The sequence below is a fragment of the Perognathus longimembris genome, chromosome 11 (assembly GCF_023159225.1).
Source record: "Perognathus longimembris pacificus isolate PPM17 chromosome 11, ASM2315922v1, whole genome shotgun sequence".
NCBI lineage: Eukaryota > Metazoa > Chordata > Mammalia > Rodentia > Heteromyidae > Perognathus > Perognathus longimembris.
In genome coordinates, this window is record NC_063171.1 from 68,210,974 (window position 1) to 68,321,892 (window position 110,919).

The 110,919-nt window shown below is 51.7% G+C and overlaps 3 protein-coding genes across 10 annotated transcripts; 2 read left to right on the plus strand and 1 right to left on the minus strand.

Moving 5' to 3' along the window:
• Positions 1–9,726: 9,726 nt before the first annotated feature.
• Positions 9,727–34,075, plus strand: Parp1 (poly(ADP-ribose) polymerase 1). Its single transcript, XM_048357524.1, has 23 exons — positions 9,727–9,935; positions 13,395–13,560; positions 15,777–15,892; positions 18,381–18,595; positions 19,476–19,575; positions 21,251–21,367; positions 21,758–21,934; positions 22,856–23,000; positions 24,354–24,494; positions 25,025–25,264; positions 25,376–25,444; positions 25,544–25,676; positions 26,427–26,622; positions 27,704–27,832; positions 28,502–28,585; positions 29,389–29,511; positions 29,830–29,958; positions 31,329–31,427; positions 31,773–31,925; positions 32,547–32,674; positions 33,045–33,106; positions 33,417–33,531; positions 33,683–34,075. Exons 1-23 carry the CDS (start codon positions 9,816–9,818, stop codon positions 33,762–33,764), a joined length of 3,039 nt encoding a protein of 1,012 aa, XP_048213481.1. The 5' UTR covers positions 9,727–9,815; the 3' UTR covers positions 33,765–34,075.
• Positions 34,076–46,033: 11,958 nt separating this feature from the next.
• On the plus strand, positions 46,034–103,194 carry Lin9 (lin-9 DREAM MuvB core complex component). Of its 8 annotated transcripts, none has more exons than XM_048357526.1 (15): positions 46,034–46,165; positions 51,724–51,756; positions 54,838–54,932; positions 58,356–58,460; positions 67,995–68,128; positions 70,442–70,567; positions 73,910–74,067; positions 81,834–81,967; positions 83,928–84,047; positions 84,669–84,770; positions 87,820–87,900; positions 96,030–96,155; positions 97,851–98,030; positions 101,407–101,504; positions 101,857–103,194. In XM_048357526.1, the coding sequence occupies exons 1-15, from the start codon at positions 46,087–46,089 to the stop codon at positions 101,960–101,962; spliced, it is 1,677 nt and encodes a 558-aa protein (XP_048213483.1). In that variant the 5' UTR covers positions 46,034–46,086; the 3' UTR covers positions 101,963–103,194. The 8 variants fall into 8 exon arrangements, with proteins under 8 accessions (XP_048213483.1, XP_048213484.1, XP_048213485.1 ...); XM_048357529.1 differs by lacking the exon at positions 46,034–46,165 and adding an exon at positions 47,186–47,204; XM_048357527.1 differs by lacking the exon at positions 58,356–58,460 and having other exon boundaries at positions 46,058–46,165.
• Positions 103,195–106,479: 3,285 nt separating this feature from the next.
• Positions 106,480–108,977, minus strand: Mixl1 (Mix paired-like homeobox). Its single transcript, XM_048358264.1, has 3 exons — positions 108,969–108,977; positions 108,665–108,854; positions 106,480–106,763 (listed from the first exon to the last, which is right to left on the minus strand). The coding sequence occupies exons 1-3, from the start codon at positions 108,975–108,977 to the stop codon at positions 106,480–106,482; spliced, it is 483 nt and encodes a 160-aa protein (XP_048214221.1).
• Between the last annotated feature and the right edge of the window lie 1,942 nt (positions 108,978–110,919).

The window sequence follows — 110,919 nt, forward strand, 5'->3', positions numbered from 1 at the left end:
GCTGGGCTGTAGCTGGTCTGGTCTGGGCTGGGCTGGGCTATGTTGGGCTGGGCTGGGCTGTAGCTGGGCTGGGCTGGGCTATGCTGGGCTGTAGCTGGGCTGGGCTGGGCTATGCTGGGCTGTGCTATGCTGGGCTGGGCTGGGCTGGGCTGTAGCTGGGCTGGGCTGTAGCTGGTCTGGTCTGGTCTGGGCTGGGCTGGGCTGTAGCTGGGCTATGCTGGGCTGTGCTATGCTGGGCTGGGCTGTAGCTGGGCTGGGCTGGCTGGGCTGGGCTGGGCTGGGCTGTAGCTGGGCTATGCTGGGCTGTGCTATGCTGGGCTGGTCTGGGCTGGGCTGTAGCTGGGCTGGGCTGTAGCTGGGCTGGGCTGGGCTATGCTATGCTGGGCTGGTCTGGGCTGGGCTGTAGCTGGTCTGGTCTGGGCTGGGCTGGGCTGGGCTGGGCTATGCTGGGCTGGGCTGGTCTGGGCTGGGCTGGGCTGGGCTGGGCTGTAGCTGGTCTGGGCTGTAGCTGGTCTGGTCTGGTCTGGTCTGGTCTGGGCTGGTCTGGGCTGGGCTGGGCTGGGCTGGGCTGTAGCTGGTCTGGTCTGGGCTGTGCTATGCTGGTCTGGTCTGGTCTGGGCTGGGCTGGGCTGGGCTGGGCTGGGCTGTAGCTGGTCTGGGCTGTAGTTGGGCTCTTCACGGGTGCAGGGTCTGCCTGAGCGGAGCGGTGTTCCGGGAGGAGGTGGCTTTTGAGCTGAGTTCTAAGGGGCTCTGGGCTCTCGAAGCCCCAGGAGCCTCTGGCCACAGGCTGCGCGCCGTCTCCTGTCAGGACTCGGCAGCCGGGTGTGTGTGGCCGGCTGTGCGGTCGGCCGTGAGTGGAGGCAGCGCCTGTGCCTCGCACACCTCGCGGAAGCCCCGCGCCTGGCGCGCTGCCTGGCGCCCTCGGGGGAGGCGCGGCTCCGGTCGGGCGGCGCCGTCGGGGGAGGCGTGGCGCTGGGCTCCGGTCGGGCGGCGCCGTCGGGGGAGGCGTGGCGCTGGGCTCCGGTCGGGCGGCGCCGTCGGGGGAGGCGTGGCACTGGGCTCCGGTCGGGCGGCGCCGTCGGGGGAGGCGTGGCACTGGGCTCCGGTCGGGCGGCGCCCTCGGGGGAGGCCCGGCTCCGGTCGGGCGGCGGCTCGGCAGCGAGCCCTCGGCTCGGGAGGCGGCGTGGCGCGCTTGGGGCGAAGCGGCGGCGGCCGCGGGACCCGCCAGCCCCGCAGGAGGAGGTCGCGCCGGCCGCCCTGGCGCTGGCGGAGGCACCGGTGCCCGGCGGGCGGGCGAGGAACACACGGGACTTGGCGTGGAAGGAGTCCCGCGTCCACACCAGCCTTGCGAGGGGGGCCGGGGGGTTCGGGGGGGCCGGGGGGGGCCGGGGGGGCCGGGGGGGCCGGGGGGGCCGGGGGTTCGGGGGCTCCTCGTGAACAGAACTCCTGTGCGTGCGACCAGGGCCAGATCCACGCTGTGCGGGATTTCCAGGCGGGTGAGGAGCGGGCGAGGGGCGGGCGGGCTCTGTAAGGAGGGCGCCACGGAGAGGGGCAGCCGCGCCTCGCCAGAGGGGGGGTCCTCACCAGAGGGGGGGGCCTCACCAGAGGGAGGGGGCCTCGCCAGAGGGAGGGGGCCTCGCCAGAGGGAGGGGGCCTCGCCAGAGGGAGGGGGCCTCGCCAGAGGGAGGGGGCCTCGCCAGAGGGAGGGGGCCTCGCCAGAGGGAGGGGGCCTCGCCAGAGGGGGGGGCCTCGCCAGAGGGGGGGGCCTCGCCAGAGGGGGGGCCTCGCCGGTGGGGGGGCCTCGCCGGTGGGGGGGCCTCACCGGAGGGGGGGCCTCACCGGAGGGGGGGGCCTCGCCGGAGGGGGGGCCTCGCCGGTGGGGGGTCCTCGCCAGAGGGGGGGGGCCTCGCCAGAGGGGGGGGCCTCGCCAGAGGGAGGGGGCCTCGCCAGAGGGAGGGGGCCTCGCCAGAGGGGGGGGGCCTCGCCAGAGGGGGGGGGGCCTCGCCAGAGGGGGGGGGCCTCGCCAGAGGGGGGGGCCTCGCCAGAGGGGGGGGCCTCGCCAGAGGGGGGGCCTCGCCAGAGGGGGGGGCCTCGCCAGAGGGGGGGCCTCGCCAGAGGGAGGGGGCCTCACCAGAGGGGGGGCCTCGCCGGTGGGGGGGGCCTCACCAGAGGGGGCCTGCCTGGCTACCGCCGAGGGCCTGGGGACTTAGCCCTAGGCGGAGGCACCGAGCCGGCAGTGGGGAGGTGAGGCGTCCACACTCGCAGGGCTCAGAAGGGCTCACTGTGCCCCGGCTTCCCGGGCCTCCCCGGAGCCTGCCACTGTGGCTAAGCGACATGGCCGCTTCCTGGGGCTGCCCCTAGGGAGGGAGGGAGGCCAGGGGAGGGGGCAGAGCACGGACTGGGCTGAAACTGAAACATGCCAAGGCCTAGGCCCAGTGTCTCGCTCGGGGCCGCCCCTCCTCCCCTCACCCACCTCCTGAACGCCTCCCGGCCCGTCCCATCCAGGATGGGCCGCTGTTCTCGGGGTCCCCGGAGCTGAGCCGCGGAGTCTCCCCATCTCCTGGGACAACACCGCCAGAGGACGCCTGGCAGCCCGCCGCCCCTCCCCCAAGCGTCCAGCTCTCGGCTGGACGTTTCTGCCCGCACTCGGAACCCCAGCCCGGCCGGGGGCCCGGCTCTGTGGGGCCCTTGGCAGCCGCTCGCCCCAGGGCGGGCGGGGCTTCTGTGTGCGGATCTGGAGGCTGGGCGCCCCCGGGGCTGTGGTGTGCGCTGACCGCCACCTAATGGACAGAAGCGGATTCGTCTCCCTGCTGGGGAATGGACTCTGCGCCCCGATTTTCCTCCTCTCGAAGATTTACTAAAAACCCAGATTCACCAACGTGTTAACTCTGGACCCCATGGCTAGACCCCTGCACCAGCAGCGCCCCGTGGCTGCTTCAGGGCCCCACCAGGCCCGTAGGCAGGGGAAGGGGAAGGGAGAGGCCCCCACTCTCCGTAGTCTTTGTCTCCGCTCACATTCCGTTTTCTGGTATTACGACAAACACCACAATCAGCTTGTCAAGAAAAGGTTTCTTCAGCTCCGCGCCTCAGTGCGCCACTGGCTGGCCACCACCGTTGGTGGGAGCACGCGGTGGCACAGAACCCTGTGTGTCCAGGAGGCGGGAGAGGCGGGAGAGGCGGGAGAGGCGGGGCCGCGCTGCCCGGCACCTCTCAAGTCACCTAGGACCGCCACGAGGGCCCCCATCCTGCAGGTTCCAAGACCCCGCAGCCGCTCCTAGCGGAGGGCTCCCTCCGCCTGTGACGCATGCGCTGGGGGGACACCCCAGAGCCGAACGACGGCACCTGCCGTCTGTCCCTCAGGTTCCCGGCCAGCAACCACCTCCTCGCCTACAGATTCACATTCTGGTCCATGGAGCATTGCTAGTTCCCGGGGTAAATCAGTAAACGGTACGTCTTAGCTGTTCCTTCAGTTTCCAACGGGTACCCAACTGACGGCACTGGGCTGTATGGACAAAACTGAATGACGACTAAGAACGCTGAAGGCCAGAACCTAGAGGCTGGGGAGCTGCTCAAGGTGAGGCCCCCGGCACCAGTCAGCTAGCCTCTCTTCCCAGGCTTGGAAGTCCAGTACGAAGCCCACCCTCGCAGAGGCTGAGCATGCCTTCTTCCCGTGGCTTCACATCGATCTCACGATCCACAGGCACCCACTGCCATCGCTCGCACGAGAACAGATTAACCTAGAGGGGTTAAGGACCTCAGCCACTGACGGAGTTAGCCAGAGGCAGGGAGATTTCCCACCCAGGTCTTCTGGGCCTTCACACCTGGCGATTAAAGAGCCATGACTTGTAGGAGTCTGGGAAGAGAATGCTGACCACCCACAAAGGGGTTCTGCCTCCCGCTAAAGGGCCAGCCTGGTGGTCCATCAAGGTTCAAGGACTCAAGGGGAGGGACCCCAAAGAGCCCGTCTACTGTTGGACGCTTGCCTACTGGGTGAGTCCTCCAATGAGCCATCATTCAGGGACGGGAGGACTGCTAACCTATGCCTTCAAGAAGCGAGGAAGGAAGCGACGGTACAGGGAGCCCCCCAGTTCCTCCTAGTCCTCCCTCGGTGGCCCTCATTTCCTGGCCAGGGACCCCTGCCCTCCGTGGCCCTCATTTTCTGCCAGTCAAACTATCACCACGGACCCTCCTATGGGAGGGATCCTCTGACCACTGCTCAACCCCAATCCGCAGTGAATTGCTTGGCCTTGGGGCTGTCTTGTTGCCACCTGCTCCGAGGGTGCGGCGCACTCCTCGTGTGTTTTGCCCGATGTTTGGTTCCAGATGCCAAGACCCTGATAACATCTAACGGCCACAACTGCCCCATAGCACTAGTGAATCTGTATCCTCTGTGGGTATTTGTGCTGTTACAACAAGTCTTCTATAAACATCTATGCAATTTTCCTGTCTTTCTGGCCTGGAAGTATACACAGATCAAGGGGAGTGATCAAACTGCAATCGCTAGGGCAACCGCTGGCTCTAATTCTATGCTCCCAGGGCTGGCTCTCTAGATCACGTGCCAGTGTTCCAGTAGTTCTCAAACATGTATTGAGCTTGCCAAGTTCAGTGCTAGACTCAAAGATGGCAGGACATTTACACTCAGGAGTTCACAAGTCAGAGGGCAAAATAGAGTGACAAAGGTCATGCGTTGAATCCCGAGCCCTGAAGGTGACGATATTAGAAGGGGAGGGGCTTTGCAAGGTGATCAGGCATGAAGATGGACGAGTGCTCTTCCTCCTCCTTTCTTTGGTTGTTGGTTTCGCCAGTCCTGGGGCTTGAACTCATCATCTGGGTGCTACCCCTGAGCCTCTTTTTGCTTAAAGCTAGCGCTCTGCCTCTTGAGCCACAGTGCTACTTCTGGCTTTTTCTGAGTGTTTCATGGGACATAAGAGTCTCACAGACTCTTTTTCTGACTGACTTTGAACAAGATCCTCAGATTTCAGCCTCCTAAGTAGCTAGGACTACAGGTGTGAGCCATCGTGTGGGGGAGGGGGTGTGCGTGCGTGCATGTGTGCGCGCGTCAGTCAGTCCTGGGCCTTGGACTCCAGGCCTGAGCACTGTCCCTGGCTTCTCTTTGCTCAAGGCTAGCACTCTGCCACTTGAGCCACTTCCGGTCTTTTCTGGTTATGTGGTGCTGAGGAATCGAGCCCAGGGCTTCATGCATGCCAGGCGAGCACGACCACCCAGCCACATTCCCAACCCCATGAGCCACCTTCTTGAGCAGTTCTGAGGACCGAGCTCAGGGCCTGGAGCTTGCAGGGCAGGCGCTTTAGCACTTGGACCACGCCGCCAGGCCTTTTGCCGTGGTTGTTGTTGAAGTAGGGCCCCGTTTTGTGCTGGGCTGTGACCCTCCTGCTTGTGCCTCCCTCATCACTGGGAAGGGCAGGTGTGCACCACTGTGCCCAGCCACTGGCTGAGATTAAGAGCCTCAACCCCGTAGGCCTGGGCTGGCCTGGCACCAGCACTCCCTGATTTCCTCCTCCAAGCAGCTAGAATTGTCGGCATGGCTACTGCACCTGGCTAGCGTCCTTATTTATAACAGACCCAGAGGCTCGTCTCTCCCACCATGGGAAGCTTGTCGTGGGAGGACCGTCCACCCACACTGGGGCATGTGACACTGGACTGTGATGACTCCCGCTAAAGGCCCCATTGGGCGGGGGGGAAATTCCCTCAGAAGGCGCAAAAACCTGGAATGTGGTTTGGTCTTAGACAGAAGAGCCTGGAATGCGTTTGGTCAATCTTACCTTATTGGAACTGCAGTCACCTGCAGGCTTTGCCTAACGGACTACAGCACCGGTGGGTGTTTTTTCACCCTTAAAGACCCAGGCCTCGGGCTGGGGATGTGGCCTAGCGGTAGAGCGCTCGCCTAGCATGCATAAAGCCCTGGGTTCCATTCCTCAACACCATGTAAGCAGAAAAAGCTAGAAATGGTGCTGTCTCAAGGGGTAGAGCACTAGCCTTGAGCACAGAGAGGTTCAGGGACAGTGCCCAGGTCCCGAGTTCAAGACCCAGGATCAGCAAAAAAGAAAAGAAAAGAAAAAAGGCCTATTGAAGCTCAGGGCTGCATTTCATTCCCCAAATGGTGAAGCACAGACACAACACGGTGTGGGTAATAAAATCCAAGCCCGATTATTAACTGTCTTGGAGTCTCCTTTGAATTCAGGATAAAACACCACGGGGCTGGCCGTGGGGTAGAGTCCCACCTTGGTGAGCGGACACAATAAGGCACACTGGCCAGACACCAAATCTGTGGCCACTTGAAGCTGAACTTCCCAGCCTCCAGACGCTAGGAACAGGTGGCTGCCGCCGCCAGCGGTTCCTCCTGGGGTATTTGATTATGGCAGTCCCAACAGGCTGAGGCAGATGGAAAGCCACATGTGTGAGAAGCCTATTATAAAGCGGGATGTAGAAAAGGAAGGAGGAAAATCCATGAGCTGGAGACAAGGCGGTAGGCAAGCGTCAGTCTTGGGCTCCTAAGGGTCAGCCTCGCGGGTGGCGTTCCCAGGACTCGAGAGAGGGGCTGGCCGCTGGCCCCCCTCCCTGTGGTGTAATCTAGGTAGGCAAGTCTGTTTTGTGCTGCCACGGCAAGCGGGGTGCGATTTCTCCCTGTCACGCTCACTACTGCCGCCTGGCCTCCCTCACACAGTGACCACACGCCTCCTTCCACACCACCACCCCCCACTCACGCCTCAGCTCTCCCTGGTCTGCCTTCATGTGACCTTTGGCACACCAGTGAGCTCTGGTCTCCGCTGCAGACTGAGGAGACCCCGCTCCTTGTTCTGAGAGCCTGGGACTTGCTGATGGCTCACTCTCCAAGGGAAACAAGTTATTTCTCAGTTACACCAATCATGTGCCAATAAAGTTCTTTTGTAATTAAAAAGAATCGAATCTTAGGCTGGGAACGTGGCTTAGCGGTAGGGCGCTGGCCTAGCATGCATGAACACCTGGGTTTGACTCCTCAGTACCACTTAAACAGAAAAAGCCAGAAGTGGCGCTGTGCCTCTCAAGTGGCAGAGTGCTAGCCCTGAGCAAAAACAGGAAGCCAGGGACAGTACCCAGGCCCTGAGTTCAAGCCCCAGGACTGGCCAAAACATAGTCTTCAAATTTGAAATTACTTGTGTTTACTTCTGCCCTCTGAAATTACAGAGAAATGACAATCAAGCCAGGTGCTGATGGCTCACACCTGTAATCCTAGCTACTCAGGAGGCTAAGATCTGAGGATTGCAATTCTAAGTCAGCCCAGCCAGGAAAGTCCATGAAACTCTTAACTCCAATTAACCACCAGAAAAGAAGTAGAACTGTGGCTCAAGTCGTGTGTGTGTGTGTGTGACATGACACAACACCTTAGGGACAGGGACAGGGACAGCATCCAGGCCTTGAGTTCAAGCCCCAGAAAAGAAAGAAAAGTGAAAGCAGAATCACAGAATTTTGCTGCATTTTTGTTGTTTTTTTAACTGTATTTCTTTTTGTCTTTTCTTTTTTCTTTTTCTTTTTTTTTTTGCCAGTCCTGGGCCTTGAACTCAGGGCCTGAGCACCGTCCCTGGCTTCTTTTTGCTCAAGGCTAGCACTCTGCCACTTGAGCCACAGCGCCACCTCTGGCCATTTTCTGTATATGTGGTGCTGCGGAATTGAACCCAGGGCCTCATGTATATGAGGCAAGCACTCTTGCCACTAGGCCATATTCCCAGGCCCTTGTCTTTTCTTTTTTGGTACTGGGGATTGAACTCAGGACTGGGGATTGAACTCAGGACACTGCATTTGCTAGGCAAGTGCTTTGCCACTGAGATACATCCCAGCCCTTGATATATATGATATATACATGATATACATGATATATATATTTAATATATAAAAATATTTTTTAAGGACAAAGTTACTGGAAAATAAACCATGACAACTGAAAAGCAACCCCTGTGAGAGCACATCTGGGAACCTGTGCCCTGCTCACAGACCCAGGGCACAGCTGGGACCCCCTGCCCTGCTCACAGACCCAGGGCACAGCTGGGAACAGAGCACAGCTGGGACCCCCTGCCCTGCTCACAGACCCAGGGCACAGCTGGGAACCCTACACGATGATCATAGTCATGGAATGATTTCCAAAGGCCTCCCAGCCATGGTTGAACTTTGCTTTGGTAAAACTGTTTCCCTCTGGCTGGGTGAGCTATTTGCACTTTTCTTTCCTTTCTTCCTTTATGTGTTTTAAAAGAACAAAGGAGTAAAAGAAGATCTGCCACTAAGTAAATACAGGCTTTCAAACTATAATGGAAGGAGTGGGCTCCCCCGAGAAGGGGTCCTTGCTATGACCACCTAGGCCCCGCATCAGCCTTGCTCTAGGACAAGCTGGGATCTCAGGGTGGCCTGTGCCAGCTCAACGACAGCGACACTGTGGTCAGGATGCCAGACAGTTGTGTGAATCTGGAAAGGACTCTAGTTCTCCGAGGCCCCCCCCACGCGTGGCTTGCTCGTTCTGTGTGAAGATGTGCTCGGTAGACGCGGGTCCACTAGGGCAGACGGGGCCGGGGCCGCTGAGGGCACCGGGAGGGGACCCGCCGGCGCTGGGTGAGTGGAATTAATTCGGTGCCTGTTGGGCTTGTCCCCGCTTTCCTAGGGAAACAGAAATACTGTCTCTATATTTATATGCATAAATCATTCAATCCACGTTTACTCAGCCCCTACCACGTGCGGGAATTGGGGCTGTTACGGATGCAAAGGAATTTGCGTGTTAAAACTCGACCATCCGCCCGTCACCGCAGCGCTGGGGGCTGAGCAGGATTGCAGTTCCGTCAGCCCAGGACCGACAGGGAGAGCGCGGCAGCTCAACCTCGGCGCGCGGCCGGCTTCCGGCTGCGCGGACCGGGGGGCCGGAGAACGGAGGCCCGGGTCAGCCGGGCCTCCCGGGCGCGGCCTCCTCCGCCGAGGCTCCCCCCCCCCCCCGGGCTGAGGAACCTGCCCTCGGAAACCTCGAACCCAAACGCCCTCGGGGGGGGGGGTGGCGCGGGAAACGCCGCCACAGGCCGCGCGGGCACCGGGCTCAGCCAGCAAACTTGCCTGCGCTCTTCTCGTGACCGGGAGAGGGCGAGGCTGGGAGAGGGCGAGGCTGGGAGAGGGCGAGGCTGGGAGAGGGCGGTGTCTGTTCTGCTGTGGGTCCGGGGGCGTGAACTCTGGGCTGGGGGTGGGGGGGGGCGTGGGGGGCTCCCCCGCGGGAGGGAGACGAGAGCTCGGCCGCCGCCGCCCCCCAGCCCTCCCGAACCTTCCGTCGCGAGCCCCCGGAGGGAAGACGCCCTAGGGCGGAGGGGGCGGGGCGGAGCTTCCCGGGGCCCCGGACGTGGCGCCGGGTCGGCCTCGGCCTGCACTGCGCTCCGGCGCGCAGGGCGCAGAGGCCCGCCCGCCGCCCCCGGCGGGAGCTGCGCGCGCCGCGTGCGGGCCCCGCCCCGCCGCCCCTAGGCCCCGCCCCGCCGCCCCTAGGCCCCGCCCCGCCGCCCCTAGGCCCCGCCCCGCCGCCCCTAGGCCCCGCCCCGCGAGCCCAGGGCCGGCTCCCCCGAGCCCCCGGCCCCGCCTTCGTCACCGCAGGCCACGCCCCTCGAGCCTAGCGTGGGGGGGCGTGGCCGCCGCCAGGCATCACCAATCTACCGCGAGCGGCGGCGGCTGGGCGCGCCTGGCGCGGGCGGGGGGCGCACGCGCACGAGGAGCGGCGCGGCGCGGCGCGGCGAGGCAGCGGCTGCGTGCGTCCAGGTCGCGGCGTTGGCTGCCGGAGCCCTAGCGGCACGAGCGGAAGGATGGCCGAGGCCTCGGACAAGCTCTACCGAGTCGAGTACGCCAAGAGCGGGCGCGCCTCTTGCAAGAAATGCAGCGAGAGCATCCCCAAGGACTCGCTCCGCATGGCCATCATGGTGCAGGTGCGGCCGGGGTCGGGGGTTGGGGGCCGGAGCTGGGGGCCGGGGGTCGGGGGCCGAGGGTCGGGGGCCGGGGGTCGGGGGCCGAGGGTCGGGGGCCGGGGGTCGGGGGCCGGGGGTCGGGGGCCGAGGGTCGGGGGCCGGGGGTCGGGGGCCGAGGGTCGGGGGCCAAGGCTGGGGGCCGAGGGTCGGGGGCCAAGGCTGGGGGCCGAGGGTCGGGGGGCCAAGGCTGGGGCCAGGGATCGGGGCCGGGGGCCCAGGGCGAGCCGGGGGTCGGGGTCCGGGGATCGAGGCCGGGGCCCGGGGCCCGGGGCGGGCCGGGATCGGGACACAGGGCTGGCGGCACCCGCCCCTTTCCCCAAGTCCGGGAGCCAAGCCGGGGCCCAGGCAGCCGCCCGGTCCTCGCCCCGTCCGGTCGACTCTTAATGGAGATTCCGCTGGTCCCGCCGGAAAAGCCCGGGAGCCGGAGCCCGCCGGCGGCCGTGCCTCTGCCTTTGTGGAGACCCGGAGCCGACGCGCCGTTCCCGGGCGGGGAGTTCCGGTTGCCTCCGGGCCGGCGCGCGGGGCGGGGCGGGAGCTGGTGCCGGGAGCGGTGGGGGCGGGGGGAGACTTTTGTCCTACGGGGATGGGGACGGGGGCGACTAGCGAGCAAAGGTTTTCTTTTTCCCTTCAAGCCTAAATTTGGCTTTTCAACGTGGCTCACACTTCCTTTTGCCTAATTATGCAAAGTTGTGTGAAGCAGCCCGTGTCTGGACCACGGTGCAGCCCTGGTTAGCCGTGGTTGGGAATAACGTTTCCCCAAACTTGCCAGGTTCATAGTCACTGCTTTTGCAGCTGTCTGATTTGGGTAACGGGTGCTGGGGGGGGGGGCTTTAGGATGGATAGGTCGGGGATCCCCTCAGGCTCCCGGAGGCTTGGAGGCCCGGCAGGCATGGGGGTGCGCCGGGAGGTGGTGGGCCGGAAGGGGTTCCTGCCTTCCAGGCTTCTGTTGGCCTCTGTCTGCCTCGTCTGTTCCATCCCACACCTCTGCAGCCCCTCTTACCCATGCTCAGGGATAAGGGCCAAGGTCATTGATTTCTGTCTCTGCTGCTTGGCTGGAAAGCGTTTCAGGAGTGACCTGGTGGCTCTTAATGGATTTGCAGTACTTGTGGAGAGGAGGACTTGGGGCCAGTTGCCCTTCTGTTCTCTCACGGAGCAGCAAGGCCAGGAGGACCGGCTGTCTTTTTTGTGTCCTCAGGGTTGGCCCAGCTCAACACCAAGCACACAGGGTTTATTCATCCTGTACACATCCATTAAGCCACAGTGAGATAATGTTTGGAAATTCCCGTGGGTGGCAGAAGATGTTGCTACCATGCCTTTGCTTTGCTACTTAAATCTGTGGTTGGAGGACATAATGAATTGAACCTGGAGTTTAGTGGGAACACAGAGATTGTTCCCATGCACTGGAAGCATCCATCCTGGTTAAATGGAAGGAGAGTGGTAAGCCCCTGGAATGTAGTTCTGGAGGTGAAGGCTAGGCATTATGCCCTTGAGAGGAGCACCAAGTGTTCCGGCTGTGTGTGGGCTTGGTCAACGGTTACCACTTAAGTGGGGCGGGAATGTGAAAGAGGTAGACTGGGCAGACAAACAGCTGAACCTCTCTTTGGGGCATGGCTTTCAATGGCTGTATCCAAGTAAGGTCTGTCAATCCCAGAAGCTGTTGAAGAGGGGAGCCCAGGGAATGACCTGGATTGGTGGACAGTTTGTGTCGCCTTTGTCTGGGACCTCTTTGTTGGGGATTTACCTGGTAGCAAAACTTGGTGATTCAAAGGGTGTATTTTCTGTGATGGATTGGGAGTTTTAGTTGCGGTGCTGGGGTGGGTGGGCCCTGGAGGAGGAAACTTTTCTTACAGGCCTGTAAAATTAAATCCTTCCTTTAAATTTGTATGGAAGGACCTTTCTGCTTTGAGAACACCAATGGCTTTAGTGGGGCCCTTAGGGCAGTGCTGGGGGGAGGAACTGGGACCTGGGGCCTTTGGGCTGGGGCTGGTGCCGGAGGTCCTCTGGTCTATCTGTGATTGGCTGACTGCTGGGTTGTGGCCTGGGGTAGGTGCTCAGTGTGTGGGTCCCCGATCTATGCACCCCCACTCCCTGCAGATGGGATACGTCTGTGACCTGGGTCTGGTTCTCTCCCGTCGGAGCTCCAGGGTCCTCTCCGAAGCTTTGTGTGCGTGTGCCTTTCGGCGGCGCCCCAGCCCAGCTACCACAGCGTTAGGTGAGGGTGCTGCTGGTGTGGCCCTGGCAGCCAGCTCCACAGCGAGGTGTTCTCAGGAGAGGGTAGTAACCTGAGCTTCGGGGAGGCGGGCAAAGGCAGAGCCGTGCCTTCCCATGACCCGGGGCAGGAGAGCTGGAACAATCCACGCAGAAATGTCACTTGCTGTGTAGTTGTGGGACACCTCTGCAGAGCCCCTCTTCCCTCCTCTGCAGTGGGCATTCAGTAGACCTTTTTTTTTTTTTTTTTTTTGCCTGGGGCAAGTCCTGGGGCTTGAACTCGGGGCCTGGGCACGTCTGTGAGCTTTTTTGTTCAAGGCCGGTGCTCTGCCACTTTGAGCCACAGCTCTACTTTCTGTTTTCTAGTGGTTAATTGGAGATTAAAGAGTCTTAGTGTTTCTGCCCAGGCTGGCTTCCAACAGCCATCCTCAGATCTCGGCCTTCTGAGTAGCTAGGGTGACAGGCTTGAGCCACCAGGGCCTGGCTGGTGTTTTTCACGCTGCTCTAACGTTGTGCCACACGGCTGTGACCTTTTCTCTTCCTGTCCTCTAGAAGCGCACTGGGGCGGTACGTGCTTGTGCTTTGGTTGGCGTACCCGTGAGATGGGGGTGCTGGTTGCGGAATGCCTCCGTGGCTTGTCAGGCCCCCCGTCAGCGCCCGCACCCTCTCCTCTCCCGGTCACCGTCACCTGCCCGGGCCCCGCACAGACTCGGCTCCGTCACGGGAAAGGCTGGCTGCGGCCTCAGTGTGCAGTGCCTGCGGGATGCGAAGGGCCGGCGTGGACGCCGCCTTGCCCACGCTGGAGGCCGTGGCCTGCGCGCAGACGAGCCCTCACTGCCTCTCGTCAGCGTTATTGGGAATCGGTGCTTTCTCCTGGCCCGTTTTTGCTGCCTTGCTTTAGTATCTGGGTCTTGGGTTCTCGAGGCTCCACCGCAGAGGCGCTTGGGGCCTTTGTGGGGTCACACGGGCCTCTGGCGTGGGCCCGGGGCCCAGGCTGCTGAGCTGTGTCTGTTCATCTCGCTGTGGTGGAGCGCTGCCCACGGGCGGGGCCGTGCTGGGTGCCACCGGGGTGTTGGTGCCCTGATACAGTGAGCTTGGTGCTGTTGATCTTGGAGTGGCGGGTGGAGGGCGTGGGCTGTGCTGGCTGCCAGGGCTGGGGGGCCGAGGGGAGGGCAGCCCGGCCCGGGTGACGGCCTCTCTGGTCTCTTCCAGTCACCCATGTTTGACGGGAAGGTCCCGCGCTGGCACCACTTCTCCTGCTTCTGGAAGCTGGGCCACTGCATCCGGCAGCCCGACGTGGAGGTGGACGGCTTCTCTGATCTGCGGTGGGATGACCAGCAGAAGGTGAAGAAGACGGCCGAGGCCGGGGGCGTGCTCGGTGCGTACGGCCGGCCCCGCCTGCCCTCTGCCCCCCACCAGTGCGTTTGTTAGGAACATGACACCTACTGCCTGGTGATTACCATTTGATTTCCCTCGGTGCTTGAAATAGTCTACATTTGTGTAGTTCTGTTTGCAGAGCAGTTTTGGTTCGCAGCAGAATGGAGCAGCGTGCCCCTTGTGTCCTGATGGCGCCTTCCGGGTGGGGTGGGCTTGGACGGGTGTGTGGTGGCCCCCCCCCCCCCCCCCGCTGGAGCCCGTGCTGAGGGTGGCTCCTGCTCAGCTCTAGGCTGCATCCGCCCCCCCCAGGAGCTCTGGGAGCGACCGTGTCCTTGTGCCATCGGTCCAGTGTTTCCTTTGTGATCTGGCCGTCCTCGTGCCAGGTGTGTAGGGAGCGGCGCGGGGCAGAGCTGTCAGGTGCCATCTTAGTACACTTGACTCTAGGGCAGTGACGGGCCGTTCCGTTTGCAGTGCTGAGGATCGTAGGGCTTACGCCTGATCCTACACAGGCACTACCGCCAAGCTGCGTCTCCTGCCCTTTTAGATGCCCTCGGAGATGGGTCTCCCTGAGTTGCTGCCCCGGGTAGCCCGAGAACGATCCTCTGCCTCAAGCTTAAGTTACTGCTGATAGCTAATACAAGGTGACTTGGTACAAGGCAAATACACTCTGTTGTACAGGGAGTAACGGCCAGGAAAAAGTCTGTGTGTTCTATAGAGACAGTCTCCACCAAAACTGAAATTTGTTTGGCTGGTTGTGGGTTTGAACTCAGGGCCTGGGCACTGTCCCCTGAGCTTTTTTGTACCACTTTGACCCACAGATCCACTTCCCATTTTTAGGTGGAAATAAGAATCTTGTACTTTCCTGCCCAGCTGGCTTTGAACTGCCATCCTTAGGTTTCAGCGTCCTGAATAGCTAGAATTACAGGTGTGAGTCACTAGTGCCCAACTTCCAAAAGTATTTTTGACAACACATCAAAAAAATAATACAGGGGCTGGGAATGTGGCCTAGTGGTAGAGTGCTTGCCCTGTATACATGAAACATGAAGCCCTGGGTTCCATTCCTCAGCACCACGTATATAGAAAAAGCCGGAAATGGCTCTGTGGCTCAAGTGGCAGAGTGCTAGCCTTGAGCAAAAAAGCCAGGGACAGTGCTCAGGCCCTGAGTCCAAGGCCCAGGACTGGCAAGTAAAAGAAAAAGAAAATAATAATCCATTGATGCGAACTCCACAGCCGCCGTCAGAAACCTAGAAGAAGAAGGGGAAGGGAGGCTGCCCCTTGTCTGTCTTGTCTGGCTCGGCCCTGGCCCCCAGCGCTGGCGTGACTCTGCCCTCGGGTGTGGGTTCAGGGCCTCCCTGGCTGAGGTGGGGCCCTTCCCTGAGCCGGGTGGGAAGGGAGAACAAGGCTGTGGCCTCAGGCCATCGATCCCTACAGAGTTATGTAAAGATTGACTTTGCCTAGAGTTGATGCTACAGCTTGATTTTCCCAGCACCATTTATTGGCTTAGCTCATCTTCTCCAGAATCTCAGCACTTCAGGTCCTTTTTGCAATTTCTGCTGCAGTGGTCTCTTTTCTTAAAGACAGGCTTTGTTTTCACAGCCTGTGTAAGCCTCTCCCTTTCTTTGTTAGTGCCCTTGCTCCCTCTGCAGAGGTGGGCTGTGCTTGGGTGGTCTCCCGCTGTTCTGCTTGCCTGTCCTCCTGGCCGTCTTCCCCGCCCTGGTTGCTGGGGCTCACGAGGAGTCTTCCCCTTGGCCCTGCCTGCGCTCTCCATCTTCCCTTCTCTGACGTCTGCTTTTCTGTCTCTTGTTTGTCATGTCCACGAACTAGCGGAATGCCTTAGAATTTCTCAGCAGCTTGTGAAGGAAGTGGTGAGGGACAGTCCTTGTTTCCCCGCCCCGCTCACTGACCTGGTGGCCCGGTTGTGGTGCCGCTTGTGGGTTGGGGGCCCTGGGCTGCGCGTCTCTGATCAGTACTTCTCGTTGAGAGGGGCTCCCGAAGAGCACCTGGTGGAGTCGGGCCACTCACCGGGCCGCAGACGCTCGCCCGAGGCCCCGCTGCCCTGCTGAGCAGCCAGTTGTCAGCGGTGGATGAGGTGGATGAGTTGTGGTTGCCGGAGTGCGGGTCTTCGCGGAGGGGTCCTGGTAAACGGCGAGGGAGCCGGGCGTTGGAGCCGCTCGTGAGGCTGCTGGCGTGAACACGGCCGTGTGTTTGGCTCCGCAGGCAAAGGCGCGGATGGAACTGGCAGCAAGGCAGAAAAGACGCTGGGCGACTTTGCAGCAGAGTACGCCAAGTCCAACAGAAGCACGTGCAAGGGGTGTATGGAGAAGATTGAGAAGGTGAGCGGCGGGGTGAGCGGCGGGGTGCCGGAGCTTGCTGGCCCGCTGGCCTTGGCCACACCAGCTGTCTGTAGGAGTGATAAACGCGGACTCGTGGTGCTCGACTCTGGTGAAAGACACAGAGAAAGGCCAGGAGCCAGTGTCTCACACGTGTAACCCTAACTGCTCAGGAGGCTGTGATCCGGAATATCAAGTTTGAAGTCAGCCTGCACAGAAAAGTCCATGAGACTCCATCTCCAGAATAACCATCAAAAGAAACTGGGCTGGAAGCATAGCTCAGAGGGTAGAGCACCATCCCTGAGACCCTGAGTTCAGACCTTGGTACCAACAAAAAGTAAAAAAGTGGCCTGGGAACGTGGCTTAGTGGTGGAGTGCTTGCCTAACATGCATGAAACCCTGGGTTCGATTCCTCAGTGCCACATAAACGAACTGGCGCTGTGGCTCAAGTGGCAGAGTGCTAGCCTTGAGCAAAAGAAGCTCAGGGACAGTGCTCAGGCCCTGAGTCCAAGGCCCGGGATTTGGCCCACCCCCAACACCCCAAAAAATTAAAAAATAAGTGCTCCTGGAAAGTGGAGCTGGAAAATGACTTTTTCCACAGGATTGTCCCCGTGGGCACGGTCCTCTGTGTGTGGTCGCCTCTGAGGAAGAGGACCCTCTGAGAAGGTAGCCCAGTAGGTTGGCTGGGCTGGAGGGCTGGCCGCACACGTTTCCCACCGAGGAGTATGTTCCCTGGTAGGAGCCTCTGCCATCTCCTGTCTGATCCCAGTGCCTCCCCTGCCCATTCTGTCCCTGAAGACTGATTGTCAGTCCAATGAAATGGACGGCTGCCCTGGAAGCCAGGGTAGAAGGTAGGCCTGTGCCTACCAGCACTTGCTCATTGGCTCAGTTAAGGACTTGCTGAGAATTTCTGCCTCCCTAGGTATTGTACAGTGTGTTACTCAGCTTTTGTCACTGTGACAAAACACCTAAGATTGTTTTCTTAAAAGGGGTAAATGGGGGGCTGGGGATGTGGCCTAGTGGCAAGAGTGCTTGCCTCATATACATGAGGCCCTGGGTTCAATTCCCCAGCACCACATATACGGAAAACGGCCAGAAGTGGTGCTGTGGCTCAAGTGGCAGAGTGCTAGCCTTGAGCAAAAAGAAGCCAGGGACAGTGCTCAGGCCCTGAGTTCAAGGCCCAGGACGGGCACAAAAAAAAAGAGTAAAGGGCTGTCTTAGCTCAAAATTTCAGAGATTTTTATTTATTTATTCATTCATTCATTCATTTTGCCTGTCCTGGGGCTTGAACTCTGGGCCTGGGCACTGTCCCTGAGCGGCTTTTGTTCAAGGCTCGTGCTCTACCACTTGAGCCACAGCGCCACTTCCAGCTTTCTCTGAGTAGTTTGTTGGAGATAAGGGTCTCATGAACTTTCCTTCCCCGGGCTGGCTTCAAACCGTGGTCCTCAGCTCTCAGCCTCCTGAGGAGCTAGGATGACAGGCTGAGCCACCAGCGCCCAGCAAGAGATTTCAAAGGCTGCTTGGCCCTGTTGGTTCGAGCACGTGGAGGCTCGGAGCCTGGAAGGGGTGGCAATGGCTTGTTCGCCACCTAGCAGCTTTCTCCTGCCCGATGCCACCGGCGACCCAACTCTCTGCCAGTGGGCCCCCTCCGAGGCCTGCCTCTAGTTACCCACTCTCCCGTGAGGCTCCGCCTCTGAAACGTTCCACTGCCTCCCAGGAGCAGGTCTTCTCTCCACCCTTTTCAGCCACCAGAACTGAGAACAAGGTCTCCCCTGGTGCCGGTGGCTCACGCCTGTAACTAGCTACTCAGGAAGTCGAGATCAATTTGAAGGCAGCCCGGGCAAGAAAGTTCTTCAGGCTCTCATCTCCAACCAACCACCAAAAACGCTGGAAGTCCAGCTGTCGCTCCGGTGGTAGAATGTAAGCCTTGAGAGGAAAGGCCGCGGAACAGCGCCCAAGCACTAAGTTCAAGCCCCAGAACTGGCACCCGAAAACCTAAGGTCCCCTTGGTACAGGGGACGCCAGATGCTGCGGGCTGCTGACTGGCCTGAGTCCACCTGGTGCTGAGCGCGGGGCTGGCGAGGCTTCGCCGTGTCCCCGAGCGGGCTCACAGAGCTGGGCTTCACTGTCGTGTGTGGCCGGAGAGCTCGTTTCCCAAGTGCGGAGAGCAAAGTCTGTGTGGAGGTGCGGAGGGGCCCCCCAGGAGCCCCTGTGGAGCAGGTGTGCACGCTGCAGCCTGCTCTCCCTCCACGGCAGGTGTTCTTGTGTCTGCCCAGGGTAGATCCCACTCAGCCTCCTGAGTGGTTTAGATTGCAGACGTGAACCACTGGCCCCCCAGCTTACCCCTATTTTAAGTGGGGTTGCAAATAGCTGAGGGTTACCCACCATCCTGAGAGCCCGAACCTCCCCGTAATACTCACGCTGCCCCTAGTTGGGGCCCCGCCGGCCCCTCCTGCTCGTTTCATAGCACCTCGTGCGGTTTCTCCTGCAGGGCCAGATGCGCCTGTCCAAGAAGATGTTGGACCCAGAGAAGCCCCAGCTGGGCATGATCGACCGGTGGTACCACCCGAGCTGCTTCGTCAAGCACAGGGAGGAGCTGGGCTTCTGGCCCGAGTACAGTGCCAGCCAGCTGAAAGGCTTCAGCCTCCTCACTGCGGAGGACAAGGAAGCCCTGAAGAAGCAGCTGCCGGGAGTCAAGAGTGAAGGGTGGGTGGGGCGCGCGTGGCGTAGGACTTGGGGGTACTGTTTCCCCCCGCCGGCTGCCACGAGCCAGGGAGAAGGCAGAGCAGGCTCGCTCCCGGAGCCAGGCTTGTGTGCCCTTGCCCAGGTCAGCGGCCATGCCGGAACGCGTCCCCGTCCTCTAGGGGGTGTGCTGATGGACGCGCCGCGGGGCTGGGCCTCGGGCTGCCGGGTGCCGCGCCCTCGGGTCGCCGGGGGGTCGCCAGGCAACCACCGGGCGTGGCTTCAGCTCGTGGCCCGGGCTTGCGGAGAGGAAAACAAAACCAGGCCTCGGGGTACAGCGGGGGTCACGGGCGGAAGAGCCCACCAGTGGCCCCGAGGCCCCGCGGGTTTGTGACCCTCACCTGGCGTGCCGGGTCTCGGCCAGGACTGTGTCTAGCCTCTTGCCTGTGGCTGTCCGCACTGCTGTGGGGTGTATGCAAGGAAACGCTGCAAGGGCTGCGGTGTGCACACCAGGGCTGCGGCTGCGATGTGCACACCAGGGCCGCGGCTGCGGTGTGCACACCAGGGCTGCGCGCGGCGCCCCGGCTTCCGCTGTGGTTGGACTCTACATGGCAGCTGACTGTGTCCATAGCACAGGCTCTGTTCTGCTGCTGCTCATGTCGTGTCCGTCTGCAATCCCTGTCTGTCTTGGTTACGGGCTTGCAGCATCAGGTGGCGCCGAAGCCCCTAGATCTTGTCCTGGGTTGTGCTGGGCACTGGCAGGGCCCGTGGCCGGCAGCGGGGGTTCTGGCGTGGGTGGCACCGGAGCGGGAGTGGGGCGGGGCCGGTGCCCGTCCTGCTTCGTGGAGCGGAATGGCCGTGGGATGTGTCACCCGGTGTCCCGTGTCTGTGTCTCGTGTCTCAGAAAGAGGAAAGGTGACCAGGTGGATGGCACGGACGACGTGGTCAAGAAGAAGTCTAAGAAAGAAAAAGATAAAGACAGCAAGCTGGAAAAGGCCCTCAAGGTGGGTTCCGGAGGGAGCTCTCCGTCGTGGGGAGGGAAGCCATGCCGGTGACTGCTTCCCGGGACTCCCTGAGAGCCGGTGCAGTGGCGTGCTCTCCTCCACCATGCCCGCCTCCCCCCCCCCCCCCACGACCCGCCCTAGGCCACAGGTAGCCGCGCTCTGGGGGGCTCTGAAGCCCATCGCGGCTCCCTCACGCATCGCTGTGTCCTGCGCCCAAACTGAATCTTCCCTTCAGCGGTGCCCGACACTCTTCCTCAATAGACGGGTGATTTGAAGACGTTTTTCTTATTTTAGAATGGTCTTCTTTTTCTTTTTTTTTTTTTCCCAGTCCTGGGGCTTGAACTCAGGGCCTGAGCACTGTCCCTGGCTTCCTTTTGCTCAAGGCTAGCACTCTGCCACTTGAGCCACAGCGCCACTTCTGGCCTTTTCTGCATATGTGGTGCTGGGGAATTGAACCCAGGGCTTCATGTGTACGAGGCAAGCACTCTACCACTAGGCCACCTTCCCAGCCCTAGAATGGTGTTAAAGAGATAGAAGGGGCTGGGGATATAGCCTAGTGGCAAGAGTGCCTGCCTCGGATACACGAGGCCCTAGGTTCGATTCCCCAGCACCACATATACAGAAAATGGCCAGAAGTGGCGCTGTGGCTCAAGTGGCAGAGTGCTAGCCTTGAGCGGGAAGAAGCCAGGGACAGTGCTCAGGCCCTGAGTCCAAGGCCCAGGACTGGCCAAAAAAAAAAAAAGAGATGGAAGGAGTGTAGTGGGAGGGAAGAGAATGCCCATTAACCAGAGGCTCGCCGCTGTGTTGGAAAAGCCTGTTGACACAAAATAAAAACCCGGCGGAAAGGCTGGATGTGGAGAAGGCGGGAGAGAACGGTAGTCTTCAGGAACGTGGTCTCCAGGCGCCCTCTGCTGGGGCTCCTGTGTGAATATTTAGATTCTCCTTTAGATAAGAAATGAGAGGTCAGGGCTGAGAAGGTGGCCTAGTGGTAGAGTGCTTGCCTAGCGTGCTTGAAGCCCTGGGTTCGATTCCTCAGCCCCACATACACAGAAAAGGCCAGAAGGGGCGCTGTGGCCCAAGTGGCAGAGTGCTAGCCTTGAGCAAAAAGAAGCCAGGGACAGTGCTCAGGCCTTGAGTTCAAGCCCCAGGATACCCCCCTGCCCCCTCCCCCCACTAAAAGAAAAGGCCTGACTTGGTGTTATTAGTTCCTGAGAGCCACATACGCTGTGTTTCCAGAGCCTGGAGCCGTGCTGCATCAGCCATGGGTGGGCTGGCGGCATTCCCTTCCTGTCCCCTGGATGGCGGGGGGGGGGTGCAGAGCTTCCACCTGCACTAGCTTCCCAGGGCTCCTTGCGTGCATGGCTGGTGCTCAGCGTGCGGCCTGGGGAGCAGCGAGGAGGGGGTGGCACTAGGAATGGGCAAAGGCGGCTGTGGAGACAGCTCCTGCCCCGCCGTCTCCGGTGTGGGCGCAGCCAGCTTTAATGGGATACCCGCAGGGGCATTCTTCGTGGCGGGATCCTGGCAGAGGTCTTAGACCCGCTCTGGAGGGTCAGCCTCGTTCACGGTGTGGAATGGAGGCTGCGTTCAGCCGGGCGTGGTGGCACGTTCTTGTCATCCCGGCCCGTTGGGGTCTGAGGCCGGAGAGCTGTGCGCTCAGCTGCAGATCTCTCTCCAGGCCCAGAACGAGCTGATCTGGAACCTCAAGGATGAGCTGAAGAAGGCGTGTTCCACCGGCGACCTGAAGGAGCTGCTCATCTTCAACAAGCAGCAGGTGCCATCCGGAGAGTCCGCGGTACGCTGCCTCGAAGCTGAGAAGACTGCCACCCCCCCACCCCCCACCCCCGCACTGTGCGGTCCCCTCCCGGTGTGGGGCAGTCTTCACCCTCCAGGGGGAGGGGCATCTCTGCGCCGCACCACTGTTGCCGGGTGCTGTCTTAGTAGAGCAGCGTGAGGTCTGCGGTAAAGCCCGTGTTTGCTAGAACATTCGTGCCAGGTGCTTTAGCCTGAGCACCACCCTACTTTGCTGCTTCTGCCCTAAGGAAGGCTGTCCCGCCGGGAGGTCCCTGGGGGCTCCGGGCCCTTGCTCTCCAGGCAGGGGCCGACCCGCGTGGGCGTCTCGGGAGAGCAGCGGCCGGCCTCTGTCCCCAGGGCTCTGCTCTGACGTGTTCTTTGTGGGCCTCAGATCTTGGACCGAGTGGCAGACGGCATGGCGTTTGGGGCCCTCCTTCCCTGTGTGGAGTGCGCAGGCCAGCTGGTCTTCAGGAGCGACGCCTACTACTGCACAGGCGATGTCACTGCCTGGACCAAGTGCATGGTCAGGACACAGACGCCCCGCCGGAAGGAGTGGGTGACCCCGAAGGTGAGGGTGTCTGGTAGGACACAGATTACCCTCCCCTGGCCCTTGCTGCAGCGTGGCCCTGCTGGCTCTGGTCACACACTGTCAGTCTTCTGCACTTTGACCTGAGGGACTGCTATAAAACAAACGGCCCTGACACCCCCCCCCCCCCACCTCTTGAAGCTCTAAGTCGTAGCAGCCCTTGTCGAGTGTGTGCCTCTCGCTGTCTGCTGGGCACTGTAAGGTTCTTCAGAAAGGAAACACAACACATGGATCAGGAAGAAAGAAGTTTACTGGGGCAAAAGCAAACTGCCAGCCCACACAAGATGGAGGCATGGGGAGACAGAGGGGAAGGAAGAAGGGAAGGAGAGAAAAGGAACCAGGGTGGGGAACTCGTGGTGAGCCAGATTATGTAGGGAAGGCAGGAGGCGTGGCCAGGTGGATTGGATGTGACCTCAGAGAAGGGGGAGGTGGCTGCCTCCCAGTGTGCCAGTACACCGAGGTAAAGCAGGTAGACTTAAACAGGTGGGGGGCATCCGCGTGGAGCCCTCCCGGGTGGACCTTACAGGAACAGTGACAGGATGGGAATAAGGAAGATGCGTGGTTTGTGTCGTGCGTGCCCAGGGTGGCGGGTCTGTCTGTCGCAAGGGGCTCGTGTCTATGCTTGCCGTCCACCCTGTGGTTTAAGTCCCACACGCGGTGCTCGGTCCAGGCTGTCAACTGAGGGTTGGCTTTGCTTTTCTCTCATAAGTAGCCAGTGTGGCACCTGCCATAGATGTAGAAGTGTTGGACATAGGTGCTATAGCTGGACTTACTCTTTCTTTACGTTGTTCCCTTGCTGATGTTCATTTACATGATTGAATTTGCACAGGCTCAATCCTGGTCTATCAGGTGGTTGTTTACGGGGGAAATGTTTTCTCAAAACCTAAGGTTCTTATTCTTTAGGAATTCCGAGAAATCTCTTACCTCAAGAAACTAAAGATCAAAAAGCAGGACCGGCTGTTTCCCCCCGAGACAAGTACCCCCGCGCCGGTGGCACCCCCGCCCCCCACAGCCTCCACCCCCACTGCTGTGGACTCCACCCCGCCAGGTATGGCTCGGGCACCCCTGCCTTGCCCCGAGCGCTGGGGTCTCTGCCCTGCCTGCTACAGCCCCTCCTCGCCCTCGGTTCCCAGGCCACTAGCTGGGGAATGAGCGGGCAGCCTTCTCCGGTCGCCTGAGGCCTTGCCTGCTCTCCCTCCATGACAGTGAAGAGGGGGTGCTCTTGTGGAAGAAGACACAGCCTGAGTTGATGGACGGGAAATGGAGTAGGGCCTGGTGGCTTTCCCCCTGCGGGACTGGGGGCCCGTGCTCTGTGCACAGGCTCCCCGCATAGGCCTGGCACTGACGCCGCCCGCAGTCCTGCCTGCAGCGGAGGTGCCTGGCCTGGCTGAGCAGCCCGGCATTGCCGCGTGCTTGCCGCCCCTCCCGGTGCTCCGAGCCTGGCCTGGCCGAGCAGCCCGGCATTGCCGCGTGCTTGCCGCCCCTCCCGGTGCTCCGGCTGAGCGGCCCCGGCATTGCCGCGTGCTTGCCGCCCCTCCGTTGCTCCGAGCCTGGCCTGGCCGAGCAGCCCCGGCATTGCCGCGTGCTTGCCGCCCCTCCGGTGCTCCGTGCCTGGCCGAGCAGCCCCGGCATTGCCGCGTGCTGGCCGCCCCTCCGGTGCTCTGGCCGAGCAGCCCCGGCATTGCCGCGTGCTTGCCGCCCCTCCGGTGCTCCGAGCCTGGCCTGGCTGAGCAGCCCCGGCATTGCCGCGTGCTTGCCGCCCCTCCGGTGCTCCGTGCCTGGCCGAGCAGCCCCGGCATTGCCGCGTGCTGGCCGCCCCTCCGGTGCTCCGTGCCTGGCCGAGCAGCCCGGCATTGCCGCGTGCTTGCCGCCCCTCCGGTGCTCCGAGCCTGGCCTGGCTGACAGCCCGGCATTGCCGCGTGCTTGCCGCCCCCCGGTGCTCCGTGCCTGGCCTGGCTCGGCTCGCTCAGCCAGCATGCTGGCCAAGCTCTGAAGAACTGTCACACTTGTGTCTTAATTTAGAAATGAGAATTTCGCAGTTCTGAGGAGGTGGGAGGAGCAGAAGGAGAGAAATGGGGGCCTGCCCTCTTCCCGCCCTCTTCCCGCCCACTTCCCGCCCTCTTCCCGCCCTCTTCCTCTTGTGGCCACCCGCGTCCCACCTCCTCAGGCCGGGCCCGCCTCCGGCCTGGTCTGTGTGTCGAGGGACTTGCGAGGGTTCTCGCCACTTGCTGACCTTCCCTCCGCTTCTGCCAGCCACTTGTGTCCTCGTGCCTTTCCCCGGGAGGAGGGTGGGGGGTGAGGGCACAACGCCGGCCGGCCCAAGCCTTGGCGCGGGCTCACTGCTCGCTCTTCCTGCCCTTCCTGGGCAGCGTCCACTCGACGGCGCTCTCCTCCCTCCCAGATAAGCCTCTGTGCAACATGAAGGTCCTGACGCTCGGGAAGCTGTCGCGGAACAAGGACGAGGTGAAAGCCGAGGTTGAGAAGCTGGGGGGCAAGATGACGGGGACCGCCAGCAAGGCCTCCTTGTGCATCAGCTCGAAGAGTGAGTGCTGCGGCCATGGGGTGGGGGGGGCAGCGCCGGCATGGGCCACGGCTTCTGGGCCAGGCAGAGGGGGGCAGCCGGGGCGCGGGGAGTGTCCTGCTCGGGTGTTGCGGGCCCCGCATGCAGGGGGCTGGCGCCCACCGCGAGCCGCGCTCAGCCTGCTCCTTGGCTCCCGAGACCGGGAAGCTCGTCTCCCCCCGCCCTTGCCTGCGGGCTCTGTTTCTTGGTGCCCCGCAGGAAGCTCGTCTCCCCCCGCCCTTGCCTGCGGGCTCTGTTTCTTGGTGCCCCGCAGGAAGCTCGTCTCCCCCCGCCCTTGCCTGCGGGCTCTGTTTCTTGGTGCCCCGCAGGAAGCTCGTCTCCCCCCGCCCTTGCTTGCGGGCTCTGTTTCTTGGTGCCCCGCAGCTTGGCCTGCCGCACCGGGACGAAGCCGGGAGAGGCGCGGTGGCCGAGGGCAATGCTGCGGTAAAGGCTGGAGCTCAGGCGCCAGCCTCAACTTCCCCGTCAGCCTTTTCCCTTCCGGATTTGAACAGAGGAGGTGGAAAAGATGAGCAAGAAGATGGAGGAAGTCAAAGAAGCCAACGTCCGCGTTGTGTCGGAGGACTTCCTGCAGGACGTCTCCGCCTCCACCAAGCCCCTCCAGGAGCTGCTGTCGGCGCACAGCTTGTCCGCGTGGGGGGCGGAGGTGAAGAGCGAGCCCGTGGAGGAAGCCCCGCAGGGCAAGTCCGCGGCCGCGCTCTCCAAGAAGAGCAAGGGCCCCGCCAAGGAGGAAGGTGAGCCCCGGTGCAGCCGCGCTCGCCTCTGGAGACGCTGCCCCCAGGGTCCGGGTGGGCACCGCGCCCTCCGCCCGGTGGGTTGAACCGCAGGGTCTGTCCCCTCCCCAGGTCCCAACAAGGCTGAGAAGAGGATGAAGCTAACCCTCAAGGGAGGGGCGGCCGTCGACCCAGACTCAGGTGAGGAGACAGAAGCGCGTGGTAGTGCCCGAGCCGGCCGCAGGGACCCCGGCCCCCGACTTGGAGGAGGGAACTGTACGAGCTTTGCCTCCATGACAGGGCTGGAACACTCGGCACACGTCCTGGAGAAGGGCGGGAAGGTCTTCAGTGCCACGCTGGGCCTGGTGGACATCGTGAAAGGGACCAACTCCTACTACAAGCTGCAGCTGCTGGAGGGCGACAAGGAGAACAGGTGGCTGGGCCCGCGGTCACCTGGGTGGGGTCTGTCCTTTGCTGCCAAGGTCACCTGGGTGGGGGCCTGTCCTTGCTGCCGCGGTCACCTGGGTGGGGTCTGTCCTTTGCTGCCACGGTCACCTGGGTGGGGGCCTGTCCTTGCTGCCCCGGTCACCTGGGTGGGGTCTGTCCTTTGCTGCCAAGGTCACCTGGGTGGGGGCCTGTCCTTGCTGCTGGTTCACCTGGGTGGGGGCCTGTCCTTGCTGCTGGTTCACCTGGGTGGGGGCCTGTCCTTGCTGCCGCGGTCACCTGGGTGGGGTCTGTCCTTTGCTGCCAAGGTCACCTGGGTGGGGGCCTGTCCTTGCTGCTGGTTCACCTGGGTGGGGGTCTGTCCTTTGCTGCCGCGGTCACCTGGGTGGGGGTCTGTCCTTGCTGCTGCGGTCACCTGGGTGGGGTCTGTCCTTCGCTGCCGCGGTCACCTGGGTGGGGGCCTGTCCTTGGCTGCTTGCTGCCAGCCTCGCGTGGAGGCTGCTGGGCCCCGCGAGAAGCTGATGCAGCCGCCACAGGCTTCCCCGCCGGCCGTGAGGGGCAGGAGCTCCTCGCTGTGGGTTACGAGCTGCCATTTGCAATTCTGCTTCAGAGTCCTTAGTCATAAAATGATGTGTGGGTCTTTATATCGCGCTTGCTGAGCATGCCCCGGGCCCTGCGCTCTGCCCCAGCCCAGGAAGCTCATCCTTCTCTGGACTGGGCTTCCCTCCCCCACCCCCAGGTACTGGATCTTCCGATCCTGGGGCCGCGTGGGCACCGTGATTGGCAGTAACAAGCTGGAGCAGATGCCGTCGAAGGAGGATGCTGTCGAGCACTTCATGAAGTTATATGAGGAGAAGACGGGGAATGCCTGGCACTCCAAAAACTTCACCAAGTACCCCAAGAAGTTCTACCCTCTGGAGATTGACTACGGCCAGGTAGAGTGATGTTAGCTGTCTACTCCAGTAAAGGAAGGACAGCCCCTATCAAGTCACCCCGTGGGTGTCAGCTGTCAGTACCAGGCCACAAAGATCGCTCCCCAAACAGAGGAAAACACTTCCCACCTTGGAGTGTGAGGCCAGGCTCAGACACAGGCATTCGAGCACCTCCGAGGCCCCTGCCCCAAGCCCTGGTGCCCCGCTGTGTCACGAGGGCAAGCCACGGGGTGAGAAGCATGGCTCTCAGCTGCAGTGCTGGCGACTTGCGAGGCTGAGATCTGAGGAGCACAGTTAAAAGCTGGCCTTGGAAGGAAGTCTGAGACCTAGCTCCTGGTAACCACCAAAAAGCTAGCAACGGAGCTGAAGCTCCAGGAGTGTCAACCTTGAGCGAAAGAAGCTTAAGGGGCCACAGGCCCTGAGTTCAAGCCCCAGTACTGGCACAGTACAAAATGATGATGATAAGCACATTTTGCTTTTAGACATCATCTAGCCCAGGCTAGCCTCAAATTGGTGATTCTCTCGTCTCAGCCTTCTAAGTGCCAGGGTTACAGGTATGAACAGTACACCCGGCTAGTCAGAGACGAAAGGAAGAATAAGCTTTGAAGTTGCTCCCAGAACACATGTGGAGTAGGACTGCAGAAGTGACTGGGACAGATTAGGGTAGAGTCAATGATAACAGTGTGTCTCGCTCTGTGTCTGGAGTTGGAGACTCCTTGCCCATGTTGCTGTATCTTCAGTTACCTCTGGTTGATATCTTTATGAGAAAATAGTTGCTTTTTGAGACAAGGTCTCACTGTGTCCCTTGTCTCTGCCTCCCAGATGCTAGGATTAGAGCCAAGCCCTCGTGGAAGAATTCCAAAGTCAGGGTGGGCCAGATATCCTAGTTGGTTACGACCCCAGCCCACCTCATCCGGCACGTAGATGGCATGTGGGCGGCGTGCAGGCCGTGCTCTTGGGGAGCCTCTGTGGAGGACTGGGTCACGGGCAGTACTGACATCGCGCGTTCTCGCCCGTGGATGCTGACCTCAGCTGACCCCCCAGCAGCAAGTTGGTGACCCAAAGTCTGGTTTTCTTGCTGAAGGACGAAGAGGCAGTGAAAAAGCTGGCCGTGAGCCCCGGCACCAAGTCCAAGCTCCCGAAGGCGGTCCAGGAGCTGGTCGGGATGATCTTCGACGTGGAGAGCATGAAGAAAGCCATGGTGGAATACGAGGTAGGCGCCCGGCCGGCTGGGGGCCTGGGCCTGTGGCCCGCGCGCACGCGGCCCGCGGAGCCGGCTTCCTGCCGGGCGTCACTGGGGTGGCTGTGGCCCGGCGCTGTCGGGAGCGGCTCCCTGCCCTTGCCCCTGCGTTGGCGTGGCCGGCACTGTGCTGGGTACCCAGCGCGGGGGCCCAAAGCCCACGCAGTGGAGGGGGCCACGGTGACGGCGCGGCCCGGGCGTCCTCACCTCTCCCCTTGCTCTGAGCCTCCACCTCCCTGGCCTCGGGCCCGAGGTTCTCAGCAGCTGGGGGGTCTGCCCCCGTGCGTCTGCCTGCGCGTGCTCGCTCGCCCTCTGGAAAGACCGCGGGCCCCGGCCCCTTCCCTCCCCGCTCGCCCTCCGTCAGGACTCAAGGCAGCCCCTCTGTGGCGTGGCGTTTCAGACAGTGCGCAGTGGCTGTTCCCGGGAGACAGGGACGGCCGAGGTCCCCGTGGCGAGACCCCATCAGCTCTCACAGATGGGGGCATGGCAGCGGGGATGGGGAGCCCTGGGGCCAGGCCCTCATTGGCCAGGAGCGTTTGTGGGAACGGGAGGCCTGAGAGGCCTGGAGGGGCGGGGTAGGTCCGGCTCTCCGGTCACCACGCTGCAGAACGCCCAGCTTTAAGAGGAACCCCCGCCTCCTAGATCGACCTTCAGAAGATGCCCTTGGGCAAGCTGAGCAAGAGGCAGATCCAGGCGGCGTACTCCATCCTCAGCGAGGTGCAGCAGGTGAGCCGAGGCGCGGGCTCCCCGGCCTTCCGCCAGGGACGGCAGCGACGCTGCTCTGGTGACGGCAGCTCGTGAGGACTGGCCATGATGGGTACCTCCTACGTGACAGGTGCCTGGCCAGGGAGTGCCGTTTCTCCAGTTAACACCCGTCACGAGCTCTGTGTAAATCGTTTCTTCTCTTTAAAATGTGGCTTCTCTGGGCGCAGTGGGCTCACACCTGTCATCCTAGCTAGTTCAAAGCCAGCCTGGGCAGGAAAATCTATGAGACTTAGCTCCAATTAACCACCAGAATACCAAAAGTAGCACTGTGGTTCAAAGTGAGAGTGCTAGCCTTGAGCAACAAAGCTCAAGGACAATACCTAGGCCCCACGTTCAAGGTCCAGGATCCAAAGAAAATCCCCAGCCAGGCACCAGTGGGTCACCCCTTTAAACAGCCTAGCTACTGGGGTTGAAATCTGAGGACCGCAGCCCAAAGCCGGCCCAGGGAGGAAAGTTTGAAACGCATCTCACAATTAAGCACCCAAAAATGGTGGAAGCAGAGCTGTGAACACAGAAGCTCAGGGACAGCGCCCTATCCCTGTGATCAGATCCCAGTGCCCCCTCAAGGGTGGGTCTGAATTGTACAGCAGCAGGCAGAGGCCACATGCCCGCCCCTCGGGACTTGCAGTCAGGGAGGGGGGGGTCTGTGTGAGCGAGCCGTCCTGAGAGGCCCCGTGGGTCTGAGACCTCGGTGGTGGGGGCTGGTTCCCGTGTGTCCTGACGCCTGCCACAGGCTGTCCTGTGCCCCTCTGCCCTTCCCCCAGGCGGTGTCCCAGGGCAGCAACAGCTCCCAGATCCTGGACCTCTCAAACCGCTTCTACACCCTGATCCCTCATGACTTCGGGATGAAGAAGCCCCCGCTCCTGAACAACACAGACAGCGTGCAGGTAGCTCGGGGCCTGCGGTGGCACTCCCGCGCGGCGGCCCCCGCGGGCGGGGTCACGTCCGTACCACACTGGTAGCAGCCGTGGGGCAGACAAGGTCTGCCTGGCTCCAGCCTGAGGGAGGAGGGGCTCTGGGGTGTCCCTAGTGTCTGCCCAGGCCAGCGGCTGTGCCCGTGCTTGCACACTGGCGGTTCTGTCTGTCCTCGCCTCTGCGGTCTGCGGGGTCTGAGGGTCCCCTGCGCTGACTGCAGGCAGATCGAGGGTCCAGGGCTGGTTTCCTTCACCTCGATGCTTCCTCCAGGTCTTCATTCTGCCTCCTAGGCCAAAGTGGAGATGCTGGACAACCTCCTGGACATTGAGGTGGCCTACAGCCTGCTGAGGGGCGGGTCTGACGACGGCAGCAAGGACCCCATAGACGTCAACTACGAGAAGCTCAAGACTGACATCCAGGTCAGCAGCCGCGCGGAGCTTGCCTCTCGCACAGTTGGCAGGCGCGCAGAGCTTCTCCGAGACCCTGTGCTCTGGAGTGGAACTGCTTGGCTTCTGTAATGAAAACAGTGTTTCATTACAGTGGGGTTGGTGTTGTCTAGAGCACAGGCTGCCCCTTGTGGGCATTTCCTTCATGTGTGGACTCTGGGCAGCCAGCTCAGGCGCCTGGGCCTCGACTCCGGGCCGGGCTTGGAGCCTGGTTGGGCCCTTCGCACCCCACCTTCTGTGCACCTGCTTCCTTTGTGGGGCTCCCTGCTTGGGACACACCCCCTCAGGCTTTGGTACGCTGGCACTGTGCTAATGGTAAAGCTAGGGGTTCTCAGCAGACACTGCAGTTTGAAAGTTGTTTTTTTTTTTAAAGAAGTTGGTTTAATTGAGAGGCCGTGAAAAGGAACAGAATTCCTAAGCTTCTCAGACTCTGTATATCAAAATGAAAGCATGATGGGCTGGGAACGTGGCCTAGTGGCAAGAGCGCTCGCCTCGTATACATGAAGCCCTGGGTTCGATTCCCCAGCACCACAGATATAGAAAATGGCCAGAAGCGGCGCTGTGGCTCAGGTGGCAGAGTGCTAGCCTTGAACAAAAAGAAGCCAGGGACAGTGCTCAGGCCCTGAGTCCAAGCCCCAGGACTGGCAAAAAAACAAAAACCAAACTGAAAGCCTAAGAGAGCATGCGTGTCCTCCGTGGTGCGCAGGTTTCTCTAGAGGGCAGACCCAGCTGCAGAAAGCATGGCCCCGTGAGGGCCGCTCGGCCGTGGGCTGTGTGCCCCGAGCCCTGCGTCCGTTCCAGCCCCACAAGAACGCAAGCGAGCGCCTGAGCACCCCGTCCTGCCTGGGGTGGGGGCACGTCCTGTTTTGATCCTGGAGCCTGCCCGTTCTAGAGTCCTGGTCCACTGATATTTTGACATCCCAGGCCACAGGAGTTTGTTTTTTTGTCTGTTGTGGGGCTTGAACTCAAGGCCTGAGTGTTGTCCCTGGGCTCTTGCTTGAAGGCTAGTGCTCTACCATTTCTGGTTTTCTGGTAGTTAATTGGAGATGAGAGTCTCACCAACTTTGGTGCCAGGACTGCCTTCAAACCGCAGTCCTCCAGTCTCAGCCTCCTGAGTAGCTAGGATTCCGGTGTGACCAGCACCCGGGCAGCCCACGGGATTTTCAGACAGAAGGGTTCCCCGAGGTACTCTGGCAACCCACTTGGACGATGGGGCAGAAGCCAGGGAGATGGAAGCATGGGCCAGGCCTGCTGCTAGGTGGAGGGTCCTGAGTGCCGAGCCGCATTGCTCCTGTCCTCCCTGCTCTGTGTGGCACTCCCTGATCCGCAGGCCTGTTCTCTAGGTGGTGGACAAGGATTCGGAAGAAGCTGAGATCATCAGAAAGTACGTGAAGAACACGCACGCGACCACTCACAACGCCTACGACCTGGAAGTGGTGGACGTAAGACTCCTCCCGCCCCGCGCCTGGGCCTCTTTAGAGGGCGGGCTCATTGGTCAGCGGGACGTGAGTCTCACCCGGACGTAATTGTTTACTTGGTTTTAAGGATATTTACTATCCACCGGAGTAGGAGTGGCAGGAATTTTACCATGCTTAAATTAGCCAGGCATGATCAAAGCACGCCTAGGAGTTGCGCCCCCGCTGGGGAGCACCGCTCCTCGGGAGCCCGGGCTGACTCCCACGTTGCCCGGGCCGCAGGCTCCTGGCCGGAGTGCCCGCCGCACCGCAGGGGTCCAATCTACGGCTCCTGCGCCCGCCTGAGTGACGGGGCTCCCGCCCTCCCCGCAGATCTTCAGGATCGAGCGCGAAGGGGAGAGCCAGCGCTACAAGCCCTTCCGGCAGCTCCACAACCGCAGGCTGCTGTGGCACGGGTCCCGCACCACCAACTTTGCCGGCATCCTGTCGCAGGGGCTGCGGATAGCCCCGCCCGAGGCGCCCGTGGTAGGTGCCGGCCGCGCGGTGCGGGAGGGAGGGAGGGAGGGAAGGAGGGAGGGCCGGCCGCGCGGTGCGGGAGGGAGGGAGGGAGGGCCGCGCTGCGCCCTGGCCGTAGACCAGAGTGCTGGTCGCGGTGGCTGCCCACGGCATCCTGCCGGTCCTCCCGTGCCGGCCTCGTCTCGGGAACCGCGTCCCGGAGGTGTGGCTCCAATGGCACGGCACCAGGCGAGAGCCAGAGCGCCTGAGTTAGGAAGAGTGAGGGAAGTCCCGGCCGCCGGGCGCTGGTGGTGGCCGTAGTAGGCAGAGTAGACCTGCTTCAGTAGCAGAGACAGCACTAGGCAAGTCCTGCAGACGCTGTCAGCGGCCAGATCCTAGAAGGGGCGGGCCAGGCGAGACCTCACAGGTGGCGCCCTGTCCTGTGGGAGGGGCACCGGCCAGGCCCTCAGGGCCTCATCGGTCCACAGGCAATAGAGGACGCGCGTGGTCTCGCGTGGGGGTGAGCCTCGGGCAGAGCCCTCCCCCCGGCCCCGTGTATCCGTAGAAGGGGGCGATGTGCGCCGCGCTTCGTGGGTGAGAGCCCCTCGGGCGGCGTCGGCGCCGAGTGCCCCGCTCCTCTCGTCTCTCCAGACAGGTTACATGTTCGGGAAAGGCATCTACTTTGCTGACATGGTCTCCAAGAGTGCCAACTACTGCCACACGTCTCAGGGGGACCCGATCGGCCTGATCCTGCTGGGAGAGGTCGCCCTGGGAAACATGTGAGTCCCCCGGCCCCGGGCGGAGGAGAGGCCCGCGGTCACAGACCCCGCGTTAACCGCGGGATCCAGAGAGACGCAGACCCCCTAGAGCAGATGGGTAGAACGGCACAAAGGGCGGCCGCCACAGTGTCCCCATCTCCACGCTGGCTGGACTCCATAGAAACCCAGAGAGGCCAGGCCACGGGCTGGGCTGGGCCTGGGGATCTGGTGGACAGGCTGCAGCTCTGAGAGGCCTTGAGGCCGAGTCCCTGGGCCCACGCCTGCTGGGCCTGCTGGGCCTGGTGGTGGGGGGGGGGGCGGGGGACACACAAGGCCTGAAGGTGTCAAGTTCACCCCTTCCCGCTGCGTGACCGGTGGCTTTCCTGACTAGGTACGAGCTGAAGCATGCTTCACATATCAGCAAACTGCCGAAGGGCAAGCACAGTGTCAAAGGTACTGGCGGGCTGGGGCCCTGGGAGGGCGGCAGGGTCCTCCCCAGGCTCGGTGGGGCATTTGGTGCCTTTAGGGGTCTTGACACTGCTGGGCTGCAGGAGACAGGGAGGGGCCTCTGGTGACACTGGGGATCGCTGGAGCTGGTGCACGGGACAGCGGGGCGGGCTAGCCTGGGGGCCTGGCAGCCCTGCCCGACAACCCTCCCGCTTGCCGCGGGCCTGAAGGGATGGAGCCCGAGTCTGCTCGCCCAGCGGCCCGCCGTGTCCACACCCTTCCTCACGGCTCCTAACTCCTGGCTTCTGCCTCACAGGTTTGGGCAAAACCACTCCTGACCCCTCGGCCAGCGTAACCCTGGACGGGGTGGAGGTCCCGCTGGGGCCCGGGGTCTCCTCGGGCGTCAGTGACACCTGCCTGCTGTACAATGAGTATCCTTTGCTCCCGCGCCGGGCTGAGCCGCTGGGGCGTCGGGGAGGGAAGCCGGGGCTCTGTCTTCGGGGCCGTGGTGGCGGCTGCCACGGGCTGGGGGGAGGGGGGCCGCACTGCCGCCCCGCTGGCTCCTTGACTCAGCCCCTCCAGGTACATCGTCTATGACATCGCTCAGGTGAACCTGAAGTACCTGCTGAAACTCAAGTTCAATTTCAAGACTTCCCTGTGGTGAGGGGGGAGGCGGCCGCCCTACAAGGGTCAGGATGGACGGGTTCAGAGCGTTCTCCACTGGTCAAGTCCTCTTTGTGTTGCGTTGGGGCTGGGGGTGATCTAGGGCTGTGTCCTGCCGGGCTCCGCCCCATGGGCAATGCTGACAGCAAGACCGCCGGGGCGAGGTGGAAAGCCCCACGGGGCCCAGCGCCCGCCCTGCTGGCTCCCCGCGGGGGAACTGTGCCCCCCCTTTTCCTACACGGTAGTCTTTAGTTTGGTTTTAGCAAAACGTTAAGCATTTATTTTGAGCTAGAAATAAAATCTAATTTGGTACTATGTACTTCCCTTTCTTCCTGTTGGACTTGTTGCCCTCTCCAGGTAGGGGCTTTGTGTCCTTTGCTTTGGGGAAGGACATGGGAAGACCAGGGAGGAGCGCGGGTCTTCTTCCCTCCGGTACTTGAACCCGGAAGCCCTTAGTCCATGGTGGGTGGAGGAGCACTTGCCCTGGAATTCCCCACCTGCCTAGGAGCAGTTTTGTCTTCCAAATTAAGACCATGCTGCTGGAGCTACCCCAGGGCTAATAGTCCTCATTAAAGCACGGGTGGCTTCTGGGTGGCTTCTGTGTCGTCGGGTCTCGTCTGACTGGGCACAGTCCTTCCCAGAGCTGCAGCCCCACAGTGCCCCGCGAAGTGGCAGAAGCCAGACGCCACGCGTGGGAAGCCTCTCGTTCCTCCGTCGTTTTGCCAGGTGCACTGTGGTGGTGGGAGCGCCCCACCCTCGGGGTGTGGGGGGGGGTCTTCTCTGAAAGCCAAGCTCTCGCTTCAACCTGTCACGGAGGGACGTGGGACGCTCAGGGCGGAAGATGGGGTCACAGGTCAGAGGGCGGGCCAGCAGCGGGTGCAGCCCCGGCTCCTGTCAGAAGCTGCACTGGCATTTCTTTGGTGGGGGAAACACGCAGGCCCACGGTCTGCGTTGCAAGTTCTGGTGAGCCCAGCCAGAGGCTGGCGTGAGGGGGAGTGGCGCCGGTGATGCTTGCCCATAGCAGATTCTGCCAGTGAAGTGCCTCAACTGTCTCTAGCTGACACTTGGGCCCTCAGAGTCCTACTTAGCTCAGTGGATTCTCAGCTCCCAGAGAAAGCGGGGGTCAGGCTGTTCACAGGATCGAGCCCTTGCATTCCTCATCATCTGAGGATTGGTCCCTGCCTGTCTGGCACTTTCTCACAACTACATGAGATGGATCACTTCTAAATCTCCCAAATCTGGCACCCAGCAGCACTATGGAGAAGGTTCCGGCGTGGTTCCTGACTTGTGGTAAGTGCTCTGTGGCTATTGCTGTTGCTAAGACCCCAGATAATGGTTCTGCTGGTGAGGGGAGAGGAGGGTAGGACATGGGGCTGTGCCTTTCCCGTCCAGTGGTTCCAGCCACCCTCCGTATGGCTTCCAGTCCTACCTGCCATCCCCCTTGGCAACGTGGCCAGTACTGACCCTGGCGCACCTCATCCCTAGGCAGGCTGTGAGGCTCAGAATAGCCCAGTTCTGTCTCGGCAGGTGGCCAAGCTAATTTTAACCATCTGGTGCTCACCCAGAAGGCAGGCTGGGCGTTCTACGTGAGCCAGTGTGCAACTGGTGCACCGCCAGCCACAGCCTCGTGTTGTGGTCTCTGTGCCGAGCACTGTCGGGTTTCCAGATTCTCTGAACCAGCAGCAAGGGCCCAGCAGCAGCGGGCGTCGTGAGCGGCTGGGGTGCAGACCGCACACCCGTGCTGCCTCTGCTTCCTGGCGCCAGGGGCAGCGGCTGCTCACGGCCCTCCTGGTCGGTGGAAGGCACAGCCGCCCTGGCTCCCACCTCACCCACTGGGCCACGTCTGGGGGATGGTCAGCCTCTGAGGCTCCCTCGACGACAGCGCCAAAGCCGGGGGTCCTCACTCAGCGACACCCCTCAGCCGAGCTCCTCGGCTCCCTCCACGACACCCCACAGCCGAGATCCCCAACTCCTCAACGACACCCCTCAGCCGACATCAGCTCCCTCAACGACACCCCTCAGCCGAGATCCTCACTCAACTCCCCCAATGACACCCCACAGCCGAGATCCTCACTCAGCTCCCTCAACGACACCCCTCAGCCGACATCAGCTCCCTCAACGACACCCCTCAGCCGAGATCCTCACTCAGCTCCCTCAATGACACCCCACAGCCGAGATCCTCACTCAGCTCCCTCAACGACACCCCACAGCCGACATCAGCTCCCTCAACGACACCCCACAGCCGAGATCCGCACTCAGCTCCCTCAATGACACCCCACAGCCGAGATCCGCACTCAGCTCCCTCAACGACACCCCACAGCCGAGATCCGCACTCAGCTCCCTCAACGACACCCCACAGCCGAGATCCGCACTCAGCTCCCCACATTTCCTGACTGTGGAGTTGCAAAGAGGCACAGAAATAGAAGCAAATGCCCAGAATAGTTTCAATGGAAGCATTTAGCGCGAACCTTACCGCACTGCAAGGTCACGCACCCCCAAGAATCAAGCTCTCCGCTGTCTTGTGCTGTGAATTCCAGCAACTTCCCAGGAGGGTATTCCTGCCTGGCTTGTCAAGTCAGAATCATTTGCCTCAGTGGTCCCCGGGTACCTCTAGTGTTGGGGAGAATTCCTCTGTAGCCACTGCAAGGCCCAGGACCAGGGGCCGGGCCGGGCCAGCCATGACGGCCGTACAGAGCTGCCCTGGGCAGGCACAGTCGCCGCTGAGCACATCTCTGAGTCCCAGTGTTGAGCTGCAGACCGGTCTCCCAGGAGTCTCCGGTTATCACCCCCATGTAGACAATCCCCTGGCCAGCCCTGGGTTATCACAACGCAGGACAACACAGGAAGGATACGCGACCCCCTGGCCAGAGCGACGAACATGTGGCAGAGTCATCTCATCTACATGATGTCGAACAAGTGCATTTTAGGGTCAAAGCTAAAATGTTCTCTTCCCTGGCCCTCTAGAATTGCTGAGAAATGAACTCTTTTCCTGCCACCAGAAGGATTCTGCAAGCCTTGTAATCGGACCAAGATAATCTCTGATTTTGTGCTAAGCAGGCACTCTGCCACTTGAGCCTTGTCCCTAGCCTAAACCTCTGCTCTTGATCCAGCACTGATAATCCGCTGGGCTGGAAGATGACAGGAAAGGGAATTACTGTCTTCTCCATTTCTCAGCTTTTCCTTCTCTCTGCATTAGCCAGCTTTCCATCACTAAAACAAATACCCAAGACACTTCACCTGTCATGCGAAAAAGGGTTGTTTGGCCTCATGGTTCTGTACGTTCCAGCTCAAGATCAAGTGCACATTTGCTTTGACACTTCTGGTGAGGGCCGTCATGCAGGAGTGTGTGCCAAGCAACTCCCCACCCCATGGACTAGAAAGCCAGAAAGGCAGCAGGAAGCCAGGCACGGGCGGCTCACGCCTGGAATCCTAGCTACCCAGAAGGCTGAGATCTGAGGATCGCAGCTCAAAGCCAGCTCTGGCAGGGAAAAGCTCAGGGACAGTGTCCAGGCCCTGAGTTCAAGCCCTAGGACGGACAAAAAGATGACAGGAAGAGACCAGGCCCCACAGTCCGTTTGGAATGCACCCCCCCAGTGACCGAAGGGCCTTCCACCAGGTCCCACTTTTTTTTGTTTGTCTTTTGTGGATCTTGGACCTGGGCCTTGTCTCACAGAACTTTTTACACAAGGCTAGCACTACCACTTTTTGCCATAGCCCTGCTTTGGGGTAGTTAACTGAAGATACAGAGTCTCATGGGGCTGGAAACGTGGGTTAGTGGTAGAGCCCTTGCCTAGCATGCATGAAGCCCAGGGGTGAGGTCTTTGGGCAGCTCCCAGATGCTGGGGTTGACAAGGCCTGGGAAGGAAGACCTCACAACCCTTCGGCCTGTACTGCCAGGTAAACATGGGCCTTCTCTCAGTCCTGCAGCTCCCAAGGTCATCAGAAGGCCACAGGAAGTAGATGGGCAGCATTCCTAGGACAGGAAGAACAACTAGAGGTCTTTGCCCCCAGAGCTCAGTTGAGCCTCAGGGCATTGCAGAGTCAGGTGACCGAACTCATTTTCTTCTGTGGTCGTGAAGCACTGGACTGAGAAAGCCAGCTGCATCCAGACATGCCGACAGTAACATGTCCACAGTGCCTACTCACTCCCTGACTTTCAAAACGGCATCCCCTCTGTACAACACCTTAATAATAATAGAACTGTATTTTTTAAATTATCCCAAAATCTATAGAAAATGTAAAACCAGCCGAATACCAGAGGCTCACGCCTGAAATCCTACTCAGGAAGCTGAGATCTGAGAGTTGTTCAAAGCCAGCCCGGGCAAGTAATTCTGAGACTCTCCAAATAACTACCAAAAAGCCACACATGGAACTATGGTTCAAGTGGTAGAGTGCCATCCTTGAGTGAAAATTTTTTATTTTTTTGCCAGTCCTGGGGGCCGGACCCAGGGCCTGAGCACTGTTCCTGGCTTCTTTTAGTCCAAGGCTAACACTACCACTTGATCCACAGCGCCACTTCTAGCCTTTTCTGTTTTACGTGCTACTAAGGAATCGAACCCTGGGCTTCATGCATGCTAGGCAAGTACCACTAGGCTACATTCCCAGCCCAGGGACAAACTTTTCAATTAAGAGAAGATACTAAGTAACAGAAATTAAAAAGGCTGATGAGTGGAAATACAGTCCCTTGCGCCACACAGAGGCCTACAGGAAGGATCTGAATTAGATATGTGATGTGAACACCTACAATCACAGCTGCCATGCAGGGAGGGGCAGGAGGATTACAATGTAAAGCTAGCTCAGGCAAAAGTGAGACAATAGCTGAGAAACCAAACTAAAGGCAAAAGGACTGGTATGACTCAAGTGGCAGGCCACTTGCAGCATGAAATCCCAGTAATGCCAAGAAAAAAAAAAATCTAGAACAACTCCAGGCCTGGGATTGGGTGGGAGTCCATAAATGTACAAGTAGTTATTAAAGACCTGTTGTTTCCACTCATGCAGGTGACACAATACATCCCAGAACACTAGCAACTGCAGCTAAAGATTTGCTTTATATTAAGAAACTGGGCTGGGAAAATGGCCTAGTGGCAGAGTGCTGGCCTCTTATACACAAAACCCTAGATTCGATTCCTCAGCACCACATATACAGAAAAAGCCAGAAGTGGCGCTGTGGCTCAAGAGGTAGAGTGCTAGCCTTGAGCAAAAAAGAAGCCCGGGACAGTGCTCAGGCCCTGAGTCCCATGCCCCAGGACTGGCAAAAGAGACAAAAAACAACAGGGGGCTGGGTATCAGTGACTCACACCCGTAATCCTAGCTATTCAGAAGGCTAAGATCTGAGGAAGGATCCTCATTTAAAGCCAGCCCAGGCAGGGAAGTCCATACAACTCTTATCTCCAAAAGCCAGAAGTGGAGCTGTGGCTCAGAGTGATAGAGTACTAGCCTTGAGTACAAAAGCTGAGGAACAGCATCTAGGCCCTGAGTTCAAGCCCCTGAACCAGCACACATGCACGCCTGCGCGCACACATGAAAGAAAGCAGGGCTGGGAATATGGCCTAGTGGCAAGAGTGCGTGCCTCATATACATGAAGCCCAGGGTTCGATTCCCCAGCACTACATATATAGAAAATGGCCAGAGTGCTAGCCTTGAGCAAAAAGAAGCCAGGGACAGTGCTCAGGCCCTGAGTCCAAGGCCCAGGACTGGCAAAAAAAGAAGAAAAGAAAGCAAGCCTGAGTCGTATTTTATGCTACACAGACAAGCATACAATAAACTTTCGCTGAATCAACTAGGGACAGAGGATTTATTTGGGCACAGGTGTTGTGAGTCTTGTCAACATCATGGTGGTGAATTCCCAAGCGTATTCTAGCAGTCACAACAGGCCAGGCAGGTCTTATGATTATGTGCAAAGGACACTGTTATCATTGAAGTGGAGCTGGATGTGCATAATTGCATATACATATATATATATATCATAAAGGTGCTGTGCAGAGGGGTTACAGTTACGTAGGTCAGGTAATGAGGATGTTTCTTGTTGAGCAGTGTCACCCCTTACCTAATTGATTTTAACGTAAAAGAATGCAAAGAGCTTTCAAACAGAAAGGTGTAATCAACAAGCTTATCACTCCCATGTTACTTTTTTTTTTTTGCCAGTCCTGGGCCTTGAACTCAGGGCCTGAGCACTGTCCCTGGCTTCTTTTTCCTCAAGGCTAGCACTCTGCCACTTGAGCCACAGCGATACTTCTGGCTTTTTCTACATATGTGGTGCTGGGGGATCGAACCCAGGGCTTCATGTATGTTAGGCAAGCACTCTTGCCACGAGGCCACATTCCCGGCCACCATGTTACATTTTTAATTACTAAATGGGCATCGCCTAGAAGCTTAGCTGAGGGAGAGGCTGTGAGGCCTGGCACCCAGGCTATGGAGACGGGCCAGCATGGCTATCCGCACCCCCAGGTTTCTGAACTCATGGCGCAGCAGTGAAATGCGGTCATTACAGAGCCTGGGGCCTAGGAGTTACGTGCTAACGAATGGCCGGGTCACAGCGCCCGCAGATGCTGCGTATACAGAGAAGCTTCTTTCTCGCGCACCGTCGCGAGGCTTCCTGGGGCATTTTTATCAAGGCACCCACTGCCCTCTTGAAGGCTCCATTAAGTCCATTCATACTGCTGTGTAGTGCGGCACCTATCATCTGACGGCGTCTGTGACCCTGACAACTCCAGGCATGTCATCCACGTGGAACCATACAGGAGCTGTCCTTTTGTGACTCTTAGATTGCTCAGCATGTCCTGGAGGTTTGCCCATGTCATAGAGCGTGTCCTCATTTTCTTCCTTTGTTTACATGTGTTACATGTTCTCTCCCCATTCGTCCCGTAGTGGACACCTGGATTGCAATCATGCCTTCAGTTCTTCGGAGGTGTATTCCAAAAACAGAGCTGCTGGATCAGATGGTGGCTCAGTGTTTCAGGCTTCCATTTCAGGAGCAACTGTACTGGTTTCCATAGCAGCACACCATTCACAATTCCAGGAAGCAGTGCATAAAGGTTGCAGTTTTCCACACCCATGCGGACCTTTTGTATTCTAGCTATCCTAGAGGGTGTGAATGGTTATTTCGTGGTGGTTTGCATTTGCATCTCCAGAATGACAATGATTTTGAGCATCCTCTCAGAAGCTTATTGACTCTTAAACTTCCTTTGGGAAACTGTCTGTTCAAATATTTTTGCACGCTCTTTCTCTGCTGGTTCCAGGATTTGAACTCAAGGTCTCATGCTCTAGTTTGGTTTTCTTGCCCATGTCATTGCTCTATCACCTCACCTCCAGTCTGGCAGTTTGCTAGTTATTCTGGAGATGAAGTCTTGCAGACTTTTCTGCCTGGGCTGGCTTCAAATTGTAATCTTCCATGTCCCAGCCTCGTAGTAGCTAGGATTACAGGCATAAGCATCTAATATCTGCGTCTTTGTGCTCATTTTTAATTGGATTGTGTGCCTTTTTATTATCATTATGAGACATATATGCCTTATCAGAGATATGTGTGACTTGTAAGTACTTCCTCCTATTCTGAGAATCATATTTTCTGTTTCCCCATCCTGTGGTACTGGGGTTTGAATTCCTTTCACTATCTAGATAGTGTTTTAGCTTTTTTTTTTTTTTTTTTGTCAGTTGTTGGGGCTTGAACTCTAGGCCTGGTCTCTATCCTTGAGCTCTTTGGCTCAAGCTAGTGCTCTACCACTTTGAGCCACAATGCCACTTCTGGCTTTCTGCTTTGGGCAAGACAGCAACTTGGTGAAGTAAAATCTCACCTCAGGGTTGGGAAGCAAAAAGGAGTAAGAAAAGGACCAGGGTCCCCTCATTCCCTTCGTGGCACGCCCCAGGACCCAGAGGCTTCCATCTGGGCCCTGCTTCCACAGGAAGTGGGCCCCCGTCCCTTCCCTTAGGAAGCCTTTAACACAAGGTTTTTCCGAAGATACTTCAGACTCACACTGAACTGGGTGCTACTGGCTCACACCTGTAATCCTACTCAGGAAGTTGATCTGAGAATTGCGGTTTAAAGCCAGTCCAGACAGAAAAGTCTGTGGGACGCTTATCTCCAATGGAATACTAAAAAGTCAGAAGTGGCACTGTGGTGGACTGGGAATATGGCCTAGTGTTCAAGTGCTCATCTCATATACATGAAGCCCTGGGTTCGATTCCTCAGCACCACATACATGGAAATAGCCAGAAGTGGCACTGTGGCTCAGGTGGCAGAGTGCTAGCCTTGAGCAAAAAGAAGCCAAGGACAGTGCTGAGGCCCTGAGTTCAAGCCCCAGGACTGGCAACAAAAAAGCTCAGGGACAGTGCCCAAGCCCTTAGTTCAAGCCCCAGGACTGGTAGCAAAGGAGGGGGGGAGGGGAGAGAGCCAAGGGAAAAGATTCACACTGTAGCAGACTGAGGCAGAGAAGTTCAAGGCTTGCCCAAGATCTAACACTTGCTTACAAATGGGCAAGGTTTACAACTCACATTTTCTCTCAGTCCAGGAATCTCTTTTCCCCTCCTCAGAATATGTCCAAGGAGAAAATTTTCAAAGGCACTTGAGCCCATTTTCATGAATATTGTACAGCAAAAAAGGAGGAGACCCTGACAGGCACTTAGTTGACATTGTACCAGAGTCCTAGAAGCAAGACTTCTGGGAAGGGAGGAGTCACTTGTGTAAGGCCAAAGAGGAAGTAGGGACGGAATGGGATTCTGACCGAAAGGATGCTGGGATCGGATGAGCTGAACCTGGGTTCCTGCTAGCACAACTTAGGGTCCTCAGATCTGAGCCTCCTGAGTAGCCATTATCACAAATGTGAGTCCCTGGCACCAGGCTTCTATTTTGACCTAGTGCTTTTTCTTGTTTCTCAATCCTGAGGATTGAACCCAGGGTGTTCTATGTACTAGGTGGATGTGGTAAGCTGTACACCCCAGACATAATAAGTTTTTGTGGTTTGGGAGTTTGTTTTTGCTTGAACTCAGTGTCTCATTCTCTAGATGGGCTTTCTTGCTCATGGCTGGTGACCAACTACTTAAGGTACACTTCTAGGTCAGTTTTTTTGTTTGTTGGTTTTTTTTTTGTTTTTTTTTTTTGCCAGTCCTGGGGCTTGAACTCAGGGCCTGAGCACTGTCCCTAGCTTCTTTTTTGCTCAAGGCTAGCACTCTGCCACTTGATCCACAGCGCCACCTCTGGCTTTTTCTATAGATGTGGTGCTGGAGAATCGAACCCTGGGCTTCATATATATGAGGCAGGCACTTTACCACTAGGCCATATTCCCAGCCCCTCTTATAGACTTTTTGAACCACTCTCCTCCAGGTCTCAACCTCCTGAGTAGCTAGGATTACTGACACCTGGCTATTAATTGTGTCTTGGGTTTTTTTTTTTTTTTTTGAGCAACTAAGAACACTTAGCTAGTTATGTCATTTTAAATTGGAATGTTGTTTCATATTGCTATTCCTCCAGCAGTACTAAGAGGTGAGTCCTCTGCCCTTGTAAAGGGGATGACACGCTTAGAGTCAAAAGTTGAAGGGAGCACCGCTGTGCCTTCTGTCCTTAGAGGACATTTCATCCACTTGGCAGCAGACACAGAACTCCACTGTTAGAAGACAAGAGAAGCAACAGCCACTAATGTTGCTGCGTGGACCTTAACTTCCCACTCTCTGGAACCATCAGAAATGGATTCTTGTGGTTGATAAATTCCCCAGTCACGCCAGGCGCCAGTGGCTCATGCCAGTAATCCTAGCTCCTCAGGAGGCTGAGATCTCAGGTTTGCTGTTGGAAGCCGGCCGGCCCTGGCAGAAAAGTCCATATAAGACTCTTGTCTTCAATTAACCACTCAAAAGTTGGAAGTGAAGTTGTGGCTCAAAGTGGTAGGGCACTAGCCTTGAGCAAAGGAGCACAGGAACAGTGCCCAGGTCACAAGTTCAAGCCCCACAACCAACAACAAAATCGTAGTCAAAAGGCTAGATTCTAGCACAAATGGCCTCCCATCACAGAAGGAGAAACTGGGGTGGTAAGAATGGGCCAGATTCCCAAGTACCCCATGTGGCTAGTGCTCCTTGGACAAGTTATGAGGCTGTTAGGGGAAACGGACTAAACTAATGATGTGACCTTAAATGTCTTCCTCACAAAGTAAATGGCAGGTCTGGAGCTGGTCCATGGCTTCAGGCTTCCAAAAGATTCATCTGGGACTTTTTAAATATAGATTGTTGAGTGGATACGTTTTATGTACTTTTCTACTGTTTTGAAGATGATTTTATACTTCTTCCATTGTTATCTGAGCTTTGTTAATGCTTTAGGATTTTCTCCAAAAAAAAAGTCGGTTGTTGATTTACACAGCAGCTTGTATGAAAGCTCCTCAACATAAAGCCTGATCTGCCTTGGTCTTAATGCCCTGGCCACCGTGACATTCATAAAATTTCTGTATTTTTTTTTTTGTCTTTTCTTTTTTGGTACTGGGGATCAAACCCAGGACGTTGCACTTGCCGGGCAAGCGCTTTGCCACTGAGCTACATCCCAGCCTGACATTCATAAAATTTCATCCTCAGACCCTCTCTTGACCTCATCCCCAAACTGAGGAAGCTGCTGGGCTTGGAGCTGCACCTCTAAGGAGCAGGCCATTCAAAATAAGGAATCATGTTGGAATGGACTCACTTCCCTAGCTGTGCCTAACAGCACAGCAGCAGCAGAGGCACAGAGCCCGCAGGCCTGGAGGGTTCTTTCCCCTCCCACCACATGGCTCAGGCCAGTGTTCCGAACCTCCCTGGGGGTACAGTTCTGCTTCCAACCATGCCATCGCGGCAGCACGGGGACACTGCTGGGTGGGTGCTAGGAGCGCAGACTATGAAGGCCAGTTGCTGTTCAAAGCCAGCCTAGGGGCTGGGGATATGGCCTACTAGCAAGAGTGCTCGCCTTGTGTATATGAAGCCCTAGGTTCGATTCCTCAGCACCACTTATACAGAAAATGGCCAGAAGTGGCGCTTGTGGCTCAAGGGGTAGAGTGCTAGCCTTGAGCAAAGAGAAGCCAGGGACAGTGCTCAGGTCCTGAGTCCAAGGCCCAGGACTGGCAAAAAAAAAAAGCCAGCCCAGGCAGGAAAGTATGTGAGGATCTAGTTTCCGATTAACCACCAAAAAGCTAGAAATGCAGCTGTGGCTCAAGTGGCGGAGCGCCGCCAGCCTTGAGTGGAAAGGCCAAGGGGCAGCCCAGCCATCTCCGCTGCCCTGGGCCCGGCTGGTCCTCAAGCTCGCCCCCCCCCCCTCCGCTGCCCTGCGCCTGGCTGGTCCTCAAGCTCGCCCCCCCCCCCCGCGCCCTGCCGCCTCTTTCAAGCTCGCTCCCCCCCCCTTGCCCTCGCCTGTCTTTGTCCCAAACACAAACACAAACACTTGCCACCCGATTAAAAATGCGACCCTTCCTGCCCTGGGCAAGCTCACCTTCTCTGCCCGGGGTGTCCCGGGGTGTCCGGGGCCTCCTCCCCGACTCCGGAGGGAGGGCCGGGGCCCAGCAGCTCAGCCTGCAGTCCCGGCCGAGGGGGGCGACGCCGAGGGGGGGGGGGCGGCCTGAGCCGGCAGGAAGGGAAGCGGGAAGGAAGGCAGGCCCGAGCCAGGTGGCCCCGGGGGCGCCTCCCGGGACCCCGGAGGCCCCGTCGCGGGGCAGCCCCGGCGGGAGAGTGGTCGGTTCCGTCCGCAGACGGGCGGCAGAGCGGGGGCAGCGCGGAGGCGGAGGCGGAGGCGCGGGCGAGCCGAGGCCCGGGGCCGGGGCCGGGGCCGGCCGGGGACAGCCGCCGAGGGCCGGCCGCCTCGCCCGGGCCCGTCCCGCGCGGGGGACTCGCCGGGGCTGCGGCTCCCCGCGTCCCGCGACCGCGGCCGCCGCGCACCCCGGGATGGAGGCGCCGAGCGCGGGGCCCGAGGGCCGACTCGCCGACCTCTCCAGGTCCCGTGCGCCGCGCGGCCCGGGCCGCCAAGTTCCAGGGCCGCGGCGTCCCGACCCGAGACCCGAACGCGCGGCGAGGCCGCCGGGAACCGCGGCTGGCAGACCCAGCGCGGCGCCGCGGTGAGCACTCGGGGCCCGCGGGCGCCGTTCCCGCGCCCGCCCGCCCGCCAGCGCCGCCGGCCCCCCGCGGAAGCCGCGCCGCTCGCGACCCCGGGCCGGCCGACGAGCCCCGCCGGCCGGCCCGGGCGCTCCGCGGGGGGGCGGGGCCTGCGGGGGGCGGGGGCGGGGCGCGCGGGGGGCGGGGGCTGCGAGGGGGCGGGGCGGGGCCGCCGGCGGCGGCGCGGGCCGCCGCTCCGCATTCGAACCTCCCTCGCAGGCGGCCTCCGCCCCACAATGCACCGCGGCGGGCAGCCTTTGAAAAAGCGGCGCGGCTCGTTCAAGATGGCGGAGCTCGACCAGTTGCCTGACGAGAGTGAGTAGCGCCCGGGCGCCCCGGTCCCCGCCCGCCGCCCGCCGGGCCCGCGCCCGCCCCGGCCCGCACGCGCGGCCGCGTCCCTCTCCCGGCAGGCGGGCCGACCCCCGGCCACCCTCCCCCCCCCCCCCGCAGGCCGGGTCCTCCCGCGCCGGGGCCGTCGCCGCGTCGCCGCCTTTGTTATGGTGTCCGCGTCCGTTTCTGGGGCTGTGCGGGCGCCGGGGCCGGAAGCCGAGAGCCCGGGGTGCCGCCCGTCCCGGCGGAGCGGCGGCCGCGGCCTCGGCGCCGGGGGGCGAGCGCGGCCCGCCGCCGTTCCCGCGCCGGGTTACGTAACCCGCCGGCCGGGGGCTCGGCGCGGCGCCGGCGGCCGCGGCCCCCCGGGGCGCCGGCCTCCGTGCCGTCCGGTCCCGGGACAGCCCCGCCGCGGGCGCCGCGACCCCCGGCGCGCCCCGCGGCCACCCGGCCGGGCCCCAGCCCCCCACCACAGGTGGCCGCCGCGGCGACCCGGCCGGGATGCGGCGCCCGGGTCGCCCCACCCCGCGCACCGCCGGGCTCGCGCGCGGGCGTGGCGGGCGCGGCCCCGGCCCCGGCCCCGGCCCCCGCGCCCTCACCTGCCGGCCACCGCTCACCTGAGCCCGAGCCGGGCGGCCGGCACCTCCCCGCGCGGGACGGGGGGACCCGGGCTCCCGGTGGTGAGTACTGCGCAAATCCTGCACAAAGGCGGCAGATCGTCCCCGCGAATGACAAAATGGTCCCGAGCCCCCACGCGCCATTTGTATTCGCCCCACTTGGCCAGAGTTACGGAATGAACCGCACGACGTGGGGCTGCCCGCCAGGCAGACGGACTTCGGAAGCGGGAGCTCCTGGTCCTGCCCGTGGGGTTTCTCTGCGAGGTCGCGTGTTCTTGGTATTATTGTAAAGCCAGCAGTCCGGGTGGCCCAACTGGTGAAAGTTGTATTCGAAATGTGTTCGCTAGGTCACCAAAGAACTTGCTTGGTGAAGTGATGGAGCCGCCTTGCCTTCGGTGGTGTTTCTCACGGTACGAAGAGCCATCTGGGGTGGTGGGACACTTCAGTTAGGGCTTGGGCTGTCGTTTACCTTGTATGTAGTCTGAACCTAAATAACTGGTGCTCACTGGATTGGACGGGGCGCGACTACAGCCCATCCACGGGTTTTATTGCTTTTGTTTGGAGAATGTAGTTGACTCGATTTAGGGTATTTGAAAATAAAGGGGGGGGGGCCTAATCACAATATGCTTGTTTTCTGAAAAAGAAGAGCCTTGGGGTTTATGCTGGAGTTCAAGTTCCAGCTATGGTCTCAAACAGTGTAACCTAGTCCATTTCTATTCCTGTGTAGCCTCTGGGACATGGGTGCATGCCTTTGTGTTTGTGGAGTTTGTCTCACTAGCTAGACATCTGCTCTGTTAAAAAAAAGCTAGTTTGTTATAGTGCCACAGGTCAAATAGACATATAAACCGGACTTACATGAGGTTTGATATAGAGTAGTATAGGTAGTTTCTTTTTTCTTTTTGAGGAACATTTGAAAGGAAAAGGGATTTTAATTAGATACCAGAACTAACAAGTATTTTACTAAGTTTAGTCAAGAGTACTAGCTAGTATATTAGCAAATAACAATAGTAACGTCATCAGTATATCAAACTAACTTATTGAGTACTTAATATGAACCAGATTTGATACAAAGCATATTATATATATTTTTGCACTTAATCTTCCTTTCAGTTCATGTAAGTACTCAATTTTATACAAGAGGGTACTGTGTTTAGGTCAGTCCTGGGCCATGAACTCAAGGCCTGAGCATTATCCCCAAGCTTCTTTTTGCTCAAGGCTAGTACTCTACCTCTTGAGTCACAGCGCCACTTCTAGCTTTTTCTGTTTATGTGGTACTGAGGAAATGAATCCAGGGCTTCTTGCATGCTAGGCAAGCACTCTACCACTAAGCCACATCCCAAACCCCTAAATCCCTGTTCTTAAAGTGTCTATTATTTCACATCTCCTCTTTGAGGCTCCAGGGCCACCTCAGATTTCTCAGGGTCAAAATCCTCTCCGTATTTCCACCATCCTCTACCCCTTCCTCCGGCTCAATGTATCTTCCAGTGACTCCTGTCTCTAAGGATAGTTCTACTGTGCACTCAGCTGGCAGAGCAGAAGCCCAGTGGTTATTTCTAGCATGTCCTTTTTACTGTCTTTTTTTTTTTTTTTTTGCCAGTCCTGGGCCTTGGACTCAGGGCCTGAGCACTGTCCCTGGCTTCTTTTTGCTCAAGGCTACCACTCTGCCATTTGAGCCACAGTGCCACTTCTGGCCGTTTTCTGTATATGTGGTGCTGGGGAATTGAACCCAGGGCTTCATGTATATGAGGCAAGCACTCTACCACTAGGCCATATCCCCAGCCCTTTACTGTCTGTGTTTAAGCCTTTACCAATTCTGGGAGCATTTACTTTCTTTTATATTCCAGCACTTTAGGTTCCCATTAACCCACTCTCTCCCCACACAGAATACTCCTTTCAAAGTGTGTACTGGTCATCTCCTTCCCTTCCTCCCTCTTTCTTCCTTTCTTTCCTTCTTTTTTTTTTTTCTTTCTTTTTGGTAGGTCATGGAGTTTGAACTTGGAGCCTGGGCACTGTCCCTGACCTCTTTTATTCAAGGCTGGCACTCTGTCACTTGAGCCACAGTGGTTTTCTGGTGGTGAATTGGAGATAAGAATCGCACAGACTTTTCCTGCCATGACTGGCTTTGAACTGTGAGCCTCAGATCTCAGCCTACTGAGTAGCTAGGATTACAGGCATAAGCCACTAGTGCCTGCCTTCTGCTTGTTTGTGAGAGCACTAGAGTTTGAAAGCTTGCTAGATAGGCCTCTGCAACCAAAATCAGGTCCTTAGCCCTTTATCTTCCTGTTTAAGATCGTTTCATAGCTGTAAGACCCTTTTTGATCTGTCCACTCCCCTCCTCTCCAGCTTCCTTCATTTTGTACCTCTTCTCTTGTTCTGTTCTTTTGAGCTAAACTGGATCCTTTGCATTCCCTGTATTCACTGGGCTTTCTCAGTCCTCTGGGGCCTTTACATGTTGGACGCTGACTAGGTTGCTCATCCTGTACTCACTTCAGGTTAACTTCTACCTATCTTTTCTTTTTCTTTTCTTTTTTTTTTTTTGCCAGTGCTGGGGCTTGAACTCAGGGCTGAGCACTGTCCCTGGCTTCATTTTGCTCAAGGCAGAAAGGCTAGCACTCTACCACTTGAGCTTCAGTGCCACTTCCAGCTTTTTCTGTGTATGTGGTGCTAAGGAATTGATCCTAGGTCTTGGTGCATGCTGGGCAAGCACTCTACCACTAAGCCACTAAGCCACACATATCTACTGTTGTAGCCCTACCTATGTTTTTTTCCCTGACGGTACTGAGACTTGATCTCAGAGCCCTGCACTCCGGCTGGTGCTCTGCCACTTGAGCCACACTTCCACTTTGGCTTTTTGCTGGTTAATTAGTAGTAGGAGTCTCATGATCTTTTCTGCCCTGGCTGGCTTTGATCTTCAGATCATAGCTCTTTTTTTTGGGGGGGGGGGGGGGCAGTCCTGTGCTTGGACTCAGGGCCTGAGCACCTTCTCTGGCTTCTTTTTGCTCAAGGCTAGCACTCTGCCACATGAGCCACAACGCCACTTCTGGCCATTTTCTATATATGTGGTGCTGGGGAATCGAACCCAGGGCTTCATGTATATGAGGCAAGCACTCTTGCCACTAGGCCATATTCCCAGCCTCAGATCATAGCTCTTTGAGTAGCTAAAGTTATAGATGTGAACCACCAGCTTAACAGGTTTTTGATTGGTTAATACAATATTAACAGTGGGCACTGTATGAAAATTAGCCATGTATAATGTACACATTGTAAGCTCTTGTCTATATGTTAACTCATTTACTCCCCACTTCACAAACAAAGAAACAAAAGCAAAGAGAGAGTAAGTACTTCAGAAGGTAAAACAAGGAGGTGGCAGAGCCAAGATTAAAACATAGGTAGTGTAGCCTCTATTTAGAATCCTTAACTATAACTGCCTCTCGAAAAAGGAAAGATAGGTTGTAGGTAGTCTAGTTAAGGTCACACTCCCCAAATTGCAGTTCATGGAGTGTGAAGCAAGAATGGCTGTTCTGTGACTGACACTTCTTCCTTCAGATCCCTGCTCAAATACCACCTTTGCAGAGACATTAATCATGGGCCCCTTATATAAACAGCCCTCTCCCTGCTCCCACACTTCTGTCTCTAAGGCTTTACTTTTTACATCGTGCTTATCATGACCTGTCTCCCTTCTTACCTTCTACTAGAAGATAAGCTCCAGGAGCGTAGGGACTTGGCTGTTTTGCCTGCTGCAGTGTCCCCATTGCTCTGAGCTGGGGCGGGCATGTAGTCAGCATCCTGTACATGCTCACTGAATGAGTGAATGTGTTTTCCTCAGATGAACTGCATTTCTCTTGGTTGCTGTGTGGATGTGCAGCCTATCTTTCTGCTTTCTAGTTGTGCTGTGTTGTCCGAGCTTTCTAAATCAAGACCTTAGGCTTTTTTTTTTGGGGGGGGGGGGGAGAGGCAGCAACAGGGCCAAGGCTTGAACTCAGGGCTTGCGAGCTTTCTTGGAGATAAGAGTCTCATAGATTTTTTTTCTCCCAAGTTGGCTTTGAACTGTGATCCTCAGAGCTCAACCTCCTGAGTAGCTATGATTACAGGCGTGAGCCACTGGCACCCATCTCCCTTAGAACACTCTTATGTTGTCCTCACCCAGGATTTTCAGGCTTTTATTATCTTTGATCATGGAACTACAAAAGCCTTCTTTTCCTGTTAATTCTCCCACTTGCTTTGCTTACAGATCCTGTCCTTTTTTTCGCTACAGAACCATTCCCGCTCAAGTCTAGCACTCTGCCACCTGAGCCACAGCGCCCCTTCTGGCCGTTTTCCATATATGTGGTGCTGGGGAATCGAACCCAGAGCTTCATGTGTAGGAGGCAAGCGCGCTCTTGCCACTAGGCCATATTCCCAGCCCCGAGAACTTTCTAATTCTAATGCAACTAAAGTTTGCTTTATCTAGGGAATTCCTCCACATTTATTATACTAGCCCCTGTATGTTGCATATGTCTACATTTGAGGTCTTCAAAGGACTTCAGACTTGCTATGGTAGATCTAAGATTGTTTCCGCATTCTGTTTTCTCTGCTTAATTACCTCTTCAGATCTTGGCCTCAGTAAATGTTAGTACTTTTTCTCCCTATTTTTTCCTTCACCAGAGCACTTTAGAATGAGGATCCAAGAATTATTTCTGTTCTTACCTCCTTTTCCTGTCTTAGAATGGTTTCCAACTCTCTACCAAATGTTTTTGTCCAGTTCCTCCTTATCCTACCTTGATTTCCAAGTCTAAAGCTTAAATTGTCTACTAGTTATTTCAAATTTTATATTCATTTGTCATTTCAAACTCACCATTATACAAACTAAATGAATTACTTTTACCCCAGAAATCAAGTTCTTTTTCTCTTATTTTCTGAAATAATTATTGATTCTTTTTTCCATTGCAGGCTCTTCAGCAAAAGCCCTTGTCAGTTTAAAAGGTAAGGATTATACTCAGTTTAGGTATATTTATATGTTAGAAATTTAATTCATAAAAAGTAATTTTGGTGGGCTGGGGATATGGCCTAATGGCTAATGGCAAGAGTGCTTGCCTCATATACATGAAGCCCTGGGTTCAATTCCCTAGCACCACGTATACAGAAAGTGGCCAGAAGTGGCGCTGTGGCTCAAGTGGCAGAGTGCTAGCCTTGAGCAAAAAGAAGCCAGGGACAGTGCTCAGGCCCTGAGTCCAAGGCCCAGGACTGTCAAAAAAATAAATTAATAAAATAATAATAATAATAATTTTGGTATCTTATTTAAACTTTTCCTCCTAAGTACTGATTTTCCCAGAGAACTGTAAATTCCTGTGCTTTTTGAGAAGTTGTTACAAATTAAGGAAAACTTTGTTTTTAGGGGCCTGAGCACCGTCCCTGGCTTCTTCTTGCTCAAGGCTAGCACTCTGCCACTTGAGCCACAGCGCCACTTCTGGCCATTTTCTGTATATGTGGTGCTGGGGAATTGAACCCAGGCCCTCATGTATACGAGGCAAGCACTCTTGCCACTAGGCCATATCCCCAGCCCCACTTCTGCCTTTTTCTGAGTAGTTTATTGGACTTTCTTGCCCAGGCTGGATTTAGACCACGATTCTCAGATCTCAACTTCCTGAGTCAGATTACATACATGAGCCAGCAGCACCTGGCAAGATTCTTTTTTTTTTTTTTTTTAATGCCATTTTTTTTTTGTTTTTTTTTGGTGTCAGTCCTGAGATTTGAATTCAGGGCTTGGGCACTGTCCCTGAGCTGCTTTTGCTCAAGGCTAGCACTCAACCACTTGCCATAGCGCCACTTCTGGCTTTTTCTGTGGTCCTGAGGAATAGAACCCCAGGTTTGATGCGTGGTAGGCAGGCACTCTACCACTGAGCCTCCTTTCTAGCCCTTGCTTTATTTTTAATTGGTTATTATGTTGATGTTTAGTTTGAGCCGGACTGTGATCCTCCTGTTGATGCTTCCTGCATAGCTCTGATGGCAGATGCTTACAACCATGCCCTCCTTTTTTTTTCTCCTCGATAATGTATTTGTTTTTTATTTTTTAACAAAAAAGTTGTTCAAAAATTATTTGATGTGCCAATTACATATAGTCAAATTTGATTGTTTAAGAAGGAAAATCATTCAGCAATCAAATCAGAATGCCATGCTTTTTATTGGTTGAGATGGTGGTCTCAAATAGGTCTGGTCTCCAAGTACAGTTATATTAATCTCAGCCTCCTGAGATTGAGGGTTATAGGTATGACCCACTGTGCATGGATTTTTTTTTTTTTTAACTTGTCCTGGGGCTTAAACTCAGGACCTGGGTGCTGTCCCTGAGCTCTTTTGCTCAAGGCTAGCACTCTGTCACTTGAGCCACAGAGCTACTTCTGGCTTTTTCTATATATGTGGTGCTGAGGAATCGAACCCAGTGCTTCATGTATTCAAGGCAAGCACTCTACCACTAGGCCATATTCCTAGCCCAAGAAAATTATGTAACTAATAAGCTTTTCTTATGGAAAAAAATCAGAATGCTGATAAGCAATTTGAATAAAACAAATAGCCATCATATATATGGAGAGAGAGAGAGAGAGAGTTGTATATCTTTCTCTGTATTTCAGTATATCTTTGTACAAAAATTAAACCCTTCTTTCTTTTCTTTTTCTTTTTTGTTTTTGGCAGTCCTGCAGCTTGAACTCAGCCAGGCACTGTCTCTGAGCTTTGTTTGCTCAAAGGTAGCACTCTACCACAATGCCACTTCCAGCTTTTTCTGTTTATGTGGTCCTGAAGAATCAAACCTAGGGCTTCATGCATGCTAGGCAAGCGCTCTACCACTAAGCCACATTCCCAGCCTTCCCTATTATTTTCATAACTCAATCAATTACTTGATTGGATTTTTCCTATATGTATAGCACAATTCCTTGAATTATTTGAAATACTATACTAACTCCATTTTTATATGTGAAAAGTTTCACATATTGAAGCAATAAAACATTTGAGAGATGTACTACAAATTAAAACTTAGAAGGGGGCTGGGGATGTGGCCTAGTGGCAAGAGTGCTTGCCTCGTATACATGAGGCCCTGGGTTCGATTCCCCAGCACCACATAGGCAGAAAATGGCCAGAAGTGGCGCTGTGGCTCAAGTGGCAGAGTGCTAGCCTTAAGCAAGAAGAAGCCAGGGACAGTGCTCAGGCCCTGAGTCCAAGCCCCAGGACTGGCCAAAAAAAACCCAAAAAACAAAAGTTAGAAGGAAGGGACCCTTTCTTTTGTTCTTTCTTTTCTTTTCTTTCTTTCTTTCTTCCAGTTCTGGGCCTTGGACTCAGGGCCTGAGCACTATCCCTGGCTTCTTTTTGCTCAAGGCTAGCACTCTGCCACTTGAGCCACAGCACCCACTTCTGGCTTTTTCTGTGTATGTGGGACTGAGGAATCGAACCTAGGGCTTCATGTATACAAGGCAAGCACTCTTGCCACTAGGCCATATTCCCATCCCTTTTTTGTGTTCTGTTTTCTTACTTTAGTCAGAATTGTACAGAGAATTATGGGATCTCGGAGATTGGGGAACAAAAATTACTAAATGTCAAAAGAAAGGAACAGCCAGGCATTCAGGCCTATAATCCTAGCTGTTCAGGAGGTTGACATCTGAGGGTCACTGTTCAAGTCCAGCCCTGAGCAGCCAAGTCTGAGAGACTCTTATCTCCAGTTACCACTAGAAAACCAGAAGTGATACTGTGGCCTAAAGTGGTAGAGTGCTAGCCTTGAGCAAAAGAGCTCTGGGATAGCTCTGAGACTCTGAGTTCAAGTCCAATGACAACAACAAAAAAAAAAATGAGTACGCTATATATTTTAATATAGAAGTTTACTTTAAGTTGCATTGCTTTATTATTAAGAGAACGATCAGAAAAATACAGACTTTTTTTGCAATGACCTGCAATCATGATCAGTGTATTTTTCTTCATTGGTATTGTACTTCAAATACATTGCTGTTACTTAAAAGATTATATTTATGATATGAAATCCTTTGAACTAAACTTAAAATTTATTAGTATTATTTGTTACAGAGGGAAGCTTATCTAACACATGGAATGAAAAGTACAGTTCTTTACAGAAAACTCCTGTTTGGAAAGGCAGGAATACAGGCTCTGCTGTAGAAATGGTAAGGAATAAGTTATAAGTTTTTCAAATAATAACTAATTAGTATTATTATTGTATGTAAGTTGTTAGCACAATAAGTTTTCCAGACTTTTTTCCCCAACTACAAGCTTTTTCATCTTTGTCATTAAGTAAATTTGAACTTAGATAAATTATCTACAGTGATAATCTTGTCACTAGCAATCATGTGATAATTGTAGTTTCTTTTTCTTTTTTTTTTGGGCCAGTCCTGGGGCTTGAACTCAGGGCCTGAGCACTGGCCCTGGCTTCTTTTTGCTCAAGGCTAGCACTCTACCACTTGAGCCACAGTGCCACTTCTGGCCATTTTCTATAGATGTGGTGCTAGGGAATCGAACCCAGGGCTTCATGTATACGAGGCGAGCGCTCTACCACTAGGCCATATTCCCAGCCCTAATTGTAGTTTCTTTAAATACAAAAAGATGCAGACAACCTAAAGTCATAGTTTTATATTATTAGAAAAAGTTACATGTGGCTCTGGTGACTACATAGAGATCCATAATTAAGTGATAAGATGTTAAATCTTGTGTAGATTGGGCTGAGAATATGGCCTAGTGGCAAGAGTGCTTGCCTCGTAAATCTTGTGTAGATCAAGGATAGTACATTTAGGGATAGGAAGTCGAGTCTATACTTGCTTGATAACAATTTTAAGAGCTCTGTTTCTCCTCTGCTCAGCCAGAGGAGGTAGGTAGAGGTAGCCAGGAGGTGTTTCATGGGTCAGTCCTGAAACAGGCCTGCAGCCAGGATAGACAACAGGAGCAGGTTGGCCAGCAGGCCATCGCAGATGGGAGGCATTGTCCCACTCTGTCAGTACCATTACCAGTTTTCCTTTGCTCCCCTGGATTTGGTCAGGGAAGGAGGCAAGATAGAAAGGACTTAACTGTCAAGGCTGTGGAAAATCTAGTCTTAACCAGTCGAAGGCTGCCCATTTGTAATTAGCTTTGTTCACCTGTCTTCCTTCCATGTAGGCTTGAAGAGCTGTCCATTTTGTGTGGGTGTGTGGGTGTGTGTGGGTGCATGCCTGCGCGCATGCCAGTACTGACACTTGAACTCAGGGCCTGAGTGCTGATACTCTACCGCTTCCACAATGAAAGTGGAGCCACAGCTCCATTTCTGGCTTTTCAGTGACTAATTGGACATTAGAGTCTCAGGGATTTCTTCCCCAGGCAGGCTTCATCTCATGGTCCCCGGATCTCAGCCTTGGAGTAGCTAGGCTTATAGGTCTGCGCTGCTAGAACTTAGCAAGAAGAGTGATAAGAGACAATTTGCAGAAAGATGAGGGTCTCCAGTTGAAAGCTGGTGGCTATAATCTTAGCTACTCTAGAGACTGAGATCTGAGGATCCCAGTTCAAAGTCAGGAGGTCGTGAAACTCTCATCTCCATTAAACTACTCAGAAAAAAGCAGAAATAGTACTGTGGCTCTGAGTGGTAGAGTACCAGCTTTGAGAAAAAGAATCTTAGGGACCGTACCCAGTTCCTAGATCAAGCCCCAGGACCATTACTCCCTCCCCCCCCAAAAAAAAAGATGGGTGTCAACTGGAATATTTGAACCTAGGCTGGACTATAAATTTTTTCATATTACAGACCCTTCAGAATATTGTGTACTTTTTCTTTTTTGTCAGTCATGGGGCTTGAATTCAGTGCCTAGAAGCTGTCCCTGAGCTTTTTCACTCAAGGCTAGTGCTCTACCACTTTGAGCCACAGTGCTGCTTCCATTTTTCTGGTGGTTATTTGGAGATAAGACTGTCTAATAATTACTTTCCTGCTAGAGCTGGTGTTAAACTCTAATCCTCAAATCTCAGCCTTCTGAGTGGCTAGAATTATAGATGTGAGCCACTGGTGCCCGGGTATTGGGTACTTTCAATTTCTCTTATTTCTTTTCTTATTTATTTGTTTGTTTGTTTGTTTGTTTATTGTCAGTCCTAGGGCTTTAACTCTGGGCCTGGACACTGTCCCTGAGCTTCTTTTTGCTCAAGGCTAGCACTCTACCACTTGAGCCACAGCTCTACTTCCGCCTTTTTCTGTTTATGTGGTACTGAGAAATTGAACCTAGGGCTTCATGCATGTTAGGCAAGCACTCTACCACTAAGCCACATTCCTAGCCCCTCAATTTCTTTTTATATAGTTTGCAAGTCTCTATTACATGTGTCTTATATTTTCTTTTGAGGGATGCCTCATATGTACTAAGATAATGGGATACCACTGAACCTTGTCTCCAGCTCCATATTTTGTGTTTTTATTTACAAATAGAAATGTTATTAACAGCCAAGCATTGGTGGCTCAGGCTTGTAATCCTAGCTACTCAAGAGGCTGAGATCTGAGGATCATGGTTCAAAGCTAGCCTGGACAGGAAAGTCTGTGAGACTCTTGTCTCCAAATAACCACCAGAAAACTGGAAGTAGATGTGGCTCAAAGTGATAGAGCACTAACCTTGAGCAAAAAGAGCTCAAGGACCGTGCCCAGGCCCTGAGTTCAAGTCCCATGATGGAGGGGAAAGGGGTGATGAGGGGTGGGGAATGTTAATAGTTTCTGACAACAGATATAATATATTACACATTTGGCTTACTGTCCTAGATTATTTAATGTCCTTGACCAGTCTAGCCCTGTGCAGCGGACATCAAGAAATGTACCCAGTTGGTATTAACCAACATTTTGTGGGTTTTTTTTTTTGCCCAGTCCTGGGCCTTGGACTCAGGGCCTGAGCACTGTCCCTGGTTTCTTTTTGCTCAAGGCTAGCACTCTGCCACTTGAGCCACAACGCCACCTCTGGCCTTTTTCTATATATGTGGTACTGAGGAATTGAACCCAGGGCTTCATGTATACGAAGCAAGCACACTTGCCACTAGGCCACATTCCTAGCTCCTAACCAACATATTTGTTTGTTTGTTTTTTTGGCCAGTCCTGGGGCTTGAACTCAGGGCCTGAGCACTGTCCCTGGCTTCTTTTTGCTCAAGGCTAGCACTCTGCCACTTGAGCCACAGTGCCACTTCTGGCCGTTTTCTAGATATGTGGTGCTGGAGAATCGAACCCAGGGCTTCATGTATACGAGGCAAGCTCTCTTGCCACTAGGCCATATTCCCAGCCCCTAACCAACATATTTTGAACTGGAATTTCCAGAACTCATTTCTTGTCTTCACTGTCATTGGTTGCCCATGTGCAATGGAGACATGGCTTTTAGTTGTGATTACAACTACATCAAAAACATCAGGTCAAATTTGTAAACAAACTAATAGGATGTATATTTTAATGCTTTCTTATTCTAAGATTATTTATGTTTGGCTTTGTGTGCTTTGTACTGCTCATACTTAATCCTTTCTGATGATCAGAATTAGCTGTATTTTCCAAGTACAGGCTTGTGTTTTGGAACAAAATTGAGACATGTTTATTAGATAAAAAATTTCTGTCATAGCCTTTCAGAAATTCAAAACGAAGTCGACTCTTCTCTGATGAAGATGACAGACAAATAAATACCAAGTCACCTAAAAGAAACCAAAGGGTTGCAATGGTTCCACAGGTATGTGTGTGCTAAACTTCTGTTTCATTAAACAGAAGTAAGCATTGGATAACAGGATAAAGTATATTATCTTAATACTTGAATAACTCTGCTTCTGTTGTGGTTCTATAGAAGATTTCGTGTGTCCGTGCACGCTGGTATGGGGGCTTGAACTTAGAACCTGGACACTGAGCTAACTCAAAGCTAGCACTCTACCACTTGAGCCATATGAGCCATACCTCCACTTTCCATGGTTATTTGGAGATAGCGTCTTAAAGACTTTTCTACCCGGGCTAGATTCGAACTGTGATCCTCAGATCTCAGTCTCCTGAGTAACTAGGATGCCCAGTTTTTCGTTGACTCTAAGCCAGTGTAGAAGACCAGTTATCATCTATAAGCATGAAGATAGTGGGCATTAAGCAAATGGATTTGGCAAGGCGCAATCAATTTTGAGTTTTATGTGGAAATAAAGAGGGGAAAATGTTTACCTTTATTACCAAAAGTTATAGATTTGTTAAAGACTTCATCCAAAAGATGAAAATAGCCCATGTGGGGCTGGGGATATAGCCTAGTGGCAAGAGTGCCTGCCTCGGATACACGAGGCCCTAGGTTCGATTCCCCAGCACCACATATACAGAAAACGGCCAGAAGCGGCGCTGTGGCTCAAGTGGCAGAGTGCTAGCCTTGAGCGGGAAGAAGCCAGGGACAGTGATCAGGCCCTGAGTCCAAGGCCCAGGACTGGCCAAAAAGAAAAAAAAAAAAGAAAATAGCCCATGTGAAGTCAGAATTCCTTTTTTTTTTTGCCAGTCCTAGAGCTTGAGCTCAGGTCCTAGGCACTGTCCCCTAAGCCTCTTTGTACTCAAGGCTAGCACCTTACCAGTTGAGCCACAGCGTCACTTGTGGCTTTTTCTGAGTAGTTTACAGGAGATAAGAGTCTCACGGACTTTGCTGCCCAACTGGCTTTGAACCACAGTCTTCATATTCAGCCTCTGATTAGTTAGGATTACAAGTATGAGCCATCAGCACCTGGCTTCCAGAATTCCATTTTCTTTTTCTTTTCTTGGGGCTTGCTGTACAGTACACCCAATGTAGCATACATGCTGGGCAAGTACTCTGTAGCAGAACTACACTGTCCTACACGCATGTGCGTGTGTGGTGTGTGTGCCAGTCCTTCATGTCTGGGTGCTGTCCCTGAGCTCTTATATTCAAGGCTAGTGCTCTACTACTTGAGCCACAGGTCCTCTTCCAGCTGTTTTTGGCTATTGTAGACAAGGGTCTCACAGACTTTCCTGCTGGCTGGCATCTAACTGTAATACTCAGATCTCAGCCTCATTAATAGCTAGAATATAGATGTGAGCCACCAGCACCTGGTTGTTTTTTTTTCAGCATCTTCTTAAAATTGTACTGAATACATAAGAATCAAATGAATGAACATTGAATAAGAAAATACCCACTTTAAGAAAATATCAAATTTATAATTTCTTGTAGACTCATTTCCATTTTTGTTTCATTATTTTCCCGAAAAATGTTGTGAAGGATTTTTCAATACAATCAATCATAGTAGAGATGATTTTTCTCATCAAATAAAGGCAAGATCAGCAATATGCCCTATTCAAAAATCTCTTTATTATAATTACAAGCAGCAAAAATATGTTTATGTACTTCAGAATGAATAAAAGGCTTCTTGAGTGTTTTTTAAAACATCAAGGGTAAAGGTATGGTACATAAGTACTTGACATTTAGTTTAAAACTTTTATCTCATTGAAAATAAAATGCAATGTGTTTCTGGTTTGGTAGGTACTGGATGCAAGGTCAAATGAATGTAAGCCATAGTTAAATGATCATGGGTTCTTGGAGAGCAAAACTTTTGGCCTTTTTTTTTTTTGCTAGTCCTGGGGCTTAGACTCAGGGCCTGAGCACTGTCCCTGGCTTCTTTTTGCTCAAGGCTAGCACTCTACCACTTAAGCCACAGCACCACTTCTGAGGAATCGAACCCAGAGCTTCATGCATGCTAGGCAAGCACTCTACTGCTTGCCCTGTTGTTAATATTTTGATGGAGGATTTTGTTTTGCTTTTGGTGCTAGGGACTGAATTCAGAGCCATGTTACATTTAAGGCAAGTATTCTACCACTGAGCTACAGTCCCAACGTGTGCATATGTTTACTTAAAGAATATCATTCAAGCTGGGTGCATATAGCCCATGCCTGTAGTCCTAGCTACTTAGGAAGCTGAGATCTGAAGATTGAGGTTTGAAGTCAGCCTGAGCAGGAAAGGCTCTTACCTCTTAACTACCAAAAGGCGAGACGAGAAGCTACGGCTCAGACGATGTGGTTGAGCGTCTGTCCTAAGCAAAAGAGCTAAAAGATCACTCAAGCCCTAGTAGTGGCTCAAAAAATCATCAGAGCTGAAAAATTATAAAACTTTGTGTTGATTACTTACCCTGTGCCAGGTCCTATTCTAAGCACTTCATACCTATTACCTTGACTGAGTATTCATCAACCTTTGTGCTACAGAGTACTAGATTCCCATTTCACAGATGCAAGATCATATGGAGAAGTTAAATATCTTGTACAAGATGAAAGCTAGGAAATGAAGACTAATAATAAAATTGTGGGTAGCCTGTCTGCCGTGTCTCATTTTCCTTTCTAATAAAGTGTCGACTTTAATAGTAATTGTTACATAGTCCTCAACACAATTTTTGAGCATTTTTATTACCTCAGAAACCTTGTACCTAGGGACTGGGGATATGGCCTAGTGGCAAGAGAACTTGCCTCGTATACATGAGGCCCTGGGTTCGATTCCCCAGCACCACATATACAGAAAACGGCCAGAAGTGGCGCTGTGGCTCAAGTGGCAGAGTGCTAGCCTTGAGCAAAAGGAAGCCAGGGACAGTGCTCAGGCCCTGAGTCCAAGGCCCAGGACTGGCCAAAAAAAAAAAAAAAAAAAAGAAACCTTGTACTTAACAGTCACTCCCAATTTTCTTTTTTCTTCTTTTTTTGTGCCAATGCTTTGATTTGAACACAAGACCTAGGCATTGTCCTTGAGCATTTTTTTCAAGGTTAGCCCTCTGCTGCTTGAGCCACAGCTTCACTTCTGGCTTTTTGCTGAGTAATTAGAGATAATAGTCTCTCCTGTCCAGGCTGGCTTCAAACCACATCCTCAGATCTCAGCCTCCTGAGTAGCTAGGATTGCATGTATGAGCCACTGGCACTCGGATTCTTTTCTTGAATAAACCCTTAAAAATATAATTGCTGTAATAGGTACTTACATTTAAAATCTGGAACATAACTATCAAGTAAACCATAAGATTTTGTGTTCTCACTAACAATTTGAGTATAGCTCCTTTTACTCAACTTCTTGCATTTAATATAACATGTTACATATGTGTAACATATATAGTATATATTTATATAATTGTATCTCCAGTGAGCTACTAATACCCATTTAAAAATATGGGTTGCCGGAGACCATATCAAGCAAGCTGTAACAAGCTCAGAAAGACAGATATTGCATGTTTTGCTTATATGTGGAATTCAGACTTTTAAAAACAAAGTAGCTGGGCACTAGTATCTCATGCTTTTAATCCTAGCTATTCACGAGTCTCAGGTATGAGGATTTCGGTTCAAAGACAGCTTAGGCAGGAAAGACCATGAGAATCTTATCTCCAACTAACTACCCAACATCCAGAAATAGAGTGTTAGCCTTAACAAAAAAGCTAGGGGGCATTGCCCAGATTCTGAGCTCAAACCCCAGAACTGGCACCAAAAATAATAATAATAATATTAATAATAATAATAAACCAAAAACAAGGGGTGGGGAATGTGGCTTAGCAGTAGAGTGCTTGCCTAGCATGCATGAAGCCCTGGGTTCAGTTCCTCAGTACCACATAAATAGAAAAGGCTGGAAGTGGTACCATGGCTCAAGTGGCAGAGTCCTAGCCTGTAGCTGAAGAACTCAGGGACAGTGCCCCAGCCCAGAGTTCAAGCCCCACAACTGACAAAAATAAATAAATAAAAACAAAAAATAGCATGACATGATTGTAAAAAGTGGGGAAAACTGTTTGGTGGAAAACAACCAATGAGTGGGAGGTTGGAAGGGGAAAGAAAAAGATGACACTTGGTGAACATGATAGAAGTACATTATGTATATATACATATGTATATGAAAATAGCATAATGGAACATGCTAAAAACTGTTAAAGTAGAGAAAGGAAGAGGAAAGGGGATAAAGAGGTGAATTTGATGGGAGTACCATTATGTATATGTGATATGCAAATACTATAATTAGACCCCTTTCTACACGTGTATAGCTAAGCATGAAGGCTCACATCTGTTATTCTAGCTACCAGGGCTAGTAAAAGTTCTTGAGATTCCCATCTCAACCAGTATTTAAAAAAAAAAAAGTCATAGCTGGGTATATCAATTGCCTTAAGCCTATAGTCTTTTTTTTGGGCGGGGGGGGGCAGTCCTGGAGCTTGGACTCAGGGCCTGAGCACTGTCCCTGGCTTCTTTTTGCTCAAGACTCTGCCACTTGGGCCACAGTGCCACCTGTGGCCATTTTCTATATATGTGGTGCTGAGGAATCGAACCCAGGACTTCATGTGTATGAGGCAAGCACTCTTGCCACTAGGCCATATTCTCAGCCCTCAAACCTATCATCTTGATTACTCAGAAGTCTAAGATCTAGGGATCATGGCTTGAAGCCAGCCCGGCAAACAAATTTATCTTTAACCAGCAAAAGCCAAAACCTGGAGGGGTGGCTCAAGCCATCATCCATGAGTGAAAAAACTGAGCAAGAATGCAAGGTGCCAAGTTCAAGCCCCCATACTGGCACAAACATGGACATGGTGGTGAGTGTCTGTCATTCCAGTGGAGAAGTATGAATAGAAGTTTCATGGGACTGGCCAGCCCAGGCAAAATTTCAAAACCCTGTTTTAAAAAAAACAAAAGTACTCTCTTGAAAATGAACTATGCAACTTGTGGGTGGGATGGGAGGGAAAAACAGAGACAAGGAAGGGGTGACAATGTCCAGAACGAAATGTACTCATGTCTTGGTGCTGGTGGCTAAGCCTGTAATCCTACTCAGGAGGCTAAGATCTAAGGATCACAGTTCAAAGCCAGTTTGGGCAGAAAGTCAGTGAGACTCTTACTCCAGTTAACTACCAGAAAACTAGAAGTGGAGCTGTAGCTCAGGGACAGTGCCCAGGCCCTGAGATCAAGTCCATGACCAATAAACCAACAACAACAGAAGAAGTGCTCATCACCTGACTTATGTAACTGTAACCCCTCTGTATATCACTTTGTAACAACTTAAAAAGTATTTTTTAAAATGGGGAAACAGATCACATGGCACAGTGCCTACTCGGCAAGCTTAAGGCCCCGAGTATCGCTAAAATATACAGTAAGTACACCACCCCTTCCTTCACTTTCCTTCAGCTTCTCCCTCCTATCCCTGCCCACAAATTACACAGTTTGCTTTCCACTTGTTGTATACTCATTAAATTTGTTTACCCTGCCTCTCCTTTTCTGTGCCTCCCTTTTGTGTCCTGCCCTCCCCCCAAAAAAGCAAAAGCAAAAACAAAACACCATCACTATCAACACTAACAACAATAAATGCCATATTTCTATTTCCTGGAGTTCTTTTGATAAATAGTATTTATTTATGTACTTATTTTTGGTTATCAGGAACTGGGCCTTGTCCCTGTCCCTGTCCCTGTCCCTCTGTACTCAAGGGTAGTGCTCTAACACTGGAACCACAGCACCACTTCTGGTTTTTGTGTTGTTAATTGGAGGTTAGAGTCTCTTGGAGACTTTTTTTTGCCATGGCTGGCTTCGAACTGCAATCCTAAAATCTCAGCCTCATGAGTGGCTAGAATTACAAGTGTGAGCCATGAAGCCCAGTGACAAATAAGTATTTTAAATGTTCAGAGAATAGCTTCCTCACTTAAGAGTCTCCTCCTTTAGTCTGACTGTGTTCAGAGAATAGCTTCCTCACTTAAGAGTCTCCTCCTTTAGTCTGACTGTGTGAATGCCTAGAGTCCTATATAGGTTATCATATTTTAGATCTAGCTTTTATATATGTGTGATAAGATTATGGTTGTTGTATAGGTTAAACACTTCTAGCAAGCTGCTGATGGCTTAGGCCTGTAACCCTAGCATTGTGTGTTTAAAGTTTCTTGTGCTGGTACTGGGGCTTAAACTCAGGGCCTCGAGCTCTGTCAGTAGGCCTTTTTGGACTTTTTTTTTTTGGTCCTGGCTGGATTTGAACCTTAGTCTTCAGATTTCAACCTCTCATGCATGGCAGTGCTGGGGTTTGAATTCAGGGATTTGTTCTACCCCTTGAGCTACACCCTCAGCCCTTAGTCAGCTTTTTTACTCAACTCATGGTTGGTGCTCTTCTAAGTGAGCCACATCAGTCCTGGGCAACTGCACAACTTTTTGTTTATATGGTGCTGAGGAATCGAACCCAAGGCTTCATGCATGATAGGCAAGCACTCTACCAACTAAGCCACATTCCCAGCCCCCAGTTCTGCCAGTTCTAGGGCTTGAACTAGGCCTGAATGCTGTCTCTGAGCTTTTTTTTGCTCAGGGCCAGTGCTCTACTACTTGAGCCTTAACTTCTTTTGCGGCTTTTTGGTGTTTAATTGGAGATAAAAGTCTCGTGGACTTCCTTGCCTAGGCTGGCTTTGTACCTTGATCCTCAGACCTCAACTTTCGGCAGTAGCTAGATTACAGGTGGGAACCATCAACCTTCACTTCTGGCTTTTTGCTGGTTAATTGAAGATAAGTCTCAGCTTTGTCTGCCTGAGCTGGCTTTGAACTGAAATCCTTAATTCACAGCCTCCTTAGTATAAGGTTCACCAGAAAGGAATGGAAAGGACAGAAAGAGAGTGGGGACTGTGTTGAGCCAGATTATATAGGAAAAGATGGGAGATCTGGCCAGGTGGATTGGATGTGACCTCAGAAGCAGGAGATAACTGCTTCCAAGTGTGCCAGTTACCTAGGTAACTCAGGTACTGGGCAGACTTAATCAGGTGGGGGGTATGTGCATGGAGCCCTCTCCGGGGTGGACCTTACACAGGATTTTTGGAGTGGAAAGAAACATTCTGTCAAGTGTCTTGGCAGTTTTCTGTTGCTACAACTAACTACCAGCACTGGATTGATTTATAAAGACTGAGGTTTAAGCCAAACCCTGGTGGCTCACACCTGAAATCCTAACTACTCAGGAGGCTGAGTTCTGAGGATTACAGTTTGAAGTCAGCTGGGGTTGGAAAGTCCATGAAACTCCTATCTCCACTAAGATCTACCCACCTCCTCCAAAAGAAAAAAAAAAAGCTGATAGTGGAGCTGTAGAGCACTAGCATTGAGCATGGGGAAGAGAAAAGGTTGAGTTTTGACTCATAGTTTTGGAAGTCATGGGGCTGGCATCTGATGAGGCCTTCTGGTTTCTGAGTCGTGCTATGGTAGTGTCACATGCCAAGAAAAGGAGCTTGCTTTGGTAGCAAAGCCCCTCTCAGGACTTATTGTTAGTGTATACCAATCCATTCAAGACAGCAGATTCCTTGCCACCCAATCACCTTTTTTCTTTCTTTCTTTCTCTCTTTTTTGATGTGGGTCCTGGGCCTTGAACTAAGGACCTGAGCACTGTGCCTGGGCTTTTGTCCTCAAGATTCGTGCTCTACACTTGAGCCACAATTCTACTTCCAGCTTTTTTTTTTTTTTTTTTTGAGTTATGTATTGGAGATTAGAGGCTCACAGACTTCCCTGCCTGGACTGGTCTTGAACCTCAATCCTCAGATCTCAGCCACTTGAGTAGCTAAGATAACAGGTGTGAGCCATCATTTCCTGGCTTTTATCACCTTTTAAAGGTCTGAACTTTTTTTTTTTTTTTTTTTTTGCCAGTCCTGGGCTTGAACTCAGGGCTTGGGCACTGTTCCTGAGCTTCTCTTTGCTCCAAGGCTAGCACTCTACCACTTGAACCACAGCACCACTTCTAGCCTTTTCTGTTTATGTGATGCTGAGGAATCGAACCCAGAACTTCATGCATGCCAAGCACTCTACCACTCAGCCACAATCAGAACCCCAGTTTTAACTCAAACTTCTAAGTACCATTAATATGACTTGAGAATTGGCTTTCTTACATATTAAATTGGGAGACACTTTGAAAACAGCCTCCAGTTAAAATAGTACCATCATTTTTTATTTTCTTGGTCAATCTAGCTAATAGTTTATTTTTTATTCTTTTTTGGTCAGGCTAGCTAATAGTTTGTTTTTTATTCTTTTTTTGTGCTGGTGCCAAAAACTCATCATCATCATCATTATTATTTTGCAGTACTGGTGATTGAATTAGTGCTTTGAGTATGCTAGGCAAGCACTCCCACTTTTTTATTTGTTATTCTTGTGCCAGAACTGGGGCATGAACTTAGGGCCTCATGCTGTCCCTTGTTTTTTTTGCCCAAGGCTAGTGCTTTACCACTTGAGCCACATTTCTTCTACACTTCTGCATGGGCTGGCTTTGAACCAGATCTCAGCTTCCAGAGTTAGGATTACAGACATGTGCCACCAGCACCTGGCTTTATTTTGTTTTTTGATGTAGTCTCAATAACTACAGAACTCTCTTATCTTCCTCTCTCTGCCTCCTGAGTACCTTGGATTACAGGAATGTCACACCATTTTCTTTTATTATACTTTAGTAGGATTTGTTATCTATTATGCTGAAATTTGGGAAGCTTTATATTTTCCAATTATCTAAAACATTTAAATAACATAGTTCATTGTTTGGTATAGCATTCGATTCTATGACTGAGACTAGTGCTTGCTTGCCCGCCCATGAGCACTCTGTCCATCTTCTCAGAGTTCTTTTTCCCCCACTGCTGGGGATCAAATCTAGGCAAGCACTCTTACCACTGAGCCTAGCAATCTTCTTTTTCATCTTTTCTGACCTACAAAACCTAGGAGTGCTTCATGGAAAATTCTTATTCCTTTGTACCTACATTGAAGTCATATAGCAGCTTGAACACGGTGGGGCAAATATTTCACCTTTCTTCTCAGAATGTGTGATGGAGGGGCTGGGAATATGGCCTAGTGGTAGAGTCCTTGCCTTGTATAGTCCTAGGCAGGGAAGTCTATGAGATTCTCATCTCCAATTAACTATCCAAAATCAAAAGTGGAGGAAGTGGTGCTGTGGCTCAAGAGGTAGAGTGCTTGCCTACCATGCACCAAGCACTGGGTTCAATTCCTCAGCACCACAAACACAGAAAAAGCCGGAAGTGGCACTGCTGTGGCTCAAGTGAGAGTGCTAGCCTTGTGCAAAAAGAAGCCAGGAACAGTGCTCAGGCCTTGAGTTCAAGCCCCAGGACTAGCAAAAAAAAAAAAAAATGTGTGATGGAAGTTGAGGGTAACTTTGTAAAAGATCAGCATATTTCTTTTAAAAATTCCATGAATCTTGTGAGTACTTAAATATAGCTTACCTTTTTACAAATGTATTTGTTATGAATGTTCATTCTTAGCTATCATTAATCTTAGCTATTGTTAATCTTATTCTTTTTTTATGTAGAAATTTACAGCAACCATGTCAACACCAGATAAGAAAGTATCACAGAAGATTGGTTTTCGATTACGTAACTTACTGAAGCTTCCCAAAGCACATAAATGGTGCATATACGAATGGTTCTATTCAAATATAGATAAGTATGTATCATGGGTTATATCATGTTACTTTTATTTTTGTGGTGGAATTAGGGTTTGAACTCAGGACCTCTTATTAAGCAGGTGCAAGAGGCTGCTAGCCTACTTGACCCATAGGCCATGACTACCACCCCCTTTTTTGTACTAGTTACTGGGGCTTGATCTCAGGTCTTGTGTTATGTTGGTTAGATTTGTGGGGGTTTTTTCTTTTTGTTTTAGTTTTTTTTTTTTTTTTGGCTAGTGCTGGGGCTTGGACGGAGCACTGTCCCTGGCTTCTCTTTGCTCAAGGCTAGCACTCTGCCACTTGAGCCACAGCGCCACTTCTGGCCGTTTTCTGTATATGTGGTGCTGGGGAATTGAACTCAGGGCCTCATGCATACAAGGCAAGCACTCTTTTTTTTTTTTTTTTTTTGGCCAGTCCTGGGGCTTGGACTCAGGGCCTGAGCACTGTCCCTGGCTTCTTCTTGCTCAAGGTTAGCACTCTGCCACTTGAGCCACAGCGCCCCTTCTGGCCATTTTGTGTATATGTGGTGCTGGGGAATCGAACCCAGGGCCTCATGTATACGAGGCAAGCACTCTTGCTACTAGGCCATATCCCCAGCCTTTCTTTTTGTTTTTGTTTTGGCCAGTCCTTGGGCTTAAACTCAGGGCCTGAGCACTGTCCCTGGCTTCTTTTTGCACAAGGCTAGCACTCTACCACTTGAGCCACAGCAGTGCCACTTCCGGCTTTTTCTGTGTTCGTGGTGCTGAGGAATCGAACCCAGCACTTGGTGCATGCTAGGCAAGCACTCTACCTCTTGAGCTACAATACCACTTCCTCCACTTTTGATTTTTGATAGTTAATTGGAGATGAGAATCTCATAGATTTCCCTGCCTAGGACTAGCTTCAAACCTCGATCCTCAGATCTTTTCTTCTAGCTAGGGTTTTAGGCATGAGCCACTGGTTTCTCTTCTTCCTCCATTACCCCCCGCCTTTTTTGTGCTGGTGCTGGGGCTTGAACTCAGGGCCTGGTTCCTGTCTGTGAGGTTTTGTGGTCAAGGCTAGTACTCTAGCACTTGAACCACAGCTCTGCTTCCAGATTTTTTTTTTTTTTTTTGCCAGTCCTGGGCCTTTAACTCAGGGCCTGAGCACTGTCCCTGGCTTCCTTTTTTGCTCAAGGCTAGCACTCCGCCACTTGAGTCACAGCGCCCCTTCTGGTGCTTCCAGATTTTTGCTGGTTAGTTGGAGATAAAAGTCTCCTGTACTGGGCTGGGGATATGGCCTAGTGGCGAGAGAGCATGCCTCGTATACATGAGGCCCTGGGTTCGATTCCCCAGCACCACATATACAGAAAATGGCCAGAAGGGGCGCTGTGGCTCAAGTGGCAGAGTGCTAGCCTTGAGCAAAAAGGAAGCCAGGGACAGTGCTCAGGCCCTGAGTCCAAGTCCCAGGACTGGCAAAAAAAAAAGTCTCCTGTACTTTACTTTCCTAGCTTCAAACTGCAATTCTCAGATCTCAGCCTTCTGAGTTAGAATTACAGGTATGAGCCATTGGTGCTGCAAAGGATTTTTATATGGGTACTGTTTTATATGAGGAATATAATAATTGCACAGAAATGTTGAAGTATAACATAGAAGTTTGGCCGAAATCCAATACTGGACAATAGAATTACTGAGGAAAAACTTGATTTTCAAATAATTAGCAAAGTTCCTTCCTCCTTTCAAAACCATTTATCTCCTCTGAAGCTTATGAGTCTCATGAGTGTTCATATTTGAGCTTGAGACATTTATGTATCCTTGTTAGATCGAACTCCTGCTTTCTCAAGCTCATGAGTATAATTGTTTTGTTTTTGTCCTGTTTTCATGGAGCTTGGAGGAGCTTCCATGGGGTCTTAAGATTCCTAAAACCTAAGAGTCTTCCAGGCCTCTGAGACTGCTCAGTCTCAAAGGAGACTCCTTGGTGATGGCATTACCTCTGGGACAAAGGTACTTTGTAGCTCATATTATTTGTTTGTGTCAGATGTAAGGCCAGAGCCAGGGTGGCCTCCCAAAGGATAGAGCACGTAGAGGTTTAAACAGAAATCAGTGCCTCCTACAACCTCCAGCACTGATGGCATTTCCCAGATAACTTTTACATGTTGGGTATTTCATATATGATAAGGATTTACCTTTAGCACTTTGAATTTGTGCCTCTTTTGCCTATCTGTAGGACAGAAGTGAAAGTGGCATTTTGGATTATTAGTATCATGTAGAAAATTAGAATGTATAGTTTGAATTTTATGTCTAAAAAATAGCACATTATTTATTAACCAATGAAATTTCATTTCTGTTTTGTAGACCACTCTTTGAAGGTGATAATGACTTCTGTGTATGTCTAAAGGAATCGTTTCCTAATTTGAAAACAAGAAAGTTGACAAGGGTAGAATGGGGAAAAATCAGACGGCTAATGGGAAAACCACGGAGGTAAAAATGTTTGTTTAAAGTCAATAAATAGTAGTATCATTAGTTCCTCTATTTATTTATTGGTGCCATTCCTGGAGTTTGAACTCAGGGCCCGGGCTCTGTCCCTGAGCTTTTCCCCTCAAGGCTGGCACTCTATCTACCAGTTGAACCACAGCTCTATTTCTGGCATGTTGGTATTTAATTGGAGATAAGAGTCTCCCAGAGGCTGGCTTTGAACTGTGATTTTCAGATCTCAGCCTCCTGAGTAGCTAGGATTACAGGTGTGAGCCACTGTCATCTGGCTTGATTTTTTTTTAATCTTAAAAGGTACTAGTTCCAAAAGACTACTTCTCAGAATAATTTATCCTATGTTAAATGTACCCTGCTAAATAACTTTAATGTAGTTGATTTTAAGCTTATAAATAAACAGACAGGAAGTGGCGCTATGGCTTAAGTGGTAGAGCGCCAGCCCTGAGCTGAAGAGCTCAGGGACAGTGCCTAGGCCCAGAGTTCGAGCCCCATGACTGACAAAAATAAATAAAACCAAACATACAGTTTTATATTTGTTCACAAGTTTTTCTCCTTATGTTTATTAGCATCAGTAAATTACACAAGGGCTTTTGGCATTGACATGTCCATGTGCATATAATGCAGATCACAGATTTTAAACATAATTTCACTATTTTGAATTACATATGCTGTTCTTTGTTCCAAAATTATTGAGTATTAAGACTGTCCTAAAAGGCTGGGAATATGGCCTAGTGGCAAGAGTGCTTGCCTCATATACATGAAGCCCTGGGTTCGATTCCCAAGCACCACATGTACAGAAAACGGCCAGAAGTGGCGCTGTGGCTCAAGTGGCAGAGTGCTAGCCTTGAGCAAAAAGAAGCCAGGGACAGTGCTCAGGCCCTGAGTTCAAGGCCCAGGACTGGCAAAAAAAAACAGAAGTGAGACTGTAATTCAAATGGTAAAGCACTAGCCTTGATTAAAAAAACCTCAGGACAGTACCCAGGCCCTGAGTTCAAGTCCCAGGACCATCCTATGCAAAGAAAAGTATAAAGTTTTCTGCACATTCTTAACATCTTTTGTGAAATCATTTATCACTTCAAGAGCCTTTAAATGTTTGATATAGGGGCTGGGGCTATGGCCTAGAGGCAAGAGTGCTTGCCTCGTATACATGAGGCCCTGGGTTTGATTCCCCAGCACCACATATACAGAAAATGGCCAGAAGTGGCGCTGTGGCTCAAGTGGCAGAGTGCTAGCCTTGAGCAAGAAGAAGCCAGGGACAGTGCTCAGGCCCTGAGTCCAGGCCCCAGGACTGGCCAAAAAAAAAAAAAAAAAAAAAAAATGTTTGATATACTCTAATATAAAAATAGAAAGCAGGGCTGAGAATATGGCCTAGTGGCAAGAGTGCTTTGCCTCGTATACATTAAGCCCTGGGTTCGATGCCTAAGCACCACATATATAGAAAAGGCCAGAAGTGGCGCTGTGGCTCAAGTGGCAGAGTGCTAGTTACTGTTGAGCAAAAAAGAAGCCAGGGACAGTGTTCAGGCACTGAGTGCAAGGCCCAGGACTGGCAAAAAAAAAAAAAAATAGAAAGCACTGGGTACTGGTGGCTCAAGCCTGTTATCCTAGTTACCCAGGAGGCTGAGATCTGAGCAATGTGGTTCAAAGCCAGCCAGGGCAGAAAAGTCCTTGAGACTCTTATCTACAATTAACCACCAGAAAACTGGAACTTGCCTTGTGTCCCGAAATGGTAGAATGCTAGCCTTGAATGAAAAAGCTCAGGGACAGTGTCCAGGCCCTGAGTTCAAGCCCCACAACCAAAAAAAAAGTAGAAATCAAGTTAATATATTCAGTGATAGCTTCTGAGAATTTGTTTTATGTGAAATAATGTTTTCTTTTTTATTGACATCTAGGTAATATACTGAAAACCTCTTATTGCTTTTTTGTTTGTTTGTTGTTTTTGCTAGTCCTGGGGCTTGAACTCAGATCCTGCACTGTCCCTGGCTTCTTTTTGCTCAAGGCTAGCACTCTGCCACTTGAGTCACAGCGCCACTTCTGGCCTTTTCTGTATATGTGGTGCTGAGGAATCGAATCCAGGGCTTCGTATATATGAGGCGAGCACTTTACCACTAGGACATATTCCTAGCCCCTCCTATTACTTTTAACTTAAATTTGAGATAATGTTAGAAGAATTAGATCATTAGTTCTCACATTATGTGTGTCAGCCTAGTTAGAAGACGGTTAAAAGCATTTTCATTTCATTTTATTTTATCAGTTCAAAGCCAGCCAGAGCAGGGAAGTCTGTGGAATTCTTATCTCAATTAACCACCAGAAAACCAGAAGTGGCACTGGCTCAAAGCAGTAGAGCACTAGCCTTGAGGGAAAAAGTTCAGGGACAGCACCCAGGCCCCGAATTCAAGCCCCACAACAGATGCCTGCCCCACACCCAAGCCCCACACCCTCTGAAACGAATATAGTTTATTTACTTTAATGGCTTCTGTGGGTGGTGATAAAATTCTCAGAGAACTTTTTTATCAAGCCACTACTATTTTATCCCTCTACTGAAAGATGGTCTTATTATGTTTTAAATATTTCTTTCATTTAAATGAACAAGACTGGCATTTTGTCCGTTACATAGTATATTTCATACTGATAACGTAAATGTGTGATTTTTGATAATTACGTTAGGCCATTTAGGACTTTTCTTCTAATCTTGCATTTTTCAGCAAGTTGAGTCCTTATTTCTAATTGATGTCCATCAGAATAAGAGTATTTTAATCTTTATTATAACTCTTTAGTTTTTGTGAGCATATAATAGTTCTCTTGCCATAACATTACTTAATTTTTTTCGGTCTTTTTTTGTGATGGTCCAGGGCTTGAACTCAAGGCCTAGTTACTGTCCCTAAGCTTTTTGTGCTCAAGACTAGTACTCTACCACTTGAGCTGCAGCTCTACTTCCAGCGCTCAAGACTAGTACTCTACCACTTGAGCTGCAGCTCTACTTCCAGCTTTTTTGGTGATTAATTAGAGTTAAGAGTCTCATGGACTTTCACGCCCAGGCTGGCTTTGGACCACAATCCTCAGGTCTCAGCCTCCTTAGCTACACACACACACACACACACACACACACACACACACACACACACACGTATGTTTACAGAGGGCTGCGGATGTGATACTGAATTCAAATCCCAGTACTGCCCAAAACAAATAAAGGTCCCATAATAATAAAGAGAATATTCATAGAGATTATCTCATTTTTAAATATAGTACTCAAAAGAGTGAGAGGGGAAAAAGGAGCAGTGAGCTATTTCTGTCTAGGGTAGTTATCAGTTTATGTGATTTTTATAATTCTAGATGTTCTTCTGCATTTTTTGAGGAAGAGAGATCAGCATTGAAACAGAAGCGGCAAAAAATAAGACTCTTACAACAACGGAAAGTTGCAGATGTTTCACAATTCAAAGACCTCCCAGATGAAATTCCTTTGCCTCTGGTTATTGGAACCAAAGTTACAGGTAAATGAAGGCAACTTATTACTATTGTGATTTGTATTTTTTTTTTTTTTGCCAGTCCTGGGGCTTGAACTCAGGTCCTGAGCACTGTCCCTGGCTTCTTTTTGCTCAAGGCTAGCACTCTGCCACTTGAGCCACAGCGCCACTTCTGGCTTTTTCTGTTTATGTGATGCTTAGGAATCGAACCCAGGGCTTCATGTATACGAGGCAAGCACTCTACCATTAGGCCATAATCTTAGTCCTGTGACTTGTAATTTTTTGTTTGTTTGTTTGTTTTGGGTGGTCATAGGGCTTAGACCCAGGGCCTGTCTGCACGCTGTCCCTGAGCATTTTTTCTCAAGGCTGGTGTTCTACCACTTTGAGCCATGGCTCCACTTCTGGTTTTTAGATGGTTAATTGGAGATAAGAATCTCATGAACTTCCTGCCTGGGCTGGCTTTGAACCACAGTCCTTAAATATCAGCCTCCTGAGTAGCTAGGATTACAGGCTTGAGCCACCAGTGCCCAGCAAGACTTGTAATTTTTATCTAAGGTAAAATTGAATAGGGCATTAGAAAACTTAACTACGGCTAGGAATGTGGCTTATTGGTAGAGTGCTTGCCTAGCATGTATAAAGCCCTAGGTTTGATTCCTCAGTTCCACATAAACAGAAAAAGCTGGAAGTAGCTCTGTGGCCCAGGTGGTAGCCTTGAGCAAAAAAAAAAAAAGCTCAGGGACAGTACCCAGATCCTGAGTTCAAGCCCCAGGACTGGCAAACAAACTCCAGTACTGGGAATGAATGAATGAATAGAAAGATTAACTATAGGGCTGGGAATATGGCTTAGTGGTAGAGTGCTTGCCTTGCATGCTTGAAGCCCTGGATTCAATTCCTCAGCACCACATAAACAGGAAAAGCCAGAAGTGACGCTGTGGCCCAAGTGGTAGAGTGCTAGCCTTGAGCAAAAAGAAGCCAGGGACAGTGCTCAGGCCCTGAGTCTGAGCTCAGGACTTGCAAAAAAAAAAAAAAGCTTAACTATAGTTATTTATTGTAGACATTCCTTTATTCTTCAATATTTCTTTTTACAAAAAGTATACTGCTTCAAAGTAACATCTACTGTAATATAAACTAAAGGAAACTGCTATGAATGTGAAATTTAAAACCCACCTGAATAAATATAGCTGTGTATGGTTTAAATTAGGATATTTTCCATCTGTCTTTCTTTTTTTTTTCTTGTTTTTTTCTTTTTTGCCAGTCCTGGGCCTTGGACTCAGGGCCTGAGCACTGTCCCTGGCTTCTTTTTGCTCAAGGCTAGCACTCTGCCACTTGAGCCACAGCACCACTTCTGTATATGTGGTGCTGGGGAATTGAACCTAGGGCTTCATGTATACGAGGCAAGCACTCTACCACCAGGCCACATTCCCAGCCCCTTTAATCTGTCTTTCATTGCCTCATTATTTGTTTTCCTTTTCCTCCCTGGCCGTATCTAACTAGTTCATACCACTCATCTGATTACCTTTGGTCTAGAAGAGGTCCATTTCTTTCTTCCTTTGTTTTAAAATTGTGCTAGTACAGGGACTTGAACTCAGCACCTTGCACTCCTGCGTAGTGTTTTCTGTGCAAAGCTAGTCTTTTACTACTTGAGCTACGACTCTACTCTGGGCTAGTTGCTTGTTCGAGAAAAGTCTCTTGGATTTGTCTGCTTAGGCTCCCTTTGAACTGTAATCCTCAGATCTCAGCCTCCTTTTTACAGGCATGAGCCACTGGTGCGCACCGTAGTATTATTACTCTATCTATATTCATATTGTCTTATGCTTTTGCTAAACAAGTGAAGAGAGTGGAAAAGAGGTATACTAATATATATTTTTTAATTTTTGATGATGCTTTGGTTTGAACTTAGATCCTTGTACTTGCCAGAAAGGTGCTTTATCACTTGAACCACACACAAGTCCTTCTGAAGGTCTCATAATTTTCCTTGGGTCTGCTCAGACCCTAGTCCTCCAGCTAGGTCTCCCACATGACTGGGATCATAGGTATGTACAACCATGCCAGTTTGTGGGTTGGTGTTTTGTTTTGTTTTGTTTGGCCAGTCCTGGGGCTTGCACTCTGGGTGTGAGCACTGTCCCTTGCTTCTTTTTGTTCAAGGCTAGCACTCTACCATTTGAGCCACAGCGCCACTTCTGGCTTTTTCTATATATGTGGTGCTGGGGAATTGAACCCAGGGCTTCATGTATACAAGGCAAGCGCTCTTGCCACTAGGCCACATTCCAGCTCCTGTTGGTTAATTTTTACCTAGACTGGCCCAAACTGCTCTCTTCTCTGATCTCCACCTTCTCAGTATTAGATTACATGTGTATTTTCCTGTTAAGGCCCACAAAGGATTTTTTTTTTTAATATTAGTTCCCAAGAGATACAGTTTCCCTCCATTTGTATTTACCTGGCAATGTCTTTATTTTTTTGGCTTTGTTAGAGGGGGTAGGTTTGAGACATAGGGTCTTTCCACGCAGCTCCAGCTAGCCTCTAATTCCAACTCAAGACCTCTACCACTAAGGCAGGGACTAGAGGCACACACACTTACATTTTTGAAAGGATAGTTTCACAGACTACAGAATTCTTAAAGATTGTTTAAGGGTTACTTGTTTTCTGGTTACTCTTTTGGATTTTTCAGGTACATCACTGCATTGTCTGGACCTTTATTGTTTCAGATCATAATGATTCTGCTAAGGTGTATCTTATTGCTGGTGCTGCTCTTTTCCTATATGACATGAGTCATTTTTTTCTTCTTGCAGATTTTAATATTCTCCATCCTCACATTTCAGAAATTTAACTATGATATATCTAAATATACTTCCTGCTTACAGCTTATTGAGCTTCTTGGATCTTTTTTTTCATGGTTTCATGCACATGTTTTTGGATCTTAGATTAGTGAATTTTCTAGTGTTGTAATAAAATATTTAAGGCTGGAAGCTTTATAAAGAAAAGAAGTTTAAAAATCAGGCACTAGTGTTTCACACCTGTAATCCTAGCTACTCAGGAGGCTGAGATCTAAGAATCACAGTTTGAAGTCAGCCCAGGCAGAAAAGTCTATGAGACTCTTATCTTACTTAAATGCCAAAAAGCTGGGCTGGGGATATAGCCTAGTGGCAAGAGTGCCTGCCTCGGATACACGAGGCCCTAGGTTCGATTCCCCAGCACCACATATGCAGAAAACGGCCAGAAGCGGCTCTGTGGCTCAAGTGGCAGAGTGCTAGCCTTGAGCGGGAAGAAGCCAGGGACGGTGCTCGGGCCCTGAGTCCAAGGCCCAGGACTGGCCAAAAAAAAAAAAAATGCCCAAAAGCTGGAAGTGGAGCTGTGTCTCAGGTCTCACAAGCACCCAACCCCTTTTTTCCCCTCCTTTAATCTTTTTTTTCCTCTGCTTTAAGGGGTTGAGTAATTTCTACTTGTCTTTTTTATTTTATTTTTTTTTCTAGTCCTGGGGCTTGAACTCAGGACCTGAGCACTGTCCCTGGCTTCTTTTTGCTCAAAGCTAGCACTCTGCCACTTGAGCCACAGTGCCACTCCTGGCTTTTTCTATATACGTGGTACAGAAGAATTGAGGTAAGCACTCTACCACTAGGTCATATTCCCAGCCCTACTTGTCAATTTTTAATATATCAGGACATAAAGCTTTCCTCAAAAAAACAAAAGTAGGTAAGTGGAATTATATCGAACTACATAACAGACTGAACAGAATGGGGAAAAATGTTTTCAAATATAGCTGATAAGCTTACTATTTGGGCTGGGAATGTGGCTTAGTGGTAGAGTGCTTGCCTAGCATACATGAAGCCCTGGGTTTGATTCCTCAGTACCGCATAAACAGAAAAGGCTGGAAGTGGCACTGTGGCTCAAGAGGTAGAGTGCTAGCTTTGAGCAAAATAAGCTCAGGGACAGTGTTCAGGCTATGAGCTCAAGCCCCAGGACGGGCAAAAAAAAAAAGGATTCTCTGTTATATTCGCTGCTTACTTGGAATGTAAGAAAACTACACACATCTGGTATCAGAGTGATATATGCTGAGGTAGTCACAGTGGAACACGCCTATAATTTTCAACACTCGGGTAGCTGAGGCAGGACAATCAAGAGTTCAGGGCCAACCTGGGTTACATAGCAAGTTTCAGGCTAGCCTAGACTACATAACAACTCCCTGTCTCAAAACAACAATGGGGTTGGGGATTTACGTCAATGAAAGAGAACATGAGTCCTTGGTTTTGGCCCTTAGCTTCGTGTGTGTGTGTGTGTGTGTGTGTGTGTGTGTGTGTGTGTGTGTAAAGTGCTATTTACTTGGGAGGCTGAGATCAGGATTAGTTTAAGTGTGTGTGTGTGTGTGTGAGAGAGAGAGAGAGAAAAGTGCTATTTACTTGGGAAGCTGACATCAGGAGGACTATAGTTGAAAGCAGTCCAAGCAAGTCCAAAAATGTTTATAAACCCCATCTCAACCAGCAAAAAACTGGGCATAAGCCTGCTCAAACCATGTAATACTCGCTACTTGAGGCTGGGGTTGAGGTTTTTTTGTTGTTTTTTTTTTGTCCAGTCCTGGGCCTTGAACTCAGGGCCTGAGCACTGTCCCTGGCTTCTTTTTGCTCAAGACTAGCACTCTGCCACTTGAGCCACAGTGCCACTTCTGGCCATTTTCTATATATGTAGTGCTGGGGAATTGAACCCAGGGCTTCATGTATACAAGACAAGCACTCTTGCCACTAGGCCATATCCCCAGCCCTGGGGTTGAGGTTTAAAGCCAGCCTGGGCAGGAAAGTCCACGAGACTCTTATTTCCAGTGAACTAACTAAAAAGCCAGAAGTGGAGCTGTGGCTCAAGTGGTAGATTGCCAGCCTTGAGCAAAAAAGCTAAATGGCAAAGGCCCTGAGATCAAGAAATCTCGAGACCAGCTACACAGTAAACATACATAGGAAGATCGTAGTCTAGGTCAGCCTGTTCAGAAAGCCAGATATTACTGAAGAATAAATGAAAGAAAAGGTCTGGTGAGTGGTTCAAGTGGTAGAACACATGCCTAGCAAGCACAAAGCTTTGAGTTCAAGACTGAGTACACCTCCCCCTTCGATTAAAAAGAAGGTTGGTCATTGCAAGTATGAGTGGAAACAATAAGAGTAGTTTAATTTAAAAAAGAGGACAAGGATGATGTGAAAAAGAATAAGGTCGGCCAGATACTGCAGTTCTTAGAAAGGACTATCTTCAAAGGTCTGGGGACTTGAATTTTGGAAATGTCCCACTGTTCCCTAATGGATAAAAGAAGTTTCCTAGGTCTAGACTGTGCAAATAAAAGTGGTTTGTGCTAGACACCTGCATTCTTCTCAAGAGTTTGAAATCTCAGTGTGTGCTAGGCAGATGGTGCCTATGTGATCAGCCCCCAGTAAAAGCTCATGGCACCGAGTCTCTAATGAGCTTCCCAGGTCAACAACACTTCATTAGTGCCATGAGGAGGAAGTAAACAAGTCTCTCCTTGGCAACTCAATTAGAACAGGACACTAGGTTTCCCCTGGACTTTGACCAATGTACCTTTTATCTTGGCTAATTTTGCTTTGTTTCCTCTGTTGTGTTGTTAAGTGCTAAGTATTTGCCTCCATCTAGTGAATCACTAAGTCACGGGTGGGAGGTGTCTACAACTGCTGACAGACTCTTACATTATAACTCCAGTCTGAAGTAATATCAGCAAAATCCAAACATACATCCAGTGTGAGTGAAAATTATTAGAACATGGTATGTAATTGTAATTCTTCAGACTAAGTAAAATTTCAAGTTATATTGATTTAAATATAACCCCAGGATCAATACAAACCAACAACCCGCTAGGTGCTGTTGGCTCACCCTTGTAATCCTAGCTACTCAGGAGACAGATCTGAGAATCCTGGTTTGAAGCCACTCTATGTGGAAAAGCCAGTGAATCTCTTTATCTCCAGTTAGCCAATAAAAAGCTGAAAGTGAAGTGTGGTGCCTCAAGGGGTAGAGCACCAGCCTTGAGCAGAAAAAACTAAGCAAGAGTACAGTGCTCAAACTTCAAGCCCCAGCACTGGCGTGCGCGCGCGCACACACACACACACACACACACACACACAAGTATGCATTGTGCATTGACTTAATTAGCTAATTAAGATGTATTACTTTACAGAACTATTATATTTGTGATGCAACACTTTATCAATATATTTGGAAATATATATCACTTTTAAAAATTATATTAACTGGGGCTGGGGATATAGCCTAGTGGCAAGAGTGCCTGCCTCGGATACACGAGGCCCTAGGTTCGATTCCCCAGCACCACATATACAGAAAAACGGCCAGAGGTGGCGCTGTGGCTCAAGTGGCAGAGTGCTAGCCTTGAGCGGGAAGAAGCCAGGGACAGTGCTCAGGCCCTGAGTCCAAGGCCCAGGACTGACCAAAAAAAAAAACAAAACAAAACAAAAAAAATTATATTAACTGTAGCCACCATATTGTACAAATACATCTGAACTTATTCCTTTCAATTGAAATCTGTCACTGCACTAATATCTCTCCAACTTCTCTGTCTCACCTATACTCCAATCTCTGGCAACACTGCTCTCCATTGTATGAGACCAATTGAGTAGAATCAGGTAGTGCCTCATTCCAGTAATATAGAGGAGCATCAAACCAAGACAGAGTTTTCTCTGCTACATTCTCAAAGCACAGATCACTTATTACTTTTTTTTCTTAGCAGTCCTAGGGCTTAACTCAGGGCCTGGGTACTATCCCTTAGCTTTTGTGCTCAAAGGCTAGAGTGCTCTACCTCCTGAGCCACACCTCCACTTCTGGTTTTTGGTGCTTAATTGGAGATATGAGTCTCATAGACTTTGCTGCCCAGACTGGCTTCAAACTGCTATCCTCAGATCTCAGCCTCCTGGGTAGCTAAGATTATATGGTATAAGCCACTAGTACCCGGCTTATTATACCCAACCAAATTTTATTGGTTGAGATGGGGTTTATGAACTTTTTTGCCTGGACTGCTTTAAACTTCAGTCCTGATCTCAGCCTTTCAAGTAAATAGCATGATAGGCATGAGTTACCATACTTACCTATCCAAGTTCTTCTTTTGTTTTTTGCCGTCCTGGGGCTTGGTCTCAGGGCCTGAGCACTGTCCCTGGCTTCTTTTTGCTCAAAGCTAACACTACCACTTGAGCCACAGCGCTACTTCGGTCTTTTTCTCTATATGTGGTGCTGAGGAATCGAACCCAGGGCTTCATATAAACAAGACGAGCACTTTACCAGGCCATATTCCCAGCCCCATCCAAGTTCTCTGTGTGTGTGTGTGTGTGCGCGTGTGCACGCACAGATGCCTTTACTAGGACTTGAACTTCGAGCCTCAACCTCTCATTTGGCTTTTTTACTCATGTCTAGTGCTCTATCACTTGAGCCACACCTCCAGTCCAGCATTTTTCTGGTAAATTAGAAATGGTATCAAAGACTTTTTTCAAAAAAAAGTTCATGCTGGCTTCAAACCACAGCATTCAGATCTCAGCTTCCTGAGTGACTTTGATTACACGTGTGAGTCACCAGCAGCTGGCCGCTTTACTCTTTTAGAAGTTTAAACTAAATGTTAATACATTTCCCTCTTAATTTAGTAGCTATGGGATTTCATTTGTGCATCAATAAACCTAAAATAAAATACATGTTCATTTTAAAACTAAGAGACAATATTATGCTTTCTTTGCAGCTGAAATTACATACTTAGAGTTACTGACAATTCTATCTCCCAGATGTGATAACGTCTTTGTTTCTTTCCTCAGCCCGGCTGCGCGGTGTTCATGATGGTCTTTTCACTGGACAGATAGATGCTGTGGACACACTTAATGCTACTTACAGAGTAACTTTTGACAGGACAGGGCTAGGTACTCATACCATCCCTGACTATGAAGTTCTTGTAAGTAGTATTTTATAATACAGTTACATTTTATGCATATTAAATAGGTTATAAGGACATTTCTTAGAAATTGCATTTTATGAGTCAAGATTTCCTTTTGAAAACTGAAGAGATCCTTAGGGATTCCTAACCCTGTCTACTAGACCCATTGTATCAGAACTATACTTAAGTTTTTCGGTTTTTTGAAACTAGGATTCCTGTCTATTGTTTTACCCACATAGTATAATAGAACCAATCACTGCTTACTAAGTACTCTTGGGAAGAAGCTACTCCACATTTTCAGCCCAGCTTCTAAGCTGAGGAATAGCCTCTTACAAAATGCCCTTAAAAGTATGAAATAACAGCTTTCATTTTAAGTCTTGTTGTATCCTTACAGTTACACATGATGGGTATTAATATATTCACTTTCTGAATGATAGTAGAGGCTTATACATTCATTAATTTATTTAAGGTTCAGGAGCTAGCTAGGTGCTGGTGGCTCGCACCTATAATCCTACCTATTTAGGAGGCTGAGATCTAAGGATTACGATTCAAAGCCAGCCTGGACAAGAGTCCATGAAACGCTTATCTCCAGTTAACCACCAGAAAGCTGGAAGTAGTGATGATGAGATGCTGCTCAAATAATAGAGCAGCTCTAGCCTTGAGCAAAAAAACCCAGAACCAGCACATGCACGCGTGTGTGCATGCACACACACACACATGAATTATGCACAGTGCTTAAGGTGAGATACTTTTTTCCTTCTTTTTTCATCCTTTTAGACAAGAGATAGAAAGGAAAAAGAAAAGTTTAGACTCAATGAGCAAAGTATACTTTTCTCAAGTTTTTCTATTAAATCAGGAAATACTCAGACCTTTCCTTTCCAAAAGAGAAAATTGCTTTCAATATGCAATCATCAGAAATGTCTCCTCTGCTACATAAGCATTGACTTCAATTTACAGTACATAATATTTAGATGATATAAATGCAGATAGCCAAAGGTGGCCATAGAATTTTTGTTGTTGTTGTTGTTGTGGGTCCTGAACTCAGGACTTGAGTGCTATCCCTGACCTTTTTTGCTCAAGGCTACCACTCTTCCACTTTGAGCCACAGCTCCATTTCCAGTTTTCTTGTGATTAACTGGAGATAAGAGTCTTACAGGCTTTCTTGCCCAGGCTGGCTTTGAAAACTGCAATCCTCAGATTTCAGCCTCCTGAGTAGTTAGGATTACAGGCATGACTGTTTATTCTTTAAACTGTGTGGCCCTTTGATAGTGTCTTCTTTTGATTGCTTTGTGAGTTCAACCTTTTGACAACACAATAGTATTTACATTTTTGTCTGCATTTGAGCCTTTGATTTGTATAGATTAATATATTCTATGATAAATCAGAATGTACTTTATGTACCATCATAAACCATAACCCTTGAGTATATATCTCATGTTGAAAGGTAATATTTATAAAGTTTAAATGACTGGTAAACTGTTGTTGTTTTTTTTCCTCTGTTGTGGGTCTTGAATTCAGGGCCTGGATGCTGTCCCTGAGCCTCTTTGTGCTTCAGGCTAGCGCTCTACCACTTGAGAGCCACAGCACTACTTGTGGTTTTGGAGTGGTTAGAGTCTCATGGGGACTTTTCTGCCTAGGCTGGCTTCAAACCGTGATCCTCAGATCTCAGCCTTCTGAGTAGCTAGGATTACAGGCAGGAGTCACTAGTGCCCAGCTTCTGGCAAACTTTTTTTTTTGCCAGTCCTGGGGCTTGGACTCACTCAGGGCCTGAGCACTGTCCCCTGGCTTCTTTTTGCTCAAGGCTAGTACTCTACCACTTGAGCCACAGCGCCACTTCTGGCTGTTTTCTGTATATGTGGCACTGGGGAATTGAACCCACGGCTTCATGTATACGAGGCAAGCACTTTTGCCACTAGGCCATATCCCCAGCCCCTCTGGCACACTTTTCTAAGTTATGGACTATTCTCTTTTGTTAAAGAGTAATGAGCCTCATGAGACGATGCCAATTGCTGCCTTTGGACAAAAACAACGGCCTTCTCGATTTTTTATGACCCCACCACGATTACATTATACACCTCCTCTCCAGTCTCCAATCACAGTAAGTAGTATATAAATCAGTAATTTGATTATTATGAATTGTGTTCTTATGACATATACATCTAGAACTACTTTAGGAGCTACTTATTATTCTGAGTTTTCAAAAATTAAAATAGGCCAGGTGCCAGTGACTCATGCCTATAATCCTAGCTACTCAGAAGGCTGCGATCTGAGGATCTTGGTTCAAAGCCAGATAAGGCAGGAATGTCCTGTGAAGCTCTTACCTCCAATTAACCACCAAAAAAGTGGGAGTGGACCTGTGGCTCAGTGGTAGAGCGCTAGCCTTGAGTTGAAGAGCTCAGGGACAGCACTCAGGCCCAGAGTTCAAGCCCCACAACCGACCAAAAAAAATAAAAAAATTAAAATAGGTAAGTGATCACTTTAAATCCAGAAATATTTTCCTTCCTATTAGGTTTTAATACAATGTAAATTATAATAGAATTTTCACTTCATTTAAAGGTCACTAGGGAGGACGTAACAAGTTGGATAAGAAATGTGTGCACTGTCTTACGTATGAAACTATAACCCCTCTATATATCACTTTAGCAATAAAGATGGGGGGAGGGGCCAGATACTCTTTTTGAGCAGTCATTCATTAGATGTTTGCTTTCTATCCCCGTAGGATAATGACCCTTTATTAGGGCAGTCACCTTGGAGAAGTAAAATTTCTGGCTCTGACACTGAAACATTAGGAGGTTTTCCAGTAGAATTCCTTATTCAAGTGGTAAGAACTACTGTGAATATTTTGTTCTTTGTATAAAAACTCAATGTCTTTTGTGTTATTAAACTTGAGAATTTTTCTAGAGAGAAATACTTTTCCATATATTGTTCATCATTAGGTGAGTTTTCAGGACTCCACTAGTTCCAACAAAACTTGGAAAACACGTTTTAACAGCCAAAAGAGATTAAGAGGTCTTTTTTGTGTTGGTGGTACTGGAGTTTCAACTCAAGGCCTTGAACTCACTAAGTAAGCATGCTTCCACTTCAGCCATTCTGCCAGTGTCTTTTTGCATCAATTATTTTAAAGATAGAGGCTTGCTTTATGTCCAGGCAGGCCTAGACTGTGACCTTTCTATTTGTACTTCCCTTTGACACTAGGATGAAGGTGTATACAGCTGTAGTCCATCCTTCATTGAGAAGGATCTCCTAAACTCTTGCCCTCTTGCTAGTCCCGAACTGCAGTCTCCCATCTTTGCCTCCCAAGTAGCTAGGAGGCTTGTGCACATAGACTTAAACTACCTGCCTGGCATTAGCAGCTTTTCTTGATAAGGTTTTCTTTTCTGAAACTTGAAACTACTTTTCTCAGTATACTTGGGCACTAAGAAATCTAAGTTGAAAGCACAGTAAGTTAAGTGTAGAAATATTGTATGGGACAGTGTTTCTGAATAGTCTTTTTTTGTGCCGGTCCTGGGGCTGAACTCTGGGCCTGGGCACTCAGCTTTTGTGCGGAAGGCTAGTGCTCTACCACTTGAACCACAGCTCTACTTCTGACCTTTTTTTTTTTAAGTCAATTTGAGATAAGAGTCTCATGGACTTTGCTGCCTGGGCTGGCTTAGAACTGTGATCCACCTGTCTCAGCCTCCTGAGTAGCTAGGACTATAGGCTTGAGCCACTAGCATCTAGCCCTTTAGCTTTTTTTACTCAAGGCTAGCATTCAGATCTTAGCCTTGGTTGCTAGGGTTACATATATGAGCTGCTTGTTCCCAGCTTTAGTCTGACTGTTAATGAACCTGATATGATAGCACACTCCTGTAAATTCAGCACTTAGGAGGCTAAGGCAGGATGATAGTGAGTTCAAAGGTGGCCTGGACTGCATAGTGAAATGCTGTCTCAAAAAAAAAATAATAATAAAGGAGTTCTGGTCCGGTACCAGTGGCTCACACCTTTAATCCTAGCTAGTCGTGAGGCTGAGATCTGAGGATCTCATTCAGAGCCAGCCTAAGCAAGAAAGTACATGAAACTCTTGTCTCCAATTAACTACCAAAAAGCCAGAAGTAGAGCTGTGGCTCAAAGTCTGGTAGAACATTAAACAGCCTTGAGCAAAATCATTTAGGGATAACACCTAGGCCCTGCGCTCAAGCTCCACTACCAAAGAAAAGAAGACTACTTGGGCTGGAAATATGGCCTAGTGGCAAGAGTGCTTGCCTCATATACATGAAACCCTGGGTTCGATTCCCCAGCACCACATATATAAAAATGGCCAGAAGTGGCACTGTGGCTCGAGTGGTAGAGTGCTAGCCTTGAGCAAAAAGAAGCCAGGGACAGTGCTCAGGCCCTGAGTCCAAGGCCCAGGACTGGCAAAAAAAAAAAAAAAAAAAGAAGACTACTTTGACCTGAGAAAGATAAACTTTTTATAACATGTCTATAACTTAATCCATTCAGTTATTCAGTGTTTATATTTTGCAGTTGATGCTAGTTTGAGGAAAAGCTTGTCATTTGTATGTATGTCTGCACCATTTTGTATTGCTCATGCATTGTTAATTATCCTTGAAATATGTACATTTTTCATGCCTTTTGGCTTCCAAAGGTATGGTTGTGTGTGTGTGTGTGTGTGTGTGTGTGTGAATGTGTGCACGCACATGTGTGCATGTACCAGTTCTGGGGCTATACTCTGCCTAGGCACTGTCCTTCAGCTCTTGTGCTATTATTTATGAAAGGTTGAAAATATGAGAACAGCCAAGATGAGTTTATTTCACAAATCAAACATTTACTGTTTTTGTTTTGTGCCAAAACTGGGGCTTAGAAGTAGAGCCTGGGGCTGGGAATATGGCTGAGTGTTAGAGTGCTTGCCTTGCATGCATGAAGCGGGTTCGATTCCCCAACACCACATATCTAGAAAACGGCCAGAAGCGGCGCTGTGGCTCAGGTGGCAGAGTGCTGGCCTTGAGCAAAAAGAAGCCAGGGACAGTGCTCAGGCCCTGAGTTCAAGGCCCAGGACTGGCAAAAAAAAAAAAAAAAAAAGAATTACAGTGGGGCTGGGAGCCAGTGGCTCAGGCCTATAATCCTAGCTACTCAGGCTGAGATCTGAGAACCACAGTTCAAAACCAGCCCAGGCAGGAAAGTCTGTGAGACTCTTTATCTCTAGTTAACCAACTGAAAACTGAAAGTGGAGCTCTGGCTCAAAGTGGTAGAACAGCCTTGAATTCCCATGACTGATATAAACGAATAAAACCACTGTGAACTTAGTATTTTAACATTTGCATATCAATTCTTTTTTTTTTTTTTGCCAATTGTGGGGCTTGAACTCAGGGCCTAGGCACTGTCTGTTAGCTTCTTTTGCTCAAGGTTAACACTCTACTTGAGACACAGCACCACATTTGGCTTTTTCTGTTTATGTGGTAGTGTGGAATTGAACCCAGGGCTTCATGCATGTTAGGCAAGCACTCTACCATACCACTAAGCCACATTGCCAGCCCCTACATATCAATTCTTGTAGTTACTGATCCCATTGATCTGTACATTGTCTTATCTTGAGCTGTAAAAACTTATTTTAATATGTCCTAGTTATAGTAGATTTTTAAGTTATAGTTTCCCATTAGCTGATCAAATATATGAACCAAATACTTTGCTATTTTTCTATCAGAACATTAAAATCTACTATCAAACATCTTAGTGAAGAGTTGGAAGGCCAAATTTGGTGGTGATGGTTACATGTATGTAATCCCAGCTCTTGGAATGCTAAGAGAGGAGAGTTGAATTGGTTTACATAGTAAGATTCTATATCACTGATATCTAATGCTTCTAATGATTGCAAAAATATTTCTTCTTTGTAGACGAGACTATCAAAAATTCTCATGATTAAAAAGGAACATATCAAGAAATTAAGGGAAATGAACACAGAAGCTGAAAAACTGGTAAGGATTTATCTTTTTCTCTTTGCTTATCTTGTTATAAGATGGTCAGGCCTAAAAAAAGGGGGGTGGGGGCTGGGGATATGGCCTAGTGGCAAGAGTGCTTGCCTCATATACATGAGGCCCTGGCCCCACATATACAGAAAATGGCCAGAAGTGGCACTGTGGCTCAAGTGGCAGAGTGCTAGCCTTGAGCAAAAAAAAGCCAGGATCAGTTCTCAGGCCCTGAGTCCAAGCCCCAGGACTGGCAAAAAAAAAAAAAAGATGATGAGGCCTATTGGGCACTGGTGGTTCATACTTGTAAACCTAGCTACTCCGAAGGCTGAGACCTGAGGGTGTTGTTTGAAGCCAACCCCAGCAGGAAAGTCCATGAGATGCTTACCTCCAATTAACCACCAAAAAGCCAAAAGTAAAGCTGTGGCTCGGGTGGTAGGTAGAGTCCTCTTAACTTAAGGAATGTGTCAAAATTTTTTCTAAATATGGTGTGAAATTCGAAGTCTACCACTCAGAAGACAGGGAGCAAAAGGTGTGAATAGACATAGGGGGAAAAACACAAATGAGTGTTGAATTTGTAACTGGCAAAACCAAAACCTTGAACAAATCATGGCATTGGTGAGGCATTCTGTAAGGAGTAAGAATTCCCAGCCCTTTACAGCAGGGACACTTGGGGAAACTTCATTATTTGCAGTACCATGGAAACGCTCAGAATGCCCATCAGTAAGGGGCATATGTGGACACAATGAAACTTGAAATAAACAGGAGTACTCCATAATGTGCTTGATATAGAAGTATCCTCAGGATACATTTTCAAGTGAAAAAGGCAAAGAACTGAGATATCTTGTCTGTAAAAAAGAATGGTAGAATCAGGAGAAGAAAAACATGTATCTTATTCCTATATAATAGAGTCTATAAAAAGTTGCCAAAGAAACAAAATAAGCTGCTATTGAAGAGGAGAGGAGTGAGTGACTAGGGGACAGGTTTAGGAGAGAATTAACTTTTTTTTTCCCCAGTCCTGGGCCTTGAACTCTGGTCCTGAATGCTGTCCCTAAGCTTCTTTCACTCAAGGCTAGCATTCTACCTTTTGAGCTATAGTACTTCCAGTTTTTTCTGTAATTAATTGAAAACAAGAGTCTCACGGACTTTCTTGCCTGAGCTGGCTTCAAACTGTGATCCTCAGATCTCAGTCTCCTGAGTAGCTAGGGTTATATGCCAGAGCCACCAGTGTCCAGCTGAGAATTAGCTTTTGATTTCTTTCTTTGTGCTGGTCCTAGAGGGGCCTGAACTCAGGCCGAGGGTGTTGCCCTTTAGCTTTTTTGCTGATCTAGTACTCTACCACTTGAGCCACAACTCCACTTGCAGCTTTTTTCATAGTTAATTAGAGATAAATCTTAGGGGGGGAGTCAAGCGCCCAGTGGCTCCTGTAATCCTGGCTGTTCAGGAAGCTGAGATCTGAGGATTGAGGTTCAAAGCCAGCCCAGGCAGGAAAGTTTGTGAGACTCTTAACTCCAAGACACAATAAAAAAAAAAAAAAAGCCAGAAGTGGAGCTATGGCTCAAATGATTGGGCCGAAGCTTTGAACAAAAACAGGACAGTGTCCAGGCCCTGAGTTCAAGCCCCAGGACTAGCACCCAAAAAAAATAATAAAGTCTCAGGGCAATGGGCACTAGTAGCTCACACCTGTAATCCTAACTACTCAAAAGGCTGAGATCTGAGGATCACAGTTTGGAGCCAGTTGGGCAGGAAAGTCTGTTAGACTCTTCAGTTAACCACTAAAAACCCAGAAGTAGAGCTATGGCTCAAGTTTTAAAGTTTTATATATATGTAGGAAGAAGTACATACAAAGATATTTATTGATAAATTGTTCGTAATAAAAACATAATTGGAGGGTCTGGGAATATGGCCTGGTGGCAGCTTACCTCATATACATGAAGGCCCTGCCAGAAGTGGCGCTGTGGCTCAAGTGGCAGAGTGCTAGCCTTGAGCAAGAAGAAGCCAGGGACAGTGCTCAGGCCCTGAGTCCAAGGCCCAGGACTGGCAAAAAAAAAAAGAAGAAAAAAAAACAACCAAAAAAACCCCAACATAGTTGGAAACAGTTTAAATGGCCACTCATCGCAGACTTATTAATTACATCTGCTCTTGCTGTTGAATCTATTACTTCCCCTCCGGGCCTCTAAAAGTACATCTTTGAGATCTTTGACTGCACCCTGTAAGCCACATGAGAAACGCAATCCATTGCTTGGTGATGGCCCCTGTTTTGTGCTTCAGATGTCTCACCTTAGTTATGTGAGAGTAGAGTACTAAAGTCTCTCACTATTTTGTTGGCGTCTATAAGCTCTTATAAGTCTGAGTGTTTAATGTATTTGGTTGCACCAGTATTAAGTCCATATAAGCTGACCAGTGGAATTTCTTCATGGATCATTCCCTTTATTAATATGAAGTGACCTTCTTTGTCTCTTCTTACTGATTTAAGCCTGAAATCTATTTTTATCAGGTATCAGTATGATCATTCCTTCACTTAGAATTTATGTTTATCTTTGACAATGAGGTGTGTTTCTTGGAGATAACAAATGGTTAGCTCATGTTTTTTGATCCAGGCTACTGTTCTATATTTTGGTAGAAGAGTTGAGCCCACTGACTTCTTTTTTTGGTACTGGGGATCAAACCCACCCCATTGCACTTGGTAGGCATGCACTTTGCCACTAAGCTACATCCCAGCCTGAGCCCATTGACATTTAATATTACTGTTGAGATATATGCCATATTTCCTGCCATTTTGTTGTTTTTATGGTGCTTGCTTCTTTCCTCTTTCTGCTTTACCAATCTATTCCTCTAGTAGTACTAATTCATTACTTTATTTCTTTGATTTTGATTGTCTTCTTCTGAGGCTAAGATTCCTACATTTCTAAGGAGTAGTTTTTGTTGGTCTTTTTACCAGTCTTGGGGCTTGGACTGAGGGCTTGAGCACTGTCCTTGGCTTCTTTTTGCTTAAGGCTAGCACTGTACCACTTGAGCACAGAGCCACTTCTGGCTTTTTCTATATATGTGGTGCTGAGGAGTCGAACCTAGGACTTCATGTATACAAGGCAAGTAGTTTACCACTAAGCTATAGTCCCAGCCCCCTTTTTAAGTTTTTTAACTGACAAAAAAAAAATCATATACCTTACCTTGAGAGAGAGAAAAAAAAAGCTAAAGGAAAGCACAAGGCCCTGAATTGAAGCCCAGTACCATCTCCAGTAAAAACCAGAACATATACCCTTACAGAGTTCAGTGTGTTATATCAACAAATTTATTTTGTATATTGATCAAATCAGAACAGCTTAAAAAGGGAATAGTATTTGGATACCAATGGTTCATGCCTATAATCCTAGCTATAGGAGGCTGATGGTTTTGTTTTTTTTTTTTTGCTTGTTTGTTTTTTTGCCAGTCCTGGGGCTTGAGCTCAGTTCCTGGACACTATCCCTGAGCTTCTTTTGCTCAAGGCTAGCACTACTACTTGAGCCACAGCACCACTTCTGGCTTTTTCTGTTCATGTGGAACTGAGGAATCGAACCCAGGGCTTCATGCATGCTAGGCAAGCACTCTACCACTAAGCCACATTCTCAGCCCTAGAAGGCTGAGTTTTGAGAATTGCAGCTTGAAGCAAGCCCAGGCAGGAAAGTCTGTGAGACTCTTATGTCCAGTTAACCACCAAAAAGCCAGAAGTGGAGCTGTGGCTCAAGTTGCAAAGTGTGCTAGCCTTGAGTGAAAAAGCTAAAGGATAGCACCCAGGCACTGAGTTCAATCCTAGTACATGCCCAAAAGGGGGGGGGGGGGGGAAGGACTCAGAAGTCCTTGTGGAAAGAAGGTTGCTTGGGTTTGCCTTGATTGGTGAGGTCTCGTTGTGAGACTGTGGCTTGGAATTGATGTAGGATGTAATTCCTTGAAGGGAAAGGGAAAGTCATCAGAGTCCTTAGGCACCGCTAGCACATTATCTCAATCTGTGCACTAACTTCCTAAGTAGACATTTTACTTTTTTCAGAACTGGGATTTGAATCCAGAGCCTGGGACTTAGTCAGCTGTACTCTACCACTTGAGTCACACCTCCAACCAGGCTTTTAAAAAAATATATATGTATATGTATAATTTTATTATTATACAGAGAGGCTACCATTTCACAATTTAGGTAATGCATATATTTTTCTTTTGGACAATATTACCCCTTCTGTCATTTTCCCCAAGTTTCCCCTTCCTGTCCCTGTCTACAAGTTGCATAATTCATTTTCCACATAGTATATTCTGAAAATGATGTCTGCATTTACAACCAGGCTTTTGTTGTTTGTTTGTTCGTTTGCAAAGGAAAAATCCTGGCTGGGAATGTGGCTTAGTAGTAGAGTGCTTGCCTGTCATGCATGAAGCACTAGGTTCGACTCTTCAGTACCACATAAACAATAAACACCCGAAGTTGAGCTGTGGCTCAAGCCCCAGGACTGGCACAAAAAAAAAAAGGAAAAATGGGCTGGGGATATAGCCTAGTGGCAAGAGTGCCTGCCTCGGATACACGAGGCCCTAGGTTCGATTCCCCAGCACCACATATGCAGAAAACGGCCAGAAGCGGCGCTGTGGCTCAAGGGGCAGAGTGCTAGCCTTGAGCGGGAAGAAGCCAGGGACAGTGCTCAGGCCCTGAGTCCAAGGCCCAGGACTGGACAAAAAAAAAAAAAAAAAAGGAAAAATCCTCTAATTTCCATTTCTGCAACCAGGCTTTTTGCTGGCTTTTTTGGAGATGGTCTTACAGAGTTTTCTGCCCAACTGGCTTTGAACTGTAAGCCTTTGGATCTCTATCTCTTGAGTAGCTAAGATTACAGGTGTGAACCACCAGCACCTGGCTGCTCAAGTAGGTATTCCTGTGCTCATCTTGCAGATTAGGAAACAAAGGCACAGAGAGATTAAGGATCTTGCTTCTGTTACACAGCTGATAGAATTGGAGTTTGACTTATATAATCCAATTCTGGCATCCATGCATTGAGCCATTACTTGGGTTGACTAAAGAATCAATTGACTTAAATGAGTGGTTGGTTAAAAAAAATGCATGTAACTTTCTTAACAACTTCTTTGTGTGTATGTGCCATCACTACAACTTGAATTCAGGGCCTACGTGTTGTCCCTTGGCTTTTGCACCCAAGGCTGTCACTTTTAAGTACTTGAGCCACAGATCCACCTGAGGCTTTTTGGAGGTTCATTGGAGATGAGTCTCACGGACTTTCTTGCCTGGGTTGGCTTTGAACTGCGATTCTCAGACCTCAGCTTCTTGAGTAGCTAGGATCACAGTTGTGAATGCCAATACCTGCTACAACTTCCTATTTTGGTAAATGACAAATCTATGAAACATTAAAGAGCCTAAAAATACATATTCAAACTCATATCTTCACATTTTGCCTCATTTCATTTTTGTTGTTGTTGTTTGTTTGTTTGTTTGTTTTGGTCAGTTGGGGGTTTGAACTTAGGGCTTGGACACTGTCTCTGAGCTCTTTTGTTTGAGGCTGGCATTCTGCTGCTTTGGGGCCCAACTCCACTTCTGGTTTTGTGTTGGTTAATTGCCAGGGCTGGCTTTGAACTGCGATACTCAGATGTCAGCCTCCTGAGTAGTTAGGTTATGTACGTGAGCCACCAGTACCTGGCTTCATTTAATTTCTCTCTATACAAATTCTCCTTTAAAAAAAAAAAAAGAAGAAGAAGAAAATAGGGGCTGGGAATATGGCCTAGTGGTAAAGTGCTTTCCTCGTATACATGAAGCCCTGGGTTCAATTCCTCAGCACCACATATATAGAAAAGGCCAGAAGTGGTGCTGTGGCTCAAGTGGCAGAGTGCTAGCCTTGAGCAAGAAGTAGCCAGGGACAGTGCTCAGGCCTTGAGTCTAAGCCCCAGGACTGGCCAAAAAGAAAAAAAGGAGGAAGAAAAGAAAAGGAAAATAGGGTCTGGGAATGTGGCTTAGTGGTAGAGTGCTTCCCTAACATGCATGAAGCTCTGGGTTGGATTCCTCAGCACCACATAAACAGAAAAAGCCAGAAGTGGCACTGTGTGGCGCTGTGGCTCAAGTGGTAGAGTGCTGGCCTTGAGCAAAAGAAGCTCAAGAACAGTGCCAAGACCCTGAGTTCAAGCACTAGGACTGTCGATGATGATGATGATGATGATGATGATGATGGGGCTCCAGTGGCTGATGCCTATAATTCTAGCTACTCAGGGGGCTGAGATCTGGGGATTGCAGTTCAAAGCTAGCCCAGGTAGGGAAAAGTCCATGAGACTCTTATCTCAAACTACTCAAAAAAGCCAGAAGTGGGGCTGGGAATGTGGCTTAGTGGTAGAGTGCTTGCCTTGCATCCATGAAGCCCTGGGTTCAATTCCTCAGTACCACAAACACAGAAAACGCTGGAAACGCAAGTGGTAGAGTGCTAGCCTTAAGCACAGAGAGGGGCTCAGGCTCAGGGACAGTGCCCAGGCCCTGAGTTCAAGCACCAGGCTCAGCAAAATAAGTAAATAAACCATAAAAATAAACCATAAAAAAGCTAGAAGTGACGCTGTGGCTCAAGAGTTAGAGCACTCTCCTTGAGCAAAAGAAGACAGCACTCAGTTCCAGAGTTCAAGCCCCAGGACTGGCAGAAAAAAGATAATAAGGCCAGGCACAGTGGCACCAGGCTATAATCCTAGCTACTTGATGGGTCACAGGTGGTTCAAGGCCAGCCTAGGCTTTAAAATTTAGGAAACTATCTCAGTCAATGGCTAGGTGTGTCATCCAAAGCTATAAGAGGCTGGGAACATGGCCTAGTGGTAGAGTGCTTACCTTGTATACATGAAGCCCTGGGTTCGATTCCTCAGCACCACATATATAGAAAATGGCCAGAAATGGCACTGTGGCTCAAGTGGCAGAGTGCTAGCCTTAAGCAAAAAGAAGCCAGAGACAGTGCTCAGGCCCTGAGTCCAATGCCCAAGACTGGCAAAAAAAAAAAAAAAAGAAAAGAAAAGAAAGAAAGAAAACATCAAGCCAAAGGTTATAAGAGAAACACAATAACTGGGTACAATGCACACTCCTGTCATCTCGGTGACAGAGGGAGGAGCAAGTAGGATCACAGTGCCAGCCTGAGCATAAAGTAATATCCAGTGTGAAAAGGCACAGATCAGGAGGAGGTTCAAGGGCAACAACCCAGGCAAAAAGTTAGTGATGCCCCATCTCACCAACAAGTATACTGTGGTGTGGTACACATGGATGGTCCCAGCTACTGGGTAATATAAATAGAAAAATCATGGTCTGAGGCTGGCCTCGAGCAAAAACCCAAAGTCCTATCCAAAAAGTAACTAAAGCAAAAAAGGACTGGTGGTGTGGTTCAAATGGCAGAGCACCTACCTAGCAAACTCAAGGCCCCAAGTTCAAACCTCAGTACCACCAAAAAAAAACCCACCAGACATCATGGCAGTCATAACAGTGATTATCACACACCAGACCTCTGTCCCTGAGTATAGGCAATTTTAATAACCTTATCTTGATTCAGGTACATTGGTAAACACCTTATGAAGACTCCCTTTAGCCATGAGTGTCCTAGGAAGCGGGCCGTGTTCCTGTGGGCACACGAGTGGAGCGAGGAGGGTGAGCAAGTGCAGAAAGCTCAACTACCAAGCTTGAAGGTGGGACAGAAGGTGGAGACCAGGGGAGAATGATGGAAGGGGTGACATGGATCAAGAAGTACTAGACTCATAACCTTATTTAGGAAATTGTAACCTCTTTGCACAACTACTTAATAATAGCTTTTCTTTTCTTTTCTCTCTCTCTCTCTCTCTCTCTCTCTCTCTCTCTCTCTCTCTCTCTCTCTCTCTCTCTCTCTCTCTCTCTCCCTCCTTTCTTTCCTGCCTTTCAGTCCTGGGGTTTGAACTCAGCCCTGAGCTCTTTTGCTCAAGGCTAGGGCTCTATCATTTTGAGCCACAGCCTCACTTCCAGTTTTATGGTAGTTAATTGGAGATAAGAGCCACACCGGATTTGAACCTTGCTCTCAGTCTCCTGAGCAGCTAGAGTAGCTAGAACTATAGGCATGAGCCACCAGGGCCCAGCTAATAATAAATTTTAAAAAAAAACAACAAACTTACCAAGATGTGATTTTTCTTTTCAGAAATCATATTCCATGCCAATAGGCATTGAATTTCAGCGGAGATATGCAACAATTGTTTTAGAGCTTGAACAGCTGAACAAGGACCTAAACAAAGTTTTGCATAAAGTTCAACAGTACTGCTATGAGGTAGGTGACCGTATGAATCTCCCTCTGTGTTTCTGATTGAAGCTTTATCCTTCCAGCTGCACTTTGAGAACCTAAACCAATATCATTGAGTGAAGTTCTTTAGGAGCACCTTATTCTGTATATATTCTCATTCAGGTACCCTTTGCTTTTTATTTTGGGGGGATTTGTTTGGGAGGGGGTGTTTGTTTTGTTGAGATGATAGCTGCCCTTGAGCTCTTTTTTATTGTATCTGGTGCTGGTCCTAGGGCTTGAATTGAGGGCCGTGGGGTTGTCCCTCAGCTGCCTTTGCTTGAGGCTAGTGCTGGAGCCACTGTGAGCCACAGCACCACTTCTGGCTTTTTCTGAGTGCTTTCTTGGAGATAAGAGTCTCCTTACTGCCTGGGCTGGCTTGGAGCCACATCCTCAGACTTCAGCCTCCTGAGTAGCTGGGATGACAGGCACCACTGCCCTGTTGCCCGTGAACTCTGGAGCCGCCTCCCTCAGCCTGCTGAGTGCCAGGACTGTGGGTGTGTGCCAGCCTGCCTGGCAAAATAATTGGTCTTTAATGCCTTGTACTCATGAACTGGGATGTCAAATTGAAACTCCTTTGTCCAACTTTTTTAAAATTTACATAAACAAGCTGGGCACAGGTGGCTCACACCTATAAACCTAGCTAAATAAGAAAAAGCAGAAAGTGGTGCTGTGGCTCAAGTGGTAGAACATTGAGCAAAAAATAAAGTTTGTCAGGCTGTCTCTGGACATAGCTGCATAGTTTGGGGTGCGGGTGGGGGGCATGTTTTACTTCCCTGGCTCATCTTCTGCCCTGGAGTCAGTCTCTTCTTTTTCTGGCAGTCCTAGGGCCCTTGCCCTTTGGTAGCAGGCATCCTACCTCTTAAGTTGTGCCTCTACTCCTTGTGTAGAGTCTGGTGTTTTGCTTGGGGCTGATGATAGCCCTGGGTTTTGTTTGATCCATGGTCCTCCCACCTCTACCTGTGCACCACTATGCTTGACCTGTTGTGTGTTACATGTTATCTGGAGCTGCGTGACCCATGCTTTTTGTGGACAGTCTAGGAGATCTAGTCACTAGACTTAATGGCAGGCAGGTAACAGCCATCAGAAAAGCTAAAATGAATGATGTTGTCGACTGAGGAAAGAAGGGTAGACTGTACTCAGGGTTCCATCGCAGGAGACACAGCTGCTTCTCTCAGTTCCATCTGAGGGAATAGAAACATCACCTATGGAAGATTTCTGTGACTTACCCATGGGTCTGTTAGAGTAAAAAAGAGAGGCAAATACTTAAGAATCTCATGGCTTCAGTGGTGATACACAACCATCAAAAACACAAAAGTAGGCTGGGAATATGGCCTAGTGGTAAGGTGTTTGCCTCGCATACATGAAGCCCAGGGTTCGATTCCTCAGCACCACATATGTAGTAAACAGCCAGAAGTGGTGCTGTGGCTCAAGTGGCAGAGTGCTAGCCTTGAGCAAAGAGAAGCCAGGGACAGTGCTCAGGCCCTGAGTTCAAGCCTCAGGACCGGGAAAAAAAAAGAAAAAGAAAAACCACACACATAGGAAAAATAAGATCAGAGGAAAGCGTGTAAGAGTGGGCTTCGCTTTAGTTCTAAAGTGAGACTCACATCTGGAAGGTGCAGACACAAGTGCACGCAAACCCTGGCCCTTCGTAGCTTACATCTGTGTCTCCATTCCTGTGTTCAGCTTGCCCCCGACCAAGGGCTCCAGCCAGCTGACCAGCCGACAGACATGAGGCGCCGCTGTGAGGAAGAGGCCCAGGAGATGGTTCGGCACGCCAACTCCTCCGCTGGACAGCCCTGTGTTGAAAGCCAACACCTCACAGGCTTAATCTCCAGGCTCACTGCTATTTTATTACAAATTAAGGTATTTCACAAATTTGATTAAACAGTTATACTAGTTTGTTGCTAAAAAAAAAAAGTTAGGCAAGTTAACTCAGGTGGTTTTTAAGATTTACTTTAGTGTTGTTTTATAGGTGATACACAACAGGATTAGCTTTACATTCAACAAGTATTAACATTTCCTCTCCCATAGTGCCATATGTTCCCTCATTCCCTCCCACCTCCTTCCTCCCACCTCCTCCCTCCCCCCTCCACCCAGGAGTTGCATAGTTCACTTTCATCAATTACCAGGGCAGTTAGTGCGCTGGGGTCTATGGTTAGGGAAGGTCTATGTTTAGGGTTCTTTTTGAGTAATTCCTGCTTTCCAGAGTAGTTGTACCAGTTTACATTCACTCTAGCAGTGCAGTGGGGTTCCTATTTCCTTAAATTTCCTCCAGCATTTATTATTAGATTTCAAGATGTTGGGCAATCTAACTGGGGTAAGATGGTATCTCCGAGTTGTTAGGATTTGCATTTCCTTTATGGCCAGGGGTCATGGGTTTCTTTGCCATTCCTACCTTCTCTCTTGAGAAGTCTCTTAACTCCCTCGCCCATTTTCTGGTATATTGAGCTTGGGGGAGGGGAGTTAGTTTCTTGAACTCTTTGTATATATTGCATATTAGACCTTTGTCTGATGTATTGCTGGTAGAGATTTTTTCCCAGTTGGTTGGTTGTCTTTCTAGTTTAGTAACTGTGTCCTTAGCTGTGCAGAAGCTTTTTATTTTAATGTAGTCCTTCTTGTGGAGTCTCTTCTCTTCCTATCTGTCGTGACCCTGGGAACTCTATTCATGAAGTTCCTGCCTGTGCCTATAAGTTCTAATGTCTCTGCTACTCTTGCAGTCGATTCAGTTTTGGGCCTGGCATTGAAGTCTTTGATCCACTTGGATATTGGTGTACGGTGGTAAGCAGGAACCCACTTTTGGTTTTCTGCAGATAGCTCCTCAGTTTTCCCAACACCAATTGTTGAAGAGGCTATGATTTTTTCCACTGTGTGTCTTTGCTTCCTTTGTCGAATATTAGGTGACTGTAAGTGTGTGGTTTTATTTCTGGGTCTTCTAATCTATTCTGTTGACCTTCAGGTCTATTTTTGTGCCAATACCAAGCTGTAGTAAGAGTTTGAAGTCTGATTGTGATACCACCTGCATTGCTTTTTTTGCCTGGAATTTCTTTGGCTATTCTGGGGGTTTTTTGTTGTTCCATATGAGTCTTTGGATTATTCTCTCTGTCTCGGTAAAGAACATCATTGGGATTTTGATGGGGATTGCATTGAATTTGTATATCGTTTTTGGCAGTATGGCTATTTTCACAATATTGATTCTACTATCCATGTACATGGAAGGTCTTTCCATTTCCTAGTGTCCTCTTTGATTTCTTTCTTTAGGTTTTTATAGTTTTCACTATAAAGATCTTTTACATCTTTGGTTAGGTTAATTCCTAGGGTTGTTGTTTTTTTTATGGCTATTGCAAATGCGGTTTTCATGATTTCCCTTTCTGCTTATGCATTGTTGGCATACAGAAAAACTGCTGCTTTTTTGTAGGTTAATTTTGCATCCTGCTACTTTGCTGAAGTGGTTGATTAGCTCTAGGAGCCTGCTGATGGAGTTTTTTGGGTCCTTTAGGTATAAGATCATGTCATCTGTGAATAGGAATAGTTTAATTTCTTCTTTATGTGATTCCCTTTAATGTCCTTTTCTTGCCTTATTGCTCTGGTAAAGAATTCCAGATCTATATTGAAGAGGAGTGGCGAAAGTAGGCATCCTTGCCTTGTTCCTGATTTGGGGGGAGACAGTTTTAGTTTTTCTCCATTTAGTATGATATTGTCTGTTAGTCTGTCATATATGCCCTTTACTGTTTTAAGGAATGTTCCTTCCATTCCTAATTTCTCCAGAGCTTTTCATATGAATGGATGTTGTATTTTGTTGAAGGCCTTTTCTGCATCTGTTGAGATGATCATATGGTTCTTGTCCTTGGCTCTGTTGATGTAATTTATTGATTTGCATATGTTAAACCAGCCTTCATCAGTAGGATGAAGCCTACTTGGTCATAATGTATGATTTTTTTTAAATTTGTTTCTGGATTCTTTTGGCTAATATTTTATTGAGGAGCTTTGCGTCAGAGAAATCAGTCTGTTTCTCTTTTGTTGGATCCTTACCTGATTTTGAGTGTGATAATGGCTTCATAGAATGAGTTTGGGATTGTTCCCTCTGCTTCTATTCATGGAAAAGCCTCAGGAGAATTGGTATTAGCTCATCTTTATAAGTGCTATAAAATTCAGTGGTGAGTCCATCTGGGCTTGGGCTTTTCCTTGTTGTAAGACGTCTGATTATTTCCCGTATCTTTTTGCATGTTATTGGTTTATTTAGCTGGTTTATATCTTCTTGGTTCCATCTAGGCAGTTTTGAATGTTTCTAAAAATTCACCCCATTTCTGCCAAGTTTTGCTTCTTTATTGGTGAGTATAGGTTTTGAAAGTAATCCTTTAAATCATTTGGATTTCTTGGATGTTCGTTGTAATGTTTCCTGTAGTGTCTCTGATCTTGTTGATTTAAATTTCCTCACTTCTTTTTTTCATTAGTCTCACAAGTTGTCTGTCAATTCATTAATTTTTTTTAAAAACACAGCTTTTTGGGCTGGGAATATGGCCTTGTGGCAAGAGCACTTGCCTCCTACACATGAAGCTCTCGGTTCGGTTCCCCAGCGCCACATATATGGAAAACGGCCAGAAGGGGCACTGTGGCTCAGGTGGCAGAGTGCTAGCCTTGAGTGGGAAGAAGCCAGGGACAGTGCTCAGGCCCTGAGTCCAAGGCCCAGGACTGGCCAAAAAACAAAAACCACCCACTACATTGGGGCTGGGAATATAGCCTAGTGGCAAGAGCGCTTGCCTCCTACACATGAAGCTCTCGGTTTGATTCCCCAGCACCACATATATGGAAAACAGCCAGAAGTGGCGCTGTGGCTCAGGTGGCAGAGTGCTAGCCTTGAGCGGGAAGAAGCCAGGGATGGTGCTCAGGCCCTGAGTCCAAGGCCCAGGACTGGCCAAAAAAAACCCAAAAACACAGCTTTTTGTTTCATTAATTTTATGTATAGTCTTTTTTCATTTCTATTTCATTAATATCTGCCCTAATCTTTGCTATCTCTCTCCATCTAGTAGTTCTAGATTTGATTTTTTCTTGTTTGTAATTGTATCATGAGGTTGTTTACTTGATCTGTTTTCTTTATATGTGTGCGTAGGGCTATAAATTTTCCCCTCCACACTGCTTTCACTGTATCCCAGAGGTTCTGTTGTGATGTGATTTCATTTTCATTGCTAATTCAACTATTTTATGTCTATATTTGAACCATAACTCATTTTTTTTCTTTTAGTGTCTAGCAGAGGGAGGAGACCTGAATTCCTTTGAATTCAAGTCACTTACAGACTCATTAAATGACATCAAGAGTACAATAGATGCTTCTAATATCAGGTAACTAGATATACTCTAATGGTTTTGTTGAATGCGTGCTTACATTTTTAGGGTTTAGATGGAGTGTAAAAGATCTTTCCACGTGGCCATCCTGTTGACGTGAATTTTCTGTATGAATGTTGTGCTTTGGTCTGTCTTGGACGTGGAGCGCGTGCGCTCACTCCCCGTCCTCCAGCTTGCCTGAGGCTCCTCCGCTTCTTTCAGAGCAGCCTTTCCAGTACCACAGTAGTAGAATCCTGGCCCTCCCCGAAGTCATCATCCCAGCTATTCCCAAGCTAACGTTCAGCTCTTCCTGTAAAAAATAAGGTTTATCTTAATTTTGTGAATAAAATAGCCTTTTCTTTTTCCTTAGCTGCTTCCAGAATAATGTAGAGATCCACGTGGCACACATTCAGAGTGGCCTGAGCCAGATGGGGAACTTGCACGCCTTTGCCGCCAACAATACCAACAGAGACTGAGGCTGAGCAGCCGCTCCCAGCCCGCCGGCTTCGAGGCGCCTCCCCCAACTCACCTGCACACGCCCAGTGGCCTGACTGCTGGGGGAGAGGGGTGCAAGCCCCCACACGGGCTTTTAGTACCAACCTTCCTGCCGCATATTACCTGGCACGTGTTACCTTCCTTTATTAGCACACGCAGTAGCATTGCTTATTACCTATGTTTACTAGCAGGTGTTTTAAACTTCCAGTGTCTAAACAGAGCGTTTCATGGAAGAATGCGTTGACTTATTTTTTTAATGCATGAATTGAGTTGAGAAGGTGCCGGCAGCTACTGCCGTGAAGAGGAGGGAGCGCCATGTGTGTGTGCATGGCAGCGGCTGCGTGGCACGTCCGTGGGGAGCGTGTCCTCCTGGGCCGCAGCACCCCAGCCTCCAGAGGCCGCCCGGGGCCGTGGGGCGCGCGGGTGCCAGTGCACAGGCGGACCTCACAAGCGCGTGTCTCCACGTGCGTGCGATGGGGTTCTGCAGACCCGTCTATAGTCGTCACTATTGTAATTTATCGTAATTTATGAAAGGAAATGAAGGAGCAGGGGTGGAGCTGCGACGGGGAAGTGGTGCTAGCGTCAGCAGGTGGGTTGGACGCGCCTCTCCCAGCCATTCAGGGCAAAAGTGCTTTGTTAGGAGATTTATTTAAAAAAAAAAAAAGACCTAACACACTATTTTCATATTTTTTGTTTATTTGCACAATTTTTAAACCAGATTGCTGGTTAAAATCCAACAGTACAAGTTTGTAAGTAAAAATATTTTATAAGGAAAACAAAGATAACCAGTGTTGTAAAATGCAGGAGAAAGGTTTGATTTTATTTTGTTGTTTTTTTTTCTTTTTTAAGAAAAACTCTCCTAAAATGTTGATCTTGTAAAAAGTATATATTTTGAATTTTCTTCATTTTAATATAGAATATTATAAAGCCAAAATATAATAAATTGTTTTCAGATTTGGAGTTTAAGATAGGTGAATGGGTGGTTCTGATTCTTTTAGAGGTCTCATAAAATGAGGCTTTTTATATGTTAATGTATAATAAAACAAGATTATTTTCCAGTGGAGGCTTTTGTATAGTTTAAAAGTGCTTCTGTGTGCTTTGTTGGTCTTGTGCCGCCGCAAAACTTTAGTGCAGAGTTTATATTTAGCTAAACTGTTAAGAAATGCAAAATCTTTTAATATTTGTAATTCCAAATAAATTCATCTATAAAAATGTATTGCTGCATTCTCATTTAATTGACACACGTTGGGTTTTGTGGCAAGGTTGCTGACAACTCATTCCTGCAATCTAGCTGCTCAGGAAGCTGAGATCCAAGTGTCAGGGCTCAAAGCCAGACCAAGCAGACAGATCCTGGGATGAATCTTCAGTTAACCAGCAAAAAGCCAGAAGCAGATGTGTGGCTCAACAAGTAGAGCACCAGCATTGAGTGAAAAAGCTGAGCAGAGAATGAGGCCTGGAGTTCAAGCCCCAGTACACACACACACACACACACACACACACACACACACACACACACACTGGTAGCTCACATCTGTAATCCTAGCTACTCAGGAGGCTGAGATCTGCAGATCATAGTTCAAAGTTGTTGGGGTCTGGACAACCCCTTTCTCCCCCCACGGGGAGAATGGTAACCACAAACTCTATGAAAGAGCACTCAGCCTGGCCCTCTGCCAGCGGAAGGCCAAAGGCGTGCTCACATGGGCAAGCGCTAAGTTGAGGAAAGGTTGCTGAAGCCTCCCCTCCCCCAAGTCCCCTCACATGTTACCAAGGGCGGAGGCGAAAAGGAAGCCATCAGGGACACGCTGCGGTGGTGGGAAGCGTCTCAAAGACTTTAATATGGAAAGGCACTTATATAGAAGTAATGGCGGGAAAGAAAGGGGGCTGGCCAAAGGGCCAGTCATAGGCTAGGGAGCATGTCCATCAAGTGACATCACAAAACCTACTTTGTGGGCGGGACAACCCCATCAAGGTGGCACGCACGTGTTCACCTACCAAGGGGTGGAGGCCAGAAGGTGGGAGGGACTTCCATTGTCCCAAAGCTGGCGGAAGGGCAGCCTTCCCAAGGCCATAATAATCCCCAACAAAAGTCAGCCCGGGTAAGAAAATTAAAATACCAAAAAGCCGTAAGTGGAGCTATGGCTCATAATACAGTAGCATGCTAGCCTTGAACAAAAACATCAAGGGTCAGTGTCTAGGCCTTGAGTTCAAACTTGAGCCCTGGCACAAAAATGGGTTACAGCTTCATTAAATATTTGCATTGCTTTCTTTTTTTGCCGGTCCTGGGGCTTGAACTCAGGGCCTAAGCACTGCTGTCCCTGGCTGCTTTTTGCTCAAGGCTAGCACTCTACACAGTGCTACTTCCGACTTTGTCTGCTTATGTGGTGCTGAGGAATCGAACCCAGGGCTTCATGCATGCATGGCAAGCAGCCTACCGCGAAGCCACATTCCCAGCCCTGTATTGTTTTTCAAAAAGAATGTAAGATCACAAATATGCTCATTACAAGCTATGTTACCGTGACTTGTGGTGCACCCTAAGTTTAAGTAGGGTTGCAGGCGCTGTCGTCTCTGCCACGGAGGTAAAGCTCTGTGAGGCTGTGGCCTCCTGCCACTCCAGACAGGCCCAGGCCCCCGGCAGCCCTGGCCTGTGGCAGGCCCTGCGCTTGCTTGTGCATGGCCCGTGGTAAGGACGTACAGTCCTGGCTGACGTTTACAGCCTCATTTGTTTATTTCAGACCGTTTTCAAAGGGTTCAGAAGTCTAGTTGCCATTGAAGCCTGAACTGTGCTCCTTGGTTGCTTTTGTAATTATTATCAGCTTAATTAGTTATCCAGAGGGGAATTCCACTAATACCTTTCCACACATTTACAATATATCCCATCAATCCTTGGCTGCTTTTCATAGTGGATTTGCTACTCTGGAAAAGCACAAACCACTTAAACACTACTTGGAAACTAGGGGCCTGGCATATATAATCACTAAAACACCGAGCTGGCCTAGTGTTTGTGGCTCCTTGCTACTCATGAGGCTGAGATCTAGAGGATCAAAGTTGGAAGCTAGCCCAGCAGAAAAATCTGCAAGATTCCATCCCCCAAAATAATCAGCAAAAAGCAGGGCATGGGGCATGGTTGAAGTGAGCCAAGTGATCACGAGAGTTCAAAGCCAGTTACTGGCACGCACGCACGCGCACACACACACAAAATGACCTAGAACCATTAATAGTGGGTGCTGGTGGCTCACACCTGTAGTCCTGGCTACTCAGGAGGCTGAGATCTGAGGATCACAGTTCAAAGCCAGCCCAGGCAGGAAAGTCTGTGAGTCTCTTATCTCCAATTACCAGGAAACTGGAAGTAGCGCTGTTGACTCAAGCAGTGAGCACTAGCCTTGAGCAGAAGAGCTCAAGGACAGCGCCCAGGCCCAGAGTTCAAGCCCCACAACCAACCAAAAAAAAACAACTGAATTTTAAGTGTCATCACACAAAGTCTGTGAGGTCATACATGTGGCTAAATAAGTTTATTTAGCTAATCCAGTTCGTGTGTATATAAATATACATATCAAACACCATGTTGTATATAAAAAATACAGCAATTTTTACTTCTCATTCAAAAATATAAAATACTCAGTAAAAAAAAAAAAACGTGCTAAGGGGCTGGGGATATGGCCTAGTGGCAAGAGTGCCTGCCTCGGATACACGAGGCCCTAGGTTCGATTCCCCAGCACCACATATACAGAAAACGGCCAGAAGCGGCGCTGTGGCTCAAGTGGCAGAGTGCTAGCCTTGAGCAAAAAGAAGCCAGGGACAGTGCTCAGGTCCTGAGTCCAAGGCCCAGGACTGGCCAAAAAAAAAAGAAAAAAAAAAAAAAAAACGTGCTAAGTTATAGTGAGAGGAGGTGGGCCGGGCGCCCGTGGGAAGGTATCTACCGCCAGCAAGTCAGAGTCACCAATCCAGCCCAGCTGTTCTTGGCAAGAAAACAATGAGCTCAGTCCAAGCAGCAGTCCAAGAAGTATCAGGTACGAAGGCCCAGGGACACTGACCAAATCAGCCGTGCCGACCCGGAGGGCCACAGAGCCCCGGCAGGAGAGGGGTTTACAGAGAGGTGATGCGCGGAGAGGGGCGGCCCGGCGAGCGGAGGGGCCCCGTCCATCCACACGTGGCCGTCACGGGGGCGGTGGGCGAGCGCACGGGCCCCGTCCATCCACACGTGGCCGTCACGGGGGCGGTGGGCGAGCGCACGGGCCGTGTCCATCCACACGTGGCCGTCACGGGGGCGGTGGGCGAGCGGAGGGGCCCCGTCCATCCACACGTGGCCGTCACGGGGGCGGTGGGCGAGCGCACGGGCCGTGTCCCTCCACACGTGGCCGTCACGGGGGCGGTGGGCGAGCGCACGGGCCGTGTCCATCCGCTCGTGGCCGTCACGGGGGCGGTGGGCGAGCGCACGGGCCGTGTCCCTCCACTCGCGGCCGTCACGGGTGCTCGCGCGGCCCCCGCGCCCCCCGAGCCCTCAGAAGTTCCCGGAGGCTGAGACGATGCGCTCTTCCCAGGAGTGCAGCTGGGCACCGCTGTCTCGCGAGAAGGGCGGTGGGGGCTCCGGAGCCGGGAGGCCGCGGGGCGGCGGGCAGCGGGCGGGCCGCGCGGCGGGCGGCGGGGCGCGCGGGCCTCTCGCCTCGGCCCCCGGAGCCGCCGGGCCGGGGAGCAGCTTGCAGGCGGCCGGGAAGGGCTTCCCGCTCTGGCGCCGGGCCTTGGCGCGCCGGTTCTGGAACCACACCTGCCGGAGAGGAGGAGGCGCTGCTTCGGTTGGGGCCTGGGTTCTGGATAACGGCGAGTTGCAGTTCACCCTCCCCCGGCGCCCCCAGCGGCCTGCTCCCCCCAGCGGCCTGCTCCCCCCCAGCGGCCTGCTCCCCCCAGCGGCCTGCTCCCCCCAGCGGCCTGCTCCCCCCAGCGGCCTGCTCCCCAGCGTAATGGCACGGATGCCCTCGCTGCGGGGCGTTCAGGCGGTAACAGGAAGTTCCGTGGCTCCAAGCTTTGCCCCTACGCATGTGTGCATGTGTGTGCATGTGTGTATGCGTGTGTGCATGTGTGGATGCTTGTATGTGCATGCGTGTGTGTATGTATATACGTATGCGTGTGTGTATGTATATATGTATGCATGTGTGTGCGTGCATGTATGCGTGCGTGTGCGTGTATGCGTGCGTGTGCGTGTATGCGTGCGTGTGCGTGTGCGTGTATGCGTGCGTGTGCGTGTGCGTGTATGCGTGCGTGTGTATGCGTGCGTGTGCGTGTGCGTGTATGCGTGCATGTGCGTGTATGCGTGCGTGTGCGTGTATGCATATACGGCTCTGCCACTCGAGTCGCAGCTCCGCTCCGGCTTTCTGGCGGTTCGGTGGAGGTGGGGGTCTCAGGGCTTTCCCGCAGGGGCCTGGCCTCGGCCACGACCCTCCCGCCTCGGCCTCCGGAGTGCGTGCTAGGGCGGCCAGCACCCAGGGCCGCGCGCACCCAGACGCCGGGGCCGCGGGCACCCAGACCCCAGGGCCGCGGGCACCCAGACCCCAGGGCCGCGGGCACCCAGACCCCAGGGCCACGGGCACCCAGAGCCCAGGGCCGCGGGCACCCAGACCCCAGGGCCGCGGGCACCCAGAGCCCAGGGCCGCGGGCACCCAGACCCCAGGGCCGCGGGCACCCAGAGCCCAGGGCCGCGGGCACCCAGAGCCCAGGGCCGCGGGCACCCAGACGCCGGGGCCGCGGGCACCCAGAGCCCAGGGCCGCGGGCACCCAGAGCCCAGGGCCGCGCGCACCCAGAGCCCAGGGCCGCGCGCACCCAGAGCCCAGGGCCGCGGGCACCCAGACGCCGGGGCCGCGGGCACCCAGAGCCCAGGGCCGCGGGCACCCAGAGCCCAGGGCCGCGCGCACCCAGAGCCCAGGGCCGCGCGCACCCAGAGCCCAGGGCCGCGGGCACCCAGGACCCCAGGGCCGCGGGCACCCAGAGCCCAGGGCCGCGGGCACCCAGGACCCCAGGGCCGCGGGCACCCAGAGCCCAGGGCCGCGGGCACCCAGAGCCCAGGGCCGCGGGCACCCAGACGCCGGGGCCGCGGGCACCCAGAGCCCCAGGGCCGCGGGCACCCAGAGCCCCAGGGCCACGGGCACCCAGACGCCAGGGCCACGGGCACCCAGACGCCAGGGCCGCGGGCACCCAGAGCCCAGGGCCGCGGGCGCCCAGACCCCGGGGCCGCGCGCACCCAGACCCCGGGGCCGCGCGCACCCAGGGCCCCGGGGCCGCGGGCCGCTCCGTCCTTTGAGCCCAAGCTGGGCGCCGGCGCCTGCCGGGGGCGTCCGGTTCGCAGCGGAGGCGCCGGGCCGCGCGCTCTCCGCCGGGAAGTTCCACGCACCGGGCGCCCTCCGCGGCGGGGAGGGGGAGGCGGGAGGGGAGGGGACGGGGTCGGCGGGCAGAAGGGGGAGACCGGGGTCTGGGCGGTGACCGGGGGCCGGACCCGTCTCCCCCATCCCCGAGCTTCCGACGGCGGCGGCGGCGCCTCCCTCCCTCCAAGGCTCGGAGCGCGGTGCGGGACTCTCCGTCTCCGCCGGCCGCCCGGGGCCCCGCGCCCCGTTCCCCGCGCCCCGTTCCCCGTTCCCCTTGCCCCGCGCCCCGCTCCCCGCGCCCCGCCCGCCCGCGCCCGCGCCCCGCGCCCCGCGCACCTGGATCCTGGCCTCGGGGAGCGCGGTGAGCGCGGCCAGGCGCTCGCGCAGGCGGATGTCGGGGTACCGGGTCTGGCGGAACACGAGCTCCAGCAGCTGCAGCTGCTCGGGCCGGAACCACGTGCGCTTGCGGCGCTGCGGGGCGGCGGGCGGGCGCGGGGCGGCGGCGCGGGGCGGCGCGGGGGCCTCGCCCGGGAGGCCGGCGGGCGCGGGGCCGGGCGGCGGCGCCGGGGCCCGGGACGCGGCGGCGGCGGCGGCGGGGGCGGCGCGGGGCGCGAACGCGAGCGGCGGGGACGGCACCGCGGCCATGGCTCCGGGACCCCGCGCGGCGCCCGCCCGCCCGGCCGGCCGCCCGGTTATACCCCCGCGGCGGGGCGGGGCGCGGCGGGGCGGGGCGGCGGCTCGGGGCGCCAGCCCGCCGCGGGGGTCGCCGCTTCCGCCGGCCGCGGGGGCGGGGGCGCGAACTGGGCCCCGCCGCAATCCACATCCCGGCCCGCCGCGCCCCGCCCCGGGCCCGCGAGCGGCGCGCGCCGAACCCGACGGAAGCCGCGTCCCGGTCCCCGCCCCAGGCCGCCGCGGCGCCCTCGGGAAGCGGCCCTGGGCCCGGCGGGCGGGCGGGCGCGGGGCGCGGGGCGCGGGGCGCGGGCAGAGCCTCGACCCCGCCCCACTGCGCGGGCCACCGACGGCACCCGCGTTCCGCGCTCAGCTGCCGTCCAGTGGCCCCGGGTGGCTCGCGGGGGGGGCGATGCAGACGCTCCCCCCCCCGCCCCGCCCCAGCAGCGGCTCGGAGGGCCGGACGGTCGCGGGGCGGGAGCTCGGGCTCCAGGCCGGCGCCCCCCCTCGGACCCCGGCGCCGCCCCCGGCCTTTCCCGACATGGTGGGCGATCGGGGTCTCCTGGGCTTTCCCGCCCCCCGCGGGCCTCGAGCGGCGACCCTCGGGTCCACTGCTCCGCCCGACGGCCGCGTTCTGGAAGGGCTCCCGCCGGCTCCTTCCCCCGGCCGGGCGGCCTGTGAGACTCGAGGGCTCCGTGGAGAGCCGGCCCGCCTGCCCGCCTCCGAGGAGCCGCCGGCCGCCGGAGGGAGCGCGGGACGGCCGCCGGAGGGAGCGCGGGACGGCCGCCGGAGGGAGCGCGGGCCCGGCGGGCACGTCCGGACCGGGCGGGGCTGACCCCGGCGGGCGGGCGGGCCGGGGCGGTGAGCCGAGCGCTCGGCGGGGGGGAGCTTTCCGCCCCCACCCCCCCCCGCCTCCTCCGCCCCCCCCCCGGCCTCCTCCGCCCCCCCCCCGCCTCCTCCGCCCCCCCCCCGCCTCCTCCGCCCCCCCCCCCGCCTCCTCCGCCCCCCCGCCTCCTCCGCCCCACCCCCGCCTCCTCCGCCCCCCCCGGCCTCCTCCGCATCCCCCCCCCCTCCTCCGCATCCCCCCACCCGGCCTCCTCCGCATCATCCCCCCCGGCCTCCTCCGCCCCCCCCGGCCTCCTCCGCATCCCCCCCCCGCCTCCTCCGCATCCCCCGGCCTCCTCCGCATCCCCCCCCCGCCTCCTCCGCCCCCCCCCCCGCCTCCTCCGCCCCCCCCCGGCCTCCTCCGCATCCCCCCCCGCCTCCTCCGCCCCCCCCGCCTCCTCCGCCCCCCCCCCGGCCTCCTCCGCCCCCCCCGCCTCCTCCGCCCCCCCCGCCTCCTCCGCCCCCCCCGGCCTCCTCCGCCCCCCCCGCCTCCTCCGCATCCCCCCCCGCCTCCTCCGCCCCCCCCCCCGGCCTCCTCCGCCCCCCCAGGCCTCCTCCGCCCCCCCCCCGCCTCCTCCGCATCCCCCCCCTCCTCCGCATCCCCCCACCCGGCCTCCTCCGCATCATCCCCCCTGGCCTCCTCCGCCCCCCCCCGGCCTCCTCCGCCCCCCCAGGCCTCCTCCGCCCCCCCCCCGCCTCCTCCGCATCCCCCCCGCCTCCTCCGCATCCCCCCCCCGCCTCCTCCGCCCCCCCCGGCCTCCTCCGGCCCCCCGCCTCTCCGCCCCCCCCCCGCCTCCTCCGCCCCCCCCCCGCCTCCTCCGCCCCCCCCCCTCGCCTCCTCCGCCCCCCCCCTCGCCTCCTCCGCATCCCCCCGCCTCCTCCGCCCCCCCCCCCAGCACCCGGCCCCGCACCCCGAGGTGGCCGAGGCCGCCTTCCCCCCCCAGGTGCGAAGTGATTGATTCTCTCGGTTGTTGACGTCGGGCTGCCGCGCCCGGGCCTGGCGGAGGGGCCCGGAGACAGCGACCCCGGGGGG

Excerpts from the sequence above, each read along its gene's own strand:
- Parp1 (XM_048357524.1), top strand. The coding sequence starts at position 9,816 with ATGGCCGAGGCCTCGGACAAGCTCTACCGAGTCGAGTACGCCAAGAGC. Across the intron at positions 23,001-24,353 it reads TGTGGACTCCACCCCGCCAG|ATAAGCCTCTGTGCAACATG; the intron begins GTATGGCTCGGG and ends CCTCCCTCCCAG. Across the intron at positions 29,512-29,829 it reads ACAACACAGACAGCGTGCAG|GCCAAAGTGGAGATGCTGGA; the intron begins GTAGCTCGGGGC and ends TCTGCCTCCTAG.
- Lin9 (XM_048357526.1), top strand. The coding sequence starts at position 46,087 with ATGCACCGCGGCGGGCAGCCTTTGAAAAAGCGGCGCGGCTCGTTCAAG. Across the intron at positions 51,757-54,837 it reads AGCCCTTGTCAGTTTAAAAG|AGGGAAGCTTATCTAACACA; the intron begins GTAAGGATTATA and ends TATTTGTTACAG. Across the intron at positions 98,031-101,406 it reads CTATTTTATTACAAATTAAG|TGTCTAGCAGAGGGAGGAGA; the intron begins GTATTTCACAAA and ends TTTTTCTTTTAG.
- Mixl1 (XM_048358264.1), bottom strand. Across the intron at positions 106,764-108,664 it reads CGAGGCCAGGATCCAGGTGC|CGCCTCCTCCTCTCCGGCAG; the intron begins GCGGGGCGCGGG and ends CAACCGAAGCAG.